General features: G+C 42.3%; 8 protein-coding genes across 8 annotated transcripts in view; 4 read left to right on the plus strand and 4 right to left on the minus strand.

Moving 5' to 3' along the window:
* Positions 1-202: 202 nt before the first annotated feature.
* On the minus strand, positions 203-17156 carry LOC137296266 (beta-1 adrenergic receptor-like). The gene is made up of 3 exons (XM_067828018.1): positions 16707-17156; positions 2967-3089; positions 203-2301 (listed from the first exon to the last, which is right to left on the minus strand). The coding sequence occupies exons 2-3, from the start codon at positions 3069-3071 to the stop codon at positions 1348-1350; spliced, it is 1059 nt and encodes a 352-aa protein (XP_067684119.1). The 5' UTR covers positions 3072-3089; positions 16707-17156; the 3' UTR covers positions 203-1347.
* A 25032-nt stretch (positions 17157-42188) lies between these two features.
* On the plus strand, positions 42189-59533 carry LOC137296471 (beta-2 adrenergic receptor-like). The gene is made up of 2 exons (XM_067828260.1): positions 42189-42467; positions 56950-59533. The coding sequence occupies exon 2, from the start codon at positions 56960-56962 to the stop codon at positions 57971-57973; it is 1014 nt and encodes a 337-aa protein (XP_067684361.1). The 5' UTR covers positions 42189-42467; positions 56950-56959; the 3' UTR covers positions 57974-59533.
* Positions 59534-76332: 16799 nt separating this feature from the next.
* Positions 76333-77262, plus strand: LOC137297367 (beta-1 adrenergic receptor-like). The gene has a single exon (XM_067829374.1). The coding sequence runs from the start codon at positions 76333-76335 to the stop codon at positions 77260-77262; it is 930 nt and encodes a 309-aa protein (XP_067685475.1).
* A 3614-nt stretch (positions 77263-80876) lies between these two features.
* LOC137296339 (beta-1 adrenergic receptor-like) lies at positions 80877-84317 on the plus strand. Its single transcript, XM_067828112.1, has 2 exons — positions 80877-81113; positions 82103-84317. Exon 2 carries the CDS (start codon positions 82110-82112, stop codon positions 83046-83048), a length of 939 nt encoding a protein of 312 aa, XP_067684213.1. The 5' UTR covers positions 80877-81113; positions 82103-82109; the 3' UTR covers positions 83049-84317.
* Positions 84318-84803: 486 nt separating this feature from the next.
* On the minus strand, positions 84804-96651 carry LOC137296553 (proton myo-inositol cotransporter-like). Its single transcript, XM_067828359.1, has 9 exons — positions 96162-96651; positions 93655-93814; positions 91413-91621; positions 90250-90361; positions 89721-89881; positions 88879-89005; positions 88344-88576; positions 87737-87889; positions 84804-87193 (listed from the first exon to the last, which is right to left on the minus strand). Exons 1-9 carry the CDS (start codon positions 96559-96561, stop codon positions 86973-86975), a joined length of 1776 nt encoding a protein of 591 aa, XP_067684460.1. The 5' UTR covers positions 96562-96651; the 3' UTR covers positions 84804-86972.
* A 348-nt stretch (positions 96652-96999) lies between these two features.
* LOC137296779 (proton myo-inositol cotransporter-like) lies at positions 97000-108733 on the minus strand. The gene is made up of 9 exons (XM_067828633.1): positions 108298-108733; positions 107571-107730; positions 106223-106428; positions 105404-105515; positions 103199-103359; positions 102123-102273; positions 100445-100671; positions 99310-99462; positions 97000-97781 (listed from the first exon to the last, which is right to left on the minus strand). Exons 1-9 carry the CDS (start codon positions 108674-108676, stop codon positions 97618-97620), a joined length of 1713 nt encoding a protein of 570 aa, XP_067684734.1. The 5' UTR covers positions 108677-108733; the 3' UTR covers positions 97000-97617.
* Positions 108734-114420: 5687 nt separating this feature from the next.
* Positions 114421-125532, minus strand: LOC137297368 (polypeptide N-acetylgalactosaminyltransferase 1-like). Its single transcript, XM_067829376.1, has 11 exons — positions 125061-125532; positions 124365-124518; positions 123760-123926; positions 123238-123402; positions 122677-122884; positions 121916-122033; positions 120206-120403; positions 119898-120023; positions 118966-119067; positions 116614-116742; positions 114421-114682 (listed from the first exon to the last, which is right to left on the minus strand). The coding sequence occupies exons 1-11, from the start codon at positions 125530-125532 to the stop codon at positions 114560-114562; spliced, it is 1962 nt and encodes a 653-aa protein (XP_067685477.1). The 3' UTR covers positions 114421-114559.
* A 2746-nt stretch (positions 125533-128278) lies between these two features.
* The window catches only part of LOC137296715 (sodium/glucose cotransporter 4-like), a 19759-nt gene continuing 3858 nt past the window's right edge, over positions 128279-144179 (plus strand). Inside the window, exons 1-13 of the mRNA XM_067828545.1 lie at positions 128279-128426; positions 131296-131396; positions 135086-135157; positions 135816-135920; positions 136542-136601; positions 137324-137428; positions 138280-138385; positions 139424-139504; positions 140277-140491; positions 140585-140720; positions 142914-143021; positions 143283-143433; positions 143872-144040. Coding sequence (XP_067684646.1) covers positions 131307-131396; positions 135086-135157; positions 135816-135920; positions 136542-136601; positions 137324-137428; positions 138280-138385; positions 139424-139504; positions 140277-140491; positions 140585-140720; positions 142914-143021; positions 143283-143433; positions 143872-144040 — 1398 coding nt within the window. The 5' untranslated portion in view covers positions 128279-128426; positions 131296-131306. The remainder of the gene's footprint in view (positions 128427-131295; positions 131397-135085; positions 135158-135815; positions 135921-136541; positions 136602-137323; positions 137429-138279; positions 138386-139423; positions 139505-140276; positions 140492-140584; positions 140721-142913; positions 143022-143282; positions 143434-143871; positions 144041-144179) is intronic.

Below are 144179 nucleotides of genomic sequence, written 5' to 3' on the forward strand. Positions count from 1 at the left end.
TGGCGGTTATTGCAACGAAATGTGATGTAGAGAGTTGCGACCCTTAGGCGAATCAGGATCGTATGAGCTGGGGCACGAATCCTTACTAGTAAAGGTCGTTTGTGTTTCAGTTTTCACTTCATTAAGTCCAGATGTGCCATGTGACGGTCACGTGATCTAGCTACAGCATAGTTCCTACCGAACACAACAAAACAACCCAAAATAGTAATCCACCATTTTACTAAAAAGCTAAATAACAACTTTAATGTAGTATTCGTGCACTGTCGTTGATGAATAAATGCTATAAACGGCAAATGTACATGTCGCACTCACCGAGGTCAGTAATAGGGGTTTCACTCAAATGCTGATGTAATGGCTGTGCAGTGATGCTCGCCGCCGACATCTGCACATACTGAGGTATAGACGGGGCAGGGAAGAGTGTCGGGGCAGGGAAGAGAGACGGGGCAGGGAAGAGTGTCGGGGCAGGGAAGAGCGTCGGGGCACGTGACGGGGACCGGCAGATGGTGGCCTAATATCTATGGTGTTGTCTCGTTTGTTTGTGCACGTGAATGAGACTGTGCCATCCACTGAGTGATGTCATGAGCCACGATGCACGGAGTCTGGAGACGACGACGAAGTCAACTAGTCTGAAGTGCCTCATACACAAATATCGGAACTATTCTAAACCGATAACATTGTGTGGCTATTTCTTACAGAAAACATTCGCAGATTTGTTACAACAAATTTATACCTCGTTCTTCTGACGCCAACGATTGTGGTGAAATTGTCCTGGTTGACAAAAATCTTGATTGTATGTGTTGAGACTAATTAGCTAGGTGTTTTTTGTGTTGACACATGGCCGGAGTAGCTATGTGTCTTACTGCATGTAGTGCCACATGGTCCGAACACCTCATAACGTACATCAAATCATTGTGATTTACGATAGTCGGAGACGGGGTCCAGACCGTTGACAAGGGGGTCGCGGCCAACTGTATCGGTCGTGAACACCATGCCTACAATACCACGGAGTCTACAGACCGGTTGGTCTGCTTGTTGCGTGTCCGCTCGTCTATGCGTCGCTGTAGTTGTACAAAGCTACATGCATAATTGATCTAACACTCACACAACTTACAACACATCTTATTGTAATGCACGATAACAGTGACACATTCGAGAACACAAAACGTGACGAGCGATCGTCGTTGGGGAGCGTAATCACATACACGACATGCCAGCCAATATAGTGAAAGATCCATCATAGAAGCTTCTCACAACACAGATTCACAACAACCGGTATAGATATGCGGCCCTGTACATGGGGGCATGGCCTCACGGGACATGACCTTGAGGGGTCACGACCTTGACGGGTCACACAAATGTCTGACTCTCGTGTTCCTGGATATTGCTTAGTCTGCCTGACACAAAGTACTTGTTCTCTATCACTCTCATGCTGGACCCGTCCAATCGCGGCATTGACTCTGGGTCACTTGATCTGCAGCAACAGTAACAGCAGCAGCAGCACATGTCTCGGAACCCGCGTCTAACATCGGGGAGGATGAGCCACAGAAGAGGCGTGATGGCGGAGTTTGCGTAGGCCACCCACAGCATAAGGTTGAAGGAAGGATGACTGCCTAGGTTCAGACTTGACAAGAACTGTGTGACACCATACGGCGCCCACATAAGAACAAACACCACGGAGATCACACACGACGCTGTTGTCTGCTGTCGCACCGTCTTACGCCGTTCCTGAGAATGTATGATTGCCGCCGGAGGTCGCTGTAGGAACAACATGATTATTATAACAAGCGCGAGACACAACACCACAGCGGCTGGAACTATGAACGTGACAAGTGGAATGACGAACTCCAGATCGGAAAACTGTGCCCTGCAGTCAGGTATATTGCTGAAGTCAGCCCGCAACAGGAAGAATGGTATGATAAACGCTGCTCCAATGATCCATGGTCCGGCGATAAGTACAGCCCACAGAGGCAATGTTGACCCTGGACTGAGGTCTGGGATCGCTAAGTCAACAGATCCTTCCGCAACCAGCACCAACACAATGAGAATGGACACCGTCGTGAGGAGCTTGTCGATCATGAGCCAGAACTGGCAGATCTCCGCGCCGAAGTTCCATTCATCATTTACAAACATGTCCACCTTCACCGGAAGTACAGTGCAGCCAAACAGGAAGTCGGTCATGGCGAGGTTGATGATGTGGAAGTTGTAGGTGTTGTTGCGACGGTCCTTTCGTTTGAGCAGCCCCAGGACCAGGAGTCCGTTCATCAGGATGATCCAGATGGTGAAGGCGATGAGGAGGTTAACCTGCAACAAGACATACTGTTGTTATAGCGATACATTCATACACTTTGTTCTGTAACTTGGGTGCGTACGTCACGTGGGTGTGTGGATGAATGAGCAGGGTTTCATCGTGCCTTTTGTGACAGGCATCACTCGAATTACACCGCTCAAGCAGTTTCCACATTAAACACGGCTTTCAGCGTAACGGGCACACACGTCAACACATCGATTAAACCCTCCTCCCGGTAGTACGTATAAAATATAATATAAATATTATAAATAAACCAACATGACTCTTAACCATTACTGTGTTCCCAAATGAGAAAGATCCCCAGCACCCCCTTACGAATAAGCCCAGGTTGGAGATCGCTAGTTCTAAGTCCGCTGATCCATTCCACATTTTCATAGGTAGTGTGGGGCTACAGGCCCAGGGTACAGATCAGTATTAGGAGAGCCACTGTTAACAACACGTCGTGTTATTGAGGTGGTGTATTGTCATTTGAGCAGACGATGAGCGATCAGCGCCTTTGGGGACAATGTCAGGTATTAAAGCCACATTGTGTGACTACAATTACTACACAGAGTTACAGTGGGGCATATTCTGCCTTTAACAACCATGGAGAGGATCAACCTTTAAATACCAGATGTGAATGGAGAGTCATAGTAACACAATCTCGATGATGTCTCACCTTCCACACCACATCCGCAGGGAACATATTTCCAGACTCCGAGAGCACCACCTCTTCATGCGGGGGACTGTCAAGCGAGCGCGGGGGATTGTCAAGCGAGGACATTCTATCTTACTTCATGTCCTGAAAAATAGACCATGTTAACACGGTACGAAACTGGCACTATTTGATGTATTGCAACACACCATTCCTGCAGTTTAGGCTGAATTTACCGCATGATCAGGGTTTTAGGTTCAAACACAATACACATGACGGGATTCGAACCCAGGTCGTGTGTGATCTGACTGCACCGGTTGATTCCACAGCCCAGCCTAAAAACAGGCGTAATGGGTAATAGGATGAAACTAAGCACTGCTTAAAGATGGGCAGGTTGAAATCGTAACCGACTGAAATAATTAACAGACTTAAAAGATCTCAAAGTGTAAACTCAGCTTACTACTCACAGATAAATAATAACATCGCACTCGTTATATATAACTTGTAATTTTTTTTCAAAGAAAGTTTTACCGTTTAAGTGGCGTATATAACGTAACTGATAAACTTTCTAACAGTTTCACCTGGATGATAATACACGAGAAATATCACAGGACATGCATACAGCATATCCCCAGGCAATCTATTACATGAAGCGTAACTTCCGCTTCATTAACCTGTAACACCACCTGCTGGAAGTAATTACACGAAGTGTATATTCGCTGTTAGTGCGAACTAACGTCATTTCAGAAAACCATCTCCTGTAGGAAGCTCCTTTACCAAGACTGACAGTCTGCTAGTTAAAATCCTTTCTCAATATTTATCTGCCAATATAAGCTGCTCCCATAACTTATAGTACATCCTGCTTGCACAGCCCCTGCATGTAGTTCTGTCAATATGCCCTGCAGCAATAGGCAGCTAGTACGCCTGCATGTAAATATGTCAATATGCCCTGCAGCAATAGGCAGCTAGTACGCTGACATGTAAATCTGTCAATATGCCCTGCAGCAATAGGCAGCTAGTACGCCGACATGTAAATCTGTCAATATGCCCTGCAGCAATAGGCAGCTAGTACGCCGACATGTAAATCTGTCAATATGCCCTGCAGCAATAGGCAGCTAGTACGCCGACATGTAAATCTGTCGATATGCCCTGCAGCAATAGGCAGCTAGTACGCCGACATGTAAATCTGTCAATATGCCCTGCAGCAATAGGCAGCTAGTACGCTTGCATGTAAATCTGTCAATATGCCCTGCAGCAATAGGCAGCTAGTACGCCGGCATGTAAATCTGTCAATATGCCCTGCAGCAATAGGCAGCCGGTAGACCCTACCAGTAAATCTACCCAGAGGCTCTGCATGTTTAACTGCCAATACGCACTGCATGTATTGCTGCCAGCACGCCCTGCGTGTATAACTGTATAACGCCTCTACTTGTTCATGTTTTCGTGACCTTGACCTTACTCAATATTTGTGACTTGTTTGAAGATGTTATGACGATCAGGTGATCCTAAATATAAGTTATGCTGCAGCAAGAGTGATTAATTATATACTTCAGGCCACACGAAGCGTTGCTCTGGCATAATCAGCACGCCACTCAAACATTGAGAAACTCTCACCACAATCCTCCGACTGCTCCTCTTGCAGTAACTGCCTCAAGAAATAATTATTCCATGAAGAAACAATAAAAAAAACTGCCATCCCTTTCAAGTGCATTTTAGAGGAGAAAACGTGCACAATAAAGCAAGAAATACCATATCCCATCGTTTACATGTTGCGTTGTTACATAAAGACACTTCCGTCAAAGTCGGACGTCGTCATGATACAGCTGCTGATACCACTCCATCATTCTGTCTGAAACATGCACCTGTGCCCAGTTTCCAGGACAATGTCACCCTTTGGTGCTTTGGGTCAACGCTCACTGACGTGGGCACTGGAACTTACGTTTGACCGATACTCGAATATTCGTCTGTTGGTGATCATTATGTAGATGGGCGGCATTTTAGGCTGACTGACAAGCCGTGGGACCACACTATCTTGTAATTTGTCAGAGCACAGGTTGGAAGTTAACCGTCAGCTGATGGTCTGCTGTTTAGTTGCCTTGGTAACACCTACAGTGTTGAACAAACTCGTCAGAATAAGGATCTGCGTTTCCTGACATGGCTAAGGGAGGTAATTCAGCAAAGTGAATAGGGGTGGAATACACAAATGGGCAGCGCGATATAATGAAGGTTCGGCTTACGGTTAAAAGTTGAAAGGAAGATTTAAGCAAACTGGTATCCAAATGAACCAAAAGTTTGCGTTTCATGGGAAACTTTGCGAACATAATGAAATTCTAGCTCTTTTTTACGCATTCTCTAATCTGAGCCAGTGAGTCATTACTCATTTCAAAGGACTTTCAATAGAACAAAGAAATATCCTGAACATACTCAACCTTACACTAATAACTATTAATGATCATCGTGAAAAAACCTCCAACCGGGATTGTCTGTAATCTGGAGACAGTGCAGGAGGGTCGAGCTCATCTCGAACCCCAGCCAGTTTACTCCTCCCACTTAACTGCGTGTAGCCGGGGGCGCGGCCGACGCACGGGAGGGGGTCGAACTCATCAGAATTTCCACTGAAGGACTTTGATCCCAGTAAGGTTGCTACCGGCGGTCTTCCGTAATCACCATAGCCTCGTTCACATCAGTCGGTGTTTGAGGCACTATTAAAAATCAGCTGTTTTCCTACACAGTTGAGTGGGTCATAGTTGGAGATAAAATGAAAATGACGGCGTTACGCTGGCACAACTCCATGAGGTTTTCTTTCCAGGAAAGTAAGAACCACGCAACATAATGCTGCCGCTGTGTAAGCGTGAGCGGAGCGAGCAAAATGATCGTAATTTATAGATACACGGAAGACAGTGTTGTCTCTTGTTCGTTCCATGGGCAAAGGAAATACGGTTAAGGCTCGTCTCAGTGCTAACTGAACACACACAATATGGATGTTGTTGTATCTTGACTCGGCCGTACCAGTACATCTAAAATTCCATTTCCTTACAACTGAAAACAAATATATATTATAGCAAGAAAATTGGATTAATTATGGATTAATCTTGTAAAAACTACTTTAAAATAGATCAATTAACATTATTTCGGAAATTATGTAGATGAGATTTTACCACTTGCATGACATTTTATGAAAGCCCCAAATCCGTAATTACCAATTTACAGGATGTGAACTTTGGTTAATCTAATTTTCATTTTAGCATAAAAAAGTATCTGAAAGTAAAGTATTCAGGATGGGATTGGTATGCTGAGTTAAAATATATTATATTTTGGAACTAATATGAGAGGAACAAAATGTTCTGTGAATCTTTCATTATTTTCAGCAATTCCCTTCCGAAAGGAAGATCTGTAGATCCAGTAGGGCCACTGATATTTACTCGAAGAACAGACAAAGAGATCGGTACCTCCAGACAAAATAATGCACCGCACTATCCTTGTCTTTTTCAGTATTAACCACTGGCACCCAGAGTTACAGCAGACTTCATGCCTGAAAAATAGATTTGACCTCAACATTTCAGAGAACATGTTCAAAATTGTACTTGGAAATATCACCGAACACTACTTCAGACCCAAACTACAGCTTTGATATCCGTAACAAAAGCGGCCCGGCAAAATAACCATTTCGCGTTCGTTTCATTTCCAGCCCTTAAGATACACAAATGTGTACCTCTCTTTTGTCCGTCTGTATAGTTTGAACGTCACAGAGCTTCAAAGTGTGGCACGAACGTCAACGGCGAACCACCGTTATTATATTTTGTTGTAATCACTGAGGTTATTCGTCATAAAGAATTCCTAACATAATCATTAAGTATTCGGGGTAATAACGCCGCGTTTGAATTGCTGCACATTGACAGAATTCAATGAAACAAGTAAACATGCACAGGTTTGAAATCAAATACACGTGTGTTGAATCACCCTAGCAGCTATTGCTCCGCAGATTCACATGTTTAACCGCGAAACGGCTTCAAAGAGAGACAAGCAATTACAGCCAGCTTTTGATTAAACCTCGGCATATCTCGAACGTCAAATATCACCGACTGATCTTGTAGGAGTGGAATATAATTATTTATCCCCTGACTTCAAGGTAGGAGCGTAAGATTGTTGTTAATCAATGTAGTCCTCAACCCTGATAAACCTATCCCGACTTACTGGACCGAAAGTATTGATTATATGACAAGGTATATCTTGTGTACTTCATGTAATCTCAGACGCTATACATCGGGACGATATGACTGACTTTAACGACTCTCGCCACAAGTAGGCCATGAAAGAGTGGCTGAGTTTGATTTCAAACCACTCATGGTTAACGCCAATATACTCACTGCCGTTATATTGCTGGAGCGTTACTATACTCACTGCCGTTATATTGCTGGAATATTGCTGTGTAACCAACCAACCAATGTGCTCATGCATGTGACCATGTCTGGTGTCCACTGCCGTGATGTTGCTGGACTAGTGCTAAAAGCGCAGTAAAGCCATACTCACTCACTCCATGCCTTTGACAGTGTCCTTATATAGTTTTACTGGTATTACATAGTTTAGCATGAATGCCAAAGTATTACCATAGAGTGCCATAATGAAGTGCTTATCTGAGGTAAGAAGGTGTTGGGAATTTACAGCGCATATTCAGTGAAGGATTTGACTAACAAATATTTTGTAGTGTAGAGTTTCCGCACTGATTCTTTGGATAAATACCATCCAAAACGCGTGGCGTCGATGTTCCCCATGCCGATACAGGCGTGGCGTCGATGTTCCCCATGTCGATACAGGCGTGTCGTCGATGTTCCCCATGTCGATACAGGCGTGGCGTCGATGTTCCCCATGTCGATACAGGCGTGGCGTCGATGTTCCCCAAGTCGATACAGGCGTGGCGTCGATGTTCCCCATGTCGATACAGGCGTGGCGTCGATGTTCCCCAAGTCGATACAGGCGTGGCGTCGATGTTCCCCATGTCGATACAGGCGTGGCGTAGATGTTCCCCATGTCGATACAGGCGTGGTGTCGATGTTCCCGATGTCGATGAAGTCCAGTGCTATTCGTTACAAATGTTATTAAAAAGGGTAGCACCTATTGACTTTTAATTTGTAGTGACAGATGTCAGCTTGTGAGTGTTCAAAGAAGAGATAACATTTAACACTGGAATATCTAATTACTGAGAAGTTACAGTCACCAAACAGTTGACAGAGTTAAATTACCTCTATAGCACTGGAACCGAGAAAACATTGAAACAGTATACGCAGTTGTTATGTGTCTGGTGGCGACTGTAACATAGTTCCTGGAGAAAATATATTCTGTCAGTAGTTTATAATTACCGGTAATCAGGGGGTGAGATGAGAAGCTTCTGACCCCTTAACCAAAGTAAGGGGTCCATGAGCCAGGCCATGAGATTAAATACTTCAGATTACAATGATGTAGTTTCACTGTGTTAAGAGGTCAGTGAGAAAGAATCACACTTCTCTTGGTACTATTCCCGCAATGCCATAGCAAGGGACACAGAGACATGGGTTCGAGGATGTGGGAAATCGAAACCGGGCTCTCGCCATGTGTCATCTGAGATCGGACCGGTAACGCCATTAGTTTCATGGGAATCGTCAGTCAGACAGTGTTCTGCAGTTGGTCAGCATTGTCTCGGTATCGGGTACGACAAAGCAGTGGTTGATATGATGCACAAAGATCACACACATGCTTTATGTCTGGAGCGAATGTGTCCTCGGCGTCAGACTCCAGGTCAATGTCAGATACATCTTGTCTTCAGGGAGAGACCTTAAATGTCAGGGAACGATTGTCTTCAAGAAGTAGAAGTAATAGTAGTAGTAGTAGTAGTAGTAGTAGTAGTAGTAGTAGTAGTAGTAGTAGTAGTAGTAGCAGTAGCAGCAGCAGCGGCAGTAGTAACAGTAGCTATTGTCTAAAGTCACGTTCTTTGTCATCCGAACAACCTTTTCGGAGATTCAAGGTAGTGCTTGGTGTTGATCTAGGTGTTTGTGGCAAACGAAACAAACATGGACTTGGTTTTCCTATCATACTTGAAGTTTAAATGACATGTAGTTAAAATATATTCAGTTGTATTCTTGCCATCGGTTTAGATATGTTTGTAAAACACGTTGACCGAGACCAGTGACAGGCGGCCGATGAAGAGGTAGATGTAGGGGCGGTCGCCAATAGCACAGTATAATACATCTCCTTGAACGGCTTCAACAAATTACAAAACTCATTATCTGCAAAACTGGTGATCAATAGTTTGCAGTGTTTCCTTCGTTTCTATGGATGCAAATACCGATATTTCCTTTGAATTCAATACTCTGCAAGAAGATTTAATGTATAAATTTTAATGAAACAATATCATGAAGAGAATTGTTCTTTCAACATTAAAGACAACAGTGTAGCGACCAAGCAAGACTTTAAAAAATCCATTATCGTATCTTCAGTCACAAATGCGGGAAGGAAAAACTCCGATATTCGCACAAAAAAACGTAATTGTACAATTTAGCAATATTGATTACATTGTTAAGATGGAAACCCCTTTTAAGACAGTTTCTATTTCGGATCTCAGCTGAGGTGCATTTAGTGCTTCCTCCTCAAAGGAACCATTCCTTCATTATATATTTAAACCTGGTAATAAAGTCGAAACTCGCGGTCTGTCAACTTTGTTCAAATAACGGTCTTGATGTCGACGTGTCCGTAATGTCAACCTGACAAGACTACCTCCCAGCATCCAGTGGGAGGGAAATATACACACATACCTGTAAGAGTTTTACGGCTTTGTAAATGTACCATTTTTACGATTAACTCCCTTGGGCTTATTTCATTGCTAAGGGAGGGATTAAGTGGTTGAGTTTAGTTTTAATCAGCAATATTCCAGATATAAAGCTAAAATTCAGATCTGGGAAAATAATGTTTCGAAACTAAAATAATTCAGCGTCAAGGAGACTTTTCAAAAGCCTCTTTGATATGAATTAAAATTTCAGATTAGACCTTCTCTTTCAGTAAGCTGGCACACAAATTCGAAATGTCCAAAGAGCGTTGGACATTGATGTAGAGTGTATTTAAATGAAGAGAAGTACATATGTTTGATGTCGTTAGATCTTGAAGACAAAGATCTTAAAGATGATATTTCCCTATTGAAACAATTATATATTAGGAGGACATCGGAACACTTTATTACTGGCGGTGATAGGTCATGCCTTGGCTGCTTTGGTGATGCTTTCTCGTCGAAATGCTAATTCGCCTTTCCGTTTTGTGGATTTGCAGTCAGATGTGATACAGTGACTGGGAAAGTTGGTTTCAAGGAATATCTGCAAGGTTCAGGCGGTGCCTGTTGGTAATGACCGATCAAGTCCAGGGTATTGCCTGATCCATACCTTATCATTGAACTAAACACTTCTGAGAGCACCGAATCACTTCAGAAACAGAAGTATTTCAAGAGTGACATGATCTGAGACAACACAACCTCCTTGGAGAATTCCAACGACGCATTTATAGATCATGCCATTCAGGATACCCTTTTCTCCCACTGAGGTTTTCTGTATCTTGTTTCGAGTTTGTTTAGCCATATACTTATGGCTTCCCAGTGAATCCGTCAACAAGGGATGAGTTCGACCCTTGAACTTCAATGGCTGGCCATTTGGGTGTTGACGAAGTAACCTATAATGAGATTAGAGGCATTTTTCCTGCCCAGTTCGCATCAGGATGTGCCAAACGTTTGTAAGACTTGTTGTGCATGCCGTGTGATAAACAAACCTAGCCAGGAAATTGCACCTGCCTCCATGAAATATATACAAGAGTTTGAGGGGCATTCAGTTTGGTAACTATTTTTTATGATGATCCCTTGCCTCAAACTAAGTTTGGTAATAAGTATTTGTTGACACCCATGTATAAGATTCCCAGAAGTCATTTCTAAGAGAAAATGTGCATTCTGCAATATTCTAGCTGTATGGTGGCGGTCTGTAAATAATCAAAGTCTGAACGATCCACTGATCAATAACATGAGCACCGATTTACACAGTTGGGATACGATGACATGTGTCAACAAAGTCAGCAAGCCTGACCACCTCGATCTCGTTTGTCACCTCTTACGCCTCTTAGGACAAGCATGGGTTACTTAAGATCAATTCTAAGGGGGTCTTCGAGGGTCAAAGAGGAAAGGCATTCTTAAAGGTCACATGCAACGTAAAACACAACTTTGCAGATTCTGGTACCTTTCGGTATGCACTTACCGAAACAAGTCATAAAAAATGCCAATTCAACCTATAAAGTTGAAACAAACGCGATGAAAAAAAGCCCGCGAAATCGGAGTTCAAACGTTTCACTAAATTCCCCCCAGCGCTGGGGGAAAAACTGGTTTCAACAGCTGTGCTGCGCTGCGTCCATAACGCATGCACAGTGAATAGGTTCGCGGAGCTTGAAACAGTATGCATGCCCAGCGTCTGAGGTCGTGAGCAGTAGTCTAATCTTGGTTGTGTACACAAACAAGTAAATAATCTACTCGTTACGTAAAAAAAACTTGTTGACTGTAGTAAGCAGTTTCTGTCACAGAGAAAGCTCAGTGTCTGGTTTATTCACATCTATATGTCTGCCTGCCTGTCTGCTAAAGACAACATGCAGTACACAGCTTCAATCATTGACCACGTGCAGTTTGAACTTAACACCTATCAGACTATATGACATAGAGAAAATAAGTTGATTTATGACTCGTGCACCCCAGTCCCGTGTCTGCCACATTATGTAATTAGGCAGGTGTGATACACATGATATGTTTTATGTCTGTGGGTTGCAAACAACCTACATTCATTTTTTTCGGATGACTGGATCTGACGGAAACTGGTGCAAACTCTTGTCAGTTTCAAGTACTGCTTTGTACTTGGACGAATGACAGATTCCAGCCACGCAGTAGTTTACCATCTCTGCTGACATGATTTTTGATTGGATCGAGCGCAAATTCAGAGAACATGTATTTTCCAAACCCAACATCTCTATATACATTCCTCGTGGATAACGACTTCTTTTAGTGTATATGATTTTGTTTGACAACAGTATATGAATCCATACTGAAACGACGTATCAAGTACACAAAAAGAAGTTGTTATCCATAAAGAATCTTACTTTCTTGTGACTGGCTATACTTCTAAAATGCCCATCAAACAGATCATCTTTCTGTACACACAATGAACCCTCAGCATATCAGCAAATGAAACAGCCAATCGGAAGCCGTCGTTACACTTGAGTGCATATCCACCCGCTTTGACTGGGTTCGGTCTCCCGAGGGCTTCGTTTCGGTGGAAGTAAGCCCAAGTACAAAATATTGCACTTTTGAATCGCGATTGTACGCTTATAATTTTGTTTATTTGTTTTTGTAAAAGCAGCAATGTATATTACATATCATGAATAAGTGATAAATGTGTTTTAATTATGTTTGATGTTTTGGTTGCATGTGACCTTTAAGCATTTGTTTTGGGATTTTAAACGTGGTTGGCTAACCCAAGTACTTCAGTGTGACCATTGTGTAAAATCCAGATCAAATCAATGCGTATCACTATACGTCACAGTGGTCCTTTGAATGTTTCCATTGCACTTTTAAAATATTATTAAGAAATCGAGAAGTGGGAGGAAGACATTCAATTACTGGAAGATAGAAAGTTCAGTAATTTGTAGGGGATTATTAGATCCCATTGACTGAAACCTCAAACCAAATTTTTACTCTTGATTCGCCGGCTGGATATTGTCAGTACCAGGTTATACAGTCTGGGCTGTACAGTGCTAACCACCTGTCAGTACCAGGTTATACAGTCTGGGCTGTACAGTGCTAACCACCTGTCAGTACCAGGTTATACAGTCTGGGTTGTGCAATGCTAACCACCTGTCAGTACCAGGTTATACAATCTGGGTTGTGCAATGCTAACCACCTGTCAGTACCAGGTTATACAGTCTGGGCTGTACAGTGCTAAACACCTGTCAGTACCAGGTTATACAGTCTGGGTTGTACAATGCTAACCACCTGTCAGTACCAGGTTATACAGTCTGGGTTGTGCAATGCTAACCACCTGTCAGCACCAGGTTATACAGTCTGGGCTGTACAATGCTAACCACCTGTCAGTATTTCAACAATGGCATCACAGCAGACCTTCACTCTATACACAAGACACTTCAAGTCTTTCAGTACAGTTTTAGACGGGCATTTGGAGAAGTTTCTTTCGAAAACAATCCATGGCAAAATTGCCTGTAAGCATTGCAAAACGTGAACCTGCTCGAGCACAAGTTGGTCGGTCAGTGCCTGGTATAACCGAACCAAGTATAAACTGAAGCTGGTGTAAATTTCCAACTTCCAGTAAACACAACTTGATCTGAAGGAGAGGTGCTTCTTACCAAAAACAAAATTACAATTCTCTTTGGAATACCTGTTGACATACAGCTTTAGAAAAACAAAAACACACACACCAAGTCTTAAAAGCAACAGATTTGAGAAAACATTTAAACTCGCTATTGATGCAAATCGCATTGGTGACGCTGGTGTTTGGTTACTGCAACATGCAAACGCCATCGATCAGCGGAGGCTTTGCTTTTCAAAGACATTTGTACAGCACTGGAAAAAATACTTCACATTTGAGACAAAAACATGCCTCCATATTGACACTGCAACCTTTTGAGGTGTATTCGGGCAGTACAAAGTATCCCATTGAAGTGCACCCTGATAACAATCCGCTGCCTGAACGACATCAGTAACTGACGAGGGAGAGTCTGTCATTGCAACAGATTAATCATGAGATCAAGCATATCAAGGGCAAAGACGGATGTTCTTTTCAGAGTCGGTTGATTGGATCAGTACACAAATGCTGTTTTGCTAATCATTCGGGAAGCATGTACTTAACGTTTCTTTAATTGAGGATCTTATGTACGTTTTCCTCCTTGAAGTTATCCATTCAAAAGAACGGGGTTTTTTTCATTGCATTCACGATTACGTGTCTTGTTTGTGTACGCAACGGAAGAGATGGATGAAACAGTTCAGGGTATATTTGGTTGTTGCAAGTACAACGGTGCCAGGTGCTGTCGTGGCTGCATTTGACCCGCTATAAGAGAAAGCGAATAGAATGTCCCCAAACGATCTTGTATTAGTAGTATTAGAGTGATCTGTTCTTGCTGTACGCGAGTACAGGCGTGATCTTTCGAGAAGTTTCCGAATGGGCACTTTTTATCTTGCCGGCCACCTGTGCCTATCTATTAGAGACAGTTTTTCTTCCTGACTTTACGAAATGTTTCTGTTAGACGCACCAAATATGAACACACTTGGAAATACTGAATTAGTGCCAGCTTCCGAGTCCGGATTCAAGGCTGAAGACAGGCTTAAAGACATTCAACTGTGACAGTATTCCGAATATTCCGATATATTTCTGTCAGCACAATATTTTGCGACAGGTATTTGACCTATTGTCTGCCTACTATTAACCGAGACCGTGTGTTTAAGTATGACCTATTGATCACGTATGGCTGTCAGTCAGTCAGCCGGGAAACAACAACGACTTTGTATACCTGTCAGTATTGGGATACTCGATGGAGAGCGAAGCATGAAACGAGCGTACACTGGTCCATCGATCGGGAAAACATGAGCAGCGCTTGAGAATATATACCTGTGTGCTGTGTGGCCTATTGTTAATAGTAGTTGTGATATTGTTAGTATAGACGTCGTAGTAGCAGAAGTAGTAGTAGTAGTAGTAGTAGCAGTAGCAGTAGTAGTAGTAGTAGTAGTAGTAGCAGTAGTAGTAGCAGTAGCAGTAGCAGTAGTAGTAGTAGTAGTAGTAGTAGTAGTAGTAGTAGTAGTAGTAGTAGTAGTAGTAGTAGTAGTAGCAGTAGTAGTAGTAGCAACAGCAGCAGTGGTATACTTGCAATAAACGGCGACTATGCTTATCGTAAGAGGCGACTAACGGGATCGGGATCAGGCAGTCAGGCTCCCTGATTTGGGGGACACGTTACCAATTGTAGTGGTAGTAGTGGGGAATTCAACAACATTTAAACTGACTAAACCTGTAGATCCTTTAACGTGTTTATACTTCATATTAATGGTAAACAGCTTCACTACTTAATTTGTTCATTGAAGAGTATGATATTATGAAACTGATTTCATTTTTGAAATAAATTTTCCAACATTCATAGAAGGCGACTTTGCAGAGGGGAACAAACAGTTTGTTGCTGAAAACATCCCGCACAAGAACTGTAGTGCGCATGGGAGTCAGCGTATTTCATGACGTGGTTATTTTCTTGGAGATGTTTTATTGCTTGTGTGAACGAGGTAAAGCGGTTGCCGCATACGGCTCACGGGCACGTGTAAACTGCAGCGTCAGCAGCGGTAATTCCACCACCCTCCCCTATCTTACCGCTGCGGCCTCAGATCTCGACAATTGTACTCAAGTCCCGTCTTACCACAGCGTGTGCATACTGGAGGTCAAGGTCAGAATGTGCGCGCATGAATGTGCACGCAGGTTCAAGTCAGTTCCTTACAAGTACATCCATTTCACGTAACGATTATCAAAGATGACTAATAATTTCCAACTATCAGTCGACACTATTGAACTATCATATACTGAATTTAGACAGCTACATAAGTAGAGCTGTTATGCATATTCAAATCGATGTTTTTGTTCGACATGTCTAATAATATTACAATTAAATATTTGTACACATGAAAACAGCTGAGAACTCCTCTGGTTGGAAAGTCCATTAGCAAGCACGAGAGGTATTTGTAGCGCCGACCATCTGTCAGGAGGGAATACCTGAGCCCCCCTTACACACACCTGGAGGTGGAGGGGGGAGTGATTCCACACACCTGGGAGGATGATGCATTCCATACTCAGGGTTTTGCAGCGAAGCCAAACTTCCCTCGTTAGACAGTATCTCGTCCATGTCGCTCCCCCTATGATACGGAATACTTTACGAAACTATTAACTGGGCGGGGAGGAATTCAGATTTCATTATAACGAAGCTTGCTATAATGGGCTATGTATGTTCACTTTTACGGCACATATACAGGATGTGTATTATATGTGTTGGATGGTGAAACATAATGTCAGTTTTGAACTGACAACGTAATGATATTTTGGAACAAGCATTTCCAGCGTTAAAGGTATCCTGTGCTGTGACATTATGTCCTGCACACATGCCAATAACGTGTGGTGCCGATATTGTGCTCGATTTGGAACCTGTATTAACGTCGGTGGGCGAGGAGATATCTATGACAATACACTACATAAACCACGATAACGCTGACACCGGTGATGCTTTTCATAGGTAGTGACGTCGATCTGAGAAACACGTTGGAACAGATGTTCGTGCGGCCGGATATTTGCGCTACGCAAAAGAATGATTTGCTATCTGATACACTATTTACATTACACGAAGGTCAAATCTGTGTTCGCTACGCAGTATATAGCGCTATACTCTTTTTTAAAAAAAACTACATTAACACGTGCCAGTGTAATACATTTGACAGTTTGTTGACATACTCGCAAACACAAACAATGTACTCGTAGTATTATTTCATATATAATTTACCAAGCCACTGAAACTCCCAACCTTGAACCTTATATAGGTATCCACTCATGGAAAACACTACTCAAACGGTCTGAATGAAACATGGTTTTTTTTATAGATAACTCATGCCAAGAACTGACATGTGATCATGCAAGGCCATGCACCCCGTGATCTAGGGCGTAGCTGCTTCGTCACACTACTCACCCCCGAGACGTTGTAAGTATCCACATGTAGCCTGGAGTAGCACCGGACGCTGTTTACCTGTTCATGTGCATTGTTGGTCTAGGGGAAAGTTGGCATCGCAGCAGGCACCGACCAAGGTAACTTATTCCGTCGCTGCCACTGACACAGCACACGCTAGTTTTGCAAGAAGTGTAATCTGTCTATTTTAAAACAGCACAGGCATTCCAGTATAGCAGCGCGGAGAGGACCAGTGTAGGTTTCCTGGCGTGTTTTCTTGCTGGCTCTAGCATCTCTTAGCTTCTTTTAACAGTAGTGTTGGTGAGATCGCGCGGCGGCTCATCTCTCCTACTTCCGTGTAACGTGCAAGCGGCGTCCATTGATCGGCACTAGCAGGAGGTACCGCGAGATGCGGACACTATAGCACTAACTTGTAATTACGTGCAAAGTGGCGACTCGAGGGACAACCAACTTCGTCCTCCCTCAATTTTCTGAAGCAATTTGAACATGAATTGGCGGGTTGAGTTAGCTTTGTGTTTAGAAGACTGAGCTGCCGAAGCTCAATTACTGCTCATTAATAATCCACAACGCCTGGGCTAGATACAGCATGTGACTCAGTAGCAAGGTTGTACTGTGTACAGAGTCCGAGTGAGTGATTGTGTGAGTGTAGTTTTACGCCGCACTCAGCAACTTCCCAGCTGTATGACGGCGGTCTATGGGTAGTGGAGTCTGTACCAGATAACCCAGTGATCAACGCAGTGTCCGATATATTGAGGGTATCGTAACATATCGGCACCGAACATGGGTCCTAAGAGGACCTTTTATGCTTACTGGAATATCTCCAACAACGGCGAAACCATAATGCACTCAGTGCTGAATCGCTCACTGGAAAGAGCTTGTAACGCGAAGTTGATTAACGAAATATAGTATAAAGTGTTTTAAGTGAGCGGGTCAGGGAGTTTAACTCAACTTGTTATCGTATGAGTATGTGAGAGTGGGTCTAGTTTTACCCCGCACTCAGCAATATTCCAGTTATATGCCGGCGGTCTGTAAATAATTGAATCTGGACCAGACAATCCAGTGATCAACAGACTGAGCACAGATGTGCACAAGAGGGATACGATGACATGTGTCAACCAAGTCAGCGAGTGATAGTGTGCATGAGTCTGGGAGTGATTGATAGGGTGAGTGGATATGTGACAACGTACGTGATTGAGAGATAGTGTGTATGAGTCTGGGAGTGCTTGACACGGTCACCAAATAACTTCACAAACAGGCAATAAGTTTCAGGCACTAAAAGCAATTGAAGGGTGATAAGACTGGGCGTGGTTTTGTAATACCCATCTCCCTCCCGACTTGAATATTCTTTCAGACGGTGGGTTACAAAGGTCCCTATCTCAGTTTTACCCTCCGTTGTAGATATTCATGTCCTGATGTGTTGAAAATAAACAATTATGTGCTTTCACACGATATGTTTGCACGGTGAAAAAACTCATTGTTCGTCTACACAAAGTAAAAACCACCAACTCACCCTCTATCAGGGAGTGGCTTGTACCAAGTGATCTGAATGTTAAACATTTCTTAAAATGATTACACAACTTGTGAAACACACTTTTTCTATAAATGTCTTGGTCGTTTAGTTCGAGATGAAAAACAGATAAAAAGATACGGATGGCCTAACCACCTCTCTAAAACTACAACAGAACAGCGGTCGTCTCGATAACTGTCTTATCCATCTACCCCTGCTCTATCGCCTGTCGACTATCCACTTCCAGCAGCCGCGAGTCACACACCCCTTACAAGACAAGCTGAGCCTTCGTCGCACCAGGAACGTTCAGCCTCTTATGGTGAAATCCAACGGGGAAATAACTGTCAGTAAGCGATTCCTAATTGATTCTGTATATAAAAGGCTTTTTCAAAGTATCGAGGTCGATATGAGGCGGTTGCAGCGTTGACAACTACGTCTATGCGAGTACACGAAAGACACACTACGTCAATCCCCACAATGACCAAATGACCAGATCTGAATTGACTAAAGGGGCATTGATTAGGGTCTTAAAGGCCCCTGGCCTATAGTTCCCCAGCAAACGAAAATCTCCGATAATTCTAGTGTTTACTCTCGTGTGAATACGCTAACATCATTAAGACCAACTGATCTCTGAAATGGCAGTGTTTAATTCGTTACCACAGGACGTTGCTGAGTAAACGGCTGAGCTTTTGTGAGAGTATTTTTGTGTAAATAAATATATGTTGAGACATTTCACAAATGCACTATTGTAATTGTCCTTGACACTGTCTGCCAAAAACACCGACACTGCACAGCAATCGATACCACAGTGATATTAAAGCAGCATCATTTCCAAAACGTTTATGAATAACTGTTTGTCTGTCGTTTGTTTGAATGACACAGATTACATGCTGTTCTCCTTTATCAAATATCTATGTTGTGTGTTTTAAATGATGTCGTCAAGAACCAAGTATGATGTAACATGCGTACATCACAAAGGCTATTGTGCCAATCTGTAAGATGACGTCAATAGTTTGTCAATTTCCCTCGATGCCGAGGTGTAAGAGCCGTTTTCTATCCGGACGTACCCTACGACCTTGTACCTTGTGTTGCACCCTTTGGTGATCCAGGTTGCAATCGTTCGTCATCTGTTGCTTGTTGTAAGACGCCATAAACAGGATCTGGAGGTCTGTTCTCTGAATTGATTGCTCGTGTTATCATATTTCAACGATATTTATGCTCATGATTGCTGTCAATTGATTATCCAAACTAGTTTATTTTCTGACCAATAACATAACTGGAACATTGCTGAGTTCGGCATTAAACAACAGCCACAGTAAAGTGGTTCGTCACATCAGTCTCTCGTTTGTCAGATTATTACAGAAATGTCACTACGTCTTTCCGTCTCCCACTCTCCCAGTCTGACTGTAGCCATACTCCATCACTCAGAGTACCAAGGAGATTATACCATCTGTGCCATGTTACTCTCTTTACGTAAAATACAAGGGATATCATCGTGTCCGTTCAGTCTGATTGACAAAGCATTCGTTGAAGACCTTCTCAAACCGGATCAGTTACAGATATATCAAAACATAAATATCAACAGTGAAATATACGTTCTACGTGCCATTCAGGATTTCAGCTTAGCGCTGTTGATAATGAACTGTAATACCTTGAAACATCCATGTAGTCAGCAAATCAATTTCAGCAAGAGGACAATCTTCAATATCCCCAGCAATGGTACAACACACTTTCTGAATAAGTCCACTAGTTATGGCTATGTCAAATGTTACACTCTTCTTCACATTGGTCTAACGAAAAGGAACAAATACACGCTATATTCATATACCAGCATGCTTGTATCGACAACAGACTGTTTGTGTGCTTTCACGGTTTGATCTTCGTCAGTAATGCTGATACTGGATATAGAGTGGTGATTTTGATTTATGTCATTAGGTTCTTGAATACCCACAAAGTGGGATGAGAATACCGAAAGGTTGTAAGGTTGTGCTCTGGAAAGGAGCACTGCCAGTAGTTAAAGTAGAAACATAACTTGTTGTTTTCTAAACTTTTGTTCAGAAATCCAAAACTAACACAAGAAACCAGTTCTCCACCAGACCTATGTATATGCCCAGTTTGGTGAAGAAATATTTAGTGCTTTCATATATTGCCAAGTCCCGGGGGATAAATATAATGGGGCTACATGTTTTTAGAAGAACTCACCGACGAAGATCAAGTGTTTGCAGATGTGTGCTTCCCTTCCTGATTCACATCTGAATAAAGACAGATCGATGGCACCATACAATAGCCTACATTGTTTCTAAAAGCTGTAAACATTCCCCCTGTAATGGCATTGTACAAGACGCACAAGTCATGTAGCGATAAGAGTTTCACAAGTGTCGGCAGGTAATGTGAATTAGTGTGCTACAGTCAGACTCTTCTCGGCGTGGGACGTGAACAGCGAGGCCATGTTGTCGAATCACCGGGTTCACCGACCAAGCTCAAACAGATATAGAAATCCAGAAAGGTTCCATCGTCTGTATGAATAATATAAGCATTGGGAAATAGAAACCAGACATGGATTCTGTGCTTAGTACTGTTAACATTTTAATCGATGTTAAATGTCATATGATCTTCGATCGTTCTAAACCAGCATGGCACCAGACACATTTAAAGATCAGTCCCCATTGTGAAACATCTGCTGGTGTTGAAACATCATCGCAGTCGTCATCTTTGTTGTTGTTTTATTTACAGATGAAAATAGATGCAGCAAAGGGGGTTTGGGCTAGCTGGGCCGATTAAGAACCTTTCAGAGACACTACAGCCTCCTTCGATACCAGAGGCGACGTTTCGCTTTGTAAATGTGTAAATGGAACCAAACCGCCACCTTTCCCATGTCAGTCAAAAGATTGGGAGATTCCAAGCCTGAGACACCAAGAACAATGAGAAGGCAGACCACGTGGTAAAACGTGGGATGCCAACGTGACATTTCTTGAGAGGTCCGATTTCCTGCCATGTACCTTTCGAATCGTGTCAATCACATTTGTGTTAAATAATAAGTGAGAACGACCTTGTCGCTAAAGAGCATGTCTGTGCCAAAGCCAGGTAGTCACTGACAAGGTGTTGGACAGTCTCGTTAAATTGATTACATCGTATACATTTCGTATTTATGTTTTGAACCAAAGCCATACATCAATTGACGGTTACAAAGCACATTTAAGGCCAGTCGACTCGGCATGGCACACGAGAGGGTCATTCTGCAAAAAGATTAACATTATTTCACGAAAAGCCTCCACTTTTATCAAATCACACTGAATTATTTCTTTCGTGCATTCAAAAACACCCAAATTATGTGATAGAACGGGCACGGCATACGTGACTATTCGTGGCTTTGACATAATGGATCTCAACTAAAAGTTCTACATTTGTATTCTACAAGGAGTTTTTCTGTATATTGGCTCTTTGTCTCTAATCTGACTCTAAGTATTTTTTAACCTGTCCTCCGTCGAGAGTAATGTACGGATACCCATTCCCCTATCCTTTCAAATCGCAGCATGTTATCACCCAACGGGCATGTATAAGGAATAGACTGAACAATATTTGTTTTAGTGTTTGATCTCCATGAGAAGGATGTCCGTAAGAGGTGACTGACAAGATTCGAGAGGAACATGGCAGAAATGAGAACCTGTCTGGAAATTTCAAGTTGTCTAGGATAACAACCTTCCTCCTTTCACAGCAAAACGAACGTAAAGGATTGAATCACAAAGAGAAGAAGAAAGAACTAAACGAATAGTTTCGTCAATAGAAACGGGCTCTAAAGTTAGCACCTCCCTATGCAAATGTTTCTCAGGTCCGGCAACATCCATAAAGACTTAAGTAAAACAATATTCACTCAGACAGGTCAGTACAGTCCAGTGTCTTCAACATTTTCGTAGTGAACCAAACACTTTGAAAGCTGTTGTCCGACGTTGGTAACGTTTTGTTTCTTCAGTGTTTCTTTCAATGTTGTTTTTAACCAACAACTGATCCTTTCAAACCATCGACCTTTTCTGCTCCATACAAGTGACCTCATGTAAGTGTCGTGAGATGATACAAGATGCGAGAGTCAGCATGTAAAGTTTCCATACGTCTGTTCAGACACATAGCAGGACGGAAGTTTTTCGAGTCGCCTGTCTTTTCAAGTAGTGTTGTCGTTGCACAACCAAGACGGAAATGCCGTGTATCCAGGAGAGAATCTAGACAATGATGTAATGGCCTTTGGACACGAGGGAACAGTTTCCAATACTACTTTCGGACGCTGTCGGGCCCTGGCGTCAGATTTTGATGTTTTAATGACTTTTTCAGGCAGTTTGTTGTAATGAAAAACATTTTAATATACTCCTCAACCCATGTGTCCTGTTGCTGGATTGAGACCACACCTACTTCCAAACCCGTTCACTATCATAATTAATGGTAGTTCTTTTCTCGTGATGGGATTATATTGCCTGTACAATCGTTTTTCATCAGTTTGAAATAGGGTATTGAATTATATTTTCCTGTTCTACTTTCCTTTTATTTCTCTCCAAACCTTTAACCTTCAAGAATCAACAATAGTATTTAGATTTGTTTCTCTTTATGATTCTGTTGAAATGATTTTTTATTTCTAAGCTGGCATCAATTGATACATCAGTTTATTTTTGAATGAAATGAACAAAATATACACGGGGTCATAAAAAAAGATCAGTAACAGGAGAGAAATCGGATTCAGAGGGAAACTCAAAATCGTGGTCAACATCAGGGATTTGTGAGTATAAGCGTAGGCTGTCGGCGACAAGGGAATGAATTGATATCGGAAGAACAATGCGAACGTTCATTTGCAGCGTCGGGTCTGGTGCTACTGGAACTGAGGGTTCTTACAAAGGTGTTTGACAGCTGTCAGTTACCTCACTTTGCGTCCACAACTTCTGTCGCCGGAACAGGTCAAGGTTATTCTGCTGTCAGATATGTACATGTGTGTACAAGGACATGGATACGTCCCGGTGCTGCTTCAGTGATTTGCCATCAGTAGTGAGGAATTTGTGTCCATCTTGTTGCTTTAGATCAACATAACATAGACAATTATTGTCTGTAAATTTTCAGGACGGTTAATGGTTTCTACTCATGTGGATAACTATATGTTTATTCATGATACTCGTGTCCCATGTCCCAGGCGACGTTGCTAGTGTATTTCACAAACAAGCTGAGATCTGCATCACTTCCGGCTTTTTCACCCACCTCAAGTTGATATGACCGATAACACCTCAGACTCACCCGTCCATTCCCATACTGAAGGACATGATGTTGTTTGAGTGAGTGAGTGAGTGAGTGAGTCCAGTTTTACGCCGTTTTTAGCAATATTCCACCAGTGTCATGGCGGGGCACCAGAAATGGGGTTCGCACAATGTACCCATGTGAGGAATCGAACCCCGGGTCTGCCATAGCCTCTGGTCGGGACAGTCTTGTATCACCAAAATGTCGTCACCTATATGCCGGCACATCATTCAGATTCTTTCAATGTTTAGCGATGCCAAGATCAGCTGCTTTGCTTCCTTACACTTTTACGCAAGATTGGAAATTATTCACCTCGTATCACTTGTATCGCATCAATATTTTACATCCGGGTCAATATGCTCCTAAGGTCAACAGGTCGGCTGTATGCTCCTAAGGTCAGCAGGTCGGTTAAGTAGCTACATTAAACCATGAATTGACAACAGGAGGCTGTAGATGGGCAGAATTGGTATGAGTATGTATACCACGGTCGTCTTTGCGGTCTCGCCACGAAAGGTATACCCGGCATAAGGCCAATAGCGGTCGTGCAAGGAGCTATCGATCTATGTGTCGCCGACCGATCAACACAGTGCTCCCGCAAGTTTAATGATTTTCATAAAACACCAATAAAAGGGATTTCTTTGAATGAATAGCTTCCATGATCACATTTTAAGGATCATTAAAGCAAGAGTGATTTTTAAAAAAAATAAAATCTTTAATGAAAGCAACAAAGCTAACTGATATAAAATTGTATTTAATTGCCCAGCGCAGCCATGGTGACGTGACAGTTACCGCCCAGGAATAACTCACTTGCCAACTGCAACCTTCAGTTCTGAGCATTGCTTCTTATTTATTGATTCGTTCACTGGCTAGCAGACATTGTTGTTTTTGTCTTCGACTTCTTCTAGTAAAACCAATTATTCTACAGGATATAGCAGCAAAATTGGACTAATATTCCCCCATAAAATATTCAAACCGATTGACTTTTTCTCGCGGGTTCAGCATGCGGTACAAACTAAATGTCGGAGTATAATTACGCTTCGGACGAATGTCATGTTCTGCTTCGAAAATCCTCTGCTTTTCATTCTGTTTCTCATAAGACGTGTTGACTTCGATAAGGTTTCTGCAAATGAGGTGGAGCCGTGGCGACAGGTGTTGACTTCAGTCTAATTGCATGCTGAAGACGCGTCTCTTACATTTAACTCCATTCAACCTCCTCTCAAGACACTAAAACAGCATGTGCCCTTTACATAAAGTTCCCCCTCATTACTAAGACGTCGGCGTCCGTTGCATATAAAGCTCCCCTCATTACTAAGATATTGGCGTTAGATATATTAAGCTCACCTCAAAAAGACGTTGGTGTCTGTTATATTTAGTTCTCCTCAATACTAAGATGCCAGTGGCCGTTATATTTAGCTTTCCTCATAACTAAGATGTCTGTGAATCAAGAGAAGGTGTTCTTAGTTAACAGTCAGTCAAAAGTACTTAACTGCTGGTTAAAAGATACCCCGAGTTTTGAACAACCTGGCCACGGTAACAAAAGGCCGAGTCAAGATGGTAGGTCGGGCCGCCATTGCCATCTCTTTGCCATTCCCATACACTAACGTCCTCAGCAACACAGTGTTCTGACTAGTTCCGGAGCCCAGGAACAGTAACAAAATGTACCTTTCAACGTCTCTTGGTATGACGCGGTCGGGAATCGATTTACCAACCTGGGGCCTTGATGGCTAACATGCGATATTGTATACATCCATTACAGGCGAATAAAGATTCCATATCTACTGAGGCTGATCGATATGTTCTGAGCTTTACATATCAGAAACAACAGCAATATATGACATAGAGGTATATCACAAAAATAGGTGAATTGTGTAACATGTGTCACTGTGACAAGGCAGTGAATGGCGGTGTTATGGACATTTGGAATCAGGACACACGAGGGGAACTTGCAATTATCATGATCATATATTTACTGAAAAAGGCATATACTCCAACAATCATCCCTGGAGATATGAGTACATCTCTAAATGTGGCACGGCAGGACCAACGACACCCCCGTTCTTGAAGACTTGTGGCGTCATCGTCACCATCCAGGTCATGGCGTATCGCTCAGTGCAATATACGTAGTTCATTTCTTCTAGGTCTTTCTCAGTACATTCTATTACCACAGAGACATTGGTGGTGAGCAAGTCATGCCCAAGATCTGTGGCATTACCAGTACCAGTGAAGCAAACACCTCAAACCTTCCTATCAGCTTCGTGTCCTGCATGCCGAGGGTGTCATCACAGTAGACCTTCTTGGAAAAGACTAGATGACAGACTAAACATGCTTACTTTCATTTCGGAGGTATTATGGGGCGACATTCATACTTAGAGACACGGGGAGCTCAAGCACCTTGCCATATAAATCAGGAATCTACACATCAATCGTTCCCATGACGACAGTCAGTGGGTATGGCTTTAAGCTCCTTCAGTTACAACCATGTTCCTCTGAACTCCTTGCAGCTCCGACTGGAACCATTTTGAATCAAATGCGACTGCGGCGACACCTATGTTGGCCAAATCTCCAGACCCCTCATCCAAGACTCAAGGAACACCAGACCTCAGTTAGAAAACAGGATTCCAAATCAGCCATTGCCGACCACATCAGAGACCACCCAAACCACACCATCAACTGGAACATCAAAATCTCAGAAAAGAACCAATCAGACTACAAAATCCGCAAGCTATTAGAGACACTCCACATCATGAAGATTGAACCAACGATCAACAGAGGTGAGGGCTACCAAACTCCACTCGCATATCATCACTTGTTAAAATAATTCTGTACTTCAACCCACTTTTATATAACAACACTTTACTGGCTTCCAATCTCCTATACCATACTCCTTACTATACCATACTTTTGGCTTCCCATCAGTTTGTGTATATCAACCCCATTAATTGTATAAACAACTCATCTTCTTCTTATTTATTGTAACAACAATTCATGTATACATGTATATTCACTCCACAAATTTATTACTCTGTACCATTTGCTTGACAACGACATTATTATCTATGTCGAAACGTCGCAATCATTGAATAAAAGAAGTTGTATATCCATAAATCAGAATAGTCCTCATTTGTCATCTACTCAACTTCTAGAATGCCTAGCAAAGATGAGAGTATGTTTTCTGTAAATTGTATTATTAAGTAAGTAATAATTATTATTGGGACACAACGTTTTGTGTTTTGAGTGATAGCTATTACGGGTCACATTTCGCATCATAAATGTTCAGTGCTTCTAGTATTTTGGCTGCAGGCGTTTAAGGAAGTGCTCTAGAAGTGCTCTAGGGTTGCCTCCCATGATTAATTGTTGGCCGAGAAAATTCTACGTTGATGGTCGTTTCTGCTCGAATATTCACGAATCGGTGACTGTGTATATAACGGCTGGTTGTCGTGTCGACAGGGACACACACAAAGATTAACTGGAATATATATCTGTCTGTCTCTCCGCCAACGCTTGGCCTAATATAGTCGCTGCCTGACCACCCTCTGTGTTACATTCAGTAAAACTGTTTCTCACTTTCACACCAAAACTTTGGTGAGTTGACATTCTATTTGTGACCCATTACTTTACATTTGACTCAGTTGTATTGTACATGAAACCTCTCTCGTGAATTTTTGCATCTTGGTCTTGTTTGCTGAATGCAAATTATTCAAAATGTCAGATTCTTCAGCGTTACATTTTGCTGGCTCTGAGGGGATTTCCTACACCTTTTCTCAAGACAATTTTTAACCGTAACAATGTCGAAAAGCGGATCTTGAAAGCAACCAGAGTTACTTACATTTGTCGTTTCTAAATTAGCTAAAATCTGGATAGTATCTTCATGTAGCATTTTAAACGAATTTAGTCTCATATATTTTTTTTCAGTTTGAGTGTTTGGGGGTGGGTGGGGGTGGGTTTGTCCTCAAATGCTTAACTATTGTAAGTTGTTTTGTATAGCGTGAGAAAACGGCTGCATGGTGAATGGTATGTGCATGGGTTTGCTCACATCTGTCACAAACATGCCTGCCACGAAGTGCAACTGAAGCGATGGTAACGAAGGTGTCTCCCTGGGGTAAAATGTGAGTGGTGGGTTGTGTCCCCACCCAGAACATCTCTGTGTTAGCTGCACAAAGTGCGACTCAAGCGTTTACGAAAGGCAATCAAATGTATATTTATTTAATTTCAATATTCTGTGGGCGCACAGAGAAAATTTAAATAGGTTATGTATGTCACGTTTACAAGTAACTGTTTAACCATTTGGTTAGATAAACACGTATATTTAACACTTAGCCAAGAGAGATGTAACCGACTGTTATTATTGAGTTTTACTGTGTTTTTATTGGCTATATCCGATAGAAGGGACATTTACCAGAAGACTTCAACAACATGTCACTACTCCTTGAACAACGCATGTAGCTTTATAGCGTTGTGTTGCCACCCTGTGCAGGCAGAGATATTACTTGTGTGCAGAAGAGGACTCAACCACACTGTAACAACTTGTCATACAAACACTGACATCGAAACGATGCAGTTTCTGAATAAACGAATTGTCAATACATGGTTGTGACAAAATATCCAAACGTTATGTCGAAAGTACGAGTGGTCCAGCTGTCAATATATTGTCGCAATATGCTATGTCGAGTTACACCCTTCCCCCAATCCAGGATCCGCTGCTGGTGGAATGCCATAGAGGATGTTATCATCCTCAGTCTGTCAGCGCCATACTCACCTGTCGATGGTTCACCAAAGTTGGTGTACAACCTGCATTACTCTGCATTCTCCTCCTGTTTACAGTTTAAAAGCCATGATGTACTTGGCGTACCAGCGTCATTCATTTACCGTGTTACACTTGGATGCCAGGTCCTGCAGGGATCCCCAGTGGTGGTTCATACAATCACATCAATCATTCTTTGGAAACAGTGTGACTTGGCATTGTTAAGATCCAGTATTGTCAATACCCAGCATTGTTAACATCCAGCATTGTTAACATCCAGCATTGTTAACATCCAGCATTGTTAACATCCAGCATTGTTAATATTCAGCATTGTTAACACCCAGCATTGTTAACACCCAGCATTGTTAATATTCAGCATTGTTAACACCCAGCATTGTTAACACCCAGCATTGTTAATATTCAGCATTGTTAACACCCAGCATTGTTAACACCCAGCATTGTTAATATTCAGCATTGTTAACACCCAGCATTGTTAATACCCAGCATTGTTAATATTCAGCATTGTTAACACCCAGCATTGTTAATACCCAGCATTGTTAATATTCAGCATTGTTAACACCCAGCATTGTTAACACCCAGCATTGTTAACACCCAGCATTGTTAATATTCAGCATTGTTAACACCCAGCATTGTTAACACCCAGCATTGTTAATATTCAGCATTGTTAACACCCAGCATTGTTAACACCCAGTAGCTGGAGCGGGGTGAGTTGGTTGTACACCATACATGGGCTGCCAACATGGTACACAATGTGAGGAATCGAAATCGCGTCTTCAGTGTGACCAATGAACGCTTAAACCACATAACTACCAGGAATGTATTACAAGGTAGACTGTTCTCCGGACCGTTCTCCGGACTGTTCTCCGGACTGTTCTACCTGTGAGTGTGTTGTAGAATTTTTCAATTCAAGGTATTGCCTCTTGTCTCATATTGTGTCTCATGCCACAAAAAACTAGTACAGCGTGGTGATAATTATACACTTACTGCTCTCTATTTGATCCTTTCGACCATGTTGGATGGCTGTGCTGAGAGGAAGACACTAGCAATATTGTCTGCTGACCGGAATCAGGTGGTCAGACTTGACTGACGCATATCATCTACTCCCAAGTGTGTAAATCGATGTTCGTACTGTTGATCACCGGATTGTCCGGTCTAAACTCGATTACTTACAGGCCGCCAACCCATGGCTGGAATATTGATGAATGCGGTGTTCAACACAATGAAATCCAAGACCAGATCCACTATTGTCTATGTTGCTGTCACAACTTAGGTATTATAATACCTTATAATTTGTATAACCAACTGTGTGTACTGCCAAACTGATACTTGAGTAGCGATTTTTGAGCAAGCCTGATTTTAGATAACTGTAGATTATTAAAACATCACAAAGCTTTGTGGTTTGTTTGTTTTACCCCTAGTTCCTTTCAGTTGAGGTTAATTTCAGTAACAGCTTTGGAATCAACATGCAACAACGCAGAATTTGGTTTTCAAAGCACGCACATCATGATGTAGTGTTTTCGTACGGATCATGTCAAAGAGAGTGGGTAGCGGTTGATTAATACCGTAGCTATAACGTCAGCCTTGAAACAAGTAGGTCCATAGCAAACAAACCAAAATCAACAACGACCCTATGGTGACACCCGATCCGTCAAGTAGCAGATCCTGACCTAATGATCCCACTGTAGTCGGTAATGACGCCAAACATTAGGATTATAACGTTCCTGACACTCTCCCTTCTCCACAGTCCTCTACATGAACATCATCCCTGGTTTATATCGAACTGAACGTGCGGAAACACTATCCCGTCCATTATCGCATTCAAACAACGTATCGTGGTCAGGTGGGATGCCGGAGCGTTTTTCACGCGTTGTAGAGATGCATTGATATAAAACGCTAATACACGTCTTTACGCACTAACGGAACATGTTTAAACTCCAATTTCGCTAATAGAGTAAATAATCATTCAAGCTAAATTGTAAATCCCACTTGGGTAGCCATTATCGTGCTAAAAAATATAAATTGAGGGAAAATAGATTCCCACAATGATTGTCAGAGATTGTGTCACGCGGGATGAAGTCGTGCAGCGATCAAGCCATGATCTCTACTGAAATTGTCTTTTAAAGAGAGTATCTTCGCCAACAACGCCAAGCTGCTGTGTAACTAGTGAGACGTTTCCATATCTCACACATCTAAAGACGATTGAAATACAGAAGTAACTGATTGATGCTATAGAGAAAATTGACACTATCAGTATGAATGTTTAATCCACGTGGGAAAGAAGACAGAAACTCGTGGCGGTGCTGTGGTTTGATGAGCGCTGTAGGGAGATCGACCCTTGTTTTACTTGTAGCGGACAAGCGTACATTGCGGTAATGGATTGAGTGACAGTCCTATCATTTCGACCGCCGCACTAATACCCTGCAGCGATGTCATCAAGTGTGACCCTCATCTGGGTGTATTCATGATTGAGTTGGAATGGATAACAGATTCTGATCGTAGACAAATGGCCTGTCCCTTGACGGGGACTTACATGATGGCCTTTATTAGTCGTCTCAGCAGTGACGGAGGCTGGATTGGAAGTGGTGTGTGTGCGTGCGTGCGTGCGCGCGCGCGTATGTATGTATGTAGGTAAGTAGGTAGGTAGGTAGGTAGGTAGGTAGGTAGGTAGGTAGGTTTTATCTTATGAGTGGGTAGGGTTGTACACCACTTTTTAGAAATATTCTAATAATATGAATGCGAGGGACACCAGAAACCTTCTTCACACATTGTATCCAGGAGGGGAACTGAACTCTGGTCATCTGGTCATTGAACGCTACTGTTTAACCAGTAGGCTGTCCCCTTATGTTGAGTGTGTTGTAGTCTGACCTGTGGACGGTTTGTACATGTGTTTATATGCAGATTGTATATTGAGTGTGTGGTAGTCTGACCTGTGGACGGTGTGTACATGTGTTTATATGCAGATTGTATATTGAGTGTGTGGTAGTCTGACCTGTGGACGGTTTGTACATGTGTTTATATGCAGATTGTATATTGAGTGTGTGGTAGTCTGACCTGTGAACGGTGTGTACATGTGTTTATATGCAGATTGTATATTGAGTGTGTGGTAGTCTGACCTGTGAACGGTTTGTACATGTGTTTATATGCAGGTTGTATATTGAGTGTGTGGTAGTCTGACCTGTGAACGGTGTGTACATGTGTTTATATGCAGGTTGTATATTGAGTGTGTGGTAGTCTGACCTGTGGACGGTTTGTACATGTGTTTATATGCAGATTGTATATTGAGTGTGTGGTAGTCTGACCTGTGGACGGTTTGTACATGTGTTTATATGCAGATTGTATATTGAGTGTGTGGTAGTCTGACCTGTGAACGGTGTGTACATGTGTTTATATGCAGGTTGTATATTGAGTGTGTGGTAGTCTGACCTGTGAACGGTGTGTACATGTGTTTATATGCAGGTTGTATATTGAGTGTGTGGTAGTCTGACCTGTGAACGGTTTGTACATGTGTTTATATGCAGGTTGTATATTGAGTGTGTGGTAGTCTGACCTGTGGACGGTTTGTACATGTGTTTATATGCAGATTGTATATTGAGTGTGTGGTAGTCTGACCTGTGGACGGTTTGTACATGTGTTTATATGCAGGTTGTATATTGAGTGTGTGGTAGTCTGACCTGTGGACGGTTTGTACATGTGTTTATATGCAGATTGTATATTGAGTGTGTGGTAGTCTGACCTCTGAACGGTTTGTACATGTGTTTATATGCAGGTTGTATATTGAGTGTGTGGTAGTCTGACCTGTGAACGGTGTGTACATGTGTTTATATGCAGGTTGTATATTGAGTGTGTGGTAGTCTGACCTGTGAACGGTTTGTACATGTGTTTATATGCAGATTGTATATTGAGTGTGTGGTAGTCTGACCTGTGGACGGTTTGTACATGTGTTTATATGCAGATTGTATATTGAGTGTGTGGTAGTCTGACCTGTGAACGGTTTGTACATGTGTTTATATGCAGATTGTATATTGAGTGTGTGGTAGTCTGACCTGTGAACGCTTTGTACATGTGTTTATATGCAGATTGTATATTGAGTGTGTGGTAGTCTGACCTGTGAACGGTTTGTACATGTGTTTATATGCAGGTTGTATATTGAGTGTGTGGTAGTCTGACCTGTGGACGGTTTGTACATGTGTTTATATGCAGGTTGTATATTGAGTGTGTGGTAGTCTGACCTGTGAACGGTTTGTACATGTGTTTATATGCAGGTTGTATATTGAGTGTGTGGTAGTCTGACCTGTGAACGGTTTGTACATGTGTTTATATGCAGGTTGTATATTGAGTGTGTGGTAGTCTGACCTGTGAACGGTGTGTACATGTGTTTATATGCAGGTTGTATATTGAGTGTGTGGTAGTCTGACCTGTGGACGGTTTGTACATGTGTTTATATGCAGGTTGTATATTGAGTGTGTGGTAGTCTGACCTGTGAACGGTGTGTACATGTGTTTATATGCAGATTGTATATTGAGTGTGTGGTAGTCTGACCTGTGAACGGTGTGTACATGTGTTTATATGCAGATTGTATATTGAGTGTGTGGTAGTCTGACCTGTGGACGGTTTGTACATGTGTTTATATGAAGGTTGTATATTGAGTGTGTGGTAGTCTGACCTGTGGACGGTTTGTACATGTGTTTATATGCAGGTTGTATATTGAGTGTGTGGTAGTCTGACCTGTGGACGGTTTGTACATGTGTTTATATGCAGATTGTATATTGAGTGTGTGGTAGTCTGACCTGTGGACGGTTTGTACATGTGTTTATATGCAGGTTGTATATTGAGTGTGTGGTAGTCTGACCTGTGGACGGTTTGTACATGTGTTTATATGCAGATTGTATATTGAGTGTGTGGTAGTCTGACCTGTGGACGGTTTGTACATGTGTTTATATGCAGGTTGTATATTGAGTGTGTGGTAGTCTGACCTGTGGACGGTTTGTACATGTGTTTATATGCAGATTGTATATTGAGTGTGTGGTAGTCTGACCTGTGGACGGTGTGTACATGTGTTTATATGCAGATTGTATATTGAGTGTGTGGTAGTCTGACCTGTGGACGGTTTGTACATGTGTTTATATGCAGGTTGTATATTGAGTGTGTGGTAGTCTGACCTGTGAACGGTGTGTACATGTGTTTATATGCAGGTTGTATATTGAGTGTGTGGTAGTCTGACCTGTGAACGGTTTGTACATGTGTTTATATGCAGATTGTATATTGAGTGTGTGGTAGTCTGACCTGTGGACGGTTTGTACATGTGTTTATATGCAGATTGTATATTGAGTGTGTGGTAGTCTGACCTGTGGACGGTTTGTACATGTGTTTATATGCAGATTGTATATTGAGTGTGTGGTAGTCTGACCTGTGAACGCTTTGTACATGTGTTTATATGCAGATTGTATATTGAGTGTGTGGTAGTCTGACCTGTGAACGGTGTGTACATGTGTTTATATGCAGGTTGTATATTGAGTGTGTGGTAGTCTGACCTGTGGACGGTTTGTACATGTGTTTATATGCAGGTTGTATATTGAGTGTGTGGTAGTCTGACCTGTGAACGGTTTGTACATGTGTTTATATGCAGGTTGTATATTGAGTGTGTGGTAGTCTGACCTGTGAACGGTTTGTACATGTGTTTATATGCAGGTTGTATATTGAGTGTGTGGTAGTCTGACCTGTGAACGGTGTGTACATGTGTTTATATGCAGGTTGTATATTGAGTGTGTGGTAGTCTGACCTGTGGACGGTTTGTACATGTGTTTATATGCAGGTTGTATATTGAGTGTGTGGTAGTCTGACCTGTGAACGGTGTGTACATGTGTTTATATGCAGGTTGTATATTGAGTGTGTGGTAGTCTGACCTGTGGACGGTTTGTACATGTGTTTATATGCAGGTTGTATATTGAGTGTGTGGTAGTCTGACCTGTGGACGGTTTGTACATGTGTTTATATGCAGGTTGTATATTGAGTGTGTGGTAGTCTGACCTGTGGACGGTTTGTACATGTGTTTATATGCAGATTGTATATTGAGTGTGTGGTAGTCTGACCTGTGGACGGTTTGTACATGTGTTTATATGCAGGTTGTATATTGAGTGTGTGGTAGTCTGACCTGTGGACGGTTTGTACATGTGTTTATATGCAGATTGTATATTGAGTGTGTGGTAGTCTGACCTGTGGACGGTGTGTACATGTGTTTATATGCAGATTGTATATTGAGTGTGTGGTAGTCTGACCTGTGGACGGTTTGTACATGTGTTTATATGCAGGTTGTATATTGAGTGTGTGGTAGTCTGACCTGTGGACGGTTTGTACATGTGTTTATATGCAGATTGTATATTGAGTGTGTGGTAGTCTGACCTGTGAACGGTGTGTACATGTGTTTATATGCAGGTTGTATATTGAGTGTGTGATAGTCTGACCTGTGAACGGTTTGTACATGTGTTTATATGCAGGTTGTATATTGAGTGTGTGGTAGTCTGACCTGTGAACGGTTTGTACATGTGTTTATATGCAGGTTGTATATTGAGTGTGTGGTAGTCTGACCTGTGAACGGTTTGTACATGTGTTTATATGCAGATTGTATATTGAGTGTGTGGTAGTCTGACCTGTGAACGGTTTGTACGTGTGTTTATATGCAGGTTGTATATTGAGTGTGTGGTAGTCTGACCTGTGAACGGTGTGTACATGTGTTTATATGCAGGTTGTATGCGTGTTGCCTTGGTGTAGTATCTGTATTGTCAGCATGTGTGAGTGAGTTAGTAACACGACACTGGTATGGTACCTGTAAGGACATGGTCGGGGTGTGTCGGATTCGAATCCTCAATCATGTGATTCTGGTTCTTCACGTGTTTTGGTGATTCAGTTCACGCGATGTCCGCATATTGACATCATAGTGTAGTTTTGACAGGTCGTTTCGATACCAACGCTTTGTGGATCGGGACCCGGGAGGTTATGCTCTTTGCTCGTTGGTGGCTAAAACTAAAAAGTACCAGAGGCTTATTCTGGGTTCATGTATTTCATAATGCTGATCATTATGATCACTGTCTTTGAGTAATTATTTTTTTTCTGTCTGGTGATGATTAGTTACCCAGTACTGACGCGGAATATACGAGAGTATGTCAAATAACAGACGGCGTTCAGGAGTCGGATTCCTGTTTTATTCAGGTTGACGTGTGACATGGGAGGTAACTCCTTCACACTACATGATTTGACGTTACAGATGCGTACATAAAATAGAATCAATATGTACGAATTATTGAGTTGTATGTTTGTATTATGACGCACATGCTTGTGGCGAGATGGCGAATTTAGCAAACTGATTACTTTGTTGCTGACATTTGATGTGTATTTTAATCGGAATGTGCACAAATGACTACGTTAATATCAGACCGATGATCAGTTTAGTTCAGTTCGTTAAACCCGTTGTTGGTTGTAGTTCAAATGGAATACACTCTATATCCGGAGTTAACAGGTACATTCACGTCCTGTAGCAAATATTTGGGAATCTCTCGCCTTTTCCGCCTTCATTTGGATTTTGTATCACTGACCGCGCCTGTTCGAACACTACAGTATCCTTTGAGTGAACGAACCAGTGAGTTTAGTTTTACGCCGTTTTGACATTTACCACCATCGCAAGGAGATTGTTGCTGACAAATTAAAAAGAAAACATAATCAGACCACGCGTGTCACGTACGTCTCCTGGTCAAGGGTCTGTGACACCCTACACAGACGTAGAGCAAACTGGTACCGTGAAAAGTTTTGAAAACACTAATGTTCCTGTTATTCAGTTCACTTAATTCCACGACTGTAGTGTGTCACCTTCATGTATGATACTGATTACAATGTCTAGACACAGATTGTGGAGTTTGTCTTTAATCATCACAGGTGTCCTTTTGGCTCTGGTCATATCAACACCAGTCTTAAAAGGAACGTACGTCCAGAGAGATGTTTATGAAAGATGACATTTTCACTGTCAGTGATTATTGTCACTCCGATTCCATCGCTTGGATTCCTCTGTTGCATTCGTTTCAGGTCGTCTCATTCTACCTCACTGACTGACATTAATAATCTTATTATTTCTATTTCTGGTTGTATTGCTAAATCATTTGCAGTGTAAATAATATGTTGGTGGTTAGTCTGATATTTATTGCTGTACGTAGAAATCTATAATTTATTTATGTTCTCCATGATGTCCATAGCGAATGTAAAAGATGACGAAGTTACTAGACATTTGTGGAAGATAACGAGTGACTCAGCAATATTCCAGCTATATGGCGGCGATCTGGACCTGGCAATCCAGTGATCGACAGCATGAGCATCGATCTGCGCAAATGGGAAACGATGACATAAGTCAACCAAGTCTGACCACCCGATCCGTTAGTCGCATCTTACGACAAGCATAGTCGCGGTAGATAACGAAACAGCCCGGAAATATTACGTCTGATATTAGAAAATGTCCAGTGACTTGCGAATGCGTCATTTCACATGAAGGGTACAAAATGCTGGGTTTTTTTCGTTGTTTAACGCTATACTCAGCAATATACAGGCTATATGACGCGAAAGAATCGCGTGTCTGGACCTAACTATCCAGTGATCAACAGCATGAGCATCTGCGCAAATGGGATATGATGACCACCAGATCATGTTAGTTGCCTCCTGCGACAAGCAAGGGTTGCTGAAGGTCAATTCAAATCCGGATCTGTGCCGGTTACAAAATACTGCCTGATCAGATGCACAATACAGGTGAAGTGAGTGAGTTTAGTTTTACGCCGCACTCAGCAATATTCCAGCTTTATGGCGGCGGTCTCTACATAATCGAGTCGGGACCAGACAATCCAGTGATCAACAACATGAGCATCGATCTGCGCAATTCGGAACCGATGACGTGTGTCAAGCAAGTCAGCGAGCCTGACCACCCGATCCCGTTAGTCGCCTCATACGACAAGCACAGTCGCCTTTGTGGCAAGCATGGGTTGCTGAAGGTATATTCTACCTCGGGACCTTCAGGGGTCCAATAAAGGCAAAGGGTAATAAAACAAAACATAATTGAAAAGAAAACACAACATTAACATACATTCGAACTAAATGGGAATCTGTCACCTTGTGGTTCGATGTCACTTCTGTATCTGAATTGCTGCACACGCATTTTTACAGTCTGATCGTTGTGGTCAGTTCATTCGTAAAGCACGTTCTTTAATGGTAACTTTTCGTTTGTTTTGCTCACTGGGGCAAATGACGATAGCCTTGGTGAGACCAAGGGGCCGTAACATACCCTTCAACAAGCAACAAGTAAATGTTACTCCTCTGTTTGTCAAAACATACTATGTACATATATACTTCTCATCAACTGGTTGTTTTCACTCTTAGTTTGATAACGATGTAAGAACCTACATGGAAACATCGCTCGATGCAATAAATAAGAAGCTGCCATCCATAAAGTTATATGTTTCATTGTTAAGGGGTGACGAACGGGTCAGGTCCAAGTGTCGCTGACATGTTTGAGACATCCCATGATATCCTAATTGTGTAGGTCGGTGCTCATCGGATTGTCTGGTCCTGTGCGGCGTACAACTGTAAAATGTTAATGTTATGTTAGACGCTGAATTTTTACAGCTTAGGAAATGATTTGGATAGATATATAGCAGTGCATATATAAACCAATTTAACCATCAGTTATCTATAAACGATATCAAAGTAGAAGCATAAGATTTATAACACCTCTAAATTTAATTTAAAAATGAACGCGTATATATAGTCTGGTTCATAATTATTGAGAATTTTTCTTCTTACTTTGAGCTATCCTAACACCTCAACTGATTCACTGATACTTAAAACTAAGTAATGGTATAAGGGAGGTAACTCATCTTGGCCTACTGAGTAAAGTACAATTAGAGTTACCTCCCCTAAATTTGTAGCAGACGTCATTTTCCTCAGCACTGTCAACAATGTCTGCTGAAGATAAAAGAAGGTTGATTTTTGAGTTGTGTAATCAAGGAATTGATGATGTAAATGCATTGGCAGAGAGAACAGGAACTCCTCTTTCTACTCCTCTTTTCTTTCTCAGATCGCGTCCGGCTGGGAATTTTAGCGTCTAAAAAGCAAAGGGCAAGCATCTCCAACATCAGGTATGAAATGATAGAAAGGGGATCAACAGTTGTATCAAAATGGGTATATCCCAATAATGTGAAAATATGGACAAAGTCTGCGTCAGCACCGTTGTATCGACGACCTAAATACAGCCCAAAGATTCATGTATGGGGAGGGATATCCTTATTAGGAACGACCCCGCTGTGTGTGTTTGAGGGAAATCTGACAAGTCAACGCTACACTAACATATTAGATAATTTTCTCCTTCCAAGTGCACATGTGTTTTATGGAAATGACTGGATTTTGCAGCAAGATAATGATCCTAAACACACCGCAAAACATGCCAAGCAGTGGTTTCAGGAGAAAAATGTGACTGCATTACCATTTCCTGCATATAGTCCTGACTTAAATCCCATTGAGAACATTTGGGGGATGATGAAGGAATGTGTGAATCGAAAGGGGTTGACAAAAATTGAAGACATGAAGAGAGAAGTGGTCCGATACTGGGACAGCATAACTCACGAGACACTAACCTCTCTGATAGGAAGTATGCCTACCCGTCTTAGACTGTGCCGTTAAGCTCATGGAGACTTGATAAAATATCAAATTGTTACCTACACAACATGAAAAGGTCAGTTCACTTTCACAATACATTCAATTTTATCTGATATGTTCTCGTTTAATAATATGAAATGCTTTAGCTATTCTCAATAATTTTGAACCATACTGTACTTCTACGAGGAACCTTACTATTACCAAAGCTGCTGCTACTACTGCTACTACTACTACTACTACTACTACTGCTGCTGCTGCTGCTGCTGCTACTACTACTACTACTACTACTGCTACTACTAAAATAATGGGCAAAAGAAGGTGAACACCCTTATTAATGATCGATGATGCAAAACATGCAGTCATCATGGGTCATGGTGAATCGACTGTCGTCTGTGAAATCCACTCACTACTGTTACATCACTACTACTACTACTACTACTACTACTACTACAGCATTTGGACACCAGTGAAGAGCTCTACAATTTACCATGATCATGTACCTCCATCGGGTCAGTATTTAAACAGGCAGCATAGTTCCCATGGGAACCTATTAAAGTCTGTAGATGGAGCGTGTGTCGATAACGCCAAGATTACAAAGTTGATCGATGTACATGATAGCAATCAAGCATGTTTAAGGCAGATTACGATCTCGGTGCTTTGGTCCAGCTATTCTGATTACACACAAAGCACCGAGTATGAAAACAAACGTTTATCCAGTTTAAATTACCCAGCAACAGTATAGTATCACTTTCCAGATCGGTAACTGCACGCACGTGGTGTTTTTGTTTTGTTGTTGTCGTTGTTGTTTTGTTGTTGTTTTTGGGGTGTGTGTGGTGGGGGTGCTTTAGTTGAACAAACATGAATACATCAGATGTTTATGGAGAACAACTTCTTTTCATTCTTTACACGACGTTTTCGGAATAAATCTTACTCCCACATTAGGTGAACGCTGAGCCAGTACTTCCATGTATGCAGATGTACAAGATAGTTACGAGAATGTGCCAAGACAACAATGTAATTTCGAAGCCAGTGACATTGGATTAATATACGAAGAAATAATGCATTATAAAGACAAAGCCAACAAGAGCGGGATGGGGGGGGGGAGGTTTGAAAGACAAAGAGAACGTCATATTGGAAGCCAATTAGATAGCATTAATGTACAAAGATAACAAAGTAGTGTAAAACAAAGCCGATGATCACAGGACAATAGAGTATACACTAGGCCTAGGAAGGTAAATGCATGGTATCTCGTACACACCTCCTCTTGGGTTTGGGTTGGACTCAGTGGGACCTTTCTCATCAGCATGTAGCATGTTCTTTAATGTGGTGCCTGAGGCGAAAGTGACATCTGCTTTGGCTGTTCTGGTATGGAGCCAGCAGAGCGGTAGGGTGTTAGTTGGTTGGGTTCTATACATATCGTCGAAACAATAATAGAACATTGTACCCAGTTATGGATTTGGGCCTAGAGGTAGGGGCTTGTATTACACCGTCTGATGAATACCGTGGCTACCGTCTGCGATAACGCGTAACCATTGTTACTGTCTGTCATCGTATCCTAACCTGTCGCTAGAAGTCGATGTTCATCGTTTCAACCACAACTGTTGAAATATCGCGGAAAGAGAACTAAGCACAGATTAAATCACCAACACCTCACTCAATTATGTGATGACCGATCTTCGTATAAGATGTATTTTCAAGTGCGTTTCCACCTTTCTCGGTGAACTGCAAGACCTCGATTGTACACGTCGCCTAGAGACGGCCAAGTGAACTACCTTGTCAAGTGACAAAGAGGGAATGATCCCTTCCAAGGAGGAAGTCCGATCACATGTGAGATTTTGCTATGAGAAACTGAGGGAGGACATTACAGCTTTTAGCTCTAAAAAATAGTCTGTGCCATCCGCATTACATATGAATCCTGACTCTACTCTTATCAGATAACATATCTGCAAGAGAAGTGAGGACATTAATACTGCATGCCTTGTCAGCCTTATCGCCACAGGAAAAACCCAGAGCAATGTCTGACGGTAAATCAGAGAACTATGTGTCTGTTTTCGTAAACAAACAATGGACCCCGATGACCTTTGTCCGTCCTATGCAAAGGTAATATCAGGTGCGTGGTGACCCCGAGGCAGCTACCTGTCTGTGTGTTTACAAGCCTTCCCTTACTTCCCTCTCCCTGTCCACCGTCTCTCCCCCTCCCACTCCACTGTTTATGCTGAGGACACGGTAACTCCGGGTCAGACACGGCTGTGTTTGAGCGATCCGCTTCGCACTCTTGCTTTGCTATGGGGAACACGTACGTGGTACTTCGTAGTGTTGGTTACACCACACTCCTGATCATCTAGTTCAGCAAGAAGACAATCTCTCAACAGAAACCACAACATAATTATTTAAGAAGTAAACAGCCAACGTTGCAACTAATTTAACACGGCACTGGAATGATATTTTCAGATGCGGCAAATTTCGATCGTTGCACCAAAATACCTTCAAGTTATATATATGAGATCTTCCCAACCGGACCACAGGTAGATCCGAGAGAGAATTGCAAACAAAGTAAGTCAACAGAGGCGTGCATCTGCGCATGTGTCGTGCATCGTTACTGATGCCAGGGGGCACCACGGATAATCTCTATATAGGCTCCCTGCTTATACTCACGACAGTGATCTTCAGTGATAATCTCTATATAGGCTCCCTGCTTATACTCACGACAGTGATAACCTCTATATACGCTCCCAGCTTATACTCACGACAGTGGTCGTCAGTGATAATCTACTGATGAGGACAGTTCGTCTGGATATCTATAGCCACTGGTCTGAGACCCTCCCAGACAATGGACATTCTCATGTTCTTTTTTTGTAACAGGGAATTTCTGCAGTCTGAAAGAAGACGATTTCTAGGGGTTTCACTTTTTTCAGAAAAAATTCAAACATTTTGAAGTGGGTTGATTTTGTTGAAGTTCGCGTGTTCTTTTGTCCTGAAAACAAATCAACAAAACATCCGAGTGTCACAAGGCCAAGGTGGTATTGATGCACAGTAGCACAATGCATTTCAGGTCCAGATATTTAGTACTGTGTGAGATGAAATGTATCTGATAGCATCAATATTGCCTATACTAAATGAAGCAGCGTTAGGGAATTGAGCGTCTATATTTCGGTATGAAGATTGTTATCTTACATGTCCTTTTTGGCAAGGCCGCAAGCTAGATTTACACACACAAAAAAGTTATTCGCCGTGATCCAGTTTGTACAACGTTTCTAGTTTCGAAAGCATTCGACAAAACGCAACATTGCATTCAACAGGTTACGAAGCTCCCGTCGTTGTGGGATGAGTATGTATTCACAGATCGATGTAACCTTAGGTCACCGCCGGTATTATTGACATCTATAACCCTGCTGTAACACAGTTCCGCTTCAGTGACCAGATCAGTCAACCGGGAACGCTTCAACACAACCCCTTCCTGGCCAACATCTGTCTGCCACTAGACGCGGCCTGGCTCGCTGCGACACACTCTCTCGTACCTGTATCTTCACTACATGTAACGCAGGTGAGTAGATATTTGATACGGTATTGTCAGGTGTAGGTTATCTATATTCAGGTGTGTATGTCTAAGGAAGGCGACGTGAAGTTAGGTCGATGAGGTGTCCAACTCCCCGCTATATGGACGTGCGGAGTGACATGTTTAGAAGCCCTCTACAGCTGATATATATATATAGGTGTATATATAAGTCTTACAATGTATATAGTTGTATTGTGTAGATATGTAGTTATACATACGCAAAAGCTCCGCGGAGCGTTATAATCGCTGAACCATTTAGCCGTGAGGGGTGTTTAGTTGATACCTGGAAATTAATTTGTGTACAAATCACATTTGTTATAGCCTGAAAACGTGTTATTTTACACTAGGTATATACATGCAAATACACACACTCACACGTTCATACACTAGGTGTATACATGCAAATACGCACACTCACACGTTCATACACTAGGTATATACATGCAAATACACACACTCACACGTTCATACACTAGGTATATACATGCAAATACACACACTCAAACGTTCATACACTAGGTATATACATGCAAATACACACACTCACACGTTCATACACTAGGTATATACATGCAGATACACACACTCACACGTTCATACACTAGGTATATACATGCAAATACACACACTCACACGTTCATACAGATGCATTGCATCATTTACCTGTGCAGATAACTGTCGAGTACTTTTATTGAATACTTTTATTGAAATTGTACGTTCGTTTATTTTGTTGCTACATATTTGTATACATGGTTGTATATGTTGATGACGCGGTATATATGTCAGGTAAATACGAACTTGTGGGTCGATTTCGTTTCAGTCTAAGTACTGCAGTGTTTGTACAGTGGGTTTAGGTCCAAGGAAGTCTGATCGCTGTTTTATATCAGTCTTTTAAAACTTCGTATTTAACAAGATCTAATTAACTGACTTTATAATGATTCTTGAGTTGGGTATTTGAAAGGGACGCTTGAACAGATATCCCTCCCGACTGTGTATATCCATTGACAACGTGCAACCGCGAACTGACTGAATATTTTTGAACGCTGCTTTGTACTGTGTCAAATGGAGCGTGGTGTTTCCTAAAACTGCGATCCCGATGCATACAAAGCTCCGTTATTGTGTGTGCTTTTTAACAAAAGCTCCACAGAGACTTACCATTGTCGTAACGCGTGCTGTCAGAACGTAATGTAAAACCTCTTTAATCACGAGAGTTCATTTCCAGGCAAAACAGTCCGGATTATCATTTCTTCGGATTAACAAACGATACGGAGTAGTTTTCCCATAGAATCGAAGCAGATGTTAAGAACAGGATAGATCAGAGGCGATGTAGACTTAAATATTATCATTGGACACTGTCAGGCCCCTCTAAGTAATTGAAGGAATTACAGCAAATTTGAAGGAATTGCATCTCAAATGTAAACAAACGCAGCCCACTCGCGAAACAATTGCAGCGATATCGGTAGTTTAGCGGTAATAACAGAAATACATCGGCCCTATCGGAAGCAATGTCGGTAATACTGGAAACACGATCGGCCATCTTCGGAGATTTTTCGGTCGCGAGCGGAAACTCACGCAGCAAAACATGGCGTCGCTGGAAGAAGCACCCGTCTCGGTGAGATTTGTTTTTAGTTTCTACTGTTGCATTTTTATACTTATCCATCTTTGACCACCCGTGTTGAATGCGTTTAGGTATGAGGTGTTGTCGGGGCAATAGCTTATGTTTCTAGGAAAAGATAGTCACTCTAGGAGAGCGTCACAAGTCATGCCCCAGTAGTTTGTTTACATCTGAACATCGAAGTCGTGTCGATGATTACGAACGTGCGCCAGATATAACATCATTTTTTTTGTAAAATGTGTTTAAATTTGTCAAGTGCACTTCGTAGCAAGAAAAATTATGGCTCATAAACTTCTTCATGGCGCACGTTCATGATGTTCGTAATCATCGGCACGACTTCGATGTTCAGATGTAAACAATCTCCAGGGGCATGACTTGTGACACTCTTCTGCAGTGACAATCTTTTCCTAAAAACATATGCTATTGTCCCGACAACACCTCATACCTAAACGCATTCAACACGGGTGGTCAAAGATGGATAAGTATGAAAATGTAATAGTAGGAACTAAAAACAAATCTCACCGAGACGGGTGCTTCTTCCAACGACGCCATGTTTTGCTGCGTGAGTTTCCGCTCGCGACCGAAAAATCTCCGAAGATGGCCGATCGTGTTTCCAGTATTACCGACATTGCTTCCGATATGGCCGATGTGTTTCTGTTATTACCGCTAAACTACCGATATCGCTGCAATTGTTTCGCGAGTGGGCTGCGTTTGTTTACATTTGAGATGCAATTCCTTCAAATTTGCTGTAATTCCTTCAATTACTTAGGGGGGCCTGACTGTTATACAAATAGAACCGGGATGGTTTGCCCTGTACAGACTGCCCCGAGGCCCAGGAAGTACTGTCATATATAGGAACAGCGCGTGGGGGTGAGATTAACTTTAACTGAGAAGCCAATAGATAGATACACAGATATTCTTGCGCTCGCCGTCCCCAAATTCCCCGACCTCCATTTAGATTATCTAATTATTGTTGAAATTTATAATTGAAGCAAACGCAAACCGTTATTCCACTCTGAGCCCCTGGCTATGTAAAGAAGTCGGTGGATTGCTTGTGGTACACAGTGAGATGTTTACAACTATTCCAGCTTTGTGTAATGATGAGCTCTAACTGGGCTGTTTGATACCGTTCACACCGTTATGAATTGCTGGCACATTGTTGGTATCGCGGGCATCCCGGCCTAACGCCAAATGTCCGAATTGATCGTCAAATATTTGAAGTGTTTGGAATTAGGCCAGGTGTGGGTGATGTAATGTCCCTGATTGATGTAATGTGTCCTGGTGATGTGCACGTTATGTAATGTGTCACGATGATCTTTAGGCGCTGGGGGTTGCTGTTCAGGGTGATGTATGTACATTTAAGGAGCTGCTGATAAAAGCGTCACCACACCGCCACAGACAGACCAGGTCAATTCTGGCGGGGTTTGAAGTCTGAATGAATGTTATTTCCATGACAACTTGGTCGCAGGTGGTGTCAGTCGAGTGTTAACTGTAGTCACAGCAGCAACAATGGGGATTAACAGGCCACTTTAATTCTGTTCATGAATTAGTCCGGAAGAGTAAGCCAATTCACCTGAATGATGGAAGAGCGGATATCGCGTAGTTGATCTACAGTGATGAACAATATTTATGAATAGCAATACTATATGGTATTTCCGCCAGATCAGGTTCTCAATGAACGCACGTGGGTGTATCTAATATTCGGTGTATATGTTAGACCATGGTGAAATGTACCACGGGTGTTTTCTGTTCATTTGAGGGTATATATGTGTTTGTGTGAATGTATATTTGAGTTAGTATTGATTCATTCGTTAGGAAGATTCATAGTGTGAGTGCTAAAATCATATACAGTACTTCCGTAAAGATATTATATTCGTGACCTAAACTGGGGCCCGATCCGTAAATCGTTCGTGGCACTAAGACATTCGTAACCTATGATAAAGTATAGAGTTACCACAGGTCGTAATGTTACGAACGCTTAGTGGATCTGGTCCCAGGTCTGTGTGATATATGTTATGGAGTTACCACTTTTGGTGAAACCCACGGCTCGAGGTATGGTACTGATAAATCAAGAAACATTTGTTGGCGAATCGGGATTCGAACTCAAGATTATAGGTTTCAGGTATTCCTAGGAGACATAACGCGGTGTTTTGCTGCACCTTGGACGGCTCTGACTTTAGTACTGCTGAAATATTTCTATATTAGGTGAGATTTTGTTGTTGCAAAAACGCGTGTCATTTCAGTTATGTGGAGGGAGAAAGTGTAAATGTCACTTCAGTATTGTTTGCGCAAAGCAGCGTAAAGCGACGTAGAAGACTTAACGGGATGCCCACCCAATCATATATAACCGGGAGAGTTAAGTCGTGGAAACAAGTGTTGGTTTGCCATATTTACCTGAAGAACTATTCCAAGCGTGTTTCCGTTAAAGAACGAAATAAGTTTAGATTATGATTATGAAATAAGTTTATTTTTGTACTTCATTAGCCATTACATACATATGAACTACTTGAGATTAGTCTTAAGCGGAACACCAAATTCATTCTTTAAGAAGCGTGTGGTCAGTTAATACCGAGCGATTAAAAAAAGGTGCAAAAGGTTGTCTGCTTCTCTCAAGCTCGCCAAAGAAACCTCTGACACGTTATGTAACCAGAGCACTTCACTTAATGTGAGGATGGATTTTTCATTTTGGTGTATATAAAACTTGTATCAAACTCACATTGTTTGTGACCTTCATATAATTTTCAAAGTCACGGCGACACTTTGAAGATTTCAGCATGTTAAACTGCATGTTGAGATTGTGAGCGATATATCTCAAGAACAGTTCACTGGATTTTCTTCATAGACTTTCAAAACTTCCCCCGAGTGCATTACAATACGCAATTTCTCTGTTACCTTTTATGCATATTTCGTACACTATGGCATTCATGCCAAGGCCAAAGTCTTGAAAATATTTGTGCGTTTGAAGATATCAAGAGAGGTTGACTGGTGATGTTTTGACTGACATCTAACTTCATCTTAAATCAACACCCTGACTTTCATTCTTTTCCAGTTTGACAAAACCGATAATTAAAACAAGTTGTAACACGGACACTAGGCAAATCAGGTGACCAGTTGAATGACAGTAGATTATGAAAACACAAAGCTTTCAACTGTAACGATTTCAGGGTTACATAAAGCTGCAAAGAAGCTAATTTACCCCGGAAATGTTCATGAATACTACAGCGGCCCACATAGGCATATCTCACATTACCACATGGAGACGCGCCCAATTTGCCCACCCCGCCCCCATTAAGTTAAACTCACTTTATAATAATTACAATACTATAATACTGGGTAAAGTAGTACTCGCTGACAACAACTGTAATCATCTCAGTACTGCTACATATGACGTTTACGTATTGCGGCACATTACCAGGGACGTTCGATGCCCATGACAAACAGCACCGTCAGTCTAGTAGCATAAATAAGACGAGTATTGACTTTATGTTATGCATATGAAATAACGTATACCTTTTACGATGGGAAGTGGTGCTGGTTTTCCGAATCCGGCGCCATATGTTATAATGAATGTATTAAAATCGAACTTCTCATAATTACATCAACGGAGTCTTGTCATAATAGATAATCCATGAGAACCCCCAAATAGTGAACATAATGTTTTCCGAATACATCACCAAAACGTAGCCCTGCTGTTTTGTCATACAACTATTTTTAAAGCAGTATTTTTTCCCGAAATCTGTTCCACGTTGTCTTGCTTCTATTTGGATTTTGTTAAAATCGTTTTTGAGTCGATTTCATTCTTTGTCATACGGGATTGTGTCGCTTTCATTTTAACTATATTGTTCCCATTTTTCGTTATATCAGGTTCAAATGATGGGTTTGCGTGACCCGAATCACGTTGACGTACCGCAGTAGAGCTTGTGTGCGCTGGAAGTAATGTGTTTGTAAACACGGTCATGTTTACCAGGTCGCGGTGACCCGTCCTCTCCGCTGTAAACACGACTGACTCAAGGCCAGAGCAGGGCAGCACGATCTTGTATCGTTGCCCAGTACTGGAAGCTATTTTAGGATTTTTACATGTTTAAGGATGACATGATTCAGATGTATGTTTCTAAATAGCGGTGTGCGGTTTATAGCTGTAGTGAAGTTCCCTGTCAGTTTTAAGTCAAGAAATATGAAATGTTATTTAAATATAACGTTAGTTTTCGACTGAGCCGGATGTGGTTGCACCTTCTACTCGCTCAGTTCTCAGTCTTGTTATCTGGTTTAGATGGCGTTGGAATGCCTCTTCACACATACACACACACACGCACGCACGCACGCACGCACACGCACCGCACTCAAACACAAACAAAACAAAAAAAAACAAAAAAAAACCCAAACTGTTCAAAACGTGCACACACCGCTCAACAGGAGTTCGATTCATGTATCAGGTGAACTTCAGCAAGAAAGTGTTACGTATTTTCACGAATATGGCACATCTGAAAACTCATCATTGTTAAGGTTCGAACATGTACAATCCTATACGTTGCTATATTGCTAAGATTTGCATAATAAAAATGAAATGCAATGAGAATAGTGAAACATCTGCATTGGAAGAGAGTCAAGTCTTAAATACGATCATCGAGTGACGCTGGGTGGCTAGCAGACCTGATGCAACACGTGACCTGGCTGGGTTATCCTCATCCTATATAACTGAGCATTACAGCATCCTGAACACACATATCTTGTAAACAAGGAGTAATTACACAGACATTATATTGCCATGGGTGTTATCACACAACGTCGATACCCATACAGTTAGTGAAATATATATCCATTGGAAGTGGTTTTGAAAGAAGCAGTCTGTGATCGATTATAACGTACGTAGACACTGACCATCTGGCTGCTTACTGTGATCGCTGTTTATAGAGATGCCGGTGAAATGCTAGTGACGTGTTGGGGAGATCTGATACACTTGTGTGGAGACTTGTGTGCAGATGTCGCGATACATAAAGTGTCTGATGAATGGAACGTCGCTGGAAGAGATAGCCTTTAGATGAAAAACGGTGGTGTTGGTGTGGACCGTTCATTGCAGCCATGAGGTGTCCTTAGTACGGACGTATAAAAAACTATCTCTGATGTGAGTAAGTCAAAGTATAGCGACAGGTGGTGGTGGGGTTTTACACAACGTGCTGAACGCTTGTGTGCTCAGCTAGTCTCCCCCATAACAACGACACTGTAGACCTCGCCGGGATGACGTGCCCGATGATGGGTCTGCTATCAAACCTCAAGGTAACCTTCTTACATTGAAATCACTTTCCACGTATCTATGGAATGATGGATAAGACAACGGGCTTGGCGCGGGGGCGCTGACAATGCCTACATCTTTGTGACCGGTTCAAGGTCTGTTTCTGTTTGGCCAGCACAGTGGTATGTGTGGATATATATATCCGCGTATGTGGGTGTTCTGGATAGGTGAGGGTAGGTTTTATGAAGTGAAGTGGTCGGTTGATAAGTGAAGGTAAGGTTTTGCAGAGTGTAGTGTTTGGTTGAGAGGTGAGGGTTGGTTATGTAGAGTGAAGTGGTTTGTAGATATGTGACGTTAGCTTTATATGACCACGTTTTGTGGCCAAGCGGTATTTGGTTTTTCTCATCTCCCTGTGAGTGGTCATATGAAACCTGGTTATTGGTGCAGATCAGCGTAACGAGCATGTGGTTGGTGTGTAGTTCTGGTTTATGTGTCCTTGAATTGTTTTATCCACGATGGACATCGATCAGACCTTCAGTGGATGTTCCGCTTGACTCTGTACTCTGTAATGTGTGTGTTTGGGACCTTTTCCACAAACTTGAGTTGTGATATATACGTGGATTATTTGATCGCTGTTACACCATGTTAACAGCCGGAAGTCTCCCGTAGTTGTTTACCCTTCTAGGTAATGGAGCCTGAGACTTGCACACTAGCAAAGGAAGCTTTAGAGTGGTTCTGTAGCACTTTGGTTATTGGAGCTTTAGACTAGTTCTGTAGCACTTTGGTTATGGGAGCTTTAGAGTAGTTCTGCAGCACTTTGGTTAAGGGGGCTTTAGACTAGTTCTGCAGCACTTTGGTTATGGGAGCTTTAGACTAGTTCTGAAGCACTTTGGTTAAGGGAGCTTAAGAGTAGTTCTGTAGCACTTTGGTTAAGGGAGCTTTAGACTAGTTCTGTAGCACTTTGGTTAAGGGAGCTTTAGACTAGTTCTGTAACACTTTGGTTAAGGGAGCTTTAGACTAGCTCTGTAGCACTTTCGTTAAGGAAGCTTTACACTTGTTCTGCAGCACTTTGGTTAAGGGAGCTTTAGACTAGTTCTGTAGCACTTTGGTTAAGGGAACTTTAGACTAGTTCTGTAGCACTTTGGTTAAGGGAGATTTAGACTAGTTCTGTAGCACTTTGGTAAAGGGAGCTTTAGACTAGTTCTGCAGCACTTTGGTTAAGGGAGCTTTGCACTTCTTCTGCGGCACTTTGACTAAGGAAGCCTTAGAGTAGTTCTGTAGCACTTTGGTTAAGGGAGCTTTGCACTTGTTCTCCAGCACTTTGGTTAAGGGAGCTTTAGACTAGTTCTGTAGCACTTTGGTTAAGGGAGCTTTAGACTAGTTCTGTAGCACTTTGGTTAAGGAAGCTTTAGACTAGTTCTGTAGCATTTTGGTTAAGGGAGCTTTAAACTAGTTCTGAAGCACTTTGGTTAAGGGAGATTTAGACTAGTTCTGTAGCACTTTGGTTAAGGAAGCTTTAGACTAGTTCTGAAGCACTTTGGTTAAGGGACCTTTAGAGTAGTTCTGTAGCACTTTGGTTATGGGAGCTTTGCACTTGTTCTGCAGCACTTTGGTTATGGGAGCTTTAGACTAGTTCTGTAGCACTTTGGTTAAGGGAGCTTTAGACTAGTTCTGTAGCACTTTGGTTAAGGGAGCTTTACACTTGTTCTGTAGCATTTTGGTTAAGGGAGCTTTAGACTAGTTCTGTAGCACTTTGGTTAAGGGAGCTTTAGACTAGTTCTGCAGCACTTTGATTAAGGAAGCTTTAGAGTAGTTCTGTAGCATTTTGGTTAAGGGAGCTTTGCACTTGTTCTGTAGCACTTTGATTATGGAAGCTTTAGAGTAGTTCTGTAGCACTTTGGTTATGGAAGCTTTACACTTGTTCTGCAGCACTTTGGTTAAGCGGAGCTTTAGACTAGTTCTGTAGCACTTTGGTTAAGGGAGCTTTAGACTAGTTCTGCTGCACTTTAGTTAAGGGAGCTTTAGACTAGTTCTGTAACACTTTGGTTAAGGAAGCTTTGCACTTGTTCTGCAGCACTTTGGTTAAGGGAGCTTTAGACTAGTTCTGCTGCACTTTGGTTAAGGGAGCTTTAGACTACTTCTGTAGCACTTTGGTTAAGGGAGCTTAAGACTAGTTCTGTAGCACTTTGGTTAAGGGAGCTTTGCACTTGTTCTGCAGCACTTTGGTTAAGGGAGCTTTAGACTAGTTCTGTAGCACTTTGGTTAAGGGAGCTTTAGACTAGTTCTGTAGCACTTTGGTTAAGGGAGCTTAAGACTAGTTCTGTAGCATTTTGGTTAAGGGAACTTTAGACTAGTTCTGTAGCACTTTGGTTAAGGGAGCTTTAGACTAGTTCTGTAGCACTTTGGTTAAGGAAGCTTTAGACTAGTTCTGTAGCACTTTGGTTAAGGGAGCTTTAGACTAGTTCTGTAGCACTTTGGTTATGGGACCTTTAGACTAGTTCTGAAGCACTTTGGTTAAGGGAGCTTTAGACTAGTTCTGTACCACTTTGGTTATGGGAGCTTTGCACTTGTTCTGCAGCACTTTGGTTATGGGAGCTTTAGACTAGTTCTGTAGCACTTTGGTTAAGGGAGCTTTACACTAGTTCTGTAACACTTTGGTTAAGGGAGCTTTAGACTAGTTCTGCAGCACTTTGGTTAAGGGAGCTTTAGACTAGTTCTGTAGCACTTTGGTTAAGGGAGCTTTAGACTAGTTCTGTAGCACTTTGGTTAAGGAAGCTTTAGACTAGTTCTGTAGCACTTTGGTTAAGGAAGCTTTACACTTGTTCTGTGGCACTTTGGTTAAGGGAGCTTAAGACTAGTTCTGTAGCACTTTGGTTAAGGGAGCTTTGCACTTGTTCTGCAGCACTTTGGTTAAGGGAGCTTTAGACTAGTTCTGTAGCACTTTGGTTAAGGGAGCTTTAGACTAGTTCTGTAGCATTTTGGTTAAGGGAGCTTTAGACTAGTTCTGTAGCACTTTGGTTAAGGGAGCTTTACACTTGTTCTGAAGCACTTTGGTTAAGGGAGCTTTAGACTAGTTCTGTAGCACTTTGGTAAAGGGAGCTTTAGACTAGTTCTGTAGCACTTTGGTTAAGGGAGCTTAAGACTAGTTCTGTAGCACTTTGGTTAAGGGAGCTTTGCACTTGTTCTGCAGCACTTTGGTTAAGGGAGCTTTAGACTAGTTCTGTAGCACTTTGGTTAAGGGAGCTTTAGACTAGTTCTGTAGCACTTTGGTTAAGGGAGCTTAAGACTAGTTCTGTAGCACTTTGGTTAAGGGAGCTTTGCACTTGTTCTGCAGCACTTTGGTTAAGGGAGCTTTAGACTAGTTCTGAAGCACTTTGGTTAAGGGAGCTTTAGACTAGTTCTGTAGCACTTTGGTTATGGGACCTTTAGACTAGTTCTGAAGCACTTTGGTTAAGGGAGCTTTAGACTAGTTCTGTACCACTTTGGTTATGGGAGCTTTGCACTTGTTCTGCAGCACTTTGGTTATGGGAGCTTTAGACTAGTTCTGTAGCATTTTGGTTAAGGGAGCTTTAGACTAGTTCTGTAGCACTTTGGTTAAGGGAGCTTTAGACTAGTTCTGTAGCACTTTGGTTAAGGGAGCTTTAGACTAGTTCTGTAGCACTTTGGTTAAGGGAGCTTTACACTTGTTCTGCAGCACTTTGGTTATGGGAGCTTTAGACTAGTTCTGTAGCACTTTGGTTAAGGGAGCTTTAGACTAGTTCTGCAGCACTTTGGTTAAGGGAGCTTTAGACTAGTTCTGTAGCACTTTGGTTAAGGGAGCTTTAGACTAGTTCTGTAGCACTTTGGTTAAGGAAGCTTTAGACTAGTTCTGTAGCACTTTGGTTAAGGAAGCTTTACACTTGTTCTGTGGCACTTTGGTTAAGGGAGCTTAAGACTAGTTCTGTAGCACTTTGGTTAAGGGAGCTTTGCACTTGTTCTGCAGCACTTTGGTTAAGGGAGCTTTAGACTAGTTCTGTAGCACTTTGGTTAAGGGAGCTTTAGACTAGTTCTGTAGCATTTTGGTTAAGGGAGCTTTAGACTAGTTCTGTAGCACTTTGGTTAAGGGAGCTTTACACTTGTTCTGAAGCACTTTGGTTAAGGGAGCTTTAGACTAGTTCTGTAGCACTTTGGTAAAGGGAGCTTTAGACTAGTTCTGTAGCACTTTGGTTAAGGGAGCTTAAGACTAGTTCTGTAGCACTTTGGTTAAGGGAGCTTTGCACTTGTTCTGCAGCACTTTGGTTAAGGGAGCTTTAGACTAGTTCTGTAGCACTTTGGTTAAGGGAGCTTTAGACTAGTTCTGTAGCACTTTGGTTAAGGGAGCTTAAGACTAGTTCTGTAGCACTTTGGTTAAGGGAGCTTTGCACTTGTTCTGCAGCACTTTGGTTAAGGGAGCTTTAGACTAGTTCTGTAGCACTTTGGTTAAGGGAGCTTTAAACTAGTTCTGTAGCACTTTGGTTATGGGACCTTTAGACTAGTTCTGAAGCACTTTGGTTAAGGGAGCTTTAGACTAGTTCTGTACCACTTTGGTTATGGGAGCTTTGCACTTGTTCTGCAGCACTTTGGTTATGGGAGCTTTAGACTAGTTCTGTAGCATTTTGGTTAAGGGAGCTTTAGACTAGTTCTGTAGCACTTTGGTTAAGGGAGCTTTAGACTAGTTCTGTAGCACTTTGGTTAAGGGAGCTTTAGACTAGTTCTGTAGCACTTTGGTTAAGGGAGCTTTACACTTGTTCTGTAGCATTTTGGTTAAGGGAGCTTTAGACTAGTTCTGTAGCACTTTGGTTAAGGGAGCTTTAGACTAGTTCTGTAGCACTTTGGTTATGAGAGCTTTAGACTAGTTCTGTAGCACTTTGGTTATGGGAGCTTTAGAGTAGTTCTGTAGCACTTTGGTTATGGGAGCTTTGCACTTGTTCTGCAGCATTTTGGTTATGGGAGCTTTAGAGTAGTTCTGTAGCACTTTGGTTAAGGCAGCTTTAGACTAGTTCTGTAGCACTTTGGTTAAGGGAGCTTTAGACTAGTTCTGTAGCACTTTGGTTAAGGGAGCTTTAGACTAGTTCTGTAGCACTTTGGTTAAGGGAGCTTTACACTTGTTCTGCAGCACTTTGGTTAAGGGAGCTTTACACTTGTTCTGTAGCACTTTGGTTAAGGGAGCTTAAGACTAGTTCTGTAGCACTTTGGTTAAGGGAGCTTTGCACTTGTTCTGCAGCACTTTGGTTAAGGGAGCTTTAGACTAGTTCTGTAGCACTTTGGTTAAGGGAGCTTTAGACTAGTTCTGTAGCACTTTGGTTAAGGGAGCTTTAGACTAGTTCTGTAGCATTTTGGTTAAGGGAGCTTTAGACTAGTTCTGTAGCACTTTGGTTAAGGGAGCTTTACACTTGTTCTGAAGCACTTTGGTTAAGGGAGCTTTAGACTAGTTCTGTAGCACTTTGGTAAAGGGAGCTTTAGACTAGTTCTGTAGCACTTTGGTTAAGGGAGCTTTAGACTAGTTCTGTAGCACTTTGGTTAAGGGAGCTTTGCACTTGTTCTGCAGCACTTTGGTTAGGGAGCTTTAGACTAGTTCTGTAGCACTTTGGTTAAGGGAGCTTTAGACTAGTTCTGTAGCACTTTGGTTAAGGGAGCTTTACACTTGTTCTGAAGCACTTTGGTTAAGGGAGCTTTAGACTAGTTCTGTAGCACTTTGGTAAAGGGAGCTTTAGACTAGTTCTGTAGCACTTTGGTTAAGGGAGCTTTACACTTGTTCTGCAGCACTTTGGTTAAGGGAGCTTTAGACTAGTTCTGTAGCACTTTGGTTAAGGGAGCTTTAGACTAGTTCTGAAGCACTTTTTTTAAGGGAGCTTTAGACTAGTTCTGTAGCACTTTGGTTAAGGGAGCTTTAGACTAGTTCTGTAGCACTTTGGTTAAGGAAGCTTTAGACTAGTTCTGTAGCACTTTGGTTAAGGGAGCTTTACACTTGTTCTGTAGCACTTTGGTTAAGGGAGCTGAAGACTAGTTCTGTAGCACTTTGGTTAAGGGAGCTTTGCACTTGTTCTGTAGCACTTTGGTTAAGGGAGCTTTAGACTAGTTCTGTAGCACTTTGGTTAAGGGAGCTTTAGACTAGTTCTGTAGCACTTTGGTTATGGGAGCTTTAGACTAGTTCTGTAGCATTTTGGTTAAGGAGCTTTAGACTAGTTCTGTAGCACTTTGGTTAAGGGAGCTTTACACTTGTTCTGAAGCACTTTGGTTAAGGGAGCTTTAGACTAGTTCTGTAGCACTTTGGTAAAGGGAGCTTTAGACTAGTTCTGTAGCACTTTGGTTAAGGGAGCTTTAGACTAGTTCTGTAGCACTTTGGTTAAGGGAGCTTTGCACTTGTTCTGAAGCACTTTGGTTAAGGGAGCTTTAGACTAGTTCTGTAGCACTTTGGTTAAGGGAGCTTTAGACTAGTTCTGTAGCATTTTGGTTAAGGGAGCTTTAGACTAGTTCTGCAGCACTTTGGTTAAGGGAGCTTTGACTAGGTTTCTGTAAGGAAGACGTTAACTAGTTCTGTAGTTCTTAAGTTAAGAAGCCTTTGACAATTTCTGTAGCACTTTAGCTAAGGATGCCCTGGACTAGTTCTGTAGCTCTTTATTTAAGGGAGCCACAGACTATTTAGTTCTGGAGCAATTTTGTGTGAAAGAGCTTTGGGCTAGTTCTGCAGCACTTTAGTGTGTATGAGCCGCAAGGTAGTTCTGCAGCACTTTAGTGTGTACGAGCCCCAGGCTAGTTCTGCAGCACTTTAGTGTGTACGAGTCCCAGGCTAGTTCTGCAGCACTTTAGTGTGTACGAGTCCCAGGCTAGTTCTGCAGCACTTTAGTGTGTACGAGCCCCAGGCTAGTTCTGCAGCACTTTAGTGTGTACGAGTCCCAGGCTAGTTCTGCAACACTTTAGTGTGTATGAATCCCAGGCTAGTTCTGCAACACTTTAGTGTGTATGAGCCCCAGGCTAGTTCTGCAGCACTTTAGTGTGTACGAGTCCCAGACTATTTCTGCAGTACTTTTCTGTGTATGACGGAAACAAAACAATAACATTCCTGCAAAGTTGATAGATGCTGTTATCACAGTACTCCCGTGGACGACCATGTAGGTTTACACACCGCCATATATAACTAGTATTGATGATGGTAGCTGCCAACGGTATCACACTGACCCTGCAGCCTACAGCATCCCTCTGTCATCAGCGTTCCTGTCTGAGGACATTTCCATTAAAGGCCCTGACCGCCCCGTCTCATGAAGAGCGCACGTACCAATCGGTTGTTGGCTTTCTAATCTGATTCGGCTTCAGTGTTCGTATTGTTTGTACCGTATTGTATTCGTACAAAACCGACACAGGCAGAAACAGATTGAAGGTATTTGACTGACAGAAAAATTATGTATCTGAAACAATTTATGATGTTGACACTTTACGATTTACTCTCAAAATGTGCCTGATTGTTTTTTTTTTTCTATGATGAATGTTTTTTACAAGATGTGATATATACCGTATTATTGACTGTGTATTCACAATAGCCTCACGAATTTGTTATGACGGTATAATAAGTGTCTTAAGAGTCTAACATATACACCACATTGTTTCAGGTGAGACAAGATGGTTGCAGTGGGCACGTTGCCTGACAACGGCACAATGGCAGACGACTCAAGCAGCATAGGCGTGGGGGTGTTCGGTGTCATCCTCACCATATGGATCATCGTCTGTAACTCCGCCCTCATCATCAGCATCCTCATGGACGACATCAGACGTCGCAGCATCTTCTGCCTCCACATCGTAAACCTCGCAGTTGCTGACCTTCTTGTGGGTGTAATAGTGGTTCCCATCATGGCTGACTATCTACTGGGAGGCTCGTGGGACCTGGGTGAAGACGTGTGCCAGTTCTGGCTCATCTCCGACGTCCTGCTCTGCACTGTGTCTATAATCGCTCTGGTTATGATCAGCTGTGACCGCTTCATGTATCTCACATGTCCTCGCATGTTCCTGGAAAACAGCCGCTACATCCTGTGTTGTCTTATGATCATGTTGCCATGGATTATCGGCATGGCGCTCGTCCTGCCGCTATGGATCATGGGTAAAAGGGAAATAATCAACCCAGACAACGATTGCATGCTCCTTCTGAGACAAGATTATAAAATATCGTCGTTGTTTGTCAGTTTCTTTGTGCCAGCGTTCTTGGCAATCGGAGTCAACATTGCCATTCTCCTGATGCTGTTTATGTTAAGGCACAGACTGGATGATCTTCCTCTCAAGAGGAAGAACGAAAACCCAAAGAGACAGATCTTTTGCGTGTGCATCGTCAGCGTGGTGTTCACAGTAATGTGGGCGCCCTTCTTTGTGGTCTCTCTTCTAATGGCGGTAGCTGAATACCACCCATCTAGGGCCATCATCACACTCACTATCTGGATGGGGTACTGTAACTCGGGGATCAACCCCCTTCTGTGGCTGGTGTTTCCCCCAATACGGGATGGGTACCAGGCGTTGTTGTGCTGTTGCAGACAGAAGGAGGAAGAGGAGGAGGATGATTCAGACGAGGCTGATGAGGATGAGGCGAGAAGGTCAATGATGGATGATAACGATGAGGTGTTTGAACTTAAAGATACGGAAACATGATCAGGTAGACGGGGGTGATAGCAGCGCCCTCTACGCGTTCCAGAGTATATGGCGTTCCAGAGCTTCTTCGTCCGTATTGTTTCTAGGTTTGTCAGATGAATTTCGTGGTCGTGGATTTCACCAAAGATGAACTTCTTAAACATGTGTCCCTTTGGACTTCCATTCTGCATCAAGCTGCATCGCTGTGGCCATGATATTGCAAGCCAAAGTCACTCACTCTCACATTGTGTGGGTAAAGGATGACATGTTCCTGTTCCTTCGAAACTAGACTTCCTGACCTGTTGACGGAGAGTCATTTACTTATGATGTGTGCACGAGGCAGGATGACAAAAGGAAGATACACAGAAGCATGTCAAAGGATCCGAAGACTGTTCAAACACGTGGGAGTGGGGGGAGTCGTTCGGAACCATGGATATTCTTTGGTGAGAAGGAAAGTGTTGATAATGAATATCATGAATGTATGAGTGAATGAAGTTTTCTATCGCACTGAAAATTATAGATATCTGCATATCGCTTCGGAAAATGATGTCATTGAGTATTTGGAGTTTCTTATTCGAATTACAGTTTATAAAAGGGAAAGTGTGGAACCCACTGCTTGTTTGTGTCAGCCAGTCCTTGTACTTGACTAGGAACCTTGAACGTCTTGGTTCCAAACCAGCCTTGTATCTGTGTATAAATACATTGTATAGCTTTATTTGTTGGATGATGTGTTGTATGTCACCCGACAAGATTGTATTGGTTGGGCAGTGTTACTCCAGAAAATCTTTGCGTTGACAGAGATTATGGAGGAGACAAGATGGTGGTATCAGTCTGGATATGTCCAATACGATGGCGTTGTGCGGCCCTAGTTCATAACTTGACAACATAAGACTACGCCATTTAAGTTTGGAAACAGGGACTTATTTGGCCCCGACATACAATCTCGAGACGGACACATATAGTGGTAATCATGGATTCAAAGATGGATCCACAAGCAGGTTTGTGATGTGCACGTTTTCTTGCACTCAGTTCGACTGATTGCATCCGTATCGATAACTACAGACGTAAAGGGAACACTTCCAAATACATAAACAAGAAACCATTCGGGAACCTCGGCTCTGTTAGGGGAATCTATGTGCGTAGAAGAAATTTAATCAAAATCTTTATGCTAAATCTTCCGTGTATGAATTCTCATAATGTAATTAAAAATGACTGTATATTGTTTGGTGTTAAGACACCCTTTTTATTAAGAAGACCTACTGAATACTATGTATCTGTTATTACTGATACTGGCATGCAGTCACGGTTTTGATACTGAGAAGTACAACAGGCTTGACGACCAATTCTCATCATAAGTATGATGGCAGCCATACCTTGACAGAAGACACCTCATGAAAACTGACCCTTTGTACCTCACTCTCGTGCATTCAGTCCTTTCTCAGCCCATCCATCGTGCATCGCAGGGCAAGCGAGCACCCTCCATTTTGTTTCTTGTCACGAAAGGCATCTGCCAGCTGAACAAGTACTCTCTGTTTTTACTGCCAGTATTTACCTGACTTTGATAATAAAGTCTTGAATATCCGTGTGGCTTGTGTTCTAGCAGGTATCGCCCGTCCTGACCAAAATGCAGTAAATGATTAACTATTTTTACGTTGAAGCCAGACATGTGTTGACAGATGGTCAAATGGGAACACTGAAGAATGATTGAGTGTGTAATTTGGAGTTCACGTATATTTGAAACCTGTGACAGTTTGTTGGATGGTGGGTAAATGATGAGAAGAGAAAATTCAAGGCAGTTTATTGATTGTCGCCACCGTTTACAATGTCAGACATGATAATAAGTCAAAGAGTGTTTTAAATTACAGTCTTTTGCTTTCTTTTGAAATGGTACAGCATTTGTACGACTATTATTACAAGTATGACTACAGTTTGGGATTGTCGAGTTTTCTCCCGTTTACCCCATCTAAAATGATTCCAAACAAGTATATCAATTCCGCCATGTCAAACACGGGATCAGGTGACATTAACCCCAAGGTAACTGACATGTGGAAAATATATCAAGTCCGCCAAGTCAAACACGGGATCAGGTGACATTAACCCCAAGGTAACTGACATGTGGAAAATATATCAAGTCCGCCAAGTCAAACACGGGATCAGGTGACATTAACCCCAAGGTAACTGACATGTGGAAAATATATCAAGTCCGCCAAGTCAAACACGGGATCAGGTGACATTAACCCCAAGGTAACTGACATGTGGAAAATATATCAAGTCCGCCAAGTCAAACACGGGATCAGGTGACATTAACCCCAAGGTAACTGACAGGTGGAAAATATATCAAGTCCGCCAAGTCAAACACGGGATCAGGTGACATTAACCCCAAGGTAACTGACATGTGGAAAATATATCAAGTCCGCCAAGTCAAACACGGGATCAGGTGACATTAACCCCAAGGTAACTGACAGGTGGAAAATATATCAAGTCCGCCATGTCAAACACGGGATCAGGTGACATTAACCCCAAGGTAACTGACATGTGGAAAATATATCAAGTCCGCCATGTCAAACACGGGATCAGGTGACATTAACCCCAAGGTAACTGACATGTGGAAAATATATCAAGTCCGCCATGTCAAACACGGGATCAGGTGACATTAACCCCAAGGTAACTGACAGGTGGAAAATATATCAAGTCCGCCAAGTCAAACACGGGATCAGGTGACATTAACCCCAAGGTAACTGACATGTGGAAAATATATCAAGTCCGCCAAGTCAAACACGGGATCAGGTGACATTAACCCCAAGGTAACTGACATGTGGAAAATATATCAAGTCCGCCAAGTCAAACACGGGATCAGGTGACATTAACCCCAAGGTAACTGACAGGTGGAAAATATATCAAGTCCGCCATGTCAAACACGGGATCAGGTGACATTAACCCCAAGGTAACTGACAGGTGGAAAATATATCAAGTCCGCCATGTCAAACACGGGATCAGGTGACATTAACCCCAAGGTAACTGACAGGTGGAAAATATATCAAGTCCGCCAAGTCAAACACGGGATCAGGTGACATTAAACCCAAGGTAACTGACAGGTGGAAAATATATCAAGTCCGCCATGTCAAACACGGGATCAGGTGACATTAACCCCAAGGTAACTGACATGTGGAAAATATATCAAGTCCGCCAAGTCAAACACGGGATCAGGTGACATTAACCCCAAGGTAACTGACAGGTGGAAAATATATCAAGTCCGCCATGTCAAACACGGGATCAGGTGACATTAACCCCAAAGTAATTGACAGGTGGAAAATATTATATCAATTCCGCCATGTCAAACACGGGATTAGGTGACATTAACCCCAAGGTAATTGACAGGTGGAAAACATCAATTCCGCCATGTCAAACACGGGATTAGGTGACATTAACCCCAAGGTAACTGACATGTGGAAAATATATGAATTCCGCCATGTCAAACACGGGATCAGGTGACATTAACCCCAAGGTAACTGACATGTGGAAAATATATGAATTCCGCCATGTCAAACACGGGATCAGGTGACATTAACCCCAAGGTAACTGACAGGTGGAAAATATATCAAGTCCGCCATGTCAAACACGGGATCAGGTGACATTAACCCCAAGGTAACTGACAGGTGGAAAACATCAATTCTGCCATGTCAAACACGGGATTAGGTGACATTAACCCCAAGGTAACTGACAGGTGGAAAACATCAATTCTGCCATGTCAAACACGGGATCAGGTGACATTAACCCCAAGGTAACTGACAGGGGGAAAATATATGAATTCCGCCATGTCAAACACGGGATCAGGTGACATTAACCCCAAGGTAACTGACAGGTGGAAAATATATCAAGTCCGCCATGTCAAACACGGGATCAGGTGACATTAACCCCAAGGTAACTGACAGGGGGAAAATATATGAATTCCGCCATGTCAAACACGGGATCAGGTGACATTAACCCCAAGGTAACTGACAGGTGGAAAATATATCAAGTCCGCCATGTCAAACACGGGATCAGGTGACATTAACCCCAAGGTAACTGACAGGTGGAAAATATATCAAGTCCGCCATGTCAAACACGGGATCAGGTGACATTAACCCCAAGGTAACTGACAGGTGGAAAATATATCAAGTCCGCCATGTCAAACACGGGATCAGGTGACATTAACCCCAAGGTAACTGACAGGTGGAAAATATATCAATTCCGCCATGTCAAACACGGGATCAGGTGACATTAACCCCAAGGTAACTGACATGTGGAAAATATATCAAGTCCGCCAAGTCAAACACGGGATCAGGTGACATTAACCCCAAGGTAACTGACATGTGGAAAATATATCAAGTCCGCCAAGTCAAACACGGGATCAGGTGACATTAACCCCAAGGTAACTGACAGGTGGAAAATATATCAAGTCCGCCAAGTCAAACACGGGATCAGGTGACATTAACCCCAAGGTAACTGACATGTGGAAAATATATCAAGTCCGCCAAGTCAAACACGGGATCAGGTGACATTAACCCCAAGGTAACTGACAGGTGGAAAATATATCAAGTCCGCCATGTCAAACACGGGATCAGGTGACATTAACCCCAAGGTAACTGACATGTGGAAAATATATCAAGTCCGCCATGTCAAACACGGGATCAGGTGACATTAACCCCAAGGTAACTGACATGTGGAAAATATATCAAGTCCGCCATGTCAAACACGGGATCAGGTGACATTAACCCCAAGGTAACTGACAGGTGGAAAATATATCAAGTCCGCCAAGTCAAACACGGGATCAGGTGACATTAACCCCAAGGTAACTGACATGTGGAAAATATATCAAGTCCGCCAAGTCAAACACGGGATCAGGTGACATTAACCCCAAGGTAACTGACATGTGGAAAATATATCAAGTCCGCCAAGTCAAACACGGGATCAGGTGACATTAACCCCAAGGTAACTGACAGGTGGAAAATATATCAAGTCCGCCATGTCAAACACGGGATCAGGTGACATTAACCCCAAGGTAACTGACAGGTGGAAAATATATCAAGTCCGCCATGTCAAACACGGGATCAGGTGACATTAACCCCAAGGTAACTGACAGGTGGAAAATATATCAAGTCCGCCAAGTCAAACACGGGATCAGGTGACATTAAACCCAAGGTAACTGACAGGTGGAAAATATATCAAGTCCGCCATGTCAAACACGGGATCAGGTGACATTAACCCCAAGGTAACTGACATGTGGAAAATATATCAAGTCCGCCAAGTCAAACACGGGATCAGGTGACATTAACCCCAAGGTAACTGACAGGTGGAAAATATATCAAGTCCGCCATGTCAAACACGGGATCAGGTGACATTAACCCCAAAGTAATTGACAGGTGGAAAATATTATATCAATTCCGCCATGTCAAACACGGGATTAGGTGACATTAACCCCAAGGTAATTGACAGGTGGAAAACATCAATTCCGCCATGTCAAACACGGGATTAGGTGACATTAACCCCAAGGTAACTGACATGTGGAAAATATATGAATTCCGCCATGTCAAACACGGGATCAGGTGACATTAACCCCAAGGTAACTGACATGTGGAAAATATATGAATTCCGCCATGTCAAACACGGGATCAGGTGACATTAACCCCAAGGTAACTGACAGGTGGAAAATATATCAAGTCCGCCATGTCAAACACGGGATCAGGTGACATTAACCCCAAGGTAACTGACAGGTGGAAAACATCAATTCTGCCATGTCAAACACGGGATTAGGTGACATTAACCCCAAGGTAACTGACAGGTGGAAAACATCAATTCTGCCATGTCAAACACGGGATCAGGTGACATTAACCCCAAGGTAACTGACAGGGGGAAAATATATGAATTCCGCCATGTCAAACACGGGATCAGGTGACATTAACCCCAAGGTAACTGACAGGTGGAAAATATATCAAGTCCGCCATGTCAAACACGGGATCAGGTGACATTAACCCCAAGGTAACTGACAGGGGGAAAATATATCAAGTCCGCCATGTCAAACACGGGATCAGGTGACATTAACCCCAAGGTAACTGACAGGTGGAAAATATATCAAGTCCGCCATGTCAAACACGGGATCAGGTGACATTAACCCCAAGGTAACTGACAGGTGGAAAATATATCAAGTCCGCCATGTCAAACACGGGATCAGGTGACATTAACCCCAAGGTAACTGACAGGTGGAAAATATATCAAGTCCGCCATGTCAAACACGGGATCAGGTGACATTAACCCCAAGGTAACTGACAGGTGGAAAATATATCAAGTCCGCCATGTCAAACACGGGATCAGGTGACATTAACCCCAAGGTAACTGACAGGTGGAAAATATATCAAGTCCGCCATGTCAAACACGGGATCAGGTGACATTAACCCCAAGGTAACTGACAGGTGGAAAATATATCAAGTCCGCCATGTCAAACACGGGATCAGGTGACATTAACCCCAAGGTAACTGACAGGTGGAAAATATATCAAGTCCGCCATGTCAAACACGGGATCAGGTGACATTAACCCCAAGGTAACTGACAGGTGGAAAATATATCAAGTCCGCCATGTCAAACACGGGATCAGGTGACATCAACCCCAAGGTAACTGACAGGTGGAAAATATATCAAGTCCGCCATGTCAAACACGGGATCAGGTGACATTAACCCCAAGGTAACTGACAGGTGGAAAATATATCAAGTCCGCCATGTCAAACACGGGATCAGGTGACATTAACCCCAAGGTAACTGACAGGTGGAAAATATATCAAGTCCGCCAAGTCAAACACGGGATCAGGTGACATTAACCCCAAGGTAACTGACAGGTGGAAAATATATCAAGTCAGCCAAGTCAAACACGGGATCAGGTGACATTAACCCCAAGGTAACTGACAGGTGGAAAATATATCAAGTCCGCCAAGTCAAACACGGGATCAGGTGACATTAACCCCAAGGTAACTGACAGGTGGAAAATATATCAACTCCGCCATGTCAAACACGGGATCAGGTGACATTAACCCCAAGGTAACTGACAGGTGGAAAATATATCAAGTCCGCCATGTCAAACACGGGATCAGGTGACATTAACCCCAAGGTAACTGACAGGTGGAAAATATATCAAGTCCGCCAAGTCAAACACGGGATCAGGTGACATTAACCCCAAGGTAACTGACAGGTGGAAAATATATCAAGTCCGCCATGTCAAACACGGGATCAGGTGACATTAACCCCAAGGTAACTGACAGGTGGAAAATATATCAAGTCCGCCAAGTCAAACACGGGATCAGGTGACATTAACCCCAAGGTAACTGACAGGTGGAAAATATATCAAGTCCGCCATGTCAAACACGGGATCAGGTGACATTAACCCCAAGGTAACTGACAGGTGGAAAATATATCAAGTCCGCCAAGTCAAACACGGGATCAGGTGACATTAACCCCAAAGTAATTGACAGGTGGAAAATATTATATCAATTCCGCCATGTCAAACACGGGATTAGGTGACATTAACCCCAAAGTAACTATCATGTGGAAAATATATCAATTCCGCCAAGTCAAACACGGGATCAGGTGACATTAACCCCAAGGTAACTGACAGGTGGAAAATATATCAAGTCCGCCATGTCAAACACGGGATCAGGTGACATTAACCCCAAGGTAATTGACAGGTGGAAAACATCAATTCCGCCATGTCAAACACGGGATTAGGTGACATTAACCCCAAGGTAACTGACATGTGGAAAATATATGAATTCCGCCATGTCAAACACGGGATCAGGTGACATTAACCCCAAGGTAACTGACAGGTGGAAAATATATCAAGTCCGCCATGTCAAACACGGGATCAGGTGACATTAACCCCAAGGTAACTGACAGGGGGAAAATATATGAATTTCGCCATGTCAAACACGGGATCAGGTGACATTAACCCCAAGGTAACTGACAGGTGGAAAATATATCAAGTCCGCCATGTCAAACACGGGATCAGGTGACATTAACCCCAAGGTAGCTGACAGGTGGAAAATATATCAAGTCCGCCATGTCAAACACGGGATCAGGTGACATTAACCCCAAGGTAACTGACAGGTGGAAAATATATCAAGTCCGCCATGTCAAACACGGGATCAGGTGACATTAACCCCAAGGTAACTGACAGGTGGAAAATATATCAAGTCCGCCATGTCAAACACGGGATCAGGTGACATTAACCCCAAGGTAACTGACAGGTGGAAAATATATCAAGTCCGCCATGTCAAACACGGGATCAGGTGACATTAACCCCAAGGTAACTGACAGGTGGAAAATATATCAAGTCCGCCATGTCAAACACGGGATCAGGTGACATTAACCCCAAGGTAACTGACAGGTGGAAAATATATCAAGTCCGCCATGTCAAACACGGGATCAGGTGACATTAACCCCAAGGTAACTGACAGGTGGAAAATATATCAAGTCCGCCATGTCAAACACGGGATCAGGTGACATCAACCCCAAGGTAACTGACAGGTGGAAAATATATCAAGTCCGCCATGTCAAACACGGGATCAGGTGACATTAACCCCAAGGTAACTGACAGGTGGAAAATATATCAAGTCCGCCATGTCAAACACGGGATCAGGTGACATTAACCCCAAGGTAACTGACAGGTGGAAAATATATCAAGTCCGCCAAGTCAAACACGGGATCAGGTGACATTAACCCCAAGGTAACTGACAGGTGGAAAATATATCAAGTCCGCCAAGTCAAACACGGGATCAGGTGACATTAACCCCAAGGTAACTGACAGGTGGAAAATATATCAAGTCCGCCATGTCAAACACGGGATCAGGTGACATTAACCCCAAGGTAACTGACAGGTGGAAAATATATCAACTCCGCCATGTCAAACACGGGATCAGGTGACATTAACCCCAAGGTAACTGACAGGTGGAAAATATATCAAGTCCGCCATGTCAAACACGGGATCAGGTGACATTAACCCCAAGGTAACTGACAGGTGGAAAATATATCAAGTCCGCCAAGTCAAACACGGGATCAGGTGACATTAACCCCAAGGTAACTGACAGGTGGAAAATATATCAAGTCCGCCATGTCAAACACGGGATCAGGTGACATTAACCCCAAGGTAACTGACAGGTGGAAAATATATCAAGTCCGCCATGTCAAACACGGGATCAGGTGACATTAACCCCAAGGTAACTGACAGGTGGAAAATATATCAAGTCCGCCATGTCAAACACGGGATCAGGTGACATTAACCCCAAGGTAACTGACAGGTGGAAAATATATCAAGTCCGCCAAGTCAAACACGGGATCAGGTGACATTAACCCCAAGGTAACTGACAGGTGGAAAATATATCAAGTCCGCCATGTCAAACACGGGATCAGGTGACATTAACCCCAAAGTAATTGACAGGTGGAAAATATTATATCAATTCCGCCATGTCAAACACGGGATTAGGTGACATTAACCCCAAAGTAACTATCATGTGGAAAATATATCAATTCCGCCAAGTCAAACACGGGATCAGGTGACATTAACCCCAAGATAACTGACAGGTGGAAAATATATGAATTCCGCCATGTCAAACACGGGATCAGGTGACATTAACCCCAAAGTAATTGACAGGTGGAAAATATTATATCAATTCCGCCAAGTCAAACACGGGATCAGGTGACATTAACCCCAAAGTAACTATCATGTGGAAAATATATCAATTCCGCCAAGTCAAACACGGGATCAGGTGACATTAACCCCAAGATAACTGACAGGTGGAAAATATATGAATTCCGCCATGTCAAACACGGGATCAGGTGAAATTAACCCCAAGGTAACTGACATGTGGAAAATATATGAATTCCGCCATGTCAAACACGAGATTAGGTGACATTAACCCCAAGGTAATTGACAGGTGGAAAACATCAATTCCGCCATGTCAAACACGGGATCAGGTGACATTAACCCCAAGGTAACTGACATGTGGAAAATATATGAATTCCGCCATGTCAAACACGGGATCAGGTGACATTAACCCCAAGATAACTGACAGGTGGAAAATATATGAATTCCGCCATGTCAAACACGGGATCAGGTGAAATTAACCCCAAGGTAACTGACATGTGGAAAATATATGAATTCCGCCATGTCAAACACGAGATTAGGTGACATTAACCCCAAGGTAATTGACAGGTGGAAAACATCAATTCCGCCATGTCAAACACGGGATCAGGTGACATTAACCCCAAGGTAACTGACATGTGGAAAATATATGAATTCCGCCATGTCAAACACGGGATTAGGTGACATTAACCCCAAGGTAACTGACATGTGGAAAATATATGAATTCCGCCATGTCAAACACGGGATCAGGTGACATTAACCCCAAAGTAACTGTCATGCTATCAATGCTGACAGAGGAAGTCCCTGAATAGTTTTAGTCCGCACGCATACGCAAAAAACGTACGCACGCACATACATATTCATGCACGTCACTCATTATGATCAATAATCTTTCGCGTGACGATAGAGCCCCATTTGACCCGGTGTCTTACCGCCTGTTTCTTACGAGGAATGACCAATCCTCTTGGAGCTGATCATATTGTTAGACTATTGATGGTCGGTTATAAATAGATACACACTGCCGTTTGGAAAACGGTCAGATGTAAAAATGTTACATTAGGGATAACATTGTCTTAGTACAGTACATATTCTGGGATTTTATGGTCTGAATTTGTGATCCGAATCCATGCTTTCAGTTTGGTCATCCCCAGAGTGAGTTCATATAGCAAGTACAAAATATTTGCCTTGGTGACGAAGAGTCTACTACCGACTTAGGTGACAACACCTTTCAGACACTATCGTGAGTATTAGTTGTGGTTGTACACTTCGAAATGTTATTTACTGGATGTGCTCAATACTTTCTGGGGTGTTCCCATGGAGATACAGTTTAGAATTGATCTTCAGAAACCCATGGTTGTCGTGAAATTCGTCTAATGGGATCGGGTGTTAAAGCTTGCCGACTTAGTTGACGTGTATCATCGCATCCCAAATGTGTAGATTGATGTTGATGCTGATGATCACTGGATTGCCTGGTTTAGACACAATTATCAACAGCTGGAAGAAAAATGTTGATTCCGTCGAAAAAAATGCATACGATGTATACTCACTGACTTTTGGAGGCGAGCTGGGGCTGGATACTGCAGATCTGAATGTCACCGAAACGTTTGACATCTCAGTATTTCAAGATGTAGGGATAAGTGCCCTCATTAAAGGAAACTGCCCGAATTAGCCCACAACCACGACTATATCGTCAGTTAGCATTGCAAGCAACTCGGTGTATCAACTCGGATCAGAAGAGAGACAGTGTTTGGCTGACTTCAAGTTCTGTAAACATTGCAAGCAACTGGGTGTATCAATTCTGTTCGGAGACGAGAAAGTAGCCGACTCTGAGCTTCCTTAGCATTGCAAGCAGTTGGGTGTAGCAACACTGGTTACAGGAGAGATAGTGTTCTACAGTTCCAATTTGTCTTTCTCTTCAGGTACGTTTATATTCTCGATTTCTGAAAGTTTGTAATGTAATCATTGATGAATCACGAATGTTGGAATATTTCCATTAGAAAATGACAAATGGTTCTCCTCAATTGAAGATCATTCTACATTGTACTGACTTTGCTTTTTCTATGTGTGAATTTGTGTGTTTTGTTTTTTGGGTTTTTGGGTGTTTTTTCTGTTGTTTTTTGTGAATTAATGAGTTGACTAGCGAACAAGACTGATTCGTGTTTGTAGTGTTTTAAAGTTTCTCAACTTCCACCAAAGGGTCCGCAGTAACAAACGACACTAGTTAAAACAGCATCCTGTGTATAGAAAATGGGGACGTAACTATAACAACGCCAATACAATTACACTGGAACGACCCTAATTTGACAGCAATGTGGCCTTTTCATACAATTTACAGCAACGTGATTAGCGTTCCTCTGTTTGCTACATATATAGACGTCCTAAACTCTGCAGCGTAAATGTATGGAGTGTCAAATATTCTGTTGCTGTTTTCGCTTTTCCATTTTAGAAGGGAATTCTTAAGTTTGTAATTAGCAAAAATTTGTTCCTTTATTCCTGAGTAAGTGACTGAGGTTTTAACTCGATTTTAGCAATAATATATTATGTTTCGGGAGAGAGTACAGAATAGACATTACAACTATATACGGAATCGAATCGAATCGGTTTGAAATTCGAAAGCTTCAACCACTAGGCTACCCAAGCCATACTTAATGACAGTTCATGTAACGAGTATATTGCCATTGTGTAGTGTCGGGAGTTTATAGTTACAGCCGACAAGATATAACAGGAGGTAAACGACAACAGATTGGATATTTCAACCTATTCTAATGTTATCTCATTCTAGCTTCGCCATGGAATCAATGGCTTCGAACAAGACCAACAGTTACGTCTCGAATACGGTAGACTTCAGTGATAGATTTATTGGTACTTTTGGCGTCACCCTCGCCATTTGGGTCACTATCTCCAATGTCACCTTCATCATCAGCATCGTCAGGGACGGCGTCAGACGCCGCAATCTCTTCTGGCTTCTCATCACTAACCTTTCTGTCGCTGACGCACTGGTAGGTGTTGGGGTTGCACCATATGCTGCTCTCTACTACTACAAAGGGTTCTGGATATTTGGAGAAAGCTTTTGTCACGTTTGGGTCACGTCCGACTGGATGCTTGGCATTGTTTCTATCGTGACTCTTATAATCATCAGTTCTGAACGCTTGGTGAATATTAAACAAGGCAGTCAGACGACGACTGGGACGACCAAGTGCGTCATCGTCTGTCTGATGATGGTGTTGCCGTGGGCGATAGGTGCAGCTATCGCCATATGCATAACTATCGTCCTAAATGAAGTTGAGAAGTACCAAAACCAATGCTATTTCATAGCTGAACCGCCCCAAGAAATATTATCTCCAGTGATAACTTTCTTTATTCCGATCATTGTATGCATCGGCGTCGATATTGGCATCCTGTTGAAATGGCGAAAGTTGACTCAAGAACAGGACGAATACTCCAGGAAACGGATTGTGGGAGTTCTCTTGGTCTGTGCTGCCTATGTATTGATGCGAACACCTTTATATGTTATATTCCCCCTAAGCGCATTTGGTGTGTATGCCCCTCACAAGGCAGTTTCTGTATCCAACTGGCTGGCATATGCCAACTCAGGAGTGAACCCCCTTCTGTGGCTGGTGTCCCCCGAAGTAAGAGAGGCATACCGGTCGTTCGTATGCTGTCGAGGAAGAGGACAGCAGAGGAGGGCAGAGAAAAGTGACGAGGTTATAATGTCGCCTGTGATTTGAAATAGTCGTCAGAGAGCCAGGAATGAATGCCCCAATGTTAACGAAAGTCTTGAAAATGTGTACCACGTTTGTTACCAAATGAGAATGGTAAGTTGCAAAATATCTCAAAATCGGGAATAACCGTGTCAGTGCGGTAGACGACAATGAAAACCGCAAACCCATATGTGAAAGCACTTCCATTTTAACATAATTCTGCTTCTACAGTCAAGAACATAATGTCTTGGGGCCCAAATCTTGTAATATCAGACCAAAACCTCCCTAGGAACATCTTGAAAGCCCATCACAGGAACAGTCGTTTAAGAAACTAATGGTGTCTTAATGATGGCGGACTAACTAATGACTTAACTAATGATGGCGGACGGTACACAACGGGAGCAGTAACTGCAAACACGTGCTTCGTAATACATGTCATCGCTATTTGTGACAAACGGACTCTAGCTCCTTGGGAGACGTTTAACACAAAATAAGAGAACTTTTCATGTCTTTGCCCTTTATTTATTTAAACCATGATAATATGTTATTGGTATTATTGTTGCTCACATGGACATGTTCATACTTTCATTTTCACATAGGCCTGCTGAGGGTGTCGTCTTGGAAGACAAACTTCGAAACGTGCAAAATTACTGCATATATGTATGAAATTATCAGGCGAATGAAACTGAAAAGATGTGCCCTCTGCCATCAAGACAATGCGCATGTCTACAAATTGGGTCTTGTCCTGGCTTCAGTCTACGAGTCTGGATTCGAATGTCTGTAGCATCCAACTGATTCGTATGCGCTGGCTCCAAGTGTTCACATACGTGAAGAAATCTGCAGCCGGAACCCATATCGAGTTAAACGATTACGTCTCCACAGATCCCTTTTTGGACAGCCGAAAGAAAAGACTTCTACAAAACTCGGAAAACAAGGTCAAGTCTTGCTGAATGAAGTTCAGATAATAAATAGTATTATACCTCAGGCTCAGACAGAATAGTTCCTTGTATCTTGTGTTTCTTACATGATACCTTTTGCATTGTAATTTATACAAGATCATTTTGACAGTTATTTGACACCTGTGACCTGCTTGACCTATCAATTACCGTAAATAAACACTTTCTGGTGTATAAGACTTCGGCCTCTTTCAATGTTGACAGATGTTCACCGTTCCTATACCTGCATGCTAACATTAGAAAGTTATGCCATAAACTGGACTATTGATTTTAGAAGATAATAACATATTGGCGGATAGACTGCGTGAGGCAGTGCAATGTTATTATAGGCACATTTGATATGTTTCAAACGTATCGGAGGAAGAATCTACCTTTGATAGTCATACTTGAAATGGCGTCTGTTATAGATGTACTTCGGATTGCCAATTTCGCTAAATTCAACATGTGAAATATACCGACAACAGCAGCATTGACTATCCATCCATCTATCCACCTGCTATCCTTAACCCAAAATACTGTATACTTATGTCCAAAGCTACTTTTCTTCTTTCTTATACCGAGTTAGCAGCGGTTTCCCCGTAATGGTACAAGAATGGACATTGGGAGGAGGAAGAGAAAGTGTGAGGTGTGAAATTTAACACAACACGGTACACGTTGATGGTATCATACAGTTTATTCAAGATGTGGCAAAGTGACAATGTCAGTGGCAAGACACTTATTATTCTGTTGGTTGTGAAGTAGAGTCTCTCAAAGTTAGAGAGTGTTCCGCAGCATGCTGTGTCAGCTTAAACTAAGCAAATGTCAGTTTAGTGCCACCATGAGTACAACTGCAGCGGGGTAGTTCAGTGGTGATGATTAAGCTGAACCCGGGGAACCCAGAACCAATGAAACCAAGCAGGCTACGAGAACATTTAAGAGTTCCACCGCCCTAAACATGGGGATCAGCAGTTCCCGTGTTCATATGGATGATCAAGAATGCTGCTTTGACGGGTGATATTGGCTTGGTGGATAGGTTCAACTAATCTTGTTGTAGTTAAAGAGCTTACCAAAGTTGTACTTGAAGGTTAAAGACTTAGTGTAAAGATGACAATTCACAAAAGCAACAACCGGGATCACCTTTCAAAGACATATACACTCATAAGATACTTGATATTTGATATTACGCCATTGCCAAGATATTATATGTCAAAACGTGATGGTCAGCATCGACAGTTATATTCCCGATTCTAGCGACGAAATGACGTGATACCCTGATAAATAAAATATACACGAATACAAAAGTGACCTCTTCAATGATTAAATGAGGTGCAGACGAAGACCAATGATTGGGAACAGAACCGAGAACCATCGATAGACGAGGTGAGTGAGTGAGTGAAGCGTCCACCGTGAACACTGTCGGGAACAGCCGCATGGTTGACGGTGTTAGTGAGTATGGTGTCACATGAACCGTGTTGGGGAAGGTGAGAATGGGGTGTCCACCGTGAGGTCTGTGGGGATAGAACTGTGGCGGACGAGGTGAGAGTGGGGTGTCCACCGTGAAGTCTGTTGGGGATAGAAATGTGGTTGGGAGGGTGAGAGTGGGGTGTCCACCGTGAAGTCTGTTGGGGATAGTACCGTGGTTGGGGAGGTGACAGTAGGGTGTCCACCGTGAAGTCTGTGGGGATGGAGCCATGGTTGCGGAAGTGAGAGTGGGGCTCCTTTATTGCACGTACTCGTAATACAAACAATGGCACGTGTGGTTTCCGGGTGAGGTCAATAGCTGGTGGATGTCTTTGCACGTGAGGTGAATAACGTGTTAGTATCTATGCAATAATACTAGTCAATCATTAGCAGGTAACTACCAAATGTCAGAGACATTTCAATCAAAACGTTTTGAGCCTCACATACGTTATACTGATATATTGTCACAAGCTTTAACCCCAAAGAAACTGACAGGTGGAAAACATATCAAGTCCGCCATGTTAAACACGGGATCAGGTGACATTAACCTCAAAGTAACTGACAGGTGGAAAATATATAAAGTCCGCCATGTCAAACACGGGATCAGGTGACATTAACCCCAAAGTAACTGTCATGCTATCAATGCTGTCAGAGGAAGTCCCTGAATAGTTTTAGTCCGCACGCATACGCAAAAACGTACGCACGCACATACATATTCATGCACGTCACTCATTATGATCATAACGTTACGTCATTATGACGATAGAGCTCCATTTGACCCGGTGTCCTACCGCCTGTTTCTTACGAGGAATGACCAATCCTCTTGGAGCTGCTCATATTGTTAGACTATTGATGGTCGGTTATAAATAGATACACACTGCCGTTTGGAAAACGGTCAGATGTAAAAATGTTACATTAGGGATAACATTGTCTTAGTACAGTACATATTCTGGGATTTTATGGTCTGAATTGCATTTGGGATCCGAACCCATGCTTTCAGTTTGGTCATCCCCAGTGTGAGTTCAAATGGCAAGTACAAAATATTAGCTTCGGTGACGAAGAGTCTACTACTGACTTAGGTGACAACACCTTTCAGACACTATCGTGAGTATTAGTTGTGGTTGTACACTTTCGAAATGTTATTTACTGGATGTGCTCAATATTTTCTTGGGTGTTCCCATGGAGATACAGGTTAGAATTGATCTTCAGAAACCCATGGTTGTCGTGAAATTCGTCTAATGGGATCGGGTGATAAAGCTCGCCGACTTAGTTGACGTGTATCATCGCATCCCAAATGTGTAGATTGATGATGATGCTGATGATCACTGGATTGCCTGGTTTAGACACAGTTATCTACAACTGGAAGAAAAATGTTGATTCCATCGAAAAAAATGCATACGACGTATACTCACTGACTTTTGGAGGCGAGCTGGGGCTGGATACTGCAGATCTGAATGTCACCGAAACGTTTGACACCAATACAAGATGTAGGGATAAGTGCTCTCATTAAAGGAAACTGCCCGAGTTAGCCCACAAGCAGCGTTGTTGGACAGAGTTTGCACGACTGTATGGTTAGCATTGCAAGCAACTCGGTGTATCAACTCGGATCAGAAGGGAGACAGTGTTTGGCTGACTTCAAGTTCTGTAAACATTGCAAGCAACTGGGTGTATCAATTCTGTTCGGAGACGAGAAAGTAGCCGACTCTAAGGTCCCTTAGGATTGCAAGCAGTTGGGTGTTGCAACTCTGGTTGCAGGAGAGATAGTGTTCGGCCGCTTCTACAGTTACCAATTTGTCTTTCTCTACAGGTACGTTTATATTCTCGATTTCTGAAAGTTTGTGATGTAATCATTGATGAATCACGAATAATGGAATATTTCCATTAGAAAACGATAACTGGTTCTTCTCAGTTGAAGATCATTGTACATTGTACTGACTTTGTTTTTTGTGTGAATTAATGAGTTGACTAGCGAACAAGACAGATCCATGTTTGTAGTGTTTTAAAGTTTCTCAACTTCCACACACCAAAGAGTCCGCAGTAACAAACGACACTAGTTACAACAGCATCATGTCTACAGAAAATAGGGACGTAACTATGACAACGCCAATACACTTACACTTCAACAACCCTAATTTGACAGCAATATGACCTTTTCATACAATTTACAGCAACGTGATTAGCGTTCCTCTGTTTGATACTTACATGGACGTCCTACACCGTGCAGCGTAAATGTATGGAGTGTCAAATATTATGTTGCTGTTTTCGCTTTTCCATTTTAGAAGGGAATTCTTAAAGGGAATTCTTAAGTTTTAATGAGCAAAAATTTCTTTCTGAGTAAGTGACCGAGGTTTTCCCTCGATGTTTCGGGAGGGAGTACAGAATAGACATTACTACTATATACGGAATCGAACTCGGGTTTCGGTTTGAAATTCGAAAGCTTCAACCAATAGGCTGCCCAAGCCATACTTCATGACAGTTCATGTAACGAGTATATTGCCATTATGTAGTGTCAAGAGTTTATAGTTACAGCCGACATGATATAACAGGAGGTAAACGACAACAGATTGGATGTTTCAACCTGTTCTAATGTTATCTGTTTCCAGTTTTGCCATGAAAACAATGGCTTCGAACAAGACCAACAGTTACGTTTCGGATACGGTAGACTTCAGTGATAGATTTATTGGTATTTTTGGCGTCATCCTCGCCATTTGGGTCACTGTCTCCAATGTCACCTTCATCATCAGCATCGTCAGGGACGGCGTCAGACGCCGCAGTCTCTTCTGGCTTCTCATCACTAACCTTTCTGTCGCTGACGCACTGGTAGGTGTTGGGGTTGCACCTTATGCCGCTCTCTACTACTACAAAGGGTTCTGGATATTTGGAGAAAGCTTTTGTCACGTTTGGGTCACGTTCGACTGGATGCTTGGCATTGTTTCTATCGTGACTCTTATAATCATCAGTACTGAACGCTTGGTGAATATTAAACAAGGCAGTCAGACGACGACTGGGACGACCAAGTGCGTCATCGTCTGTCTGATGATGGTGTTCCCGTGGGCGATAGGTGCAGCTATCGCCATATTCATAACTATCGTCCTAAATGAAGTTGAGAAGTACCAAAACCAATGCTATTTCATAGTTGAACCGATCCAAGAAATATTATCTACAGTGATAACTTTCTTTATTCCGATCATTGTATGCATCGGCGTCGATATTGGCATCCTGTTGAAATGGCGAAAGTTGACACAAGGACAGGACGAATACTCCAGGAAACGGATTGTGGGAGTTCTCTTGGTCTGTGCTGCCTATATATTGATGCGAACACCTTTCCATGTTATATTCCCCCTAAGCGCATTTGGTGTGTATGCCCCTCACAAGGCAGTTTCTGTATCCTACTGGCTGGCATATGCCCACTCAGGAGTGAACCCTCTTCTGTGGCTGGTGTCCCCCGAAGTAAGAGAGGCATACCGGTCGTTCGTATGCTGTCGAGGAAGAGGACAGCAGAGGAGGGCAGAGAAAAGTGACGAGGTTACAATGTTGCCTGTGAGTTGAATTAGTCGTCAGAGAGCCAGGGAATGAATACCCCAATGTTAACGAAAGTCTTGAAAATGTGTACCACGTTTGTTACCAAATGAGAATGATAAGTTGCAAAATATCTCAAAATCGGGAATAACCGTGTCAGTGCGGTAGACGACAGTGAAAACCCCAAACTCATACATGAAAGCACTTCCATTTTAACATAATTCTGCTTCTGCAGTCAAGAAAATTATGTCTTGGGGCCCAAATCTTCTAATATCTCACCAAAACCGCCCTAGGAACATCTTGAAAGCCCATCACAGTAACAGTTGTTTAAGAAACTAATGGTGTCTTAATGATGGCGGACTAACTAATGACTTAACTAATGATTGCGGACGGTACACAACGGGAGCAGTAACTGCAAACACTTGCTTCATAGTACATGCCATCGTTATTTGTGATAAACGGACTCTAGCTTCTTGGGACACGTTTAAGACAAAATCGCAGAGAACTTTTCATGAACCTTGCCCTTTATTTATTTAAACCACGATAATAAGTTATTGGTATTATTGTTGCTCACATGGACATGTTCATACTTTCATTTTCACATAAGCCTGCTGAGGGTGTCGTCTTGGAAGACAAACTTCGAAACGTGCAAAGTTACTGCATATATGTATGAAATTATCAGGCGTATGAAACTGAAAAGATGTGTCCTCTGCCATCAAGACAATGCGCAAGTCTACAAATTGGGTCTTGTCCTGGTTTCAGTCTACGAGTCTGGATTCGAATGTCTGCAGCATCCAACTGATTCGTATGCGCTGGCTCCAAGTGTTTACATACGTGAAGAAATCTGCAGCCGGAACCCATTGATTTTAGAAGATAATAACATATTGGCGGATAGACTGCGTGAGGCAGTGCAATGTTATTATAGGCACATTTGATATGTTTCAAACGTATCGGAGGAAGAATATACTTTCGAAAGTCAAACTTGAAACGGCGTCTGCTATAGATGTACTTTGGATTGCCAATTTCGCTAAATTCAACATGTGAAACATACCGACAACAGCAGCATTGACCATCCATCCATCTATCCACCTGCTATCCTTAACCCAAAATACTGTATACTTATGTCCAAAGCTACTTTTCTTCTTTCTTATACCGAGTTAGCAGCGGTTTCCCCGTAATGGTACAAGAATGGACATTGGGAGGAGGAAGAGAAAGTGTGAGGTGTGAAATTTAACACAACACAGCACACATTGATGTTATCATCCAGTTTATTCAAGATTTGGCAAAGTGACAATGTCAGTGGCAAGACACTTATTATTCTGTTGGCTGTGAAGTAGAGTCTCTCAAAGTTAGAGAGTGTTCCGCAGCATGCTGTGTCAGTTTAACTAAGCAAATGTCAGTTTAGTGCCACCATGAGTACAACTGCAGCGGGGTAGTTCAGTGGTAATGATTAAGCTGAACCCGGGGAACCCAGAACCAATGAAACCAAGCAGGCTACGAGAACATTTAAGAGTTCCACCGCCCTAAACATGGGGATCAGCAGTTCCCGTGTTCATATGGATGATCAAGAATGCTGCTTTGACGGGTGATATTGGCTTGGTGGATAGGTTCAACTAATCTTGTTGTAGTTAAAGAGCTTACCAAAGTTGTACTTGAAGGTTAAAGACTTAGTGTAAAGATGACAATTCACAAAAGCAACAGCCGGGATCACCTTTGAAAAACATATACACTCATAAGATACTTGATATTTGATATTACGCCATTACCAAGATATATGTTAAAACGTGATGGTCAGCATCGACAGTTATATTCCCGATTCTAGCGACGAGATGACGTGATACCCTGATAAATAAAATATACATGAATACAAAAGTGACGTGTTCAATGATTAAATGAGATGCAGACGGAGACCTATGATTGGGAACAGAACCGAGAACCATCGATAGACGAGGTGAGTGAGTGAAGTGTCCACCGTGAACACTGTCGGGAACTGACGCATGGTTGACGGTGTTAGTGAGTATGGTGTCACATAAACCGTGTTGGGGAAGGTGAGAATGGGGTGTCCACCGTGAGGTCTGTGGGGATAGAACTGTGGCGGACGAGGTGAGAGTTGAGCGTCCACCGTGAAGACTGTGTGGATAGAACTGTGGCGGACGAGGTGAGAGTGGGGTGTCTATCGTGAAGTCTGTTGGGGATAGTACCGTGGTTGGGGAGGTGAGAGTGGGGTGTCCACCGTGAAGACTGTGGGGATAGAACCGTGGTTGGGGAGGTGAGAGTGGGGTGTCCACCGTGAAGTCTGTTGGGGATAGTACAGTGGTTGGGGAGGTGAGAGTGGGGTGTCCACCCTGAAGTCTGTGGGGATGGAACCATGGTTGCGGAAGTGAGAGTGGGGCTCCCTTATTGCTCGTACTCGTAATACAAACAATGGCACGTGTGGTTTCCAGGTGAGGTCAATAGCTGGTGGATGTCTTTGCACGTGAGGTGAATAACGTGTTGGTATCAATGCAATAATACTAGTCAGTCATACGCAGGTAACTACCAAATGTCAGAGACATTTCAATCAAAACGTTTCACATACATTATACTGAAATATTGTCACAAGCTTTAACCATCGTACACATTAACCCCAAAGAAACTGACAGGTGGAAAATATATCAAGTCCGCCATGTTAAACACGGGATCAGGTGACATTAACCCCAAAGTAACTGTCATGCTATCACTGCTGACAGAGGAAGTCCCTGAATAGTTTTAGTGCGCACGATTACGCAAAAACGTACGCACATACATACATATTTATGCACGTCACTCATTGTGATCAATAATATTTCGCGTGACGATAGAGCCCCATTTGACCCCGGTGTCTTACAGCCTGTTTCTTACGAAGAATGCCCAATCCTCTTGGAGCTGCTCATATTGTTAGACTATTGATGGTCGGTTATAAATAGATACACACTGCCCTTTGGAAAACGGTCAGAAGTAAAAATGTTACATTAGGGATGACACTGTTTTAGTACAGTAGAAATTCTGGGATTTTATGGTCTGAATTGCATTTGGGATCCGAACCCATGCTTTCAGTATGGCCGTTCTCAGAGTGAGTTCCTATGGCAAGCACAAACTATTTGCTTTGGTGACGAAGAGTCTACTACTGACTTAGGTGACAACACCTTTCAGACACTATCGTGAGTATTAGTTGTGGTTGTACACTTTCGAAATGTTATTTACTGGATGTGCTCAATACTTTCTGGTGTGTTCCCATGGAGATACAGGTTAGAATTGATCTTCAGAAACCCATGGTTGTCGTGAAAGGCGTCTAATGGGATCGGGTGATAAAGCTCGCTGACTTAGTTGACGTGTATCATCGCATCCCAAATGTGTAGATTGATGATGATGCTGATGATCACTGGATTGCCTGGTTTAGACACAATTATCTACAACTGGAAGAAAAATGTTGATTCCGTCGAAAAAAATGCATACGACGTATACTCACTGACTTTTGAAGGCGAGCTGGGGCTGGATACTGCAGATCTGAATGTCACCGAAACGTTTGACACCAATACAAGATGTAGGGATAAGTGCTCCATTAAAGGAAACTGCCCGAATTAGCCCACAACCAGCGCTGTTGGACAGAGTTTGGACAACTGTATGGTTAGCATTGCAAGCAACTCGGTGTATCAACTCGGATCAGAAGGGAGACAGTGCTTGGCTGACTTCAAGTTCTGTAAACATTGCAAGCAACTGGGTGTATCAGTTCTGTTCGGAGACGAGAAAGTAGCCGACTCTAAGGTCCCTTAGGATTGCAAGCAGTTGGGTGTTGCAACTCTGGTTACAGGAAAGATAGTGTTCGGCCGCTTCTACAGTTACCAATTTGTCTTTCTCTAAAGGTACGTTTATATTCTCGATTTCTGAAAGTTTGTGATGTAATCATTGATGAATCACGAATGTTGGAATATTTCCATTAGAAAACAATAACTGGTTCTTCTCAGTTGAAGATCATTGTACATATTACTGACTTTGTTTTTTGTGTGAATTAATGAGTTGACTAGCGAACAAGACAGATCCATGTTTGTAGTGTTTTAAAGTTTCTCAACTTCCACACACCAAAGAGTCCGCAGTAACAAACGACACTAGTTACAACAGCATCATGTCTACAGAAAATGGGGGCGTAACTATAAAAACGCCAATACACTTACACTTCAACAACCCTAATTTGACAGCAATATGACCTTTTCATACAATTTACAGCAACGTGATTAGCGTTCCTCTGTTTGCTACTTCTATAGATGTCCTACACCGTGCAGCAATGTGTGTATGTATGTATGTGTGTATGTATGTGTGTGTGTATGTATGTGTGTGTGTGTGTATGTATGTATGTATGTATGTGTGTATGTATGTATGTATGTATGTATGTATGTATGTATGTATGTATGTATGTATGTATGTATGTATATATGTATGTATGTATGTATGTATGTATATATGTATGTATGTATGTATGTATGTGTTTATGTATTTATGTATGTTTTGTTGCTGTTTTCGCTTTTCCATTTTAGAAGGGAATTCTTAAGTTTGTAATTAGGCAATATTTGTTCCTTTATTCCTGAGTAAGTGACTGAGGTTTTACCTCGATGTTTCGGGGGAGAGTACAGAATAGACATTAGAACTATATACGGAATCGAACTCGGGTTTCGGTTTGAAATTCGAAAGCGTCAACCACTAGGCTACCCAAGCCATACTTCATGACAGTTCATGTAACGAGTATATTGCCATTGTGTAGTGTCAAGAGTTTATAGTTACAACCAACAAGATATAACAGGAGGTAAACGACAACAGATTGGATATTTCAACCTATTCTAATGTTATCTGTTTCCAGCTTCGCCATGGAATCATTGGTTTGGAACAAGACCGACAGTTACGTATCGAATACGGTAGACTTCAGTGATAGATTTATTGGTATTTTTGGCGTCATCCTCGCCATTTGGGTCACTGTCTCCAATGTCACCTTCATCATCAGCATCGTCAGGGACGGCGTCAGACGCCGCAGTCTCTTCTGGCTTCTCATCACTAACCTTTCTGTCGCTGACGCACTGGTAGGTGTTGGGGTTGCACCATATGCTGCTCTCTACTACTACAAAGGGTTCTGGATATTTGGAGAAAGCTTTTGTCACGTTTGGGTCACGTCCGACTGGATGCTTGGCATTGTTTCTATCGTGACTCTTATAATCATCAGTTCTGAACGCTCGGTGAATATTAAACAAGGCAGTCAGACGACGACTGGGACGACCAAGTGCGTCATCGTCTGTCTGATGATGGTGTTCCCGTGGGCGATAGGTGCAGCTATCGCCATATTCATAACTATCGTCCTAAATGAAGTTGAGAAGTACCAAAACCAATGCTATTTCATAGTTGAACCGCCCCAAAAAATATTATCTCCAGTGATAACTTTCTTTATTCCGATATTTGTGTGCATCGGCGTCGATATTGGCATCCTGTTGAAATGGCGAAAGTTGACTCAAGAACAGGACGAATACTCCAGGAAACGGATTGTGGGAGTTCTCTTGGTCTGTGCTGCCTATATGTTGATGCGAACACCTTTCTATGTTATATTCCCCCTAAGCGCATTTGGTGTGTATGCCCCTCACAAGGCAGTTTCTGTATCCCACTGGCTGGCATATGCCAACTCAGGAGTGAACCCCCTTTTGTGGCTGGTGTCCCCCGAAGTACGGGAGGGATATTGGTCGTTCGTATGCTGTCGAGGAAGAGGACAGCAGAGGAGGGCAGAGAAAAGTGACGAGGTTACAATGTCGCCTGTGAGTTGAAATAGTCGTCAGAGAACCAGGGAATGAATGCCCCAATGTTAACGAAAGTCTTGAAAATGTGTACCACGTTTGTTACCAAATGAGAATGATAAGTTGTAAAATATCTCAAAATCGGGAATAACCGTGTCAGTGCGGTAGACGACAGTGAAAACCCCAAACTCATACATGAAAGCACTTCCATTTTCACATAATTCTGCTTCTGCAGTCAAGAAAATTATGTCTTGGGGCCCAAATCTGCTAATATCTGACCAAAACCTTCCTAGGAACATCTTGAAAGCCCATCACAGTAACAGTCGTTTAAGAAACTAATGGTGTCTTAATGATGGGGGACTAACTAATGACACAACGGGAGCAGTAACTGCAAACACGTGCTTCATAGTACATGTCATCGTTATTTGGTGACAAACGGACCCGCAGACAACTTTTCATGCCCTTGCCCTTTATCAATTTAAACCACGATAATATGTTTTGGTATTATTGTTGCTTCACATGGACATGTTCATACTTTCATGTTCACACAGGCTTTTGCTGTTAAGAAAGGTTCATGTCCTTAGGGCCTAAAGCTTCTGATGTCAGATTCAAAACCTCCAGGCACATCTTATGATAATCTAGCTCTGACCCAGAGAGGTTCTATAGGGAACATTTACATGTGGATAAAACCTAGGTTCATTACTATAAGGACGGGTAAAAACAAACATATGGAGCATGTAACATCAGCACTGGAAAGCGAAGGTTGTATCACCTGGAACGTTTATGCCTGCTGAGGGTGTCGTCTTGAGAGACAATCCTCCAAACGTGGAAATTAACTACATATATGTATGGAATTATTTGGTGTATGAAACTGAAAAGATGTGCCCTCTGCCATCAAGACAATGCGCAAGTCTACAAATTGGGTCTTGTCCTGGCTTCAGTCTACCAGTCTGGCTTCGAATGTCCGTAGCATCCAACTGATTCGTATGCGTTGGCTCCACGAAATCTGCAGCCGGAACCCATATCGAGTTAAACGATTACGTCTCCACAGATACCTCTTTGGACAGCCGAGAGAAAAGTCTTCTACAAAACTCGGAAAACAAGGTCAAGTCTTGCTGAATGAAGTTCAGATAACAAATAGTATTATACCTCAGGCTCAGACAGAATAGTTCCTTGTATCTTGTGTTTCTTACATGATACCTTTTGCATTGTAATTTATACAAGATCATTTTGACAGTTATTTGACACCTGCGACCTGCTTGACCTATCAATTACCGTAAATAAACACTTTCTGGTGTATAAGACTTCGGCCTCTTTCAATGTTGACAGATGTTCACCGTTCCTATACCTGCATGCTAACATTAGAAAGTTATGCCATAAACTGGACTATTGATTTTAGAAGATAATAACATACTGGCGGATAGACTGCGTGAGGCAGTGCAATGTTATTATAGGCACATTTGATATGTTTCAAACGTATCGGAGGAAGAATCTACCTTTGAAAGTCATACTTGAAATGGCGTTTGCTATAGATGTACTTCGGATTGCCAATTTCGCTAAATTCAACATGTGAAATATACCGACAACAGCAGCATTGACTATCCATCCATCTATCCACCTACTATCCTTAACCCAAAATACTGACAATGTATACTTATGTCCAAAGCTACTTTTCTTCTTTCTTATACCGAGTTAGCAGCGGTTTCCCCGTAATGGTACAAGAATGGAAATTGGGAGGTGGAAGAGAAAGTGTGAGGTGTGAAATTTAACACAACACAGCACACGTTGATGTTATCATACAGTTTATTCAAGATTTGGCAAAGTGACAATGTCAGTGGCAAGACACTTATTATTCTGTTGGTTGTGAAGTAGAGTCTCTCAAAGTTAGAGAGTGTTCCGCAGCATGCTGTGTCAGCTTAAACTAAGCAAATGTCAGTTTGAATGCTGCTTTGGCGAGTGATATTGGCTTGGTGGATAGGTTCAACTAATCTTGTTGTAGTTAAAGAGATTACCAAAGTTGTACTTGAAGGTTAAAGACTTAGTGTAAAGATGACAATTCACAAAAGCAACACCCGGGATCACCTTTGAAAGACATATACACTTATAAGATACTTGATATTTGATATTACGCCATTACCAAGATATTATATGTCAAAACGTGATGGTCAGCATCGACAGTTATATTCCCGAGTCTAGCGACGAGATGACGTAATACTCTGATAAATAAAATATACACGAATACAAAAGTGACCTGTTCAATGATTAAATGAGATGCAGACGGAGACCTATGATTGGGAACAGAACCGAGAACCATCGATAGACGAGGTGAGTGAGTGAAGTGTCCACCGTGAACACTGTCGGGAACAGACGCATGGTTGACGGGGTTGGTGTCACATGAACCGTGTTGGGGAAGGTGAGAATGGGGTGTCCACCGTGAGGTCTGTGGGCATAGAACTGTGGCGGACGAGGTGAGAGTGAGTGTCTATCGTGAAGTCTGTGGGGATAGAACCGTGGTTGGGGAGGTGAGAGAGGGGTGTCCACCGTGAAGTCTTTGGGGATACAACCGTGGTGGGGGAGGTGAGAGTGGGGCTTCCACCGTGAAGTCTGATGGGGATAATACCGTTGTGGGGAGGTGAGAGTGGGGTGTCCACCGTGAAGTCTGTGGGGATAGAACTGTGGCGGACGAGGTGAGAGTGGGGTGTCCACCGTGAGGTCTGTTGGGATAGAACTGTGGTTGGGAAGGTGCGAGTGGGGTGTCCACCGTGACGTCTGTTGGGGATAGTACCGTGGTTGGGGAGGTGACAGTAGGGTGTCCACCGTGAAGTTTGTGGGGATGGAGCCATGGTTCCGGAAGTGAGAGTGGGGCTCCTTTATTGCACATACCCGTAATATAGACAATGGCACGTGTGGTTTCCAGGTGAGGTCAATAGCTGGTGGATGTCTTTGCACGTGAGGTGAATAACGTGTTAGTATCTATGCAATAATACTAGTCAGTAATACGCAAGTATGTTTAGAGGTGAGGTCAGTATCGAAACGTGTCTCACTGGCGAGCTATCAAATGTCAGAGACATTTGAATGAAAACGTTTTGAGCCTACGTTATACTGAAATATTGTCACACCCTTTAACCGTCGTAGATAGTGTCCCTATCGGATAGCAGTAATCAAGATGAGATACCAGCTTTTTGATATTAGCTCGAACATTCAGCATCACTCTACATGGACTGGATTCTTTCAAAAAGTAATTAGTGAAGTGATGGAACTAGCTTGAACATCGGCTGGCAGTGGAAATATTGGGTTTGTATTTTCTATGACATCCAGCTGTACTGTTTACGTTAGGTTTGTAAGCACTGAGAAACATACAGAACTGTCTGCTCCAGCTGTTGTCAAGGTTAAGATAACTATGTCAGAGAGCTATGACAAACACATGCGACGTTCAGTGATGTAAACATTACTGAGCGTAATTTGTCAAATGAAAACCGATTTAGACACCAAGTAAAATGGACACGAGGATTACTATTGCTGAACTATTATTAAATATTATGTTTGATTGTCAACATGCATTACCGATTACCTTATAGGAAATTACTTCAAGAAAATATATGTCCAGTCCTGTGCTCTGTTTTTACTCAGTTAGCCCTTAAACTCTAACTGGAGTTTCGTCGCCAGATTCGCACTGGTTTCGTCACATTGATGGTCCCGGTACCCAAACACGGACTTGTTTCAAAGTCTGGTATGGCCTAGGTGTGATCTGTTCATATATTCGGGATCACATTGGGAGCACAACCTTTCGTTATCGAATTCGTGAGCACAGTAGCCTTCCGTTTTGTGCATGAAACAACAATATGTATTTACACATGTATGATGTAGAAATAGACATCTGTAAAATATATGGTCTAGCCCTTTCTGATCACAGACTTATACGATAATGAATTAGTCACTAAGAAGACAGATCTGTCAAGCATCTGAACCTAACGCTGTTTCCTTGTCTCCTGTCTTAGCGGTGTATTGCTTGCTCAGTTGATCTGCATGTAAGAAGTGAATCCTCTCTTCACGTGACCCGGAAGTCATAAACAGCTGTTCCACTTCTTCAAGACTTTTGTCTTTAGTCTCTGGGAGGAATATGACAACGAAGATAAACCCTACCACGCACATGCCTCCGTACAGCCAAAAGGTTCCTGTAAGACGTCAAAGAAAGTCTTATATTCATCATTTACGTAAATGACCACGCAATCCATGATTATATACTACCAATCAGTCAGCAGCTCGATCTCCACCTACACCACGATGTGTTTACACCACGACGTGTTTACACCACGATGTGTTTACACCACGACGTGTTTACACCACGACGTGTTTACACTTCAACGTATATTCGTTATTGTTTTCGGTGTCATGATTTGCTAATGATATGGCAAGAATACATAATGATTCATGACCGAGTTGCGTTTAACGACCATGATTTATTTCTGAAAGCACGTAACCTTAAGGTCATGATACTAAATCCTACAGACTGTCTCTGGTGAGAACAGTTGAGAGTACCCTTACTACGTTAAACAATATTTCACTCCGCCATACAAAAGTAGGATACAACACTTGTAATGACGTCACACAACTGCAGACTCAATTGGATCCGAATATTCTTTGCCGTATAGACGATGACACTTTCTGTCTGGAAATTGCCTTATCCCACTACATGGCAATGCAGACATTTTACTCACCATACTTTGTAATGGCCTCTGTGAGGGTCAAGAACGTGAGGGAGATGAGCAGATTGAATGTCCAGTTTGTGGCTCCTGCTATGGCCGTGCACGTGCCACGTGCCCACAGGGGGTATATCTCCGCATTTACTGTCCAAGGTATTGGTCCAAGGCCTTGAAAACGTAACCAGCCATGGTCAAAATAGTTGTCTTATATAGGACGTGTGGTCATATAGGACAAAATCTCAGGTCATACTAGTGGAAGATTTAACTGATTTTTATGAAAAGAAATCAAAATGTCTTTATGATTTAAAATCATATATTAGTATCAAAAGAATGCAAAACATTTGGCTCCTAAAATTCATCTAATATTGTTTATTCTTGGGGCAGTTGAGACTACACAGGCAGAATAGTAAAGCCATACTTCGATAACACCAAACACAAAATCATATTTGTTTGTTTAACTCCGTGCTCAGCAATAATCCAGCCACAAAGTGGCAGCAGTGTCGAGTCAGATTCTACATGATTATATCAATATATGGAATGTTTAATATATGACACATTCCATCCGACACAACATTTTTCAGAAAATTATATTATTGCGTTCCATGAACATTTTGGTTCTTACCTGGTGCAAATGAGAACACAAATAGCACCATCCCGAGGACAGGCATCCATGAATAGTTGTTAGGACAATATCCGTAGGCGAACGTGAAGCTGGACCCCGATTGGTCACTTGCATTACACCGCCCAACCAATGAGCGACCATTGTCGTTAGAATCGACAGGTAGACAGGAACCATCTGTGGAGACGTCGTAGCAAAAGCCGCAGTCGGTGTTCGTAGTGCACTGATTGCAGTTGCTGAGGATATGAAACAGACGCTATAGACTGTGCTGTTATATTCCAGCAATATCACGGTATCGAACTCGGGTCTGCAGTGTAACGAGCAAACGCTTTATCCACTCGGCTACCCGCCCCCCACCAATCTTTCAGATTGCCACAACCCCTATCTCGAAGAGACATCTGAGATACATCTTTACACAGACACTATAGGCGTTTACATCTAACAGAGAGAGTGAGTGGATTATGAATTATGCAACATCGATTTTTTTCAGCGATTATCAATTACAGTATTGTTTGGGGTTGAACTGAGTGAGGATTACCTGTACAGTTTGTTACAAGCGCCGGTATACGTTTCATTGTTGAATGTCTCCGTCACGTTGATTGGTGGAGATTTAATGGCGGCGAGTTGAAAGCCGGTGGCCAGGATGCCAAGAGAGATGAATACACCTGAAACATGTTCATCATGGTATATTGGACCCTTATTAACCCACGTCTCAAAACAGTCATAATTTACATGTGTATTTACAAACAAGAGTTTGATATGTGTGAGATATCTCTGCCCCTCTATGCTTATTCCTCCCTGTGATTAACCCCCTTTATGCCTAGTGCCGTCTATTCTTAACTCACTCTGCGATGAATCCCCTGTTTGCTCAAACATCTATGTGATGAATCCTCTCTATCCCCAACCTTCTCTGTGATAAACTCCCTCTATGCTCAACCCTCTCTGTACTCAGTCCCCTCTATGCTCAACCCTCTCTGTACTCAGCCCCCTCTATGCTCAATCCTCTCTGTGCTCAGCTCCATGCTCAACCTCTCTGTACTCAACCCCCTCTATGCTCAATCCTCTCTATACTCAGCTCTATGCTCAACCTCTCTGTGATGCACCCTTCTATGCTGAACCCTCTCTCTGCTCTGCCTCCTCTGTGCTCAACCTCTCTGTGCTCGACACTCTCGGTGAACAACCCATTCTATGCTCAATTCTCCCTGTGATTAACCCCCTTTATGTTCAGCCCTTTCTGTGCTCAAACCCACTGGGCCCAAAGTGATTTGTATTCAGTCTCATCACTGTTTCACCGTCCCATCTTTTCTTCACCTCTCTAGGTTCCTGCCCGTCAGTCACCCATCCCCTCTGTAACCACCGCCAAACTACTCGTCCACCTACCCACAAGGCTACATAGAAGCAACACCTTCCTGCCCAGTTTGTCGATGAGGTACATGCCGATGAAGGTGGCGAGGAAGTTGACTGCGTTGGGCGCCACAACTAGCCAGATAGCATGTCGTACAGAGAAACCCGCCATCACCATGATGGTCGCGCTGTAGTAACTGGAACAGACGCCAACCAGTGATGATTATACACCTTGTATATGATCTTCCTCTGTGCTGACATATGCATTACACAACCGACATCATCCAATTGTGAAACAAATGTTTTAGCAAAAGCTTATAGCGTTTGGCCCCGACAGAAATACCGTATTTTGACGCTTTTTAAAGCAACTGGCATAATGTGCAAATTTTTATTTGTCTTCCTCATCTGAACGTAGTCCTATTACAAAAGATGTTCTGTTACGTTTTGAGGTCATCCGGCATGTCAAACGCTCCGCCGACCCCCAATACCCCCAGTAGTATTGTAAGTAGTATGATGAAGCCGAATGCCCACGGGGATGGATGAAGCCATTGATGACTGTACGTACATAACGGTGTTAATGCCGCACACTTGCTGGAAGAACTGAAGCCCGGCACCGACAAACAGACTCCGCCTGACGTGGGGGGTGGTGAGCACCTGGCTCAGGGTACATCCGTTTTCTGAAACGATGTGCAGGAGCGGATACAGCTTTCTTGAGGGTGCACACTACTGAGAAAAGGCAAGGTGGGGTGCACGCTTGATTTTCACCCGAGTTTCAACGGTCATTTAACAAAATTACAAGACCAAAGTGGGGTGCGCACCCTTGCAACCCTACTCTGGTTCGGCCTGTGGCATGGGGTGAATATCTCGTGTATGGTGCTACAGTCGGGCCACTTATCTGCAAACTCTATACACATTCACGGCCTGGGAATGAATCCGTTCCTAAAAACTCAACTTTCAACATATCCTTTCTCCCGACTAGCTATTAAGATACCCCCTTTTATTGTGAAATGGCCTTTCTGTTAAAGCAGGAAGAAAACCTTTGACGAGTTTACCTTTCAAAAATTAAAGTCACGTAGATGTAACATCTGCCGTTGTGTGGTCTTAGTGTTTTCGTTTTTCAGAAGTTCTCAGTAACTATGAGCTCACGCGCACTGGTACGCCCGTCAAAGGAACATTTGTTAGTTGGGTTTCAGTGTATATGACTGTACTTCTTCAATCAACTGTTTCATTTCCGCCTTTGAATAACGAACGCACTGCAAACGTTAGTCTGCCAGCAGCTAATACTGTGTTTCAGACATATATACTGTAGACTTAAATGGGTTGATTTCATCAAGAAAAGACAAAACTGTTAACTACCACAGATGTCTGCATTTGCACAAGCTAAGTTATCAAATGTTGATATACTAACAGGAGTTAAAGAGTGTTCATGTGTGCTCCTAATACCATATGAGTCATATGAAAGTAAAACTCAAACGATAAATTCACCTTTCGAAAAACAGACTTGATTACAAAGTCATGATATCAGAAAACACTTGAAATAACGTTGACGGCGTCCATCAAGAGTCACAAACGCCATGGACATTAATAACCTACATGTAATGCTAATTGTGTAGAAATTGACATTTCCTTGACATTAAACCTCTCTTTTGAGTCACGGCTTTGTATCTCTTTCATAAATATGGTGTGTATATGTTTTTTCATTTGGATGCATAATTTTTGAGATCTTACTGAACGAAGAGGCTTTCCTGGACTCCTCCAGTTTCTGTTCAATGGCCGCCATTTCTTCCTCCACATCTGTTGTTCCGCGAATCTGCACGAGAATTTCACGAGCTTTGTTCTGGTTCCCTGAATCGAGCATCCATCGAGGGCTCTCCGGGAGGAAGAGGAACCCCAGAAACTGCACAATACCGGGTACGGCAGCTAGTCCCAGCATGTACCTTGTGAAATATGAAAACACCTCGTTATAATGCCTAGTTCAAGCGCATGTTTTATCACATCGCTATATCACCTTGTTATAGCATCTGGTTTTGAGGATTAACGCGATTTATAGCAAGATAACTGCAGTGTACGACAAATATGAGAGTTAAAAAGTTTGTAACGGATGTTTTGGCGCGACCAGCTCAGCTCATGTGTTTATAAGTCAGGAAAGTCATGTCTGTCAGATAATAGCTGATATCGGATCACAGGCTCACAGCCGGATCACATGTTCACAATTATAGATCACGTTATGACCTTTTCTTAATAATTCCACGCTGCATGTTACATGAATTATACATAGGGAACGATTACAGTTATTCTTGCCAACATGACGCCCTACAGAAGTAATGGTGTACACTGAACAAACTAGTACACTCGGCTCCAGAGGAAACGTGTAGTTTGTCCCTGACTATTTGAAGCTGTACAAGTAATATGCTGTAAACAGTGTCGTAAACCTTTTTCGGCGCTTGGTCTGTCAGAAGTACGACGACGCAGTGCCAGCTCTGAGCTTAATACCGATAGTCATTAAAAGTACAGATTGTAGTAATTTGGGAGTTGAAGCATAATCGGGATTCGAAAACACAATTTCAATGTGAGGCACCGTATCGCTATCACGTAAAACGACAACGCCCCTAAAACATTTTTCGCGTTTCTTTCAGAGTTCAGTGTAATGCTAGCCTTGATAAAGAATCCAGTACCAGCGTGATTGCCTGACTTCAAGTCTTCGTCATTATCAGAGTTACAGCAGTTAATGCTACCTATTCGCTGACTCGTTCTGCATATCTGTTTAACGCGGAATTTAACTGCACAGCCCACTGCTTTGGGGCGTGAACTGCTACACAGCATGACAAGGTCGACAGCATTGCGAGGGCGCCCAAACGTGAATGATCTTTTACAGGACGTATAGGCTCAACACGATCGCTACAATGCACCATTGTTAACAGCATCGCTACAATGCGCCATTGTTAACAGCTTGGCTACAGATATTCTAATGCGTAAACACCATTGTTAAGGTGAGCCATCATATTTCATGATGCAATATTGTTACATGACGTCACAAAGTAAAATGGACATTCATACATAAGAGTGTCAATATCATTGCTACAGGGCGTCATAGATTGTTTCAGAAAGTCAAAACTTTAACAGCATTGTTAAATGGCGTCACGTCAACAGCCTTGGTACAGGGCGTCACGTCAACAGCCTTGGTACAGGGCGTCATGTCAACAACCTTGGTACAGGGTGTCACAGTATCGACGACATTGATATATAAATGCATGTGGACCCGTTTTCGTTTTTTTTCATCCAATGATCCAATCGATCCATCACTGTGCAGTGAACAGGTAACTATCATGAACTGCACGTGCATTTACCTTTCTGACCCAACGCTGCCGCTGTTACGGGTCATTGGCTGACTCGCTCTGCAAGCAGGGTGGATTTTGCTCTGTATTTTGTTGACAGTTACACAGACAGATTCTTTTCATACAAATCCATAAAATCGGTGATTTACAATGTGATTTGGTTGTCTGACAAAACACCCACTTGTAAAGTTTGAGATAGATGGGATCACTGGATGAAGAGATATTTACAAAACAAACGGGTCCACATGCATTTCCTACCAAAATATAGAGGGTGTCGTCTACAGCATTTGCTGCAGCGCGTCACAACATCACTGACATTGAGACACAACGTGAAAACTTACAGCATCTTTCTAATAGGGCGCCATAGCAGAATTGTTCCAGGATTGTGTCAATAACAGTCCTACAGAACCTCAGAGCACCAACACCAGTTATATAAGGAGTCACAGTACTAACGACATTGTCTTTCACAAAGGTGCGACAACAGCGTCAACGATGATCAGCTAATGACGGGAGAAGTTGGGAGTCTGAGAGGTCTGTTTCTAGCTAAGGTATCAAAGGTTACAATGTTGAAAGAGACAAAAGGCTCAAAAGGTGTTTTCAAGCTCTAATATTCAAATTTCTATAATTCTAATCACCTCCACCCCGTGTCTCGAAGTTCGCTGAAGGCGCCGGCGATGATGGAGGAGACGAGGATGCCGATGGTGATGAAGAGCTGGTTCAAGGTCACCAGCGTCCCTCGAATGTTCTTGGGGGCCACTTCCGCTACGTACACTGGGACTGTCACTGAGGCAAACCCTGATAAACAGACATCTTGTAAATTCTAACTGTCTCATCTCAAACGAATTGGACATAGGGCGAGCACCTGATGCACCGCGACAAGCTGTCAAGAGTTATTCCCCTTGCTAATCGTCTTTGCAAATATCCTCAAGGCAAGAGACCTACATTACAATGCCTAATCTGTATTATGAAAAAGACAGTACTGTTAAAATATGTAGCGAATGCGGCAGCTAGTTTCTATGTTTTTTCTTTTTGTTTAACAAAACGCTTGTGATCTTGTGGATAGAACGACTGATCAGATACTGTCTGTTAGTCGTTAAATGTACACACAGGCAGGCAGGCACGCACACACGCACACACGCACACACGCACGCACGCACACAACTTACATTAACTAATCTGAAACGAGTTAAATACTCCTCATATCAGCCAACATAAAGTGATCTCTGGGAACTGTGCTTGCTGCAACATCTGCATGATTCGCTCACTTCAACTGCATTATATGTGCGTGTGCGTGGACACGTCATGTGTTTATGGTGAGTGCTATCGTCCGGACAACGTGTATAAGTTTGGAGAATTTATTTCATGAAAGAGATGAATGCATCACTTTTCCAAATTCCGATCTATCCGTCTAGTGCCTTGCGATGTGTGGCTTTATCGACACACTTGTGCGTTTTTTTTGGTGATAATATCCCTTATCGGTTCTGATAAGAAATACTGCCAACCCACATCCTACAGGCATATCTTTAACTGGTTAATATGTACCGCGAGTACAATGACACCTTAGGATCACGGCCCTTGTCACTTGTCAAGTTCGTTTCAACCCCTTCAAACAGTGTGACGGCACCGTGGTTCACCTTTGTATATAGTTAACGATTGACGGTACCGTAAAAAACAGTCACTTAGCAAAGGCGTTGATATTCAAAGTGTCTTCTGCATTATTACTTAATATATTGACAGCAATAGCATCTTCTCTATCTTCGAAAAACTACAAAATTCAAAAGCATGGAGTAAAATGTATTGAAAACATCAAAATCTCAACTGAATCAACATTTTAAATCAACGTGACACGTTAAAGGTGGGTGGGTACCTGTCAACGTAATGGACGATGGACGCACACTTCATAAAATCACTGTATGAAAATAGAAACACAGAGAACAGAAAACATGGGCCTGCATAAATATTTCGGTAGTACAGATGATTTGATCAGAACTAGGTAAATACATTCAGGAGGGACAATTTCAAGAAAAGAACACCTGAAGTGCATTGATTTCGTCGGGATATTTATAGTGAGTTAAATGCACGAATTAATGGGAGAATTAAGAAGCACGTGGCAGTGAAAGATAAAAATGTGTAAACAAAGAATGTCAAAAAAAACCATAAATTATTCTCGAACATGTGATATATCCAATTTTCAAAAATTCATACAACTAATTTCATTTCATTTCCTAAGTATATGCCTCGGCAAACGTAGAAACATATCACATTTCTTTACTGTCGAAGTTACCAAGGTCATATAGAAAATTGACTGATCGCAGAACAATGCCCTACTGCTAACATAATACATTACATTTCATATTAAATGTCACGTGAGAGGAAAATAACCGAGTCATCATGGCAATAGACTGAGTGTTCATAATGAGTGGATAATGAAGTTATTTATACGAACGGTATACAGTGTCCTTGATTAAATATATATCACTCAATACACCCTTAAAAGGGCCAGGAAACTGTGACTGCGGCCTGCGACAATAGAATACTTTATCTATATGATAAATATATATATATCGATATTTACACAAACTATATCACGGTGGAGATGTGTGAACATAGGAAAGTGACGTCAGACAGCACACATATAAGCCATCTCACTACTAAAGTAGACTTTTACAAGACGCCTTTGATATCAAGGCTTTGGAAGTAACAAGAGGATGGAAATGGATGCTCATTCACTGAACCTATCTTTCCTAGCCTTTTTGTGCAGTGTTATATATATATTCAGAGACATAGGTATAGATCTGAAAAGGGTCTGCGTAGTGTTTTTGGAGAGTGAGCTTGTTGTTAGTTAATGTTGTCTAGAGAAACTTCTAAATGTAGAGTTAATATCATTGAAAGGTACTTTACAGACACTTCCTTTTAGGCAAAGTAAGTAACTGTTAAGCTTGTAGAAGCCTAGTCGCGGGCATGATTTCCGGAGATTTCAGATGCCACCTGTGTATAATTATGTGTAATCTCCACACTCATAAACGGTACTGTTTTATGTAAAGACATTATACAAAATAATATTTTTAAAATTCACACAAAGTTTAAAACGCCAAGAATTCCTAATTCTGTTATTTATGTAAGGGTGAGCTACACAGCATACCTATCCCGATTCCTACGATGATTCTCCCAACCAGTAGAAGCTCCTTATCCGGAGCAGCACCCATGACCAGAGCGCCGATAGTGAACACGACACTGGCCGCCATGATAGCTCTCCTTCTTCCAACATAATCTGCCAGGTATCCTCCACATAACGAGAAGATGGCCGCCGAGGCAACCGTCCCACTTACTATCACCTCCGTCCATATTGTATCCAACTTGAAATATGGCCTAATTAGGAGCATAGACCCGGAAACGATCCCAGTGTCATAGCCGAAAAGAAAGCCGCCGAGCGTAGCAAATGACGACACCACGTAAACAAACTTGGAGTTAGCACTCCGCCCTGCCTCACTCTCTTCTCGTCCCTTATATTCACCACCAGTGTTATCACTATCTTCCCTCATCACGACAGGTTACTGCTGTATTGCCTGGTCCCGTGACAGACTCATGACTGACAGGACAAGTGAGATCCCGGAGGTTAAAGGTTGTGTATTCACGTTTCATAGAAGTATGCTATATCGCTATGTATTGATTTCCTTGTAGCCATATTCCGCTCTCATGTGCCTCCTCAGGCGTGTAACAGATGTGCGTTTTCAACCATACAGCTGTATGTTTTGATATTTCTTTCATACGCCTCGTGGTAGATTGACGTGATTACATCAGTTCGTGTTCGTTATAACTGCATTTCATTACAGGCACTGCTACCAAAATGTGCAGTGGGAGGGGGTCATAGTTCGTTATAACCGAGTTCGTTACAAACGTAGTTTTCTGTGTCTTGCATCACTGAAACACGCACATATAATGGCACAAAACCGTTATCATTATTCAAACATGCAAAGAAGGAAAAATAACTATTTTATTTGCATGTATCTGAGCTGGCGTATTAACATATCAAGCTGCAAGCGCATACATATCCACGCAATTACATTATTTCCGTATTTCCTCATGCATTGTCAGTAACACACAGGAATCATGAATAGGACAGTTTTATTTGCCTTCAATCCAGCTATTTATACTGGATGACAGTGGCTCATGTCGATAAATGGACATTGCTGTCCACCTCAATATTCGAGCAATATCACTGCAAGACAAGCAAAGAAAATGTCCTCGGACACGTCTCCGGTGTTAAGGAGAGGAATCGGATCTTTGACGTAAACATAAAGTAATTTGAGTTTTTAACTCGAAATGTCTTAATTCGTGTCACAGATAATTTTCTATATTTGCAAGTATTGTTAATGATATAGTCATGTGATGTTGTTCAGCAGACACAGGGCACATACGGGTATAGTATTAACAACCCTAGGGTGATAATCACAGTGCATCTTGGAATTCGAACTCGCGATCAAGGGAGGCAACCTCTGCACTGCGAATGTCTACCCCACTGTCTTGTCTGTCGATGCATACGATTAGTACTGTAGTTAAAAACAGTTTAGTCGGTTTTGAATTCTCAGGGCAACATGTTAGTCATCCTCCTCTCCCTTTGACAAGCCTCTGTGGACTTTCTGTTCCTGTGACATGAACAGTTCTTCCACCTCCTCAAGGGTCTTGTCCTTCGTCTCAGGGAGGAAGATGTAGATAAAGATGAGGCCAAGCACCGAGACACCGCTGAACATCCAAAATGTACCTGAGGGCAACAGACAATATATCAGAAACATACTATGAAAAACGGACACGCATAGACGAGAAATCTGTTGCGAAAATGTTGTATTTTCAAACATGTATAATTCGTTCACAAATAGACTTTCATGAAATTTTACACCAGTTTAGAAGAAGGTAATATCTATGCAAACAAGTGGATACTTTTAGATAACAGAGACTTTATGCGCAATGGTGACGACGTAGCACGACCCCGACGTTGGGTTTCCTAGCTCTCAGAGCAATCTCTTTCAACCCGTTCCCAACAGTTTGACCGGATATGCTCCGAAGTCCAGGCACCCTGACTGCCGTGCTCTCGCCTGTGGCAATACGATCACGCGACTGTAGTATCGAGATGTACCGATCTTGGGATGCAGTGGTAACTGGAGGGTCTGCCTGTACGGGGACGGTCATTTGTTATACCTGTTTGGTTGCAAGGAACTGCAAGGAGCTGCAAGCATGCAGTAACCAAAAAACCTACACGAATGTGTCACGACTTACGCAAGCGCAACGAGACAGAGCGATCGGTCTGGCCAATATGTGGACTTTAGACCTTTCTGCCGACAGCAAAGTGGCAAGCCGCTTCCAGCAAACAGTCCAGGCCTAAGAGTAAGACCACCCAGACTGGGAAGACAGAGGGTCACGACACCAGCCGGAGACATACGGCACATCCGCCACCGGAACAGATTCACAACAGGTACGTCTACATTTGCAGATGAATAGTTCTTCGACGACTTGGTATGGGTTGTATACGATCCCTCGTCCCTTCCGTTTTCGACGTCGAGGAGCGCGACTGGCGCCAATCAGAGTTCAAGATGGAGAAGGCGTCATGGTATAGGGCGGATTTGGGGTCAGAAAACAACAAGACTGGTAATCATCCGAGAAAATCTGAATACCCGGTGATACAGGGAAGAAGTTTTAAGATCTTTTTTGGTGCCCTTTATTCGTCAGCAGTCAACACGAGTTATTTTGCAGCATGACAACGCAATTCACTCCGCCATAATTGTTCGAGAATACCCGCACAACGTTTACGTCCACGTTCTGCCTTGTCAACGCGCTCTACAGACATGAATACCATTGAACTTGCCTGGGATCATTTTGAACGTCGTCAGAGGCAGCATGAACCATCGCCAGCCAACAGACGGAGACTTGAACTCATTGACTAATGGAATAAGATTCTTGCTGACGTCATCCGCCGAATGACGATGTCAGTGTGTTGGCGTGTAGGGCTGCCTAGGGTGAAGTGAAGTCGGTGATACCGGTAGGTTATAAATACCAAATAGCTGTCAACGTCTCACAATGTAAGTTGAGAGAATTGTCGTGGACGTGTACTTCATATGCATGCAAGACGTGTTCATAAATATATAAAGCGTAATATCAAAATTATGCTGATTAACAGGCAATATGAATATGAAATATGACCGTAACACACTCCAGCTTGCACCAGTACAGCATTACGTCCGTCGCGCAATGCTGTTTCAGCATGTGTAGTGAGGGATGTGATGAGCGGAACTAACCATGCTTGGTGATGATTTCTGTGAAGGTGAGGAATGTCATAGATACGACGAAATTACATATCCACACAGTTGCCGTGGTGACCGAGTTGCACGTGCTTCTGGCCCACAGTGGGTATATCTCTGAGTTGACTGTCCAAGGCATTGGTCCCAGGCCTGTATATGGAAATATAGATCATGTCATTAGGTTAATATATGCAAACATCTGTCATATGGCAGTTGGCGTGGCATGAAGTTAATGGTCTGTGAAGGGAACTCAACGATACGATAAAATTTGAGAATAGCATATCTGTATTTTCTGTACATTTCAATAAATATAATGATTAAATTTTGTCGCTATAGTTCCATCAATATCCCTTCTTGGGGTGGGGTGGATGGACAGCAGGGAGGGGCTTCACACAACATACGCATGTGGTGCCCTTCCCCGGATACCCGAAACAGAAAATTATTGCCACTACATTTCATGTTCTTGCTAAGAGGAACCAAGCTATAATGTACAAACTATTTTTTACAAACAGGTCTGATTATTGTTCACAGGCTGATACTGACATCGTGGCGAGAGCAGAGACGCGTATATGATACATCGATAATGTTACGTGTAATGAAGAGAGAACATGCTCACGTATATCAGTGATCAACCGTGATACAGGTTTCTGACATTCACCACTTGGGTAAAACCCAGTCACCAAAGCAAGGACAAGTTTTATTTCTAGTCCCTACCTAATATAACCCACCGAGTCCGGCTTTTGATTTTCGGTATGTTTAAACAAGGACAGATAACTCTAACTTGCTTTCACCTAACTCCCCTTGATTCACACCTTTCATGGCTATGCCTGCATGTATGCTTGGGTTGTGACTATTCCACCGTATTGTATTTAATGAATCAGCGCCAAAAGGTATTTCATCACCAGAGATTGAGTTTTACTTTGCAAATAAACACTAGGACCCTAAATCACATTGGCGTTCTTGCAAAGCCAAATACATGAAATCATACATTTCTTCCTACACAACTTGACAAAAAGCACCTGCTGTATCTTCAACGACTGGGCCCCCAATAGTTAGAGAAGGAGACGGATATTCTGATATTATCCCCTCAGTACCGGGTGTGAACAAAAGCCATTTGGAGAAGACAAATTACCCGGCGCAAATGCAAGCACAAACATGGTCATGCCCACTACCGATATCCAGGTGTAGTCATTTGGACAGTAGCCATAGGCCCATTTGAATCCTGTGATCCCAGCGCTGGTTGAATTACACGGACCAATCACAGAGGCTGTTTCATCTCTGGCCGGGAGACAGATCGCAGGCTCCGTGACGCCTTGACAGAAGCCACACTCCTTGTGGTGGATGCATTCTTCACATGTCCTGTATGAGATACAAGTATTGACACACACCATTCGCGTTACACATGCACTACAAGAGCCATAGTTAGGTATGAGAAAAAACTGTTTATCTGTTTATGACTCACTTCAAGGGCCAACGATGTTAGAAAACACTGCACACGTCAAACGAGTCAAGAGGCATAGTGTAGATAAACACTGTTATAAAATGTATTAGTGTCTTCCATGTTCTGAAAAAATCCAACTCAAACTTTCAAGTAGATTTCAGGTTTGACACCGAAAACATAGGTAGGGCTACAATAAAACACTGATATATTTTGGGGTATGGATGAGGGACAGTGTATCTGTTACAATTCACACTGTTCAAGACTTCGTGTTCATGGGAACAGTATGTCTAAGCACGATTCTGGGCAGTAGACGGGGACTACAGTCGTTGAAATGCTGATGGTACAATGTTCAACTTGGCTTCAACATTTTCTATCATGACGCTAGACGTCCTTCTGGACGTTTCGGTTCCAACAACTTTAGTATTTTCCGACGAGGGAGGCGAACGTTGGAGAACGGAAGATGGACAGATCTGACATATTCGTCTGTCACAAGGATCTGACCATATAGGTACTCTGAGTGGTTCGAAGTGACAGCTTCCATTGACGACAGTGTACCACTGACTTAATCTCGGTACACACGACACACAATGAATCAACTAACACAATGTAGTCCATGCGGCGCCCTCTATAAGGTCGACATACTGATATTCCTGATTCACTACAGTTAGACGCAGGAGGATCAAAACTGATTCAGTGGAACAACTTATTTAGCTGTGTGTGTGAATTTAACGTTTGAGTAAATGGCCATGCTTGTCATATAGCGCCGGAGTGGGTGAGTAAGTGAGCTTTGCACCACTTGTAGCAATAATCCATCACTAACACAAGGGAGCACCAGAAATGTTCTTCACACATTGTACCCCGTGTGTGGAATCGTATCTTCGACATGATGAGCGACCGTTTTATCCATTTGGCTACCCCACTGCGCCATATAGTGAACGAAGAATGGCAACAATACATGTGTCCAGAAACACCAGTATATGAGGAATCTCCTCCTAAAACCGTTTTATCCATTTGGCTACCCCACTGCGCCATATAGTGAACGAAGAATGGCAACAATACATTGTGTTCAGAAACACCAGTATATGAGGAATCTCCTCCTAAAACCGTTTTAGGAACCGCACCACCCATGCACTCATGGCTTCCATATATCGGTTTTAAAAATATTTTATGCTAGGTGAAGTCATTTGCACATTTTCAATTGATCATGTAGGAAGTTTGTCGGATGGGCATGTCGCATCGGGATCACCATTAACCATATGATAATGTGAGGCCAAATTCAATATAACATGACCGACATCTCCTGTCACGTGACACCTGCATCGATTAGTCTCGTGTAGATGGCGTGGATGTACATGATGGCAACACTTACCTGTACGGCTGCATGCAGAGGTGCTGCATGGTGATGTTGGTGTCGCCGAATGCTGTCAATGTAGAATTCGTAGCCCCGTAGTTGAGTGGAGGGGAGTAAACGTATGCCAGCTGGAAGCCGATCGCAAGCGTCGCCAAGGATATAATCACACCTGTTGAAGAGCGATTAACACTGGTTTTGTAATATATTTACATCACTGCGCTGGAGCTTGCTGGGGAGGAAAACCCGAAGTAATGCATGTCTTAGACATAGACACTTTACTGAAATATTATACTTTACTGAAAACACTACCACACTGATGACAAGTCTGAAAATATAATCAAGGCATATTTTGAATTTGAAACTAAACGGATCTAACGTACAGGGGAGATAATTGCGAATAGCAGCGGCTTAGACGACTGGAACCTTCGACCACCAAACACCACCAACACCAACACACACAGGTATGCTCGCATACGTGCTCACGCACACACAATGCCCATCCAGTAAATGACACCTGTAAGCGATGAACAGTAATACGCAAGGCGGAAAATTGTGAGCAGTTCAGTGCGGAGGGCAATGTTAGAAAAGGATTGCTCCATGTCAGTAGTATTCATTGTTATGTACCTATACATTCACCTTGTCATAATATTTGCTGTCTGGTTGAAGAACAATTCTCTATTTTGTGAGACTGGTGTGGTTGTTGATCTCATGTTTGTTACGAATATGCGAAATGACAGCTGTTACTCAGCACTGTTTATAGCATTCAAAGGTAAGTGAATTATTCTAACAGTTTTGTGGCAGACAACTGAAGCGGAATTACTTATTTGTCCTATTTTGACTTACGTCATGTTTCCTTTTTACAGGTGTGTAATATGGTTTGCCTGTACATGTGTTTGTGACTGGTGTCTTCGATACGCTTATCTTATCACGTATTCGGCGTTGTCATAGTGACTCATGGATCATGCTGTGGATTTTTTTGTAGTTTGGAAACGGTTTCGTCACTAATACAAATGTGTGAACTTCACTTAAACAGCGTCACAAGCAGCGGTTGACCTACAGTGATCAACAGTTAAGTTTGTGTTCAATCCTCTTACCGAATACACTGATGAGTAGAAGTCGTCGTCTGCCCAGCCTCTCCACTAGCCACAAGCCAATGAACGTAGCCAGGAAGTTGACGACGTTGGGCACAACAACCAACCAGATAGCGTGCTTCACCGGAAACCCCGCCATCTTGAGGATCGTGCCACTGTAGTATCTGCAAGGGACCATAAGTTAATCTTTGTGCAAGAGTTTCGTGGAAACTTTACGGTAACAATTCCACAAAATCCTGGTCCCAATTCCTGCCTAGTTTCAAATATCAGTAAAAGCAGTGGCGTTTAAAGGACTTTGCTCAATATTGATGCAACTTCAGATTCTTCAGCTTCAGCCAGTTCCGCAATAACTGATCAATTATTCCAAAACAACTTCAACATATACCGCCAACGACATCTGATCAGCGAAAAGAAAGATTCCATCCTTTATTCATGTTGGCGGTGCATAAAACAGACAAGGGAGGGTTTTGTGAAGGTGAGGTATCTGATAAGGGTCCCACATTTGTTTTGCTGACCTTATGTTTACAGTGTTGAGACTGATTTGGCAACATTTGTATGGTTCGTCGGCCCAATACAATTTCAAGTGAAAACTTCTGTTGCCTGATAGTTTACGTAATAAAGACACAACAGGCTGCAACACGTTGTACGAATACATGGTATTTGTAACTGGGGTGAATGCAGTCAAGCCGGGAGGGAACAAAAACTTGGGTGTATTTTAAGTTCAAGAATTAATACGTATTACACTAATGTGTGTTTTGGTAACAATCTTTCTACATTAAACCACTTGTCAACATTTTAAAATTACTCACCGGTACCTTTCAAAATCATTTCATGCCAAGGACATTTCAGGTGGAAACATCGGGTTATTTTGGTCACAACCTTTATAAACTGCCATCTGATTTGTTCTTTGAGTCCCTGATCTTTCCACCTGATGTCTATGAATAATAAATCCACCATCATTACTATTGCTGATTGTCGCGGACAATATAGATTATATTTCCTTAACAAATCTCTCACAAACAGCTCACACTAAATGATCATCACGGAAAACACTTACACCTCATTACAATGTTGAAATGCACCTTTAAAGCGTATTACCCAAAGCTGCTTGCCTTTTATTTGGCATGGGCTCAATTCTTTAAGATAACTATTTTCACCTTGAAGGTACGAAGAACTGACCAAATACACAGCCACAAAACCGTACTTTGAATGCTCAAAATTTGCAAATGTGCTGTTGGCACTCCATTGATGAGCCTCATGCCTCAAGCTGAACCAAACTTCAGTCAGTGGTGCCAAAACATTCAGTAATCTGTTCTTCCTATGCCGGGTACCCGATCCTTGTCGTGTCTTTACGTCATAATGAAGTGACAATCTTTAATTTGGCATGACAAGGGGTACAAATACTGTATATTCGTATCTCATTATGTACGAACACATTCAGGCAAATTAAACTGTTACCTAAAACAAGTTTAACGAACTGTATAACTGAGCTGGTGGGCTTGCTAAAAACGACAACACAGATCATACCTAATCAGAGGTTTGTGTCTGCAGACAAATGGTGCCTGCAGCTAGTTGTGTATCTGGTTCACTGTGCATGAATTTATTGATCTTATTTTACGAAACTGTTCAGGGCTTACTGTCACAGTTAGATTCCGCAGTGTTCAGAGTTTACGTGATAGTTAGGCTCCGCAGTCTTCAGAGTTGACTGTCACATTATCCTCCGCAGTCCTCATAGTTTACTGTTACAGTTAGACTCCGCAATGTTCAGAGTTTATGTCTTAGTCCAGCCAACACTCGCACCTGTATGCACTATCGTCAGTTTCATACACACAAGCAGGGAATTTTGACACCGAATTGAACGCCATTCTCGTGGCCGTATTATTGGAAAGATTAAATACAAAATGCACATGCAATTCAACATATACTGAACAGCGAAAGAAACGCGTCTCTGGATTTTTGTCAAGTTTTTAAATAGAAGATATAAACAGAAACGCTTCCTTTTATGAGATTGCATTTTTCGAAACTTGCATTTCTTTTCCTGTTCAGTATATATTCCGATGCCTCATGCCTTGTGATTGTTTGTAGTACCTAAGTTCAAACGATATTGTTCAGTTTACAAAACAAAATTCTGACGAAATAAAACGAAAGATGATGGCACAAACGATATTCAAGCATTTGACGAAAAGTGTATTGATGAGAAGAACGCACATGACAGTATTTATACCACACAGTTGCTGAAAGACTGACAAACCCCCGCCAATCAGTAGGGCCTTCCGCACGTGAGGGGTTGACAGTACTCGGAGAATCACCGGTCGGGCGCCTGGAAGGTAGATTGTACAATACATTGGAACCAGGGTGGTGCTGAAACCTTCTGGAACAGTGGCGTGTGCATACCTAAAACAAAGGTGTTTTTCTCTAACCAGAACTGGTATTTCTGATGATGGGGCTTTGAAAACATTTTCGCCTGGATTAATGTGGACCCAGTCTTGAAAGCTTGACCCTGCACCGTGCACATTTAGATGCCCGCACCCCTGCTGTACTAACCGCATTCATCGTGTAATTATCATTTTGCCATTCAGAAAACTGAAATGTTACAACAACACTTGGAAAACATTATTATTCAGAGCTACTGGTCTTAGTCCTGGAACATGACTGGAATGTCTGCGTTAGTATCACCAATGGTGAAATTATTTCTCATAAAGATGCGGGTTAGAATTGGTCTTCGGCAACCCATGCTTGTCGAAGGAGGCGACTAACTTAATCACGCCGTCAGGCTCGCTGAGTTGGACGACACATGTCATAATCCATAGATCTGCGTACATCGATGATCATGCTCATCACAGGATTGTTTAGTCCACAACATTTACAGCCCGTCGCCATACAACTGGAATTGTGGCGTTACAAAACAACCAAACCAACATAATTAATTCGCATGTTGCAGGCTAATCTCCATGATCACACATTAGCCATGTGCAGTTGGCAATATGAAAACTAGACACGATTATTTTAACTTATGAGTCACCTTACCTTTTGTGCTACTGCTTGCGTCATTTACTGACGAACGGATGTCTGCTAGTTCTGCCGATATGTCTTCCCCACCTCGGATACGTGTGAGAACTGCGCGTGCTAAATCACCACGCCCTCTGTTCACAAGCCATCTTGGACTCTCCGGAAGAAAGAAGAATCCAATGAGCTGGAAGATGGCGAACACTCCCGCCAGTGCTAACATGTACCTGTTGTACATTCAGAAATATAGTGATGGAGAAGGTGAATACACACCCGCAAGAAATAACATGAACATATTCATAAACAGCAGCAAAACAGGTGACGAGGACGAAGGGCACCTCAACCAGCGCTAATAAGTAAAACATTCAACAAAACAGGTGACGAGGACGAAGGGCACCTCAACCAGCGCTAATAAGTAAAACATTCAACAAAACAGGTGACGAGGACGAAGGGCACCTCAACCAGCGCTAATAAGTAAAACATTCAACAAAACAGGTGACGAGGACGAAGGGCACCTCAACCAGCGCTAATAAGTAAAACATTCAACAAAACAGGTGACGAGGACGAAGGGCGCCTCAACCAGCGCTAATAAGTAAAACATTCAACAAAACAGAAGATGAAAAAGGTGAACACCTCGAAGTCACCCCCACCTTCACCCCCACCTTCACCCTAACCTTCACGTCTGTCCACAGGTTAATAACCTTTAGGAACACTGTGTCTACCAACCCTCATGCTTCTTCAGTTCTGGTTAACTACCAACACAGGGGATAAAGATAACAACATTTTCAGCAAGAGCCCTTCCCATTCATATCAAAATTTTAGACTCACGAGGGTAAATGTAGTCACTTACATATATTCTAAATATATTCTAAATATTCTAAATATGATTTTGCAAAGTTTTCAGTTCTGTCTAATGATACTGTTTACACATGCATTATGAAACATATTCGTAAGATTGAAAAGATTATTGTCATGAACACACTTCTCAGCACTTTGAGGCTTGATTCTCGAGCAATATCTGCATAAGGTTTGCAAACGGCTCCTCCAAATCAGTGGAGAAATTCATGTTGGATGTAACCATATATATAGACTAAACATAACGTACAGTGAGTGCTTTAAGTGAGTCTGAACCATTTATGGATAGTATATAATCTTATGATAATGGTGAGGGATGCCGAAGGTAAGCAACACTAAAGATCTTTCTACTATACCCACATGTACCCATCCATCCCGTCCATCGGAGTTTATGTGTGTCCCAGGATGGCTCACTGACATCAGTACACCATTCACCCATGACTCTGCCACACCCGCTTCACACAAGCTCCGAGCATGGCTCCCAACCAGCCTAATTCATTCCATTAGTGCTCACCTCCACCCCGTCTCCTGGAGTTCGCTGAATGCGCCGGCGACGATGGAGGAAATGAGGATACCGATGGTGATGAAGAGCTGGTTCAAGGTCACCAGACGTCCCCGGATGTGTTTCGGGGCTGCTTCTGCCACGTACACCGGCACCGCCACAGATGCCAGACCTGACACGGAGTAAATGTCAAGGTTTCAAAGTTGTGAACCCAGATACTGATACCACTGACTCAACATCGTCTACATCCATTGCTTTACAAGGAAACGGAAACGCAACAACCCCATGCTACCTTAAATTTGTAAATTTATTTATTCCAACTGTATGACGGTGGTCTGAAAATAAATGAGTCTGAACCAGAAATCGAAGTGATCAACATCATGATTATCGATCAAGGCAACTGGGATGCGATGACATGTGTCGGTCTAGGCCGCTGGTCGCCTCTTGTAACAAGCATACCTTGCTCACAATAGATTATAGTGAGTGAGTTTAGTGTTACGGCGCTTTTGCCAATATTCAAACCATATATATCACTCCGTGGACACCAGAATAGGCTTCACAGTAGTTCGATTCTAAACCGCATTAGTTCGAATTTTAAAGCAAGACGTCCCCTTAGTTACAATAATTGGACAATTATCACACAAACCCTGTGTTCCAAGTTATAAGCAAGTATGCATTCATTAAGCTTGATGATGATCTTTAACGTAACATAGATGCATTATGAAATATACCAACATACCTACTCCAACCCCGACAACAATCCTCCCTGCCAACAACATCTGTTTCGATGACGCTGCTCCCATTACCACGGACCCCAACACGAAGACAACACTAGCTGACATTATCGTCTTTTTGCGCCCAAGCAAGTCAGCCATGACGCCGGCTACGAGGGCAAACACTACCGCCGCAATGATCGTACCGCTGACAACCAGCTCCTGCCACAGTGTCGACAGTTGGAAGTATGGTTGAATAAGCAGCATCGACCCCGACACTATCCCGATGTCATATCCGAACAGAAGACCTCCAAGTGTTGCAAATGACGTCAGAACATAGACGAAACATGTATTTGTTGGTGGTCGACCCTTTTCAACGAACGGCGATACTGCGTCCCCATCCATTGTGGCTGAAGGCTCATGGGAAAATGCGTATTGTGATGAAGGGTATTCATTGTAAGGAACCCGATATCTTAAAGGGAACAGGTGTATTAGGGCTACTCGTATACACGGAAGTCGTCATTCATTCAGTGTTAACGAGTAGGGACCACGTGTTGATAGATCAACGTTGTGGATAAAACTGTCGTGGAGAATGCATCTCAGTGTGCTCACAAGTCTGGGGATATAAAGAGCAAGGTGACATTCACTCACCCACTTATTCACACATGTAACTTGTGATTAGTTCATAACAGAGTTTGTGTGTTGAAAACTAGGTCGGTTCTGAGAATATGCGGATTGTGTGCTACAAAGCTCTATATCGGCTTCATCACTGGCACCTTGTCTGGCTTGGCCCCTGACAGGGTCTTGATGTGTCCCATTTTCACGATATCTGTCACATGGCAGTGGGGCAACGTACCAGTTGAAAACGAGATCACTCGAAGGTCTGAGTTCGGTGCCCATTATGGATACAATTGAAAACTGCTTATGATGACAAAGTATCCTTGCGTGATATAAATACAACTTGGCTAAAAGCGTCGAAAAAATATTTTACCACACTCCTTGATTTCAGTCACAGTTTGTCCTCGATATATGAATTTAGGGCATTTACTTCAAGTGAACTACAGTGCGTACCACTATTTGAATTTCAAATGGACAGAACAGAGCAATTTCAAACATCTGATAATAATGCAGGAATTCATGTATACATCAGTGATGAAGAGACAGTTCATCTATCCAAAGTGTGATATACGTATACTTGTTCATTTGGAACAGCTGATGTGAATATAACACAATTACCAGCATATGTATATCCAGCCTAACGCTTATTAATAACTTATTGTTCCATGTGGGATTGTTTAGAAAATACATATAATTAAACTGGATTCGGTCATTAAATTGGAACTTTTGGTTTTAAAAAGAACTTGAGATAGGAGCACTTCCATCTGAATTCTTTTCTCGTTTCACTTACAATTACTGATAACATTCATGTATTACTTATGAGTTGAAGTTTCTCATACTAATTTACTTGTACAATAAATTCAGATGAGAGAATAAACATCGTGGCATTCTGAGGGAATGGAGGTAGGAATTTGGAGTTACTCGATTATAAAGGGAATTGGTTTGGGGTTTTGGGGTTTTGGGGTTTTTTTATTTAAATTTTTCTTCAGTCATCGAATTCGTGAACCAAATAACTACCCTACTCTGTGGCACTACTAACTCCACGTCACCATTCACTGACCTGACACGGAATATATTTCGATCATATGTTTGGAAGAAACAACCAGTCCCTCAAATGTTTTCGCTAGTTCTGCATCGACCCCTGAAGTAAACTCGCTATGTATTTAAATCACAAACACTGTAAACTTTGAAATAATGTATAGTTGGTAGTGTAGCTCAGCATATTAACCGACTAATTTGCACTGAACCAAGGAGTGCCCGAATACTCTGCTCTGGTGTATTCATATGAACTGGCTGGTATAGATACCTTCATGAGTACCTAGACAGGAGAAGGTACGTCGTTTTAAAAAACTTCCCAGTGCAGGATACAGCTTTTTGAGAAAAGGTTGAATCCATGCCTGGTGTTTAAATCACGAACTGTGTAATTTAACTGGATAGCTGCCTCGAGCTTGCAGGCTATCATACCGGGTCCGAAACATACTTCAGATGGTGAATATATCAAGGTAAATATCATATGACAGTTGAAGAGGGATACATTTCAGAATCATGGAGCTCCAACTGTGACGTCATATCATGATGATGGCATGTGATTTCTATATTCCGATTGGTCGATGAGGGATTGAAACAACACAATGCTAAACTAAATCATTTAGAGGGGGTCATATCAAATATCTAAATCATTATTACGTTCACTCTGTTCCTGTTAGACTGTATTGAAATCCCACAATAGGCAATTGAGATACGACTCTCTGAATTTAGAAACCTCGACGACGATATTTATGGAGCCCTAGAAGGGACATTGTCGCGTTGTTGAACTGTAGTGCTTTGATTAATTATGCCCCTTTCCCCTTGTTTTTGAGAGGACGACAACGCGACAATGTTCCTGTTTGGATTCCATAGATGTTGCTTTGACGCGACAAGGAGGTATGTACAGGCTTCTTGCAGCGACCTATCTGGTTTTAACCAGACAATGCAATGTGCGAAATAGCCACTGGTCCGCGAGTAAGTGGTCAGTAAAAATCAAGTCGGGCCAGTAAAATTCCAGAGTCACTGGACCGTGACTGACACTGGCACTACTTTAGGCATGACACCAGGAGCCATTTTGGCACCGTAAACGATATATGATAATTGTGATTGTTACTATAATCATTGTTCTTGCATTATATTGATTTGTACTGCCATACAATGCTGTGTTGCCAGAGTGATATCTTTATATTGTTTGTTTCTGGACTTGTGAGCTTACTCCATTCATTATCTACAATTCTTTGTTAAACCACATCTCTTTGTTGTTTGTTGGCGACACTTACTTCTCACACCGACTGATTCCTGGTTCCACTATTTAATTTCAACACGGAATCAACACCTAACAGTTGCAAAATGCTGTGAATGTATGCTTTTCACAAGCGATTTGTTTATATCATCTTAAATTGGGTACATGATGACGGTAGCGCACTGACGGTGTTCCATTGCGGCAGATGTCAATGCACTGATGTATATGAAATAGTGTTTAAAGCGTCGTTTGACTAAACACAACTAATCACCTCAATACGTATTGAAGGAACTTATTCTCGTATAGTGGGATGTCACCTCAAACTAAACCCCAATCTGAATGTGCTTAACCCAATGATAGTTGACTCCTGAGCATTGTTCAGGCAGCGAGTGACTTAGTGTTACGCCGCTTTTTAGCAATATTCCAGCAATATCACTGCAGGGGACACCAGAGAACGGGCCTCACACATTGCGCCCATATGGGGAATCGAACCTGGGTCTTCGGCGTGACAAGCGAACGCTTTAACCACCAGGCTACCCAACCGCCACTGTTCAGTTAGTCAATGCCATTGCCTTCCTTAGTTCAAGCAGTCTATGACCATCAAACGGACGTGTGCACCAGAAGCATCACCTCATTGATTTCCAAGCAGTTGCTGCCCATTTTCAAACAGAAGCGTCGATAACATGTCGCGCTTATACACTGACAACTGCAACTGCGGCTGATATATCTCTATTCATATTCCAGGCGTGTTCTTAATTATGAACTATAGCTGGGCCAGGCAGATTTGACCTAGTTTCAATGTCAAACACACGTTTGTCTTAAATAATAAAAAGGGCATTTATTCATACATTCATTTACAGGACTGATATCCCACCAGATAGCGTCCCATGAAGCACGCATAAATATTTCACTGACTGGCGCCTTGCAAACATCTGTGAAAAACTACCATACAGGCAGGCAGATATACTGTTCTGGTGTCCTGGGAAACACCTTCAACACACAGGCAGATATACTGTTCTGGTGGCCTGGGAAACACCTCCATCAGATATTACTATACTGTTCTGGTGTCCTGGGAAACACCTTCATCACATAAGCAGATAAACTGTTCTGATGACCTGGGAAACACCTTCAACACACAGGCAGATATACTGTTCTGGTGGCCTGGGAAACACCTTCAACACACAGGCAGATATACTGTTCTGGTGGCCTGGGAAACACCTCCATCAGATACTACTATACTGTTCTGGTGTCCTGGGAAACACCTTCAACACACAGGCAGATATACTGTTCTGGTGGCCTGGGAAACACCTTCAACACACAGACAGATATACTGTTCTGGTGTGCTGGGAAACACCTTCAACACACAGACAGATATACTGTTCTGTGTCCTGGGAAACACCTTCAACACACAAGCAGATATACTGTTCTGGTGTCCTGGGAAACACCTTCAACACACAGACAGATATACTGTTCTGTGTCCTGGGAAACACCTTCAACACACAAGCAGATATACTGTTCTGTGTCCTGGGAAACACCTTCAACACACAAGCAGATATACTGTTCTGGTGTCCTGGGAAACACCTTCAACACACAGACAGATATACTGTTCTGTGTCCTGGGAAACACCTTCAACACACAGACAGATATACTGTTCTGTGTCCTGGGAAACACCTTCAACACACAAGCAGATATACGGCTCTGTTCTCCTGGGAAACACCTTCAACACACAAGCAGATATACTGTTCTGTGTCCTGGGAAACACCTTCAACACACAAGCAGATATACTGTTCTGGTGTCCTGGGAAACACCTTCAACACACAGACAGATATACTGTTCTGTGTCCTGGGAAACACCTTCAACACACAGACAGATATACGGCTCTGTTCTCCTGGGAAACACCTTCAACACACAGACAGATATACTGTTCTGTGTCCTGGGAAACACCTTCAACACACAGACAGATATACAGCTCTGTTCTCCTGGGAAACACCTTCAACACACAAGCAGATATACGGCTCTGTTCTCCTGGGAAACACCTTCAACACACAAGCAGATATACGGCTCTGTTCTCCTGGGAAACACCTTCAACACACAAGCAGATATACGGCTCTGTTCTCCTGGGAAACACCTTCAACACACAAGCAGATATACGGCTCTGTTCTCCTGGGAAACACCTTCAACACACAAGCAGATATACGGCTCTGTTCTCCTGGGAAACACCTTCAACACACAGACAGATATACTGTTCTGGTGTCCTGGGAAACACCTTCAACACACAAGCAGATATACGGCTCTGTTCTCCTGGGAAACACCTTCAACACACAAGCAGATATACGGCTCTGTTCTCCTGGGAAACACCTTCAACACACAAGCAGATATACGGCTCTGTTCTCCTGGGAAACACCTTCAACACACAAGCAGATATACTGTTCTGTGTCCTGGGAAACACCTTCAACACACAAGCAGATATACGGCTCTGTTCTCCTGGGAAACACCTTCAACACACAAGCAGATATACTGTTCTGTGTCCTGGGAAACACCTTCAACACACAAGCAGATATACGGCTCTGTTCTCCTGGGAAACACCTTCAACACACAGACAGATATACTGTTCTGGTGTCCTGGGAAACACCTTCAACACACAAGCAGATATACGGCTCTGTTCTCCTGGGAAACACCTTCAACACACAAGCAGATATACGGCTCTGTTCTCCTGGGAAACACCTTCAACACACAAGCAGATATACGGCTCTGTTCTCCTGGGAAACACCTTCAACACACAAGCAGATATACTGTTCTGTGTCCTGGGAAACACCTTCAACACACAAGCAGATATACGGCTCTGTTCTCCTGGGAAACACCTTCAACACACAAGCAGATATACTGTTCTGTGTCCTGGGAAACACCTTCAACACACAAGCAGATATACGGCTCTGTTCTCCTGGGAAACACCTTCAACACACAGACAGATATACTGTTCTGGTGTCCTGGGAAACACCTTCAACACACAAGCAGATATACGGCTCTGTTCTCCTGGGAAACACCTTCAACACACAAGCAGATATACGGCTCTGTTCTCCTGGGAAACACCTTCAACACACAGATATACTGTTCTGGTGTCCTGGGAAACACCTTCAACACACAAGCAGATATACGGCTCTGTTCTCCTGGGAAACACCTTCAACACACAAGCAGATATACGGCTCTGTTCTCCTGGGAAACACCTTCAACACACAAGCAGACATACGGCTCTGTTCTCCTGGGAAACACCTTCATGCATCAACACAACAATAGATGACATAACCACCACAAATCCCTACTATTGTACAGCTGTTTCATGGCGCTAAAGATGATCACTGCTATCATACTCAGTAAAATATATTCTCTAGGTTCCATATTCATCACAAAAGGCTGGTCCATGTCCATTTTTGGTTGACACTGCCCTGACAGTCTGCAGAAGTGAGCGAGATCTTGTCAGCTCCAACAGCTAAGCACTTTCTGCTATGCCACCGGAGATTCTGGTCCTGCCAACAAGGAAACACACAACATCCATTCATCACAATGTGCAACCAGGACGTAATGGAGTGTAAGCTAATTCAAACGATGGGACCCACCAATTTCAATTGTCAGGTTGTCATTTTATGATGTTTTGTTATTTGTGCGCTTCTTGACAGGAGGAAATACTCCATAACATGTGATCTACGAAACGAAGTTTAGCCACACTGAAAACGAGACATAATGGCCGGTTCTTCTTGATACATCATAAATGCCCCCTTCGACAATTTGTGTTATAACACATTCATCGCTCTTAAAGTAAGGCCTGTGTTAGGTTGACCGTCCAGTTCATAATGCCAAGGACGCCTCCCCCCCCCCCCCCCCCCATCCCCCCTCCCATTAGTGACTCAAGTAGGCCACAATAATGTGCTGTTAAAGTAACATGAGAACAGGTCACCGTGCACTGTCCCACAATATACGCCCACAGTGACTGCATGTCCCAATGTATTGCATATGTGTCCATCGTTATGTCCCTCCTGGGCTGGGGCGGGGACTCCGTTACACGAGTCCCGGTCGGGTACAGGTGGAATCGAGTTCTGTTTGATGGAATCGAGTTCCCGGAAAGGGACCGAACTCTGTAAGGTCAAGGGCATGTTATTCTAACCACAAACAAAATGGACGATACGCGGGCTAATTTGAGTTTTGGGGCTCATTTTGAACTTGATAAAAATGACAAGAGGACAAAATGCCGATTCTGTGGCAACATGCTATGTATTGCGGAAGCAGCAGAACATCAATGCACACACATCTTGCACTAAAACACACCGTAAAACAAAAACCTGTCCTTTACAATGTGTAGCTGTTCGTTGCTTATTACGGTAGATCCTTAAAATGTTTAAGATTACTTTGAAACTTGTCTTTAGTTTATATTTTATTTCATTTTCATGAGACACATCCTTCACTTTTCGTCAAATCTGAATACATTAATTTCACTATAAAGATATTGCAATCACTGACTGTAATAGTATATCAGTTCAAACTAATGAATTAAAAATAGAACGAACGTTTTCTGAAAAAGACACATTCTTATTTGCAAATATTGCTCGATTGGTTGTCATTACAATAAGAATAAAGGTGATCGGAAATACAAGCACATACTCACTTAACTCACAAATAACATCATTCCGTAAGATGATATTGTTTAACAGATGATAGTCAGCATTCAGGTATTCCAGTGAAGATAAGCAAGTTTTACTTAGATACAGATTTAGAATTATATTGAAATAAGTAACGGGCCGGGAGAACGGGAAGTTTCTTTTTTCATATGTATATATCGTTTAGAATTTTCCAGTCAGTAAATACATCAACCACATTATATTCCATGTCAGTTTACATGACGCGTGTCTGTAAGATATCACAGGTTCTGTTAGAATATCAGGAGAAATTGTTGTCCACAAGTTGAATAAATAACTTTTTCATTCACACATTTACCTCTTGGTATTGTGGGTTTAACGGAGGTTATTACTAACGATATATTTATCGCAGTGAGGAGTCAGTTCTCAGTAAAAAAGGGAACTAACAGTTCTGTGTTTTACTGAGGAATGTAAGTAATGGTGCTACCCTTTATATTAGTTGACAGGTGTATATTAAATAGCCAAGACCAGTTTCAATGTCGTATTGTCATCTTTTCAAGATTTTTGCACTAATATCTGCCGAATTGTGATTGAATATTCAAAAAGTTGACAGAAGCGCTGTATTCACGCTGTGCCGTGTGCTTGATTCTGATTCGGGTTCTCGATTCCATTTTTGTCCTACCCGCCCCAACCCCAGTAGTCTATTGTATCGCCTAGCACAGCCCCGAGCTGCTTCCTGGTGCAAACATTATGTACACTTTTCAGTACGGAGCATCTGTCAAACACATCATGCTAAGCCCAAGGTTGCATTTTGTTCAGTGACGTACCTTGTACAGAAATACCTGCCTGCCACGCCCTCCCCTGCCCGCACACTGCTGAAGGGTGATGTTGTCGTTCACATGATCAACACAGAACGCACCTGTCATCACCTCGTTCAGATCGGTGTAGTTCCAAACCTGTTAAAACACATCAAGTCTGTACATGGCTGTCATGTCATGAGAGCAAATGCCTTCACCAGAGTGTAACTTCCCATCAGTGTCACGAGCCCCAGTGAATATTGTTTTCCGGAAAATCAAACCTGTAGTTAACGTTGTTACACACTCTGGTCCATCCGTCCCATGTCAAGCATGGATAGATGGATATTACTTTCTTCATCTAGGCATCGATAATGTATCTAGGCATGGATAAATTATTCCTGCCGTCCCCTGGGCGATGTGGGCACGCAAGACAGCAGAACAACATGAATGAATATAAATTGCATTTTATGTGTTTCAGACGGTTTTATTCATGCTTAGTTTGACAACATGATTCGCTAACTCCGCAACGATAGGCATCACTGGTAGCTTAACAACAAATCTGTGAGTTGATAATGACATGGTTTGAGAGTTCATGAGAGCATGTGTGATTTTTTTTGTTTTTTGTTTTTGTTTTTTCAGGGGTTTTGTTGAGTTTTTTTGTCTGTTTTTTTTTGGGGGGGTGGGCGTGGGGTGGGGGGGTGGGTGGGCGTGGGCGTGGGTGTGTGATGGGGTGGAGGGTTGTTGCAGGCTCACATCCTGGTCATTGCTACGTGTCCTAGTAATGATTCTTTAGTATGGTCTCGACAGAATTGTTCTGTAAGCAGAGGTCCCGGTGCATCGAAGTCCAAGATATACTGAACATCATTGAAAACGCACCACCCCTAAAATTGTGGATTTCTAAGAGCAGAAGTGAGCAATCTATGTAAATTTTACATATTTGTGTAGACCAATGTTTGATAAAGAAAAGAAGCAAAAAACAATCAAGCAAAACAGTGAAGATTTAATGCAGCTGACAATGAAATAAAGATAGGGTCAAAATGGAAAGTCCGTAGCGTGTATGACCCCCGTTAGCAGCAACACAAGCTGTGCAACGTCTCCTCATTGAACGGATAAGTCTCTGAATAAAGTCCTGAGGCACTGCATTCCACTCTTGCTGCAAGGCATTGTCGAGTTCCCCAAGGTTGTTGATCTGCGGACGACGTGCGAGGCGTTGGCCGATGTAATCCCACAAGTGTTCGATGGGTGACAAATCTGGTGACAATGCAGGCCAATGAAGTAGAGGAATGTTGTTGTTAGCCAGATACTGTATCCAAACACGTGCAGTGTGGGCTCGTGCATTGTCATGTTGAAATGTGTGCAGATCTTGATGCTGGTGAAAGAAGGGAACGGCGTTGTTCTGAAGAATGTTGTCACGGGAGTAAACGGCATTCACTCTGTCACGACAAACAATCAGAGCGGTTCTGTGGTGATAACTTATCCCTCCCCACACCATAATGCTGCCTCCGCCCCACCGATCGGTTTGCACAACACAATCCTGATGATAACGTTCACCCCGTCGACGCCATACCCGTAGACGCCCGTCAGCATTTCGCAAGTGAAAACGCGACTCGTCGGAGAACACCACACCATGCCAACGTCGTAACAACCACACACGATGCTGTTCAGCCCATTGTCGGCGTTCACGGCGATGCCTGTCAGTCAGGATGGGTCCAACGTAAGGGCGTCGACAACGTAACCCTGCCGCACGGAGACGGCGTCGGACGGTGGAAGCGCTGATCTAACCACGTCGACCCTGGACAGCGTTGGCGGTTCTGGCAGCGGGCAAGGTTCGATCCCGAATATGGCGCCGTACAATGTCTCGATCTTGACGAGGGGTGGTAACACGTGCCTGACCTGGGCGTTGCCGGTCCCTGCTGGTTCCTGTTTGTTGGTATCTGTTAGCAAGCCTCAGAATGGTCGAATGATGACACCCAAATCGTCGTGCAATGTTTCTGCTTGAAGCGCCGACCTGCAACATACCCAAGGCCTGTTCTCGTTCCTCTGGTGACAATCTTGGCATGGCGAAAAAACTTTACTTATGAAAGTACTGCGAAAATGAGAACGGTTTTGTGCCGAAGGTCATTTATACCCCTGAACAGCATGCTTTCTGCATGCAATTTGTGCCCTTCGTGTGTGATGTGCATGAATTTTGTTGTTTTCATGTGATGTGTTCGATGATGTGTTCGAACGATCCGTTTTTTACTGTAGAGCGTTATTTACGATCTAGTGTGTTATTATCAAAATTCCCACCATTAATTTTCCATTTCCAAAAGATTCTATTGCCTTATTTCAAAATTTACAGGTGGTGCGTTTTCAATGATGTTCAGTATATTACAGACTGACCTGTTTCGCTCTCTTGGCCTCACATGGCCCCATGTACAGCCGGGGTGTATCGTCTTTGATAGATGCGGTGAGACAAGCATTAGGGGCACCGACACTTTTCAGCTGAAAATAGTAAAACTTTGCTACAAATACAGCATATTTATCCCGAACAACTGATGTTAACGACCTGTATATATAGATTTATAAGTCGGAATATATCGTGGGTTTGGATACAATTTTACAATCTGATCTCATTTTGCCGTGACCCTTCTGAATAGACAGACATACAGGGACAAAGTACGGCTACTACTTTCCTAGACGCCCCTTTAATCACCATGGCATATTCTTGATCAGTCAGTGGAAGACGCCAGTGTGTTGAGCGGAGGAGGATGTAGGCTAATGTTTGGGATCTGCTAATGTACCTTCTTGATAGAAACACGCATCAACCAGAGCCCACATGCCGATGTAATGAGTGAGTGAGTTTAATTCTACGTCGCTTTTGTAATATTGTAAAATGACGGCGGCGGACACCATAAATGGGCTCCCATACGTTGTACCCATACAGGGAATAGAACCCGGGTCTTCGGGCGCCGAGCGAACGCTTTCACCACTAAGCTACACCATTGCCCCTGTGTCGGTTTTAAGTCACTATAGCAACGTTAATGATATAATGACCGTGACGTGAGAATAATAGCAGAAACCGCTGGGAGGAAGGTGAAATGGTTCAGCGCCTGTGACTGCGTCAGTGAATAGGGTTTTGCGACGTCTTTACCAATATTCGAGCAATATCACCGCGGGTACACCATATATAGGCTTCACACACTGTACCGACGGGGGCAATCGAACACGGGCATTCGGCGTGACGAGCGAACCACTAGGCCACCCCTACCGCCCCTCAGTGCAGGTGACACATGAAAGATGTTGTTTTACGTTTCTTAGTGGATTAGAGCTACCTGTCCAGTGAGTAGAGGCTTGATGCTGATGTTGTACTCCGGGTAGATGTTTTCTATGTACCAGCTGAACGGTTGACACTGAAGACGCTCCCTGAGACGCCGCCGTTCCGAGACGTCGCCAGGGTCCTTTGTTATGAAAGAGGAGAGCATGCAGTTTGCTGTTTAAAAACATCTTGTCATATCTTCCTCATGATACCCTCAGCAGACTGAAACATTCGCCTCATGGGCTGTGGGATAGCATAATCTGTGTAAGTCAAATGTCTATGTCCAATACTCTTGACCACCACCTCACCTGAGCTCATACTTACATATATTCGGGGGTTATGCTTTATTCTGAACTTTTCATAATATCGCCTGAAGTCATCCATCCAGACCTCGGCAACACGGGCGTAGTTCCGAATTGTGGCACTGACGCCTTTGCTGACGGGGTAGTTGCTGTGGGTGTGGAAGACGTGACCAATATGGGAACATGGGGCTACCTCAATCCTCCCCCCACACATCCACACCTGGAACACAAATATAGGGTCATGACTGCCAGGGCCGGTGATCGAGCCGTCAGACCTACACCTTAGTTCTATTTAAATATTGAATGTGCTTACTAATTATATAATTCTTAGAGTTTTGAATCCTGCGTATATTTGCCCGGATTACCCTAATGGCATCGACCCGTGAAGGTCCTTGATAGAATAGGCCTCGGCCATCCATGGTTGACTTTAAAAAGCGACTTTGCTTGCCGTAATTCATATGCATGCCTCGATGCTCGCAGACCGTTGAAGATCCGGGATAGACTAGGTCTTCAGCACACTGTGCTTGCCACAAAACTCGATTATGCTTGTCGTAAGAGGCGACTAATGGGATCGGGTGGTCAGTCTCGCTGACTTGGCTAACACATTTCATCGGTTCCAAATTGATCGATGCTCATAATGTTGATCACTGGATTGTCTGGTCCAGACTCGATTACTTACACACCGCCTGAGTGCGTCGGAAAACTAAACTCTACCATTCACTCACTAATGGCGTCAATAGATTTTTCCACAAAAACGATTTTAGGACTTTAAGGAAGTACATCCAATAATTTGAATATAGAAGTGATCAGACTTGTATTTTTATACGAATAACGTGTATCATGCTATATTTGACTAGAAATAATAACAGACTAACGGTTACATAATATAGAAGAGTGAGTGAGTGTGTTGGGTTTTGTGCCGCTTGTACCAGTATACCGTCAATATCATCACTGGACACCGGAAGTAGGTTTCGCACATTGTACCCATGTGGGGAACTGAACGACTCGCTCCCTACATGCCATGCCATCTAACATCATTATTACGAATCACATGTTCTACTTTCTAGCTGTTATTTTCGCCTTTCAGATCTCTAACAAGCAAATAAGAGGAGAACGTGATTCAAACTTATTGGCATTTTCCTCATCCAATTTTGTATAAAAGAGTCAATAAAGGCGTTCGGGTTCATATATCCTGCATACAATTTTACGATAATAGCGATAGCTAGCTGAAACCAAATATCTACAGCTATTGAACACTGACTTTGTGTCGCTGTTTTGATTTCATTTTTTAATCTTCGTGTCCACAAACAAAGTGTTATTCTCACTAAAAGCAACATTTGGTATAATTCTTGCAACGTATACATGTACTTTGTAATGGTGTTGATTAACACAGACTAGCCACCCTTTACTGAGTTTTCAGTGAAGCCATATGGCGTGTCTGCCAAATGTAGAAAATCCTTGGCGTTTAGAAAATATACACACAGAGTTGAAGATTTATGGATATCAAGTTTTACACAATGAAGGACGTCGTGCTGAGGGAATTACTATACAAAAGTTGACATGATACATTTCCCAGCCTGGGGCCAAGAAGACGCTGCAACTGTGTGGTCATTCCGTTGCCCTGCCTATCCGCGGAACCAGGCTGAATGTCTAGACAAATGTCTGGGGTGATCCCAGTCTACCCAGGTCCACATTACTAGGCGTTTGAGGGATATTGACGTGTGATGCTTACCTTGAAGGACATCTCAATGTTTTCTCCTCCCCACCCCGACATTCCAGGATCGAAGCCTCCCAGTCGGATGAAGAAGTCTTTGGAGATAGAGAAGAGCCCGCCAGCCATCCCGGGGCTCCTGAGAGAGACAAAGAACAATGGTGTACGTTACATACACCGACACACAACACTGCACATGGAACCATGGAGGATATCAACCAACTGCGTTTTTAACCAGAAAGGATAGTCTGTAAAACTGAAAGCATGGCGTAGTTTCATTAAATTATATCACCGTTTGACAAACATCGTATACTTATCTCAAGTCCGCTATGAGCAATTTAAATTCCGTACAGCGAGTCACAGTCACTGTGAGTAATCTTATATATTTATATGTAACTCAAATTACCAAGAAAGGCGCCCCTAATGTTCTTTCTGTAATGTGTGGTGATTGCATTTTCCATTATAACGTATGGTGTTTTGTGACACGTTCAGAGTGATGTCGCATAACTGTTTTAATAGTAACGGGGATAAAAACGCAAAGTGACGCAATACACGTATTTGATTAGAGTGACGTATTACAGTTAATAACTGACGTCGTAAAGTATTAGAAAGACCTAATGCAAGTATTTGAGGATGTACTAAAGTTACTTAGTGACTTAATAAACGTATTTTAGATACGTGACTCCAATATAAAATTATTAGAGTGACGCACTAAACGCATTAGAGAGACGTATTAAAATTATTAGAATGACGTCAAGCAACTGTTGGCTCAATATCACAACCTGATGGTGTCGGTCGCCCGCTTCCTCCTTCTCCGCTCCCTGTCCGGAATGTAGGAAGCTCCGGCCGTCAGGCTGCCCAGATGGAAGAAGTACAGCTGGATCTCACCTACAGACAGGCTGAAGTCCTCTTTGTTGATGTAGTCGATGACCGGTGCCATCACGACGCTGCCGTCAGCCACAATCGGAGCCAGAAGGGGCTCCAGCCATCCTGAAGAAAAAAAACGTCAAACAAGTGACCATTTCTGCAGAGATCGATATCTCGTCCAGCAGTTATCATCAGTGAATGATCCTTGGACATTTACCTTACCAACCAGTCTCTTTCTCTTATACTGAATAGTACTGATACTACCAGTATGACTCTTCACGATTTGGTTGAAATCACTCACTCACTCACTCACTGACTACCAGTATGAGATGAGACGTCCACGAGACTGACCACCCGATCCCATTAGTCGCTTCTTACAACAAGCATGGCTTCTGAAAATCATGTAAGATAATATTTACATCATTTATCATGGCGAACTGTAAAATGTTGTCATGCAAAGTAAGATGACGAGATACCTGGCGTACACTCGGTGTGGGAGTCCAGGAAGGTGACGATTGGTGCAGTGGCGTTGTGGAAGCCAGTCATCCGGGCGTGCATTAGGCCCTTCCTGACGTCGGAACGTAAGATGCGTATTTTGGAGTTTGACTTGAAATATTCCTCGAGTGGCTTTCCCAAAAATTCTGTACAGACGTAATTTAAAAAATGCCCCTGATTAAGTTTAATAGCATCCTTCGTAAAAGCACAAGCTGGCGCACAGATGGTGACTTTAACCAAAAATTAACCAGGACTAAGGTATTATGTTATATAATATTAATCTTTCCAAGTTATCCTGATATAAGGATAGTATCAAACATTATTTAGTTGGCCAAGGATCGTAGTTTTTTTCTCTTTTTTTTCTTGATACAGCCTAACCACAACACCTTCATCCGTGCTCGCGAGTTACGACAAAGATGCAAAGACTGCATTATCATGTTTCCAGTTTATCTAAACTCGTACCTTTTCAGCAAAGACGTAAAATGAGACTCATTCACACTAACCCCATTCTGAGTGGTCGTCAACCAGGATGACTTCTTTCACCAGATGGGGTGGGGCGTTGTCGAGCGCACTATGGATTGTCCTTAGCAACGTAGACCACGCCTCATTCAGGAAGCAAATAACGATACTGGTCTGAGGAAGGTTTCGGTCTGTATAACGCTCGCTGCAGCTGGAGGATACAGCAGGCCTGGATTTTATGCTTAGATTCTGGAGTGTGTGGATGGGTATGTTGAAGCATGTCATCCCAACAATTTGCACCGAAGCTCATGATGTCAAACACTTCATTGTCTGGTCTTTAAAGATCTGGATGTAATATTGTCAGCGTCCACATTGTCATGACCACATGACAAGGTTGACACAGTCAACGTATAAGTATATTTATTCATATCCGTGTCTAGGACATAGAATCAACAAAATGGTTAACATGTCATGGAATACTGCAATATTCACACCAGATTTAAGTGAATATTATTCGTTGTTATACACTGGGGAAAATCAGTATATCATAATATCTGCTGGGATCATCATCTTGGAATATTCAAGTCAAATGCTTCGCTAAAATTATAATAAATGTATATATAAAATTATAAATGTATATTATAATTACCCGTTGGGCCTGACGTCAGGCAGCTGTCTGTGGACCGGAATCAGGTTACTGACGTACTCGTTCATGGAATGCCTCTTGAATGCATTGTGGAATTTAGTTTTCTCCTCCTTAGGCAACAGACTGGCATTGATAGTCAAGGGTCGACCCAGTCGTCCTGAACAAGAAAGAACATTATATTTGCTGCTGCTGTGTATATTGGTGTTGGCGTAAATGCCTGTATATGAGAGTGCGGTATGTCTTTCTTTCAAGTCAGGTAGACCTGTGAAGATCAGGAGTAGAATAGGTCTTCAGCAACCCATGCTTGCCATAAAAATCGACTATGCTTGTCGTAAGATGCGACTAACGGGATCGGGTGGTCAGGCTCGCTGACGTGCTTGACACATGTCATCGGTTCCCATTTGAGCAGATCGATGTTCATGTTGTTGATCACTTGACTGCCTGGTCCAGTACTCGATTATTTATAAACCGACGCCTATAATATTGCTGAGTACGGCGTAAAACTAAATTCACTCATTCATTCAGGTCAGGTAGATATATAGCTACACATCCATAAAACCAAGTGTATAGTGCTCAGTGTTCCCATGTGAAACATTTAATCTAGATTTAATGTGTGAAGATCGACATCTTAAACACATATCACAGAGCTACCTTACTTCCAAATGCATATTGTAATTAGAGTAAATTGAAAGAACAAACCTGCGTGACTGAGGTCACACAATTGGGACACAATGGTGATATTGGGCAGAAATAGGCTTGATGGATGAGGCCATGTCGAGAGCAGCTTATTCACGGCAGCCTCGTTCCCGTGCCGGACACCTTGACCATGACCTTGTTTCCCAGACTGTCTGTGTTGTGGAGGTTGGAATGTAGGGGTGACTCTGTGACTCAGGACATCTGAGGGTTTAGGGGTGGTGTCTCTGTGAGGAAGGCGGGGTGGTGATGATTGTTTGTCGTCCCTGGCAGAATGTGTAGGTCTAAGAGTGGCCTCTCTGGGATGAATGGGGCCAAGTATAGATGAAGGATCTCTGAGAGGCAGATTCGCGTGGTGATTGAAAGGATCATGAAATGAGTAGACGAGAAAGGTCCATGACACGACAGCCCATACGAACAGAAATCCAATGCATACATCTGAACTAAAGCACAGCTGTACTCTTCTCGAAGCACACATCACGAATCTTTCCAAGTTCCAGTCTATGGGAAATTCAGATACCCTATCATCCCGTGTACTATCCTGTGAAGTATAAGCGCCACATGTTTCAGTTACATGTACGCGACTGTTGGAGACGCTAGCAGTCTCAACCGCCAGCTGTTGGTGCAGCCCTTCGATTTGCTTGTTGTAGTTTCATTGTTCACAACATGATCGAACCTTTCCTCGATATGTCGGTATGATATGGTATGCAAACTGAGTTATCTCCCTTTACCACTTCGCGCCATTAGCTGAGAGGATGGACTGTTTGCATGAACGAAAACTGAAGTACTTATGTTGTCCGTTCAATTGACGTTGTTTGTTGAACGCTGATTGCAGTGTACACTACGCCTGTGCTCTATCAGTTACTATCATACAATGGAGAGTGTTATCGATGCAATAAACCCATCTAATAAATTTGATATCCAAATCTAATAAATATGCAAATTAGGTTAAAAAAAACGAGAACTACTTTCACAAAACACCATACAATGTCATGCGAATCCCAAAACGTAAACTTTGAATAATGACGTCGTCGGGAGTTTTTGAGGGGTTTTTTTCCATTGCGTGGGCGAGTTTGTAAACAAACATGGGTGCCCCCCAAGTTCAATATTGGTGATTCTGTCAGAGTTATCAATAAAGGTGCTGGAGTTATTACTGCAGTGATTTTGGAAAAGATGAACCGGAATACTTTGTTCAAATAGAAGGTAAAGAACATGTGGCTCGGATGAAATCATAATCTCGGCATGTTCTGAACATAGACGGGTATTTTTCGAACGTTGACTTCCTCTTGATATATGAACTTGCTGTCAAACACACTACTGTTTGTTTGTGAACCAAGAACCTATTTCTTACTTATTACACACTTTCTCTTGAATGTTATCTTGTTTTGTTGTTCTTTCAAGGCGAAAAAGTCATTCTAGGTTCATATTCAGATTTGGACTATATGTGAGACTGGTCACAACCATATGCCGCCGTTGCGAAAGGTCACGGACCTTGACCTCGCTTCAATGCTATGTATTCATACGCAACTATTTTTAAGCATCACATTACATGATAAAGAGATTATTGACCGAACGTGTTTCCGTATCATTAATATCATATTATTAGGGATAAAAAATATGTATTATGTATTTTGCGCGCCAAAGGCTCGCATAATACAACTTTTATCACCAGTGATGTTAGGCAAGTGAAGCAGCTGCAAACCAAGACACGGGGTGCTATGAGTTTAGTCTAGGATGCTGTACCACGTGATGACAACTCCCATGCAGTGGTAGTAACGTCAGTACAGTGTGACGTCATTCACAAACATGTTCTATAGTACACAGCTGTTCCTCAGCTTCTTTATGAAACCGGTTTCAGATTTAAACCATAAAAATAACAAAAGTACGCTATTTTATCAATTTAATGCACGTTAGACGTGTTAGGTAATAAGTAAAATACCACACTCGGTCTCATCACATACCAATTATAAGGAACTCTTGACCTTTCGCTCGGTCAGACACCATAGGAAGGACACTCGGGTCGTATAATTCGTTTGTTATGAGACCTCTTATATTGTCTTCTATTTACGACACAGATACTGCTCTGTGTAGTATGACATAATGGGGAGTAACGAGTTAGACGACTTCACATAGCAACTGTAAGACATTGCGAGAAACGGAAATATTACAAATCCCAGAAACGTTAACTTTGATCTCCGTGTTCTTCGCACAGTCTCCAGGTCTTCAGCCAGGACGACGTCCAGTTTCATTAATTCGTAATATAAGAATTACAATGAAAAAAGTAGGTTGTATGTCGATTAGTTTAGGCTTCGCCTATATATTTCCGTATCGGATCGAGGGTAACGTATGCTGTTCGACCACAACTAACGCAGAGCTCAAAGGGGCGCAACTCCTGGAATGTCCCCCAAATGGATACATCCTCACTTGGCTGCAACATTGGGCCCAACATCCTACACGGGTCAGTCCAAAGGGCTATGTTAGAGTCAGTTATTGCATCAGGCAAATATGAGATAATCAAAGCGTATGTCGTGCACTAGAAACATTAAGCCAAATATATGTATTGCTTTAAAAATTTAATCGTTTTATCATTTCTTTTTCAGTTTGATTTTCTGTTTTTTTCTTTGAACAAGCATAATATTTTTGTGTGTTTGGAGGTTGAGGTGGTGGTCCAAAACAACAATTGGTTGTTTGATGTTTTAATACATATCATTAATCAGAAGAAATATATAAAATATTTAGATAGTGAATACATTTGCAGCAGACGTACTTATAATTATGACAGTTCAACTTCAATTAATGTGACGCAAATTGACCTTTTTTTCTTCTGGTCCAAGTCGCCCTAAAGCTATGTCACCACCACCACCACCCATATGGATTATTATGCATGCCTGCTTTATAACTCCTCATCTGTTTACCTGTCTTCATAAATTAATTATCCAAGCAAATCAAAGAGAAAAGGAATTACAATGTTCGGTTACAAGCTGATTAGTCTATTACTACTCGCAGATCTGCTCCTTTTCGTCTTCCGTAAATGATTTACATACATAGATAGATGAGCCTGAAACCTAACACATACTATACTTGGCAATTACACTCTCTTAGTCAAGTACAGATTCTATTGCTTTCGTTAAGCTGAGTTCCGGATTCGAACCCTCAGATTCAGGCACCTAATCACCACGACACAAAGTCAGACGCCTAACCCGTTCAGCCACAAGCGCAGATTTACTTGCCGCTCCCTTTGAGGGGGCTGTTGTTCGTTCTGCATTGCCCCTCTCGTTCATACCTGTGTTTCAAGACGTCGGGAGAGATCGCCACATCAGATCAGCGAACAGGTGTGCTCTTGCAATAATTCTGATCTTCATAACGGAACAGGTATGCAGTTAACGTTATGATGCACTGTTTTAGGTTATCGTGCCATCTTGTAAATGTACTGAGTTTCTACACTTTCTCACGGGTCCTGATCGTCCTGCACTTGAGACGATGGGCGGGGCTTAAAAACAGTTAAAATCGGTTAGCTTGTTCCGGGTTTATTATTTTAAGCATTGAGATATCAGGAATAATATTCCATTATGCAGAGATAATGACGTTGTTTAATCTACAGTTTCAGAAGCGCGCTTCTTTTCGTTTGGTTACATATAGTTTGTTTACATAATGCGTTGTATCGGAGCTGTATGTCCATCTGTATGTATGAAATACACCCTTTCGCTTAGTCGTACTCACTGTTCACTGTCCCGTTACTGCCTTGGTGGCCCCTATGTCTGTATTGCTATTGCTGATCGTTTATGACCAAGTTGCCCTTAGCAAATATTTTATTGCCATATTTCTGTGAGGTCACATTCACTCATTTCATTATGTAACACCCGTAAACTTTCATAAACTGGGTCGTGTTCGACACAACAATATTCAGCGGTATGTCTTGCTTGGAGTAGTGTGGACAGGCTACATTCACTACTTTAACAGCATGTCGGCATGGAGAGTATTCAGGGGGAACAAGAACCTAACACAAAGGCTCCTTCACAGTACGTCCAGACACAGACCCGCCACTGTACACCCCTCACTATAACTGGGTGATTAACATACTGGGAGCTTCACTGCCCTGGACGGGGATGTGACAGTACAAATGATGCATAGTGGAGGGAGTTTGTGGCGTTTATTGACGTGATTTTTTAAAACAAATTAATTTTGTTTATCTGTATGCATGTTTGAGAATGTGGTGAACTAACGGTGGGCCGACATATTTCCTACACATACGCATGAAGGAGATTGTTACTTTCTGTTCAAGTCTATGTGTCACTGAAGCATCACACTAACGTGAACATACATATCAAGAAACACAATGGTGTGTGTACATAGTGAACAAACTCACGCAACAGCTCCATGTTTTATGTTCATTGTGCGTGTTGTGTGTAATGATACTGAAGATGATCTGATGATGTGCACGAATCTTAGCCGTTGTTAGACACATTTGTTGTAGTGGCACGGTGCTAAAGTGTAATATGTTTGTTACACTTGTACTGTACGTGTGGTAAGTTTTCACTGTAAGGTATATGCCTGTTTGTTGGGAGCGTATTCCACTCCGTGCGGAAACTGGGCAATGTAAACAAGTGGACATATGGAGATATGGTCAATATTTATAAAGCCGATATAGACCAAACATTGTAGCTTTTATACTACCGTAAGACCTACTTCGCCTGAATCTAACATATCAAATATCGTTTACCTCGAAAATATTCGAAGGGGTATTGTAAAACTGACACAAGTATTTTTGATATTTATACATTGCCTACCCACCTCCAATACAATAAGACCGTGACATTACCGTGACATTTCACTGTCAACATTGCCTCAGCGACCAGCACAGTCAAGAGATCACAGTTAAGATAGTGTCGACTCCAGATATGTTATTGTTGTTGTAGTATCGAACAGGTAGGAGATAAATTTCTTGAATGGATGCATAATTTTAAACCCTTTCAGTGGGTTCAGCATCTTTTGCGTTTGACCTCAATACATTAATTAACGCAGGCAGCAACATATACCTCCTAGCAATACAATATCTCATGTAGAGGTGGCCTGATTCAACAACAGTGAGTGGAGCTTTCAGAATACATTTGTATGTAGAGTATAGTCGAGTTTTTTCACCGTGGTTATTTACTTGAGCCACTGGTTTGATTCTTCGAGAAGCTTCTGAACGTTTAACGAACAAACAAAATTCGTTCTTGGTAGCATTGAGTGGAAATTGGCTTAAAACAAACGTATTCCTAATAATTGTTAAGGTGACTATAGACATGTGAATTATATATCACTGGAATATTTCACATTTCATGCTTTAATGGTGTATGACCTTATTGTCAAACCTATGCACAGCTACATTGTATAATTGTAATGTCTCATCAAAGATAGAGCTACATTGTGTATATATATGTAATGTCTCATCATAGATAGAGCTACATTGTATATATATATATATTGTAATGTCTCATCATAGATAGAGCTACATTGTGTATATATATGTAATGTCTCATCATAGCTAGAGCTACATTGTATATATATATTTTGTAATGTCTCATCATAGATAGAGCTACATTGTTTTGCTTTCATCACTCATACAGAGACACGTTGAATATGGCATCAATATCGCATCACGTGTATATCTGTAGTATCACATGGGATATCGACAAAACATCTACATTTACAGAGTAAACCATTGTACGTAGCTGACGTCTAGTCATCTCTATCATCATCCAATGACATCATTAAGTAGGTAGTAATACATGTCATTGGTATATCTAATTAACACCTAATCATCTTTGTAGTGCTTCATTGTACCTATAATATCTCTCCAGTTATAGACATACAAGCGTACACACACAGACGAGCACACACACACATGTACACACACAGGATGTAATGTATATCGTCTTAACGTGTAATAACTATGTAGTGGTATTTTATCGTATTGTCATCAACTCTATAGCAATCCAACGCATTTGGAGAAACATTCCATCACCTAAGCACTTGTATATTCCATATCACTATAATATACCACCATTCATTCGGGTTCAACATGTAAATGGTACACCACTGTATTGTCGGTAGATGGCCGTAATATCTCACCACTCACACAAGTAATGCAACTTACAATATGTAGTGATAAAACAATCGTACACTGTATACTGATATAACATATCTTATCACGTGTGTTATTGCATATATCTTGACGTGCTATGTATGTTCTTTAAAGATACAGCAACAATGGCCTACAACAGTGAGTCGAGATTGACGTCGGCTGACATCGGCGTCGTCGTCGGTTACTTCGTCCTTGTCATCGGCGTGGGCATCTTTGTAAGTGACACCATTGAATTATCAAAGATGATCATTCCACGTCTGAGCTGACCGTTCCTGCACGTGACTGGGACAAGACGCGCATCTCAGTGACAAGTCAAATAATGAAGCAAATGCAAAGCATAGTTAGTACATGACGTACAGCTCAGTGACAAGTCAAATAATGAAACAAATGCAAAGCATAGTTAGTACATGACGTACAGCTCAGTGACAAGTCAAATAATGAAACAAATGCAAAGCATAGTTAGTACATGACGTACAGCTCAGTGACAAGTCAAATAATGAAACAAATGCAAAGGATAGTTAGTACATGACGTACAGCTCAGTGACAAGTCAAATAATGAAACAAATGCAAAGCATAGTTAGTACATGACGTACAGCTCAGTGACAAGTCAAATAATGAAACAAATGCAAAGCATAGTTAGTACATGACGTACAGCTCAGTGACAAGTCAAATAATGAAACAAATGCAAAGCATAGTTAGTACATGACGTACAGCTCAGTGACAAGTCAAATAATGAAACAAATGCAAAGCATAGTTAGTACATGACGTACAGCTCAGTGACAAGTCAAATAATGAAACAAATGCAAAGCATAGTTAGTACATGACGTACAGCTCAGTGACAAGTCAAATAATGAAACAAATGCAAAGCATAGTTAGTACATGACGTACAGCTCAGTGACAAGTCAAATAATGAAACAAATGCAAAGCATAGTTAGTACATGACGTACAGCTCAGTGACAAGTCAAATAATGAAACAAATGCAAAGCATAGTTAGTACATGACGTACAGCTCAGTGACAAGTCAAATAATGAAGCAAATGCAAAGCATAGTTAGTACATGACGTACAGCTCAGTGACAAGTCAAATAATGAAACAAATGCAAAGCATAGTTAGTACATGACGTACAGCTCAGTGACAAGTCAAATAATGAAACAAATGCAAAGCATAGTTAGTACATGACGTACAGCTCAGTGACAAGTCAAATAATGAAGCAAATGCAAAGCATAGTTAGTACATGACGTACAGCTCAGTGACAAGTCAAATAATGAAACAAATGCAAAGCATAGTTAGTACATGACGTACAGCTCAGTGACAAGTCAAATAATGAAACAAATGCAAAGCATAGTTAGTACATGACGTACAGCTCAGTGACAAGTCAAATAATGAAACAAATGCAAAGCATAGTTAGTACATGACGTACAGCTCAGTGACAAGTCAAATAATGAAACAAATGCAAAGCATAGTTAGTACATGACGTACAGCTCAGTGACAAGTCAAATAATGAAACAAATGCAAAGCATAGTTAGTACATGACGTACAGCTCAGTGACAAGTCAAATAATGAAACAAATGCAAAGCATAGTTAGTACATGACGTACAGCTCAGTGACAAGTCAAATAATGAAACAAATGCAAAGCATAGTTAGTACATGACGTACAGCTCAGTGACAAGTCAAATAATGAAGCAAATGCAAAGCATAGTTAGTACATGACGTACAGCTCAGTGACAAGTCAAATAATGAAACAAATGCAAAGCATAGTTAGTACATGACGTACAGCTCAGTGACAAGTCAAATAATGAAACAAATGCAAAGCATAGTTAGTACATGACGTACAGCTCAGTGACAAGTCAAATAATGAAACAAATGCAAAGCATAGTTAGTACATGACGTACAGCTCAGTGACAAGTCAAATAATGAAACAAATGCAAAGCATAGTTAGTACATGACGTACAGCTCAGTGACAAGTCAAATAATGAAACAAATGCAAAGCATAGTTAGTACATGACGTACAGCTCAGTGACAAGTCAAATAATGAAACAAATGCAAAGCATAGTTAGTACATGACGTACAGCTCAGTGACAAGTCAAATAATGAAACAAATGCAAAGCATAGTTAGTACATGACGTACAGCTCAGTGACAAGTCAAATAATGAAACAAATGCAAAGCATAGTTAGTACATGACGTACAGCTCAGTGACAAGTCAAATAATGAAACAAATGCAAAGCATAGTTAGTACATGACGTACAGCTCAGTGACAAGTCAAATAATGAAACAAATGCAAAGGATAGTTAGTACATGACGTACAGCTCAGTGACAAGTCAAATAATGAAACAAATGCAAAGCATAGTTAGTACATGACGTACAGCTCAGTGACAAGTCAAATAATGAAACAAATGCAAAGCATAGTTAGTACATGACGTACAGCTCAGTGACAAGTCAAATAATGAAACAAATGCAAAGCATAGTTAGTACATGACGTACAGCTCAGTGACAAGTCAAATAATGAAACAAATGCAAAGCATAGTTAGTACATGACGTACAGCTCAGTGACAAGTCAAATAATGAAACAAATGCAAAGCATAGTTAGTACATGACGTACAGCTCAGTGACAAGTCAAATAATGAAACAAATGCAAAGCATAGTTAGTACATGACGTACAGCTCAGTGACAAGTCAAATAATGAAACAAATGCAAAGCATAGTTAGTACATGACGTACAGCTCAGTGACAAGTCAAATAATGAAGCAAATGCAAAGCATAGTTAGTACATGACGTACAGCTCAGTGACAAGTCAAATAATGAAGCAAATGCAAAGCACAGTTAGTACATGACGTACAGCTCAGTGACAAGTCAAATAATGAAGCAAATGCAAAGCATAGTTAGTACATGACGTACAGCTCAGTGACAAGTCAAATAATGAAACAAATGCAAAGCATAGTTAGTACATGACGTACAGCTCAGTGACAAGTCAAATAATGAAACAAATGCAAAGCATAGTTAGTACATGACGTACAGCTCAGTGACAAGTCAAATAATGAAACAAATGCAAAGCATAGTTAGTACATGACGTACAGCTCAGTGACAAGTCAAATAATGAAACAAATGCAAAGCATAGTTAGTACATGACGTACAGCTCAGTGACAAGTCAAATAATGAAACAAATGCAAAGCATAGTTAGTACATGACGTACAGCTCAGTGACAAGTCAAATAATGAAACAAATGCAAAGCATAGTTAGTACATGACGTACAGCTCAGTGACAAGTCAAATAATGAAACAAATGCAAAGCATAGTTAGTACATGACGTACAGCTCAGTGACAAGTCAAATAATGAAACAAATGCAAAGCATAGTTAGTACATGACGTACAGCTCAGTGACAAGTCAAATAATGAAACAAATGCAAAGCATAGTTAGTACATGACGTACAGCTCAGTGACAAGTCAAATAATGAAACAAATGCAAAGCATAGTTAGTACATGACGTACAGCTCAGTGCACCAGATGGGCAACATAGTACATTACGACCCAGCAAAATACAGTATAGTACAATATAGAACACTGTAGTATAGGATGGTATAAAGAAGAGCTATAGCACATAACAGTGTGCCGATATGTAGTGATAAAACAGTGCTCCTGATGGAAAGTTGCAACTTACCTCGCTGAATGTTACGGTAAGGTATGGTACAGAGTGCTGTATATCACAGGACAATATAGTACAGTATAGAGCAGCAAATTACAGTCCGGAACAGTGTAGTATGTTATCGTAGCATATACTATATAGAAGTACAGAATTGTGTAGGGAGGTATAAGATGGTGAAGTGTAATATTATGCAGTCTTGCGTAGCATATTATCATTCCTTGTGCTATCCAGTCAATCATATGACTTTTCGTTCTGACCCCTTGCAGGCGATGTATCGTGCCAAGAGGAACACAGTCAGTGGCTACTTTCTGGCTGGGAGGTCAATGTCTTTTGTAACGGTAAGGTTGTGCATGGCGTTGTTGGTCGATATTGTCTGTACCTTGTAAGTTGTGTATGCCGTTGTGGGTCCCTATTGTCAGTACATTGGACGTTGTGGGTCCACACTATCTGTATTTTTTAAGTCGTGTATACAGTTGTTGGTCCATAAGTTGTGTATACCGTTGTTGGTCCATAAGTTGTGTATGGCGTTGCTGGTCCATAAGTTGTGTATACCGTTGTTGGTCCATAAGTTGTGTATACCGTTGTTGGTCCATAAGTTGTGTATACCGCTGTTGGTCCATAAGTTGTGTATACCGTTGTTGGTCCATAAGTTGTGTATAGCGTTGCTGGTCTATGTGGTATGTACCTGCTCCGTTATACATGTCGTATTTGGGGTTTTCGACTGCTCAGTGAACATTGTATTTTCCGTTCGCATTCTATATCATGTGAAAAATAGAGAGAGAAAAAACAAGCTCCGAAAGTGAAAACAATTCGGTGGTGGTTTCTGTCAGGACTTGTGACGGCGTAATGAAACATCAATATGCCATCAGGCCATCTATTCATATAACATCTGTCATTATTTGGCCTTTTTCGTCAGATGGAATCTTTTTCAGCCGATAACAGAGACTGGTTACTGTCTGGCGTTGACAAATTATATGTACAGAGCTATGCTTTCAGATCGGAGCCTCCCTGTTTGTCAGCAACATTGGCACCGAGCACTTCATCGGCCTGGCAGGCTCTGGAGCTGGGAATGGCATCAGCGTTGGGGCGTGGGAGCTTAATGTGAGTACACGGGGACACAGAGTCGGGACTGTGTGGCACAAAGATCATTAAACAGCAAGACGTTGTTATGCTTTTCTGTAATAATTTTTGATGATTACACTTAGTCTATATCTACGATGAAAATCTGATATGTACAAAACAATTTTTGTGCTACAGTTATTGTAAAACTTTGAGGTCTTGACATTTAGCTTTGGCTCCACTCGTCATTCACACGCACAAGGCGATTGTAGGCGAAGACAGTTTGGAACTAGAAATGCTATGGGTTTGTGGAACCTGCTGTCCACGGTATTTTTGAAAATGTCTGCTCTGGTACTGACTTCATATCAGAGTGAGTGAGCGAGTATACTCCATTTCCGAGTGAATGAGAGAGCAATATTACGGTGGGAAAGACCAGAAATGAGCTTCACAAAATATGTACCCCTGTACAACCCCAGTCCTCATTTTGACGATCGAACGTATTCACCAGTACGGTAAACCGGCATCTCCATATCACATTGACATACACACGAATAGGAATCACGTTGCTTTCTTGAGTAGGTTACTGCCGACATCCACAGTAGACCGTACTCACTCACTCACTCATTCCTCATTCACTCATTCCTCACTCACTCTTCCTCACAGGCCCTGATGCTTCTGCAGCTCCTGGGGTGGATCTTCGTACCCGTGTATATTGCATGTGGGGTAAGTGGGAGTGCTAGCCACGACCAAGAATGAAGGTTCTATGAATTTTAGGACATCATTATGATCGATTAATTTAAACAACTATCAGAGAATGCATCTGCATAATTATCTGAGGCTTTTCTAAATTTGTTCTTTTTCCAACACCGTGCTTTCCCTGAACTTCCCAGTGTGAAATGATATAAAGTTGTGTTTCTCCGATCGCTGGGGATTTACCCTGACGTGACAACAAATACAAGTCATCACACTAGTATTGCGTGTACTGTTATCACACAAGTATCATGTGTAGTGCTATTACATAAGTACTGTTATCGCACAATACTGTTATTATCACACAAGTACTGTTATCACACAGGTATTGTGTGTACTGTTATCACACAAGTAGTGAGTGCACTGTTATCACATGCGTAATGTTATCGCACAATACTGTTATCACACACTCACGCTCATAAACACAGGTCAGCGTGACCCTTCTCCATATACATTAAAACGTGTCCCGGTTAAATTGCTTCATTTCATATTAGTTTAAGTGTTTTTCTAAAAGTTGGTGGTGCAGAGATGACAAACTTCATGGGTGATCAACATCTGTATTTTTGACAATGGCAACGTTTGGGTATAGATTCTTATAGCGTTTTCAAGCATGAGAACGTTTTTCTTTCTTAACAAAACTTGAACTTACAAAATGTGTACAATGTCCACTAAAGCCCCCTGTCTCTTCTCCACAGACCTATACCATGCCGGAGTATCTCTCCAAGAGATTCGGGGGAACCAGGATGAGAGTGTACTTCGCCTTTCTCTCCCTCATCCTGTATATCTTCACCAAATGCTCAGTAAGTACCGGGTTGAAGGTTTGTAATATACGTTATTACTCTGCAGCTTTGGTTCAGTCAGCCTGCTCCTGTCATTAGGCTGCTCCTGTCATTAGGCTGCTCCTGTCATTAGCCTGCTCCTGTCATTAGCCTGCTCCTGTCATTAGCCTGCTCCTGTCATTAGGCTGCTCCTGTCATTAGGCTGCTCCTGTCATTAGCCTGCTCCTGTCATTAGCCTGCTCCTGTCATTAGGCTGCTCCTGTCATTAGGCTGCTCCTGTCATTAGCCTGCTCCTGTCATTAGCCTGCTCCTGTCATTAGCCTGCTTCTGTCATTAGCCTGCTGGTCCGGGTTCCATGCTGAGCGTGAAGCGCTAAGAGAAAATGCAGTGAGTTAAGAGGTGAGTGAATACAAGAGTCAAGAGATTATGGAAGGTTGTTTATTTGTTTGCTTGGTGTATAACGCTACAATATTCCAGACTGTAAATAATGAGGTCTGGATCAGACAATCCAGTGAGTGACATCATGAGCATCGATCTAGGCAAGTGGAATGCGATGAGGTACCGACTGACCAAGTCAGTGAAGTCTGACATCCACACGCCGTTAGTCGCCTCATATCAGATGCATGGGTTCTGAACACCAGATCCTCGGGAATGTGGAGTAAGTTTATGGAGTCAGTACAGATGCCATCTAATTACTGCACAATACATGAGATGAAGGTTTGAACCTAGGCAATGATGTATATACTGTAACAGATACACACAGCTTATGCATTTTAATCCGATATAAGTCATGATATGGGTGAAACACTGCCGCTGTGACTATGAACTTTAACTCACTCACTAACCCAGTCCATTACGTGTGTGTGTTACAGGGGGACCTTTTCACTGGCGCCCTGTTCATACAACAGTCACTCAAGTGGGATCTGTACCTGAGTATCGTCCTGCTGGTTCTCATCACAGCTGTTCTCACAATTACAGGTAGCTAGCAGCATATGCATGACGTTTGTCAGTATCCACAGGAGACATACGTCTCTGAGTCATGACGTCTTTGAGTAGCATTGTTGGAGAGATGAGCAACTTCAGTATTCGGGAGATGCGAAGTTTCAATACAGGAATCGGCATCGACACTATAAATGCTTAACAACGATCAAGAATCTGTATAAAGACGTCGCATCACCTGTATACAGAAGTTGCTCATTCATCTCTGGCTCATGTTTACCACTGTTGGTATGGTGACACGTGACAAACTACTGACCAGGACACCCCCATCTGCTGTCCTACAACGATCATTATTACCCATACGGACAAGGAGATGCCGTGATCTTTTTGATATTTGCACAGTGGCTCGACACCAAGGCTCGAAACTGTGAACATTATTTCAGCTCCCGTAATCACTCGTACCTCGTTGTGGACAATCTTGACCACCTTAGTGTTTTATAGTTATTTCCAGAGCTAAATTGGAGGTCCACAGTGCTCAGCTGGCTCCTCCTCCGCTCACCCTCTTGATTCCTTTCTTCTTCCATGCATTTTCCTAAAGTGGCACTTTAGACCCTGGTGTGACCACCAGGTTACGATTCGAAATTTCTTTACCGTAGTAGATGCGACATTCCGGTGTAGATGCTAACATTGTTTTAAGTTAATACTTGTTCCCCTTATTGTGTGAACACTTGAACATGTGCACGTACTGCCTCAGCGTTCCCTGACTAAAGGAGAGCATATTTGCATTTGAAACGATGGCTCAAACGATTAGGAAATTGAATTCTTGGAGTAGACGTGATACAAATATTGGGAACGTTAAGGATTTCAATATTTATAATACGATGTTCTGTGTATAGTCATACTATTTTCATAAGTCGATAAGGAATGTATTCTGAAACGTCGAGTTCTTCGCATTACAAAATTTCGGATCCATACATTTGCCGTTTGAATTAGGACGTTGTCAGTAACGGTCTCATGTTTCAGTGATACACGATGTTGCAACAATATGCGATGATATTCTCATGTATTTGTCAACAGGTGGTCTGACAGCTGTAATCTACACAGACACGTTGCAGGCGATTCTCATGTTAACCGGAGCTGTGTACCTGACTGGCGTGGGTAAGACACGGTGCCAGGGAATGCTGGATATTGTATGAGCGCTTACCTATTTCTGAGCAATACTTGGACGTCTTGAGGAGAGAGTGTGTTTGTTTGTTTTTACTTTACATGTGTCTTCAAATAATATTTGGACTGTATCACTTTGTACCCCCAGATTGGTATATTGGTGGAAAGACCCTGTGGGAGGAGGTGTTATGATGAGTTTCTTGAGAGGCATAAAGAAACTGGTATTTAAGTACAAGACAAAATAAATCATGGATGTCAACATCTTCCGAAGAAGGGCCAAGGAAAGGCCCTGGAACGTTGGGTATACAATAAAGAAGACGTTGACATCCACAATATTGTGGTTTAAAACAGATATGATATGAATGTTAGATAACAACGGCAGTCGACCACTGGGCATTATAGACAAAACAGAGAGGAAAAATACTCGAGTTGAGTACTGACAAAGATATCGCTAACAGAAAAGATAACCCGTGTGCGAAACAAGTCACTGTGCTAATCTGCTGATTCTGCTGTTCCAATCTAGTACTGGGACATTGCTTTTGGGCTTTTGGGAATTGATATGCAATTCAAAATCTTATTTCATTTAATGTTAACAACCTAATTATTATATGCTTTTGATAGAAGTGTACTACTCGAAAGCAGTTGAAGAACACACGTGTTGTCCATGTGACAATAACCAACTGCAACCTGTTATACAGCTGGCTTATATCAAGTCCTTACGTCCGGTGTCCAATGAAACACTCAAGCAAATTGTTGTATATTGCAGGATTTAATGAGATCGGTGGCTTTACTGGACTACTGGAAAAGTACCCTCAGGCCGTGCCAAGGAACGTCAGTTCCATCGTCCCCGGGACGACGTGTCACCACCCCGACAAGCAGGCGTTCAGGATGCTGCGGGACGTGGATGACGACTACATGCCGTGGCTCGGCTTCCTGCTTGGGCAAACTCCGGGGTCCATCTGGTACTGGTGCACTGACCAGGTGGGTCTGTGGGCATGATAATAATCATCCACTGCAAAGTGACAGCGCGTAGTTTCTGTCAGTCAGTAACTGATTCATGTCGTGTTTTCTCAGGTCATCGTGCAACGTGCACTGGCCGCGAAGAGTGTCTCCCATGCCCAAGGGGCTACCCTGATGGCCGGCTTCATCAAAGTCCTCCCCATGTTCATCATGGTCATGCCAGGCATGGTGAGCAGGATCCTATATCCAGGTACATGAAATACAGGTGTACCAAGTGTACTGAACTATGTGGAGCAAAGTGTGCCAGGTGTACACAACTATTTGGAATACATGTGTACCAGGTGTAAACTGTCACGTAGATTGCATTTGTACCAAGAGTACATACCTATGTGGCATACAGTATGCAAGGTGTAAACTGTCATGTAGATTAATTCCATGTATACTACCCACCAAACCTTTACATTCACTAGTGCTAACGTAGCCACTTACTTCAGTCAGTTGTTCAGTAGTATAGACAATGATGGTACAGACCGCAAAGCCGAATCCCTATTTGAGTATATCTTAGAAACACTGTATGTCTTCAGATACTTTTGGACCCAACCCCAAGACAGGGTATATGGAAAATCAAACTCAAAAATAGAATCGAGCGCTGTAGCTATAGCAAAATCCAACGAAGTCCACCCTGCATTCGGAGCCATTCCATTCATATCGTGTAGCCGATCACCGCAATCGTTTCTCCATCGGTCGTCAGCGAATCGAATAGCAGCAACAGTCGGTTCTCCCCTTTGTATTTGGCTACAGCAAACTACTGAGTTGTTTCAAAAGCATTTAGAATCGAGCTGAAAATGCTTCGCTTCATGGGTCAACTTCTTTATTTGTGACCGTTGTGACCTTATATGATAAAGAAGTTGAACCACAACGCATTTTCAGTTTGAGCAAACTACTGGCACGTGAAGATTCCCTCCGGAACGTCTGTGGCTTTTCAGTGTTCGTCGCATGGAGATGTTGCCACTTCCATGTTTGCCGAAAACTGTTCCGATATCCCAGTGATGGTTCTGCTTTCGCCGCTAGCTACTGGAAGGGACAAGAATCTTTCTTCTCGCATGGACATTTGTCCGCCGGTCTGTTGAGGAGAAGTTTGTGTCAAATGCTCCAGAAAGCACAGTCGTTCTCTATGTTCAAGAAACAGACGTCGATCTCAATTACTTCAGGAATCTCGAGTGGCAGGCAGTCCTGAGGTATATAGTTCATCAATTTGTTAATCCACAACATATTTCTTGTTGTCGATGCTGTGGCTAGTGGTGCCGCACTTGCAGCTTGGGTTATCTGTGTAGAAGTCAGTGAGGAGTTCCGACATGGTCATCGACGAAAACGATTCGGGGTTTGCCCGCTGCGGGGGAGATGGATGTAGACGAAATCAACTACTTACCGTCTTCTACAAACTTGCGAAAGCACAGCAAATGCAGTTCCAAAAACTGGCGAGGGATCTGGTAGCACTCGTAGAAAGTGTGGCCCGATCGCTCCAGGATTTATTTTTCTCGGAGAGGAAGATGGGGGTACACTACTCCAACAAGGTCTCAAAGACTTCGGCCGTGTTGGGCTCGCCCTGAATTCACATGTATTGGGCTTGCGATATTTGGTATTTCCTCATCACTTCCCGAATGGACAAACGACCCATTCGGATCTCGGCATAGGCTTCGCGTGAAAGCTTGCTCCCCGGCATTGTTCTACGTTGTGTACCTGTTTGTCTCTAATTGGGGTGCGCCTTTGCTGGTTTTATTTCTTGGACAGTTGTTTTTATGCGCTGGATTCCATTTTGTTTTTCCATATAGCCTGTCTCGGGGTTGGGTCCAAAAGTATGTGAAGACAAAGTCTCTAAGACTCAAATGCAAACGTACCTCGACATTTTGGAAATCCCTGTGTGAAACACATAGGGATTTTGCTTTGCGCTCCGTACCATAAGTGTCTATATTACTTGTTCTAAACTAGATTTTGCATAATATTCCATACTGTTTAAGTGTACTGTTTGAAAATGAGCTGGTGTATTGTAAAATAAACTGGTAATGTTGAAATGATTATTGTAAATATGAGCTCAATAAATGATTAAACTCATGGAAAATCTGTGAGTTCTTAACAGGACTTTACACCAAATAGCAACAGTTCAACTGCACGATATTTGCACATGCCTTTCAACATGATCCTCATGTAATTCTTCTGCATACGTTTTTCAGTTGCTTCGACCTAGTTAATGGAGAAGTTAATCTTTTATGTGACCACATGTTATGCATAACACATAGTGTGTGCTTTTGATGGGTAGTATATTACTCGCGCCTAAACAACTAAAATACTGTGAAGGCATTCGATACTGTGACGCTTAAGGAACTAAACTGACGTCATCGTTTCTAGGTAGTGCATAGACATTGATTTACGCATGTGTCCACAGACGAGGTAGCTTGCACCAACCCCGATTTCTGTATGGAGGTGTGTCAGAGCAAGGCTGGATGTACGAACATCGCCTTCCCTCGATTAGTACTGGGTCTCATGCCAGACGGTAAGTAGGACTCATAACTTCAAATTTTACATACATACATTACTATTTTTGTCCAGTGTATGTGAGTAACACAGTTGTCATAATCCTGCTGACGTGTTTCCTCATATTTCTCCCGGTGTTCACTAAAGAAACATGTTGAAGTGCAATAAAAGACAAGATTGATTAAAGTTACATTTTCAATAAATGCCACCAAATGATTCCTGAGAATTCTGACTTTCATCAAATCGCACTTGAAGTAGCAGTAGCACACTTTATTTTCAGGTGCCCGGGGTCTTATGATGGCGGTGATGGTGGCAGCTTTAATGAGTGACCTTGACTCTATCTTCAACAGCGCCAGTACTCTCTTCACCATCGACATATGGAAGAGGTTCCGACAGAGGGCGTCAGTCACGGAACTCATGATAGTCGGCCGGTATGTTGGTTCTTACACTCGCCAACCATAGAGCCATGAGGAAAAAGCGTAAAATGATATTTCAGTATCCTGCATGATGGCTCATTGTTTTCCATGGGGATGGATTGTGGAGTAAGGAGTGGTTGAAGAGCATGGTGAGACATGTAGATGGATAGTGATATATGTGCATAGAGAAGGATGGCTTTTCATCGGAGCAAATGGTTATGTATGGGGATTGATAGTGATGCATGAGGGTTCATAATTATGAATGAGGGATGATAGTTCAAAATGATTATTCATGAAAATGCAATTTTGAGTGTTTGTATTCGCGTGGTCCTCATACAGTTTTTTTTTCCTGAAGGGAAACATACATATCTGTCTTTAATTTCGGTAAACGATGTTATATTGTGTTACATGGATGCGAATAATGCCCCAATTATTGGCCTACGGTGCCGCTAGGGTGTTTATCGTGGTGATGGTGGGAGTGTCTATCGCGTGGGTCCCTGTCATCAAGGAGAGCCAGGGTGGCCAGGTGTTCATCTATATCCAGGAGATCACCAACTACCTCGCCCCACCGTTTACAGCAGTCTTCCTGCTCGCCATCCTCGTGCCAAGGGTCAACGAGAAGGTTTGTTTGTCCTAGCTCAAAGTCATACAAGCGAATCTTAATACAAGCTTTTATGATTAACACATTCTGACCGCGCTTCTTTGAAACCAAGCCCCATGCTTTCTGTCCTCCCAATGCTTTGTTCAACATGTTAACATGC

Source organism: Haliotis asinina, chromosome 9, assembly GCF_037392515.1.
Source record: "Haliotis asinina isolate JCU_RB_2024 chromosome 9, JCU_Hal_asi_v2, whole genome shotgun sequence".
In the NCBI taxonomy this organism is placed as follows: Eukaryota; Metazoa; Mollusca; class Gastropoda; order Lepetellida; family Haliotidae; genus Haliotis; species Haliotis asinina.

Excerpts from the sequence above, each read along its gene's own strand:
- LOC137296779 (XM_067828633.1), bottom strand. The coding sequence starts at position 108,676 with ATGGATGGGGACGCAGTATCGCCGTTCGTTGAAAAGGGTCGACCACCA. Across the intron at positions 106,429-107,570 it reads CTCCAGGAGACGGGGTGGAG|GTACATGTTAGCACTGGCGG; the intron begins GTGAGCACTAAT and ends AATGTACAACAG. Across the intron at positions 99,463-100,444 it reads TGTGCTTGCATTTGCGCCGG|GCCTGGGACCAATGCCTTGG; the intron begins GTAATTTGTCTT and ends TTCCATATACAG.
- LOC137297367 (XM_067829374.1), top strand. The coding sequence starts at position 76,333 with ATGGCTTCGAACAAGACCAACAGTTACGTTTCGGATACGGTAGACTTC.
- LOC137296553 (XM_067828359.1), bottom strand. The coding sequence starts at position 96,561 with ATGAGGGAAGATAGTGATAACACTGGTGGTGAATATAAGGGACGAGAA. Across the intron at positions 93,815-96,161 it reads CATCGTAGGAATCGGGATAG|GGTTTGCCTCAGTGACAGTC; the intron begins GTATGCTGTGTA and ends TCTGTTTATCAG. Across the intron at positions 90,362-91,412 it reads CAGGAAAGCCTCTTCGTTCA|AAAACGGATGTACCCTGAGC; the intron begins GTAAGATCTCAA and ends ACATCGTTTCAG.
- LOC137297368 (XM_067829376.1), bottom strand. The coding sequence starts at position 125,532 with ATGTGTGCTTCGAGAAGAGTACAGCTGTGCTTTAGTTCAGATGTATGC. Across the intron at positions 123,403-123,759 it reads TGACGACCACTCAGAATGGG|AATTTTTGGGAAAGCCACTC; the intron begins GTTAGTGTGAAT and ends ACGTCTGTACAG. Across the intron at positions 116,743-118,965 it reads AGGCCAAGAGAGCGAAACAG|GTTTGGAACTACACCGATCT; the intron begins GTCAGTCTGTAA and ends GTGTTTTAACAG.
- LOC137296339 (XM_067828112.1), top strand. The coding sequence starts at position 82,110 with ATGGAATCATTGGTTTGGAACAAGACCGACAGTTACGTATCGAATACG.
- LOC137296266 (XM_067828018.1), bottom strand. The coding sequence starts at position 3,071 with ATGTCCTCGCTTGACAATCCCCCGCGCTCGCTTGACAGTCCCCCGCAT. Across the intron at positions 2,302-2,966 it reads CTGCGGATGTGGTGTGGAAG|GTTAACCTCCTCATCGCCTT; the intron begins GTGAGACATCAT and ends GTCTTGTTGCAG.
- LOC137296471 (XM_067828260.1), top strand. The coding sequence starts at position 56,960 with ATGGTTGCAGTGGGCACGTTGCCTGACAACGGCACAATGGCAGACGAC.